The 144,179-nt window shown below is 46.4% G+C and overlaps 2 long non-coding RNA genes across 2 annotated transcripts; one reads left to right on the top strand and one right to left on the bottom strand.

Moving 5' to 3' along the window:
* Positions 1 to 31,672: 31,672 nt before the first annotated feature.
* Positions 31,673 to 107,710, bottom strand: LOC121668396. The gene is made up of 4 exons (XR_006017359.1): positions 106,019 to 107,710; positions 85,143 to 85,221; positions 49,421 to 49,793; positions 31,673 to 33,091 (listed from the first exon to the last, which is right to left on the bottom strand). It is a non-coding gene; the product is annotated as an uncharacterized LOC121668396 (long non-coding RNA).
* On the top strand, positions 60,916 to 75,492 carry LOC121668397. Its single transcript, XR_006017360.1, has 3 exons — positions 60,916 to 61,382; positions 73,545 to 73,752; positions 74,067 to 75,492. It is a non-coding gene; the product is annotated as an uncharacterized LOC121668397 (long non-coding RNA).
* Positions 107,711 to 144,179: the final 36,469 nt, after the last annotated feature.

The following is a 144,179-nucleotide window of genomic DNA, read 5'->3' as shown; positions in this document are numbered from 1 at the left end:
GGCCTCTGGCCAGTGTGCATCCCCAGATGGTGCCCAGGCATTGTCTGAAGAAGCTCTAGCTGGGGCTGGAGCCGTGCTAACAGCTGACAGAATGGACAGGTATACAGCAGTGCTCAGAGTTATGCCTTGTCCCTATTTAACCTGCTGGGATAAACCTGGCCACAACCTCCTACAGCTCTTGCATTTGCAAACTTTTCCTCTCTCTTGGTCATCACAGAAGAATGGTGTCTGCTAAGACAAAGCTCAACTGCACTTCAAGAATTTTGTCAGCAAGGGCTGGAAAACAGCTGGTCAGCACATAAACTCTTAGACTTTATTGTTATTATTTATCACATCTGGCTGTCTAAGGTGTCTTTTAAGGGCTAAAGTGACTGTTGTTTCTTCAGGAAGCAGACTGGTAGGCACATGGGGAGGAATAGGGGGTAGAACCTGAAGTATCTGTCAAGTTCTGGAAATAAAATATTAGACAAGAGGTGACAGATCAAATACTGCATGTCTGTCACTTACAATCTGGTCTCTAAAGCTCCAAAAGACACAGCTCTTATTTTAAGGTCATGTTTCCACACCCTTCTATAGCATCTTTTCACAACTTGATTGAGACACATGCCTGAGGGGCCACCTTGTACTGCCTGCCATTTATCATCGTGCTGGAAGTGCTCATGAATTACCTTTCACATATACTGGTTTATTTAGAGATAATTTGAGTTGCCGCATGTGTGAACAGGGCCTTTCACTGAAAACCTGCAAGCAGCCAGACAGAGGGAGTGAGGGCTGGTGGGAAGGCATGACAAAGGGCTTCAAGCAAATGACACCCCAAACTGTTCCACCTCTGCAAAGCCAGGAGGTAGCCCACAGCACAGGGGAAACACCAGTGCAAACAGCTGCCACTTCTTGCTCGTCCAAAACCAGGCATTCTGCATGTTTATTTAAACTCAGCTGACTATTAAAGTATACACCCATAATACTGACCAAGGGTGTTGCAATGACATGTTTCAATGTTCCAATGGAATCTTGTTTTCTATTGACCCTTTCCAGACAGACCACAAATCGGTAATTCTAGTAAGGAGAAAAAAAAAAAAGAGAACAGAAAAATGAAGAATAAAAGAACACTTTCCTTAATATCTTGAAATAACTTGGGATTAGTATTAACAGAGCCTGGGTGGATGCCAGGTTTCCACTCCCCTAAAGGGAAGACATATAGCCACCTGCTCTGTGAATATTAATAACAGTGCTAAGCAATGTCATGTCAATTGCCTTACAATTACAATTGTAATTACAATTATACCTTAAAATTTGAATCCATAGGTGCAGAAAAAGGACACCCTTGTGCAGCTGAATGTCAACAAATCACTGCCTAGGAGGATAGCCCCATTCAGAAGCCTCACATGAACTTCCCTGGTCTTTCTACAGCTTCCTATTCAGCCCTTGCTATCCTCCTCTTGCTCTTCTCAAGAAGCCAAGCTGTGAGCACCAACAACTGATATGTGAAGGACTTAGTCATATGTTGAGCTGGAGCAGAAAAACCCATCCTTTGGAAGTGGAGAGAAGGTATTTCCTACTTAATGTGGTGATTATTAAAATGTAAAATTCAGGCTCCAATGCAACTACTATCACTGGATAACTCCTAATATTTCAAAACCGGATAGTCTAAGCTTAAGATGTATATCTTGTTTTGGAACATGAAAGAAGTGTACAAGCCTGAGAGTGTATGTTGCCGTATATCTGGGGTAATCATGCCAAGTAACTGCATCAACTAAACTATCTGTATATTAATATATATAATTATTGATATCAATGTGAGTCCAAAACTAGGACACTTACTGCTCTGGTCTGTGCAAACTTTACACATACCTTTCACCTCAAAGAACTCTAGCTGCATCTCAGGAAGTGACAACTCTAAGGACCCCATCATGGTACCAGACAGCTCCATGCGATATCACAACAGTCCATTGAAACCAAGCTCACTCCTTAGAGAGACCTGGCTTCCAGATACTGGCAGAGAGGCCAAAACCCTGACTGCTGAATGCATGCAAGACCAAAGACGGGTCCCTGCTAGATTAAACTTCCAAGAGTAATATTAATGATTGCTCAAGCTACACAGAACTGCACTTTAGTTCACCTAGATCTGCAGATAGGATTATTTTACCATCAACAAGAGCATCTTTAGAATTTAGGTGCTGACCAAATGCCACCATGAACCATTGTCCTTTCCAGCTCAGATTTTGTTCTGTTTAACTAATTTGTACTGGTATCAATACACACAAGGATTTTCTATTCCTTGCATGTTGACATCCATAGTGCTTTAAGCCATTTGTCTGGTGTCAAGCACATTACTTCCCCATGCAGGGGAAGTGAAAAACAAAGAGTGAACAGCTTTGTGTGGAGAGATGTCTTCCAGTCTAAAGACTGGTGAAGAACACTATGTCTGCCTACAAAAAGGGCCTACAAGAACACTATGTCTGTCTACAAGAAGGAAGGTCCAGGAAACTGCAGACCAGTCAGCCTTGTTTCAATCCCTGAGAGAACTATGGAACAGGTCCCTACAAAAGCTATTTCCATGCAAACACATTTCAAGAAGCTGACTGCTGAAAGCCAACATGGACAAACTGAAGGGTCAATCCTGCTTGACCAAACAACATGCTCAGTGGATGAAAGGAAAGTAGTGGATATCATCATCAACTTGATTTTCACGAAGTGTTTGACACAGCCTTCTTCAAAATCCTTTTTAACAAGTCAATAAAATATGGACTGGCCAGATGAAACACAAAACAGCTGACGAACCAACTAAACTGTTTGGCTGAGAGGCTCAAAATTAAAAGGCTCAAAGTCATGCTGGCATCTGGGCACAAATTAATTTCTTCTGGAGTCAATGCAATTCAGACTTATAAGTGGTCTGGAAGGTAGACTTGAAAGCACTGTCACCAAATTTGAGGATGAGCCTAAGTTGGGTGAAGAGGTAGCAGTGCTGGAAGAAAAAGTCACTATATAGAGACCGTAACAGGTTGTTGAGATTTGGCCAGCAAGAATGAAGTTTACCATGCGGTCCAGCAGAGATAAATGCCAAGTCCTGAACCTGGGGTGGAATAATCCCAAGCAGGAGACCAGCTGGGCGCTGGCTGGCTGGACAGTTGCTCTGCTGAAAAGGCACAGGGTGTCTTGGCAGACAGCAAGATGAACATGAGCCAGCCAAGTATCCTGGCAGCAATGAAGGGCAACAGCATCCTGGGCTGAATTAGTGACACTATTGCTGGTAGATGAAGAGATGTGATTTTTCTACTCTGCTCAGCACCTGGAACACACTGTCCAGTTTCTCTCTTCCCAGTTCAAGAGACATTGAAAGCCTGGAGATGGTCCAGAGGGGACCAGGAAGATGAGGGAACTGGACAACTTTACAACTGAATGAACTGTGCTTGCTCAGACTTGAGCAGGGAAGGCTTAGCATGGGGAAATAAAATCACTGCCTTCCAGTATCTAAAAAGTAGTTCTGGAGGAGACGCATCTCTTTGTGAGGATGCACTATGACAGGAGAAGAAGCAATGGGCACAAGTGGCTTCTAGGGAAGTCCCACCTGAATATTAAAAAAATTCTTTTCTGTGAGAGCAACTAAACATTAGGATCAGTTGCCTGAAGAGAGTGGAATCTTTCTCACTAGAAAGAATAAAGATGTGAGTTGATTGGGCCGCAAATAACCTAATCTAAGGCCCTGTTTTTAATGGAAAGTTGGATCAGATAGTCTTATGAGGTCCCTTCTAACCTAGTCTTGTCTCTATTTTCTGTGATTCCTTCCATTATCTTCTCAATAGACACTTTGCTATGCATGTATGTCAGGGAAAGAATTGTCCCAAGCTTTTCAATTTGGAGCAGAAAGCAGTAAGGATCCAACAGCAATTTTTTTCCATGAATGTCCAACATACAAAGATCTTTAAGATCTCTCACTAACTCAGACAGCAGCTCCAGCTCTCACATACCCAGACTTTTAATGCCCTGGGTTGCACCCTAACCTGGACACCTGGCAGACACTCTCTCTGCCAGGTGTCTGCCCAGTCTAACCCTGCCCAGAGGGGCTGCGAGTCTCATGCTTCTTGCTGGGCATGCCTCCCCAACTACAGTTTTGTTTCATGCTCCACATCGCGCCAGCCTGAAGCATGAGCCCTGCCCTTCACCTCATGGGCATGGTCAGGCATGCATGGCCCAGCCTCTGACTGGGAGCAGCAACCTCTCATGAAAGAGAGGAAAAAAAGGCAACTGCTACCAGTAAAGGCAAAACTGGCTGCAACCAAAGGTCTCAGCCTACCAGAAACGCCTATCATGGCTTGAGCCACGAGCCCAGGAGATCAACAGAGCCTCACAGATACCCTAGTCCAGGGCCAGCAGCCAAAGGGTTAACTATGGTAGCAATAACAAAGCAAATGATTGCGCTGTCTAATTTTTGGCTAGGCACCTTTAAACTCACCATCCCACCCACTGCCTCCCTGCTAGGATCCATACCGAGACGGACATGATAAGCAGGATGGGTTTATCAGTCACGCCAACATTTTCTTGTCCTGCATGTGGCAGGCAAGCAAGGAAGGAAGCAGCCTGGCAGTGAGCTGGAGCAGCGCCAGGGGCATGTGGCTGGGGAGGTGTTGGGGCCACCAAGTGCTGTCACACACCTCTGGGATGGCTTCCACCAGTGTGAAATTGCCTCCATCACGGAAGCCACACCTGAAATGCCTCTCCAAAATTGCTTCTGATAAGCAGCAATACCTACCCTGAGGAGCTGGAGGCATGTCTAACCCCAAACTCCTCCCTTTCCTGGCCCCAGCCAGTAGCTTGCAGTAAATGAGGGTGATGCAGACACCTCCGTCGCTACTAAGTACAATGAGATGTCTGAGACAATGGGAACTTACTCGGTGCAGGAGTCTTTGAGGTACTTGGGATGATGCCCAGCTGTGTTTTACTTGGCCCCATCCACAGGCTTCCAGGAGACCCTGCGTCACTGCTCCGTGTCCCAGCAACATGCCAGGGCAGCCACACAAGCTGGGGAGGAAAGCAGGAACATTAGCAGCAGGGCAGGCAGCAGCCAAGCAGCCACCATGGAGCCACCTGGAAATTAGAAAATAGGCTGAGGAGGCACCTATTTTTATAAAAATTATCTGCAATTAGGTATTAACTGATTCAGACCACGCACAGGAAGACAACATAGGCTTGAAAACAGGCATGAAGCACAGCTTCACAAAGGCAGGAAACTGATGTATGCTCGTATTTATACCAGTTTCCCACATAACAAGATCCAGGAGTTCACTGTCTGTCCATCCTCCCTCTGCTGAATACATTGGCTGGAAGGAACCAAACATGTCAGAGAACTGAAAGATAAGATTTCAATGCATTTTGTGAAAGCAGCTGAGCAGAGGAGAGAAATCCCAAAGTTGCCAGCCTACCTTGGGGTGAGTTCATACACTATCAGAGATCAGAGGCTTTGTATGGGGACCAGCTGTGGTCCCAGGCCTATGAGTACAGGGAAGGCACAGATAATCTCTGGATATATGAAAGGGTGGTGGGAAGGTGTCTGGCCAGGGGTCTCTGCAGGCGACTGACTCAAGTGGAAGATGGGACATGGGCCTCCCATGTCAAAGAGGAAGTTGTCAGTTCTTGTGCTTGGTAAAACATGGAAAAAGTAGATACACCCAAAGAAACTGAAGTTTTGCTTTAAAAGTGTTACAGTTTCCTCCTTACACTGACCTACACCCCCAGTTAGCACCAGTTTTTATCCAGTGGTTTCTCAGCTCCTGAACACTTCCAGTATTTCAAAAGTTTTCTGATGTTTCATAAAATCAGTCTTCAGCACAAGCACAAGCAAAGAGAAATGTGGGATGGCCAGAATGCTCAGTGCTCAGGCAGGGTTCAGGCAGGGCTCACAAAGGTGGCCAGCACGGAGCTGGCCATGAGCAGCAGGGATGTCCTTGGACAGCCTGAGGAGGGGGCAGCCCCAGCTCCTGCGTCCTCTCCTCCCTGAACAACAGCAGCTGTAGCTGCTGAACCACCTGGGCTTGTAGCAGAAGCATTTGGATCTGGGGTCTCTACCAAAACAGTGAGCAGATAGTGATTTGGGAATGGCTTAATGCCCCTGGGTGTGGAGACCTGCAATTCAGCTCCGCGGTACATCCAGGCACTTTAGAGTCTTCACTTCTAACTTTCTACAGCTCTTTTGAGTGACCGTACACCACCTGCTAGAAAGTTATGCTTGATTTTTATAAAAATCTCATCCTGATATACACAAATCACACAAAAGAGGATGTCACCCTAGAAGGACCAAGTGTGGATGGATAGGTGTGACACTGAGCATGACAAACAATGCAGTCCTGGCTGTAAAGAAAATGTAGTGGGCAATGCAACCATGTTCATGGGCAATGCAGCCCTGTTCCTGTCCCCCAGCTGGTTCAAGGTTCAACCACAGAACCCAAGGCATGAAGGAGACACAAAATAATGAAGACAAACGGTGTGCTGGTGTGGGAATGGTAAGAAATGGGGGGGAATCCACCTCTTATCCAAGCAAATCTTCCAGTGTCCTGTCACAGGAAACTATTTCAAATATTTCACCTATGATAAAAGGGGCATATCCTAACTGAGGATTAAAAATGGGAAATCCTATGGCTTAAAGAAGGAACATCCATCACAAGGGGATGCCACCTTCACACTGAGAGAAACAACAGTTTCACAAGAGTTGACACTACTCAGAAAGTACTGTATTTTAAAACTGTTCTTGGACCTGGGATGCTTCCTTCTTAACTTAGCAGACCCTGAGGTCCTTATCAGTGCTGGAGGTTTAGAAAACTTGGCCATCTTCCTGACCATTTTCTTTAAAATGAATAAACCTGACAAGCACAATACGAGTTACAAACCGCCTTGACTTCCAGGAATAAGAGGATGGTTCAAAGAATGCAAGCCTGGAGCCCGATGGAAAAAGAGCGTATCTTACAGCAGAGCCTTCCCATCCCCACCCGCATTTTTTCAGTCAATTTTCTACCCCCTGCACTTTCGCTACCAGGCAGTTGGGATGTCTCTGTGCAGCAAGACTCATTCCAACTGGCAGCTCTGGATCAAAGAGCACTGGAAGCATTAATCAGTGTGCCTAATCATTTCCAATCACAAGAAACTTTTCTCTGTGACCAGGCATATAAACACCAAGTCATTTCATTCACTGGTTGACGGACCAGAAACCAAACAATCCTTATCGTGCCCAATTCATCTTACTCCTGCGGGTTATAGATGGATCAGCCTGCAATCCTCCAGCAGCAGTGGCAAACTTTAGGTGCTTTACTTAATCAAACTGATTAGCAACCTGTCTGTAGTGCCTTTTATCTGTTGGTGGCAAAGTAGTTTACAAGCATTAAGTGCACCTAATTTTGCGATAGCAAAGCAAGACATGGTGACTACATTTAAAAGCACTTCCAGTGATGTGGGGGAGCTCTTGTTTTAAGGGGGTGGGGTGGTTCAAGGCAGCAAGTTTTGCTGATGCATGAAAACCACTTTGAAAATTAAATGAGCGAATGGCGGAGTCAGGGAGGGAGCCCAGGAATTCTGATTGCCAGATATCTGTGCTGCCCATAGTACCATATGGTTTGTTGCAAAAGGAAAGGAATAATCAAACTGGACATCTGTGCCCAGAGCCTTATCTGTTTGGGCACCATCCTCTGGACAGCCACACTCTGAGCACAAACAAAGAGTAATGAGATCTCCTCTACCCTTGGCGGATCTGCAGGGGGATGTGGTGCCTCCTGCACTACTTCAGGTTAATATGTGTGTGATCACCACCTGTTTGGGAGTTTGCTCCCATGGTAACACCGATTTCTTACTTAATGCCAAGAGCACAACAACAGCCCTGCCACTGTTGCAAGGAAATCTGACAAAAAGCTGAGGTTGCTTTAGCTTTCCTCAGCTTTCACTCAGGTGCCCCTGACTTGGGGGGGAAAAAGCAGAAATAATTATGCCGAAGGTCACCCTGTTCCAGGGCAGTTTGTTCTCGCTTTGAAGGAGAGAGATGTGAGGGGTGGCACAGAAACCTGCTGCTACACCTGACAGGCTCTCATGGATAAGAGCTGGTGATGAAGCCCTGCAGGAGCTGTTTGCAAACTTGCATGACCTGCCTTGAACCTTGCCCAAAACGATCCCATTCTTTTCTTCAGTGCATGGTGCCAGAGGCAATCCAGCTCCCTTTCTGCTCTCTCCTGGACACCAAGAGTATTTCTTTACCTTGAGAGAAGGTGCCTTCAGGGAGAAGTGTGGGGAGGTGAAGAAGGATGGGAAGAGATGCACGAGCGCATGGAGACTTCCCTCCTACGTTGATGCAACCCCATCTGCTGCGGTGGAAAATTAAACGAAGGATTTCCTGGTGGAAAGGCTGCCAACTTGAAGCTTGGGAGAGCTGGTTTTCAACACCTGCTCAGCCACAAGCTTGCTGCCTGGCCTTGCACAAGTCACTCAAAAGCCACATGTATAATGGTACTGACATATCTGGCTCGTGGAAGGAAGTCCTCGACAACGAGCTGGTTGGCTGCAGAGGATTAGGCATCTATGAATAAGTTTGGCATTAGGCAACACATCCAATAATTGCTGCCAACCAGGGCAAGAGGAGGTGCCAAAAGACAGGAGCATATCCCCCCCAGGTCTTTGCTGTTTGAATGCACATCCCTGTGAGACCCTGCTGGTGGGAGGGCAGCGAGGGGCTGTTTCATCCTCCGTTGATCCAGCACCTGCAGTGGCTTAGCACATTATCACTCCTTGCTCCCATCTCCCTGCCCCACGTTTCTGCAACCATTCACAGACCCCAAACTGTGCTTTATCCCTTTGATTCCCAATCCCAATCTGCTGCAGAGGTTAATAAACATGACCAGACAAGCAGGGGACAGGCAGGACATCTGGAAGCAGTAGTACTTCCACGAGTTTCAGGGAGCAATGCCAGGGCTGGTCCCTGGGTAACTTCTCTCTCTCTGCAGATGGCTGGGGACACGGATTTTGTACCTCTGCTTGTCACCTGGTGGTCAGGCACCAGGAAAAGGGAGGCTTTGGATATGGAGCTGTGCACAAACTCTAGGCAGCTCTCAAGAAGCCAAGCAAAGCCATATCTCCTTCCAATTAAGAGCAGAGAATGCTGTTTTCTTTGTTGACCTGGCTGAGACAGTGTTAAATTTTGGTAGTATCGCATATCCTCGGGCTGCAAGGTCCCAGGCAAGCAGGAAAGAGCCACTCCAAGGATGTCACTGCCATGCTCACCCCAGGCTGGGCACTCCCAGCAGCATCACTCCAAACACTGGCGAGCTCTGTCAGCATCCCACATCTCTTGGGTTTGCTACCTTTTCTATAGCTGCTCAGCCAGTCTGTTTCCTATCACCAAAATGGGGATAAGAACAGAAGACAGATGCAGTGCCTCAATCTCACAATGAGAACAGCAGACAGGCAGAGACTGGAATATTCCCACATATCATTCATTCAAAAATTGTTCTTTTTCACAGATAACCAGCTCATGTTTCCTAGGCACTGGCTGAGGGTAACAATGAAGGTCTCAGGAGATGCAATGCCAAGATCACCCTTCCCTACACCTGACAAGTGCCAGGAAAAAAAATCAGGGACTCATGGAAGAAAAAGCACTGCAGCTTCTGCTGTAAGGCCAAAGCTGGGAATGCCCAAGTCCTGCCACAAGCCAGGAGAGATGTGGGTGAGCTCGGTGGTTCCTGGCAGCATTGCAACCCAGCTCCCTGCTGCTAACTGCAGGTGATGTACCCTCCCTCTGGGCAAGGTTTTTGTGCTCAGCCTTGGCACTGATGGCAGGTTCCAGAGCTCTGGGACCAGAGCAGGCACCCTCTGTCTGCCTGCACTTACCTGCACTGATGGGCTCTACACAAGAACTAAGTGCTTGATGCAGCTGCAGCGACTGTGAGATGCACACTGCTGTCACCTGAAAGTGAGCCAAGGCAAATAGGGAGAGGAGTGCTGCGGGCTCCTTCTTCCTTATCCCCTTCCAATCACTGGAAATTTGTTACTGGTGACACAAAAAATATGGTAGGATACACTAAAACACCCAAGTCTCAGCAGTCAGAGCAGGACTGCTGCTGGTCTTTCCTGTCCCTGACCTGCTGCATTTTTGAAGTTCACACGATTACCCTTCCCATTCTATATTCCTTCACTAATGTGATTTGACAGTGGGTCAAAATGAAACAATTGCTATTTTGCTGAAGCTTAAATAAAAAGGAAAAAATTGGAGATAACTAAAACCCAATGTCTGGCCTCTCCTAATCCTCACTTTTCCTTTGACATCAACTTGTTGATGAGAAACCACTTAACTTGTGGAGTGAGTAAATGTGTTGGTTACAAAAAAAAAACCTAAACAACCAACCAACCAACCAACCCCCCCCCCCAAAAAAAAAAACCACCAAACCCAACACTGAAGGGAGGAGAAAAATCACAGCTTTTTCAGTCCCATGAAATACATCTGATTCATTCAAAACTTAGAATAAAATGCAGGGATTAAAAAAGTTTATTCCACAACCCCCAGCACTCCATGTTTCTGTAAAAACTCACATTTTTCAGATGGTTCCAAGATACATCACAGATGTGAGGTTTATAATTTCATCATCACCCTGTGAGTTAAAAAACAAACATGAAACCTTCTGCCATCCATTAGTGAATTAATGTCAAATAGGTGAAAGAAGTTTGTACTTCAGCTATTCAGCCAGCCAAAAGAAAAAACAAGAAAAAACACCAGCAAATCAGTGTGGTTTGTGTCCAGGGAGGAGGTGGTTTGCCCTCACTATGCTGGACAGCCCTTCGAAGGCCCTGGAGCATTGCTCTGCCTGGGGAGTCAGGCCAGTGAGTGCCAGAGCCTTGCATCCTCCCAGGGCCCAGCAAGGGCTGCAGCTGGCAGGGCGGGTCCACACAGGAAGAGGAAAGCTTGCTGCTTCTCTGGCAGCTCAGCAACCTTTTCGAGGAGCACACGGGAATCATCTCAGCAACATCTTCCTGGAAGAGGGATATGGGTTATGGTTTGCTGCAAATACTCCACTGCTATCATCCTCTCAAAGCCCAGAGGTTTTGGATTTGATTTTTACCCACTGATGCTTTATCCATGCAGATGCCCTAATCTGAAGCCATGGCAAAGTGGTCACATCTTTGCAGAGCTTAGGGATGGGAGGCTGGGCTCATGAGGAGCCTTCATGTCAGACGATCCTGCCAGCAAACTGAGACATCTGGCAAAAGAGTCATGCTGCTCCTTACCAGTGGCAAGAGCACTCCCTCCATCCCTGCAAAGCAGGCTACGGCCTGGGATGGAGTATCACAGGACAGTTACCATGTTGGAACTCAGCCCTGAGGATGAGCTCACAGCTGCTTCCCAACATGGTATGGCTGGAAAGACTGGGATGGGATGAGTTGGGGTGCAGGGAAAGAACTAGGAAAACATTTGATCAGGTTGAAAATAAACCTCTGCAAACATTTCCCTCCTTTCTGCCAATACCTCCCTCCTTTCTCAGCACTTCACAAAAAAGAATGCTGCAGAAGGTGTGTTTGCTTTTAATAATGAACAAAATACCTCAATTCTTTCTTATTGAAGACTTACCACTGATTGCTGTCCCCTGTGCTTGTCTCTTTTTAGACTGCTGTCCCTTCATTCTTCTGAAGGCAGGCAGAGGAGTGCCCAGTGCTGCACTGCTGGGGTTCAGCAAGTGGGTCAGATTTGGTACAGGACCCCCAGGGACTGCTCAGCTGCGGAGAGCTGATTAAAGTTTCCATATTATTTTCATCTCAGTGGTGTCAGACGATTCTTCATTAGGTGCTTTGTTCCAGTAACTCCTCATCACACACGCAGGCACTGAGAGGGGGGTTCACCTCACACAGCTTCAGACATCCAAAGCACAGGAGTCCACATCTCAGCCAGATTTCTGGTCTCCCACACAGTTGCTGGAGGACAACAGCCATTATCAGAGGGAAACTGAGTTATCTTAGACACCTGTCTTAAGATGAGATGGCTCCAGAGCATTTTGTCCTGATAGTTCACACTATGGCCAGCAGAACTATGCTGTGGCAGAACTGCCCTACCCCAGGGAGGGGTAGAAGGTGCTTCCCTTCTTTGAGGGAAGAAGGTGCTGGGGAGTACCAGAGCTCTGAGCATAAAGGCAGAAAAGACCCAAATAATGCATCCTGCCTTCACTACACTGCACATCAGTCCCTTTCACCCAGGACCTCTATTACAGCTGGTGATGGGGTCAGTGGCTCTGACTCGGGAAGAGGTGACCGGTCCGGGGAGATGGTCCCAAAAGGAATCGCCTTCCCGAGGCCCGGTGTCTTCCCTCAGCTGCTGGCAGGAGGGCCCTTGCAGAGACTGTCAGCTCTTTAGTGATTATCAGCTCGTGATTCCAGCTCAGCTCTGCAGGGCAGCCTCCAGGCCAAGCCAGACCAGAGAGAGAGAGGAGAGGCTCGTGTGGCTGGTTCCACACAGAGGTAGCTTTATTGTTGGTCCCCTCCGGCGAAGGGGAAAGCCAGGGACAAGAACTCTCTCTGAGCCCCACAGGGCCAGAGGGCTTGCTTTTATAGGGATATAGGGGATGGGTGATGGCCAATGGGTTACAAAGGATCTACATAGGGTCTCCTAAAGGATTGTGGGTCTGTCTTTTCTCACCGTGACCAAAGAAGTGGTTGCCTTTCCAGGGAGTCCTGCTGGGTGATTGCGAAATCTCTTATCTCAGCAGAGATCCCTCCAGGGCAGGGGCTGGGCATATCCCACAGACCTCTACATAATAAGCCCAGTATTTTTGACTAAACCTGCAATGCTAGAGAGACATTGCCCCTTCCTCCAGAATCTGGAAAAGGACATAGAAATTCTAAAGGTTCCTCCTCACCTCAAACCTGCTGACCAAAACTTTCTTCCCCTAAATGTGGCAATCAAGTCACCCCCTTGCCAGCCTTCATCCCCATTAACCAAATACACTGTGCTCCTCAAGCCTGGAGTTCTCGTTTGGCAAACCCAAATTATCTGTGGCTTTCCATGAATTCTTCCTGGCACTTCCCCTCCCTTCTTCAAGTACAGACACCAGGCAGTGTGTCTCCCTTTAAAAGGACGGAATCATGAAAGTCCCTGCTTCTACCTGCTCTCCAGAGTTGCAGGGCTCCTTTCTGCCCCACAGCTCCATCATGAGCTTGCTTTCACATGATTACACACGAGGATCCCATGGACTCTCCCTGACACTGTCCTCCCCAGATGGGCTCCCACACACTATAGACAGAACCTGAATTCTTTGTTCCCAACTACACACATTCAACTGCCATAAATGAGTGTGGGGTTGTTGGTTTTCTCCCCACACTGTGCTATTTAATCAGATTCCAGCCTACAAGGACTGAATACATCCTTACTACTAAGGAGTGTGAGGTGATATTCCCAGACACTGCCCTGCTGCAGGATCCCATGGCACACAATTCCCATGGGCTATGCTGCAGTGATGAGTTGGTCCTCAGGTGTTTGTTAAATCAGAGCTGGCATTAGGCACCATCCATTCCTGTGGTCACTGGATGCCCATGATAACCAAGGTAGAGTAGCTTTGGCCACCCATGCTGAAATTTAAATAACAAGCCCAATTTCATCCTCCTTCTGGAACAATTCAAAAGCAACACAGCGTGATGAAAGGACAAGAGAACAGACAGGTTTTGTTGTCTGCATGCTACCAAGGCAAACTTTTCATGGAAACTCAAAAAACCTCCCAGAACACCCTGACTATGTGATTCATAAATTCTAAGAGCTGACAGAAACCAGCAAAATTATTTTGTCTGTCCACCTGCCTAATAAAGACCACAGAATTTCATACAGTGATTTCTGCCCGAAGCCCAGCAATTTGTGGTTCAAACTGAGTATCTCAATCAGCCCACTGTCCACCTTTGATGTGAAGATGTCCAGTGAGGCACTAACCACTTCCCATGCTGTCAAAAACTGGCTCTTCTACAGGTTGCCTGCATCTCTTTACCACTGCATAACTTTCTGTAGCCTTCCCAAGGACATTAAAATTTTTAAGCATTTTTAACTTCTCTGTCAAAACTCTCAAACCATCAAAAAGAGGGAAAACACAGATTCTGAGGCACAAAAGACTAAGCAAGTACACAGAAAAAGAAGAATAACGGAGCATCTCTATGCACCCTTCTGCTGTGATTAAATGGATGAAATCAACATTAAAATGCAATTCAAGGTGCACTCATTTTCCCACTCCAGGTAACAGTGGAAAAGTTATTTTGGTACAAAACAGAACAAAAAAATGCCTAGTGTACACCTGTGTGACTTGTAAGGAAAGCACATTAGTTCAGTTACAAAAGTAGTTTTTCCTGACACTTATAAGGCTTGCTACAGTTTCACAGCAATAAATATTTCCACAGCATAGACCTGGAGTGGACAGAACAACATCCACTTCAAAACCAACCCCTGAAAGATCAGCCTAGTAAAAAGACACCTCACTGCTGAACACCCCTTCTGACTTTTTGTTTCCAAATGTCTGTGGTTGGTAGCACTGATGGGGAAAAGAAAAAAATTTTTTCCTTTTTTAATGAAACAAGCCCAAAATGGCAGCAGTCCAGAAAGCTACTAGCCCAGACTCCTCTAAGATGAAAAAATATTTATGTTGAGCACAGAATTAACACAAGCCCTTCTTCCTTCTATATTGTAAGTGCAGCATTTGATGACAACCCTGGTGATGAAGGTCCTCCACCCACAGACCCACAAGATCCCAGGCAACAGCCTTGAGACTCCCCTGTAACATCAGCCTGTGTTGGAGGATGGCAGGGGGCTTCAGGCACCATCTCCTAAATCCACTCCAGTTCCTGTTCCACTAAGTAACCATATTCACATTTAATAAAACCAGGCCAGAAGGTTCATTCCAACAGTGTCTCTTTTACTGCCACTTTCAAAGAGATGCTTTCTCACCCTCTGTCTGCATTTGCGCTTTGGCCAAATCTGGGCTGAAAACGCATTGTCAGGATGGATATCTATGGTTCCATGGTTCAGACTCTGCTGGGATGAGCCTGGCTCCATTTTCTGCTCCCCACCCAGAGGGATTAATCTCACCTGCTGAGCAGGTAAAGGTGCAGCTCCCACTTGTGAAGGTGCTGAGCTGGTTCTGGTCAGCGTGTGCTGCCAGTGAAGGTACTGAATGCTTGTGTAGGGTGTCTGGGGGGGGCTGAGGCCCACGCTTAATTGCACGTTGTTACAGCCATACTTTTTGTGAGGTGATAGCAGTAACACCTCTGGCCATGGCTTTCCCAGCTGTCCATGAGGTCCTGCTACCTAAACCAGACACAGAACTATGGCAACAGGAGCAGTACCCATGTGGAGAAGAACAGGACACGTAGGCTGATGAATTAGGCACTCATCTAACAGGGCAGGTCTACACAAACCATCTAGTGTTTTATTGTATGTGAAACTTCAGACTGTTTTAAGGCAGAGCTAAGGTGCTCTTCTTTACTTCAGGCACCACAATTTTGTGCCTTGAAACTCTTACATCAATTAAAATTCTGTGTTAAAGTGTATGAGTGCAATCCAAACTGGCACAACCTGTGTGAAACAAAAGTGCACGTGAAGCAGAACAGTTGGGCCCCATTTCTGTACAGACAGACCTGCAGAAATCATAATGTAAAGATGCTGTATGGCCATATAACTGCACTGACACTGAAGGAATTCATACTTAACAGTGGTTCAGTTGAAAAGGTGTTGCTTCTGAAAAAAACAAAAGCACTGTTTTTTGAGGTCCTGGGTAACCAACAGTTAAAGCTCTGCTTTCAAATCATCCATCCATCCTGAACTGGTCAGAGCAGGTAAAAGAAGCAATCCTCACAGTGCAACAGCGCAGAAGACGGAGTGAAACCCCACAGCCAGTTTAAGTATAAGCCTCACAGTTTCCATTACTGCTACTGTAGTTGATTTTGCAACTCTCTTTTATTTTTCACCATTTCAGCTGCTAGTTTGTGGGAAATATTTGGGGAAAAGAAAAAAAGAAAAAGAACCCAAAACCCCAGAGACTGCCCATCCTTGACAGGGACAGTCCTGGCATGCTTGGAATGTGTAAAACCACAAAAGAGCCATTTCTGTTCGTATGTTACTCCATATGAAATCCTCTTTTAAAGAAGACTCAGTACTGGAGGCTTTAGGCACTCAGCAGAGCCCCTTTAGGATTGCCTTTTACTTTGAAATGTGACTTATCAGCTGAAGCCCAGGCGGGTTTGGGTATCTGACTGTTGTGCCCTTTGCTTTGAACTCCAGGATCGTTACATGCACGGCCGCCAAACTGGTCAAGACATTTTCCTCCCCTCCTTTGTCCCGAGGTTCAGGATAGATAAAAGCTGCACCAGGCTTGCTGCCTCACCAACACCAATTTGACTGTTAATTTTACATTTAAGGAAAAAAGCAAATAATAAAACCCAACACCACACACAATGATTATCATCACTATTACCCACACAAAGGCCAGAGCAACCACAGCATGATTCAACAAGACCTGGACTGCAGTGGGTATCTCTGGACACACATGACAATGTTCTTTGGCAATGCAGTTCTGCAGCTCTCTGACATGTCCTTTTCTGCTTCTGAGTCTTTTTTCACCCTCACGACCTGTTGTAACATCACTGTGATGCTGCAGCTGGCAGCAGGGTGGTAGCCTGGTGAGAGCAAGGCTTTGATCAGCTCCATCCACGTATAGGGACACCTACAGGGCACAGGCTGAGCAGATGCCCAGGGAGGTTGTGGATGCCCTGCCCCTGGAAGTGTTCCATGCAGAGTTGGAAGGGGCCCTGAGCAACCTGATCTAATAGAAGGTGTCCCTGCCCATGGCAAGGGGGTTCAACTAGACTATCTTTAAGGTGCCTTCCCACCCAAACCAGTCTGTGATTCTATGTGAGTTTGCTTTGCTGGAGCAATGAGGCAATCAACTCATGCCACTGCATTACTGCAGTGCTGCCCGCACCATCTCTTGAGGTGCCTTAGGTCAAATCCTGCTCCTTTTTAAGTTACTAGGTAAACTTTTTGCTGGCTTCTTCTTCCTTTTTATATCTCCTTTTCTTCTTTCCTGAGGTTTCTGGGATCACCTTTCCAGGTAGATCATCACTACAAGCATGTGGCAATCTGTAGTGTGAGGCTCATGTCTAGCTTGAACTTCAGAAAGCACCAGATCAATGCAAGATCAAGCTGAAACACAGGGACTGTTAACCCCAATTTCCAGCACTCACTGCCTTTTGTTTGTGCAGACTGACATGGAGCCCTGCGAAATGCAAGCACTGTAGTTCATAAGCAAGAGGTCTGGCAGGACAAACATTAAAGACAGTAAGAAAACACAGGCAAAGAAGTATCTTGTACAGAACTGAAAAAAGAAAAGATAAATGATAAGCAGGAATTCCCCAGTGGGCTGAGTTTATCAGTGTGATTGCTTTCAGGACTTTTTTTCTTGTTGTACCACCTTGATTTGCATACAAAGCATCTCTAACAGGAAATATCATCTGTCCTGGAAAAAAAAAAACCAAGAAGGATAAGGATTTTTGCTGCCAAGAGTAAAATGTCTTTTGGCACCATATGACATGCCAGAAAGCCCCTCTCCTCACAAAAGCAACTTGCAGTGGCACATTGCAGCTCTTCTTCGCTCCTTGCTCTGCTTCCCATCCCAGGGGCAGCAGTGCTTGCAGCTCCTCAGGAGAGCTTCCACAGTTAGAAAATCTGAAAATGAAAGAAAAAACAAGCAGGTGAGTTGATTTGCATTCCAGATTCACAATTAACACAGCACCAAATTAGCTTGTAGGAAGTGGAAGAGTAAAAAGGAAAACCGCCAACTTGAAAATGCAAATCTTCACCCTACTACAGTCACAAGCCACAGCCAGGATTCCTACGGGCTAGGAAGGCACGAGTAAGAACCCATTTTTCACTACTTTTTCAATGTGGTCACTTCATGAACTTGACAGTGGCTTGTGATATTCATTCCTATACCATATATAGCCAGTTTCATTTCCTGAAAAGAACATGAACGGAAAAGCAGAAAACCTTTAAAATGATCGTAGTCTTTCTTCAGAAATCATGTCTTTCTGCAGAAGGACAGGTCCTTCTGTCTTTTCTTTTGCCTTTTTGTCTTTTATTGCTACCTTCCTACACTAAAAAAAAGGCATTTATTAAATTAGTACAGCATAAGAAATGGATCTTTTCCCAAGGCTCTTGGATCTTAAAGAATATAGGTTGCTGCTTTGAAACTCACACACCAACTTGGCAGCACAGCATGGAATCAGAGAGTTTTGTTTGAGTATGGTATACATACATGGATCCATACTATTCCTCTGCACAGGGCTCCCAGGGGTCATGGTTCAAGGCCACCAGTGAGCACAGTGAGCTATGTTCCACAGCCCTGTGCGCTGCTATTGTGGGACCTCAGCTCTCCGTGGCCATCAACAGTCACAGCCCCACGGGAAGCACAGCAGCGAGTAAAATCTTGCTTTCCAGATGAGTAAGTGAGACAGTGGTAGTTATAACACTACACCTCTTTCTGCAGAACTCAGGTCATCTGTCTGGGCTCTGTCCCTCTCCCTGTGGGAGCCCACACCATCAGCAGGGAGAAGAAGTCTTTGCCACCCCAGGGCTCCTCGATACTCCTCTCCTGGCTGCTGTGAAACACTCAAGCTTTCCAAGCACAGTACAGGGGTCTTATTTAAGCAACCATGTAGGCACAGCTCAATGTCCCAGCAGCTCTGCCACTCCTCAAGGGCTGGGACAGTTGTTAGGACCACAGGCCAACTGGACCTTAGGAAAGAAACTGCAGCAAAGACCAGCAGCATACTGGGCTGCAGGAGCAGAAACAGCCAGGAGACCCCAGCATTCATTAGACCCCATATAGACACTGCATCTAGTTTTGGTACAAGAAACATGTACAAGAAACACACTGACAAACTAGAGCAAGTGCAGTGGAGGAGCACTGGTGGACTTGCCTGAAGAGAAGAGGCTGTGGGAGCTGGGCTGGTTCAGCCAGGGCAAGAGGTGGCTTTGAGGGATCCAGAAGCAGGCCCAGCACCTGCAGGGAGGTGATTGGGAACACAGACATGGGTTCACATAAAGAAGGACTTGACCAAAGTCATGAACAACCTGGTCTGATCTCACAGCTGACCCACCCAAGATCCCTTTCAGCCTATATTATCCTATAGACCATCTTCTAGCCTCTGCCACCAGTGCAAAGGCTTTGGAGGAAAGGGTGGGAATCACTCAGTGCTCAGGGACCGCAATATCGCCCAAGTGAAAGAGTTGGAGAAACAACCACATCCCAAGACCATGAAGGCCCAGAAGGCACCCCTGGGCACTGTGTCTTATGCTCCCCTCTGAACACGACAAACCCCAGTGCTGCATGCAGTCCCACAGTGACCCACACATGCAACTGTTCATCTCAGTTTGGGCATCAGTGGCCAAGGAACCTTTGTCCATGTCCCATCTGCAGCGCACACACAGCCATCTTTTTCCCATGCGTATGTGTGTAAGTACACACACAGAGTTCCAGAACAAGCAGGATTCCCTAAGCCCCAAGTACAGGCCAATGCATGTACTCCACACTGCCCAAGGCAGCAGCCTCTGCTCCACAGAATGGAGATGCCTCTGCCCCACCAACTGCAAAGCTCTAGTGTGGGATGATCCAGCTACACTGTCAACATGGCCATATCATCTTCTCTTTCCCTTGTGTCACAAAGAGTGTTGGAGCAATGTCTTGCTTTCAGTCAAAATAGCTTATTTTGCTAGGACACAGGAAATGTTCACAACTGAGAAGATGAAAAGGGACCTTACAGACAACGCTACCGAGCTCCAGCTTCTCAAAAGGATCCATACAAACTACAAGGTGACTGTAGCAAGTATTGGGTTGGCAGAAAGGAGGAGGTGGAAAAGGAGAGGTTCATCTTCTCACCCCAGGTCACCAAGAAAGTCAGTGGCAGAGCCATAAATAAACCTCCTCCCCGCTATCCCAGAGTCTGGATGCTCCCTGTCCTCCTCATGCCTCTGCTTGATAGCCAAGCTGTGCTGGGAGGTAAAGCTGCCCTCCTCACGTGGCACATAACCATGCTTCTTTTTGGAGACCAAAAGACCCCTTGCCTAAGGGATGCTAGCTCCCCACCAAAAGTCAGTCCTGACCAAATATCATCTTTCAAAAATGCAAACTTGCATCCGCATTAAGAAACCTGTCCAGCTTTGATAATATGCTTGCCAACATGTTCTGAGATGTGGTCTTGTCTCACAGGGCCTTAGAGGCTCTAGGGGTTTATCCACATATGATTTTTTTGGTACTTGGAAGTGAGACCAGCAAGCATTTTTACACCTACCTATTCAAAGAGTTTTATTTTCAGTACAAAAGCGGGTATCAGACCACTCAGTTTCAACTTCTGCTGAAATTCCTGTGTGACCCAGGACAGCTCATTTCAAGCAGTTCTGAGTCCTCATAGTGACTTGTGCTAAACTAAATTTCTGTAACTGCACCCATACCAACGTCTGCATAAATCAGCAAGAGAAACCACAGCTTCAGTCAAAATTAGTACCTTCATACAGAAATAAAGATTAAAAAAACCCATGTCCACCTCCTTGTTGATAGGTAAGCTCTTGAAGCCAGATATACCTTCAGAAACAGCCTCCCTCTCCTCTTTCTACTCTCCCATTCCTTCAATCTCTGAGCTAGGCCTCAGGGCAATACTTTGCAACCTTGTTTGCCAGAGGAGAAGGATGCTTTCTGTCTGGGAAGCCGGGAAGACTGTGCTGGAGCAGAGCAGACCCCGGGCATGCAATTACCCAGGCAGCAGCAACAATATGTTAATTCACTGGATCACTCTGAAATGAAGCACAGTGCAAGTCCCTGGAAAAAGTGAAAAGGAGCCTGTTAAGGAAACTGTGTGAAGGCCTTGTGCACAGCAGCCCCTTGGAGTCCAGACAAGGACAGACTTTGCACAGACATCATTTTTAGACCTGAACTGGCAGCCAGCATGCTTGCTCTTCCCACCGCAGAGCATCCAACGGGAGTGAGGGGAACCACGCTCAAGCCTGACAGGGGACATCGGGCAACATCCTTATTTTTAAGAGCTGCAGACACATGGATTAGCCCCTGCAAGGGGCATCTGTGCAGCACTCACCCTGGGCAGATCACAGTCATAATGCTACACACCCTCTGTCAGTGTCCAGAGATTCCTCATACTTTCAGGAGAGCAGTCTTCTCCTTGGTGTCCGCAGCTGCCAAGTTCACATCCCATGTTCAACTCCTCTATTCAGTTGTCCAGAGCTCCTTATGTAACTTGTCCTCCAACAACAAACAACAAAGCCAACATAGCAAGGAGAGAAGAAGACTGAAATGGACCTTTGGTGAATTTGCTGTGAGAAGTCAATGCACTCAGAAGGTCAGCACTGACTGACTACCTCCTGGTGCATCATCCTTCTCCTGCTGACTAACTCCTCTAACACCCAGACAGAAACTATGGCCTTGTGATGGCATCATGACAGAAGTAGTCTTGCACTCCTAAATCAGAAGGGATGCCTTGCTGCAGGCAGGAAAACTGGCCTCCCTCCTAGGGAAAACGGACAGAGGAAGAGTCACAAAGATCTCTACCACCTCCCTATGTTGGACTGACTGCCCACCTGCACACTATGAATGCAGCTTCCAAATATCACAAACCTTCTTGACAAGCAAGCAATGATTTCATCAAAGGCAAGAGCAGCTTTAAACCTGCATAGCCTCTTGTAGAGAACTTTCTGTTGTAATCCATACATAGATTAAACTCACCAAGTGGAAGACTTGCACACCAAAGCTCTTTCTACATAAGGCTGTTGACCACTGAGCTGATATATTGAGGTCAAAGGCTCATCTGTGCCAACACACTTCTTCAGGAATGCAAGTGTGGCTTTCATGCAAAAATACAGCTGTTACCCTGAGGAGCAGGGGCAACCAGTTTAATGCCAAGAAGTTTAAATTCAGTTCTTACATTGCACCAAAACTCCTGGGTTCCTGCACAAACGGGATTAGCAGCAGCAAATATCCAGAGAAAGTCTTCTGCTAGCTTCTGCTATGCACTGGCTTTTTTGGAGACAGTTTCTTAAGTGTAAGACTAAGAGAAATCTTGTTTAAAAATGCACCTGTTTTGCATGGATTGAGTTTTGCTCTCCAAGGAGATGGGGAAAGTAAAACACAAAACCAAGCTGCAAAGACAACAGTGCCTAGCCATGAGGCCTGGCCTTTGCAGAACTCCTGATGGCTGTCGCTAAATGGGAGCACTTTGCTGCCAGATGACGTGTCCCAGACAAGGTGAGTTTCCTGAAAAGCACTGACAACACGCGGTTAAAAGCTTGGTTCAGACAAGCAGCGAAACACGTCTGTTTTCTGAGCTGAAGGTTTTTGAGCTGAATATTCAACACTTTCCATGTTTGCTCTCTCACAGGTTATCTGGGCTGCACAATCAGCAAAACTGCAAAAACACTTGCTGGGGCTCAGCTACCAGGCAGTCTGTAATGGACCTGTTCTGGAAGAAAACAGAAGTGTTATTGTGCTCGCGGCTGTCCCAATACAATTAGTCATATGTGATGGTGAGATACGCGTCCTCACAGAGCTCTTACTGCCTTGTCAACAGATGAAGTCAAAATGAAAACATCCTAACCATCAACAACTAACCTGAAAGCTGAACCATGAACCCTGAAAGCAGCCTCAATGTTACAAAGAGATTTCTTCCCTGCAGAAGAAGACAGCTGGAATCCTTCCACCTGTCCTCCTTTTCTTCTTCTCATATAATTTCTTGACACTGCTCAATGGAATAACGTTTTTTTCTTTCATCTCTCCACTCAAGCAAACCTTCTCTCCTCCAGCTGAGTGATGCTGTAGGGCCAGAAGAAACCACACTTGAGGGAAGAAGAATAAAAGGCCAGAGCTTGGGTGGTGGGAAACAACATCCCAGTTATCTTCTCTGCGTTACCTCAGACAACTTCCCCAATGCTGCTTTGTCTCATTTCCCCACTGAAATAGCAAGTTCTCCACCATACTGGGTGACTACCTGGCCTGGTGTTACCAATCTGGGGTTAATACTGACAAAATCAGAGGAGGCTGATGGTGTGCCTAAGCTTCCCTTACACGTCAGCATCTCATTCGGTCACACAGCGATATTCAGCACAACCCAGACCATGGCTTCATGCAGCATTTCTCTACTTGTACACTTCACAAACATCTCTGTTGGTGTCTTTTAGCTCCAAAGGTCTTGGCAAACATTCCCTATCACAAGAGCACCACTTCCATGGTGGAAGCTTAGGAAATCCACTTTCTCTCTTCACCACTTGACAGACATGATTTGACAGGACATATTTTTGCATCTAAACTAACGAGAGATGGAGAGGACTGTCAAACAAATGGGTGGAGTTCGGCTCATGGCTGGTACCAGGAGTAGAACATCAGAATGCCACTCAGTTGTTGGGACTTCTCTAGCTGGAACGTTACCTGTCCAGGAGGCACCACACTGATCTCAAAAGGATCCTGTGGTCACTGAAAGAAGGACCCTGGATCTGTGCATGCATTGCACGATGGCAGACCTGGGAGCAGACACCCAGCAGTTCCTCTTGATAACCATTATGGAATTCATTTGGAAAGAAAATTCTTTTTCAGAAGCCTCTTCCCCAGCACTTACAAATCTTTCAAGATGCAATTTGCACTGCCAGGGCTCACAGCGAAGTACAAGCGGAAGCATGCTCTGCTCCATGCTGAGGGTGGCCAGCAAGACAATGAGCTGCTCAGTGGCTCCACATCCATGTCAGAGCTCATAACGGAAAACAAATCTTCCAGATTTGGGTGACTCCCAGGCCAAGTCTCAACCAAACCCACACATCTGCGCTCAAGCCAAAGAGCAGACACACAGCAAGACTGAAGAGCAATTGCTGTAGGTTGCCATGGCAGTGTGCATGGGTGATTTTATCACCCTTATCAGCTGCCACAGCACTTACGTTCCATTATCAGAGAACACTGGTATTTTTTTAAGGGTGAAATAGGTGGGAGAAGCAGAAAATCAGTGTCAGCCAGAAGACAGAAGTCAGCATACAAAGCAGGAGCCCTTGCTTTGAACGAGCTGCCTCCTAAGGGCACACGGACATTTACCCAGCCCCGGGCTTGTGCTGGAGATGACGGGTGATGCTGGGCTGCCCAGCAGCCCCCAGCCCAATGAGCTCTGCCCTGCACAGAGGGATGCACAGCCCTCCAGGGAGCACAGCAACAGCAAGCGGAGGGTACTCGCCTGTGCTCTCCACGGAGCCGAGGGAAGTAGGTCAATCCTTCTGCTTTGCTGAGCCTTTTGGCAGGTCGGCGCTGTGCTGCCATCGCCACTCGCAGCTCGTCACTTGCGCCGCGTGACAGCCACGTCGTTCAGAAGTTAACGAATTCAATACATCTAATTAAATCAACCTTGGCATCCATTCAAAACCCATCTCGTGGCTTTTTTTCTTCCTGCCTTTTTATTCCCTGCGTTTGTGATAAAGAGACCCAGCGAGGAGAGATGCAAGAGAAGGTTGCCAGGGGGTGAGCCAGTTTTTATCTCTTTATCTCAGTTTTTTATCTCTTCTTTATCTCAGTTTTTATTTCCCTGCTGCTCTCCTATCATAGAATCATTAAGGTTGAAAAATATCTCCAAGATCATCAAGTTGTTGCAGAGATGCTTTGTTTTCCTCAAGGGAATTAAACAAATCCACATGGCATTACTCCTTATGCCTCTTTCTTCCTCCTGTGCCCTAGACAAAATGACCTTTTCCATCTCCTTGCAGACTTTGCAAACAGAGTCCAACACACCCTGGCAATCCCTTGGCTGCTGACACTCACCACACTGAACATGGACTTGGCAAGCAAGCCAAGCTGGCATGGCTGGCAAAGGGAGGGCACATCAAAGTGTGACCTGCAGCCTCTGGGCTGGGCTGGACACTCTGCAAGGAGGGAGCACATCTTCCACCACCAGATTGAGCAAAGCCAGAAAGCAGAAGGGAGACCCCTGGAAGAGGCTCATGCCAGACAGGGTCTCCTCTGGCTGCTCTCCCATGCAGCTCCCAACTTACACCATATGCCAGCACTGCTTGATGGATGTGGTCGTGAACATGGGATCACACTGGAGAAGCCATCCAAGACAGGCTAGTGGATGGCCACAGAGCTCTAGAAAAAGACCACAGGATGAGGGGCTGCCATTTCCACCACATCCTCGGTGACACTGGGACACACTGGAGCGCTGCCCACATCTGCCCTCTTTCACAGACTGACATGGACACTGGGATCACCCTGTCCAATCTCCCATGTCTCTTCACTATAGCAGATCCTTCCTCTTCCACCAGATCTTCCGCCATGTCCTCCCTGCCCTGTGACTGCCACCCGAAGTCAGGATGATGACACAACCCGCTGCCTTTCTGTGCCATGACTCACAGATGCCAACAAAACTGCCATTCCCAGTTGCAGGAGTTTAATTAAAGGCATTTGGATCATCCCAGAAGAACACTCTTCTGGCCTGGATCCTAGGAGAAAGTTTATTGTTTTTCCATTTCTTCATGTTTTCTATAGCCTTGCTCAACTGGGGAATCAGGACTAGGGAATATGCCAGGTGCTACCAGACCAAGGCTATGCTGTTTCTTTCAACCAAGCATTGTTTCCTACTTAGATTGATATGAAAGATCTCTCTGCCAAAGAGGGAAGTGTTTTGTATCTGTATGATGGCATTACACACAGAAATTCACCTGCAGTCTGTTCCCTGCTATCACCTCAAAGCCGTTCTTGGCCCACCTGCTCAAAATGCAGCTGTTTACCTTCCATGTCTGCACTATTTCCTCTCCTTTAATCCACTCTTCATCAAAATAGCTCCTAAAATACAACAATTCTGGGTAGCTCTTCCTCCAGTCTTCTGAAATGACACCATGCTGTGGTGTTGCTTTGCTGCCCAGGAGAAGTCAGTGCACTGGAAAAGCTCTGGCTCCCAGCACTGCAGCTGCTGCAGATGGGTGTCGTTCTCCTGGCAAGAAAGGACATTTCATGCAAAACCTACTGCTCATCCCTTCCTCAGGACTATGAAAATAGTCTTAAAAGCGCTTTGTACTCCTCTGGTATGTACCAGAAGAGTACAAAATATTCCTTTGCCCCCTGGTAGAGGATGTTACACGAGTCTCTTCGTGAGTGCAGGAAGTTGTTTCTCTGCAAGAAAGCTGCCCCTCCTCACACAGGAAAGATGATGTGCAATGCTCTGCCAGGCTCAGGATCAACAGTGCCCTCTGACCCCTTCCTTGCCTTTTGCATGTCAGCCATGCACATGCCAGGCTGTGCACAAGCAGAGGAGTACTCCTGGGTTGGAGGAAAGTAATGGGAGTAGGGGATACAAATTCAGGGCAATTATCCTGGCTGCTGTGAAACAGCACATCTTCCCCAACAGCACTGCTGTCTGTGAGAGTCTCTCCCATGTGCTGACTACTTGCTCTGTGGAAAACATATTTACATTTCTGTTTACATTTCCTTCAAACTTGTGGAGGGCTGTGAGCCCTTGGCACAAGAACCCTCTGCACTCCCTTGGAGGAGAGAGGCCTGAGGGCAAAAAGAACCTCCCAGAGATAAGCAACCTTCCTCGGGTCATGGTGACAAAGTGAACCACCCCCAGCATGCCTTGTTTCTATATGGTAATAGCCTGTACCCAGCTGGGTAATTGGTTTCTACCCCACCCCCTGCCTTTCCCATAAAAAGCCCCTGTTTCTGCCCCTAACCCAGGGAGCCTTTGTCCCTGGCCTTCCATTCACAGGGGCTTCTGGACAATTAAAGCTACCTCTGTTAATGCCAAATGAGGCTCCTGTCTCTCTGTCCCCGAGTTCTCCTTGGATGATTTCACAAAGAGCTGATTCACAAGGGCTGGAATCACTTGTAGCTGAGAAATTGCTACACTTGTTGAAATCACCTGCTGCCCAGGGAGGCCTGCCACTGCCCCTGGAAGAGCTGTTCTTTGCAGGATGCTCTCTGTATGAAGGTCCTGGCACACCAGTGCTGACCAGCATCGGACCCCCTGCGATACAAACTGATCAGATTTGAGCAGGGCAGTTACATGACCCCATACAACAGAAGCCTTCCTAGCCATGCCGGTGGCACTGGGTGCTGCATGAATGCAGAGGAAGAGGCAGGCTTGGAGGAGATGCAGGTGACCCCAAGAGAAGCCAGGAAGAGCAAAAGCCAACAGAGTTTCAAGCAGTGGTCCCTCATGGTGCCCAATTAACCAGCAACTCTCCTTTGCAGAGCAAAAGTTAGTGAGAGATTCTGGTGGGTTTAAGAAGGGTGGGTGACGGGAGCTGCTCTGACTTTCAAACACAGAAAGAAATGGGGTAACCACTAAGTGCAGAGCAAACACCACTGTCTGTGGGGTTCTGGGCTCTTCACAGTGGATTTTGCAACTGGCTTTCTTCAAAGGATGAAGAAGTGTAAGCAAGACCCATCTCTGTGTTTCACATTACTGTTCCAATCAGGAATGATACAGTTTACAATGATGTGGTTTGGACTGCTGAAACACATCAGGTTCTAACCTCTACAACACAGACCTAGGAGCTGCTGGAGCAGAGACAGGAGAGCAGTGATTTGCACTTCCCCAGTGAGAAAGAAACCAGAAGCTGCCTTTGACACTCATACACATACAGCATGTTAGTGAGTGCAAGTGGAACGGTGTCCTTAGAGGAAGAGCCATCAGCTCAGCATCATCTTTGCACTCTATTTTTTATGTTTTCTCTTGAATAACCTTCTGATGCAAGAAGTCCAAAAAGATAAACTAATTCTAATGCATTTGGCTTTTTACAACATTTAGGTACATGAGGGACCAAATGGTAGGACAGGTGAACAACCCACATGCCCTTGGAACAAACAGCATCAGCTAGGGAGCTTTGCCATCCCTTCAGCAGCAATTTCTCTTTCTTGCATCTTCCTCTCTCCCAGTCCTAAATGGTGGGTCCCAGGAAAATTACTGGCAGGGATAGGAGAAAAAATTCCAGAGGACCAGTGTTACCAGTGTTTTCAAATCCTTGTGCACTCTTCTATGTCTTCCAGGTAACACAAAGCAACTAATATCAGCCTGCTTCAGGGCTGGCCTGAGTCACACCACAGCTGCTTCCAACCCCAACTCAGCCAGGACCAGCCTGCATAGACTCCCCAAAGAGGATCCTCATCACCCCCCTGAGCCCAGCCTAGCCAAGGTCTACAAAGCACTGGGACAAGCGAGCAGCACAGGGCAGTGCGAGTGATTCAGCCAGCCCAAGGCAGAAGGCTGAGACATTTCACACCACTGCTGCCAATGTCTCCACTGCTGGCAGGAACACTGTGGGGCCACGACAGGAAATTGGGTCTTAATCACCATCTCACTTTTCATTCCCCACTTCAGTTCTGCTATTTTAGCAGCTGCTGCGAGCTGGCTCCACACTTTCAGATGAGCAGCCGTTGGGGCACAGAGTTTAGCTTGAGTGTTTTCAGGCTGCAACTCCAAATGCAAAGAGAAAAATGAAGCTGGGGGAGGCTCAGGGTAGTGATCTGGCAGCAATCAAAGCTTTAAGACACAACCAAACAAGCACCAGTCTCTTGCACAGGCTGACACTACCTGGGACAGGCAGCCAGGCTGGTGAAGCCATATGGACAGGACACTGGTATTGTGCAGACCTACTGACTGGGCTTGCTGCCCACTTAGGACAGCTGCGAGACATGGTCCAATGCAGATGTATCTCCAGGTGCTTCCCCTCCTCCTTGTTCATGGTACATCTAAAGACCTGCTGCAGTAGCAGAGCCCGCTGTAGCAGCTCCCTGCTCAAGCTCTGCAGCAGCCAGGGAGAACCCCCCTTGCAGGGAGGGAAACCTGCTGCCACTGTAACCAGAGCAGATGGCAGAGCCAGCCACGTACACCTGCACCAGGGATCATCTAAAAGGGAGAGGGTGTACTGGGACCTGGAAAGAGACATGGCTAGAGCTCACTGGCACAACCATCCACGTGCACCAGCACAAGAATGCGCACCAAATGCCCATCAGCCCAGGCTCCCCATGCTCACATGGCCTTTGGACCTCCAGAAGGCAAGTGTTAAAATTGTGAAATCCTTGAGCCAAGACAGAAAGCAACCTTTGCCACAAAACTAATTAAATCTTCGGGAAAAAGGGAAAAGTGACAGTATTTACTGTCCACATACTGCCTCAAACAATAGTATTCCTGAAAAGGTCTCACACTCCTCTTGTGCCATGCCCTGAAGTCCTACCTTTGCCTCCCCATCACATCCATGGGTCACAGCTGCGGTGGGTGCACAGACTGCGGGTGACTCAGCCACTGGCAAATTGCAAATGACCTACACAGAGTTTTCCCTTCTCCAAGCTGGCCTTGATCTGACCACCATCTTCTTCAGAAGTGGATGGAAAGTCAGTCTTGTTGCAAGAAGGGGTCACTAAACTTGCTTTAACACCCCCCCACACAGCCCAGCATTGCTAGAGCAGGTGTAGGATTCATCTCACCCGCCCTAGAGCCATCTGAAGTATCGTATCGAGTCGAAGTGAGCTGGCTGGGGCACGCCACATCTCATCAGAGAAAGGTGTTTGCAGTGTTGGCATCTGCATCCAAACAAGTTGGCACGGGGTGTTTCTGCAGGCGATGAAGAATCTGCCACACAGCCAAGGAAGATGAAGGTGCAATTCATCCCATTCATCAGATCCATCACACCTTAAACCCCATGGACAATGTTGACTAGATCTCCCCTGGCTGCAGCATAAACCAGAAGCTGCACTGCTGACCTACATGGGGAAGGTGCCATGAGATGGCTCCCACCTTGCCAACCAGTCCAGCGTAAAAAAGCAGACACTTCCAGAGGGCAAAACTGCTCTCAAAGCCTAACTTCAGCACCTGACATGTCACTGCCTCCACCTCAGTGCACTCCCAGCCTTCGATCCTCCACCCCTCCAGTTAAGGGGAGGCCGAATAGATATGCCACATTTCAGCTTCCCATCTGGTGCTCCAGTTCTCCCAGTAAGCAAAGATGGGTTTGTGCTCATACAGAGCAAGGGATAAGGTACAGGTACGGCACGCAAAGCCCATCCTTAGCCCTGCCTCTGTGGGTAGCAGCTTTTGGCAAGCGGGCAAGTTGGGAACTAGGAGCAGCAACATCTCAAACAGCTCCACAGGGATCCATTTCACATGAGGATGGTTATCAGAGCATGCAGATGAGTAGTACCTTCAGCACAGCTGTATTAACACAACTCAGTAAAACTCCCTGAGACTCCAAGACAGAAAATGCCACATGGGCAGCTAATTTCCATCTAATAGCACATTTTCCTCTAGCAGAAGTTATAGACTGCAAGTGCTTCATGAGCCATTTGCATGAACATTTGTAGGCACTAGTGAGGAACTCAGAAACTTAATTATCGCTTTTAAAATGACCTGTGTGACTTAAAAACCTATTTGGACTTCAGGTGCCCTGGGATCTGTAATCCCTGATCTAGTTGCTCAACTGGCACAATCTTGAAGTTACCATACACGCCACTCACATTGTTCTAAATTGTTCTACCTACTCACCAAACCCGCAAACATGCCCCCAAATCCACCATCCCAAACTGACAGAGAAGCAAAACCCCAACGACGACTTCCTTATCCTTGTCCACTACCTGCCTGAGCTTCCCAAATGATGGCAATAGTACAAATCCCCTCTACTGGGGTCAGCAAACTTTCAGCATGAACACATGCCCAAGCATCTTTAGACACAAATATAGATATATATATATATATATATTACATATATATATATATATATATTTAGGGAAGTTATTATGCTTCTCGGAAACTTTTTGCAATACTCTTACCAAGGCTCAGCAGCAGTTTTTAGAGCCCGGTGGCAGTTCACAGCTTGAACCAAAAGACACATCAGGCGCAAACCCTCTTACTAATAATGGCCTGCAGGGCTGGAAAGCCCCTGTGCCTCTCTCAGCCCCGGGCTGCAGTGAGGTGACATGCCTGGGTGCTCAATTTGAATATGTATAGCTGAGACCACCACGGGGAAGCACAGATCCTGCCTCTGAGCTGCCATCCTGACCCCAGTGATGCAAGGTGAGTGAGGCAGGGCCTTGTGTTCTCATTTCTCTACCCCAAAAATATTTCCACCAAGTGATGGTTAAGAGCATTTGTCAGAGTTTTGGGGTTTTTTTAGGCATGTCAATGCAGAAGGATATGCCCCAAGTGGTAAAATTCCTGATACCCCGACCCTGGCAGTCACTGGCTGATGCTACATAATCCCCCAAAGCCAAACGCCCACCCTTTCTACCAAGAGCAACACCAGATTATCACTCAGAAAAATTTAGTCCTGAGATTGTTTCACAGCATGTGAATATCTGATGCAGAGCCTAAAGGGAGGAGGCCTTAAAGGCATTTTCTACTCTATAAGGCAGGGACCTAATTGAGACTACGTTACAAGCCCTCATGCAGGGGTTTCTGCTGGAGCCAGATGCAGTATGTGTTTTTTTACACATGAGCAGGACACAGTTCTTTATTCCAAAGTGCCACAACAGCCTGAAGAACAGAAGCTCCGATGAATGTAGCAAAGTATCAAAATCATAGAACCACAGAATGGTTTGGGTTGTAAGGGACCTTCAAGGATCATCTAGTCCAACCCCCCTCTGCCATGGGCAGGGACAGCTCTCACTAGATCAGGTTGCTGAGAGCTCTGTCCAGCCTAACCTTGAACACTTCCAGGGATGGGGCATCCACAATTTCTCTGGGTAACCAGCTCTAGTGTCACACCATCCTCACAGTAAATGCACAGACCCAAATCATGCCCCTGGGACACAGCACAGGTCCTCAAGCCAGATTTTTTTGTCCTGGGCTCTGGCTCATGTTTGCTGAGAACTCAGGTGCAGCACCTGACACGCCTCCACTGCCCCACTGGAAAGTCCTGCCCCAAGCTGCTGCTGGTGAAAGGGACACACTGCTCAAGCCACAGCTGCTCAGCCATGGCCCAGCACCTTCATGGAAACCAAACATCCTCAGCAGTTTAAGCCATGGCATGAACCACAGGTGATGCCCAAGAGCGTGGTACAGGCCCCAGCCACCCCCAGTGACATCCCCAGTGACACCACCCACAGACACTGACATCACTGGCATGGCCCTCGCTGCAACACTCCCTTGCAAAATTTCTCCTTTTAACACCAAATTTCCCTCACTGCTGTATGGCCCTTTGCACCCGTCCAAGGTAAAGCCACCTCAGTCGCCTGCCACCCCATGTGGGTTAACACCTCCCCAGCAGCTCCTGCCATCCTGTACATACCCTCTACCTTCACAGCTCAGCTCCTTTTGCATCTCCCCCAAGGGCAGGTTCCTTTCTCTTGATCATCACTTCTTAAATCTCATCATCTATTGCTCACACAGCCTTGAGCCCAGTGGTTTTGGAAGCAGAGGAAGGTTCAGACACATGCTCTCAGGTACCCTGCAAATTTGTCCCTGAATGTAGTGATTCCAGGGCCTCACATAGAACTGGGCACACTGGGTACAACTCTCACTTGCCATGCAGTCAACATTTTTTTTTTTTTTTTGCACTTTATTGAGGCCAGTATTTTGCCCTTAATGACTTGAAAGTAACATGCCTTACCTGTTTCTGCACCTTCCGGTTTGTTCTCCTGAAGAAGGGGTATAATGGCTCTGAAAAAAAACAAACAAAACAAAAAACCCCAAAGAATCGAGGAAAGCCACTAATGGCATCTATTAAAAAGACAAATATTGCATGTCCTGGAGAACAGCTATAAAGCTGCAGCTTTTCAACAGTAGCTTTCACTTCAAGGTGACATGAGCTGCCCCATACCCTGTACCCCACTGAGGGAAGCAAAACATCCCCTGTGAACCCTTCAGATGGACAAACCAAGGAGAAAAGGTGTCAGAGACCGAAAGCACGTTCATGAAAAAGCATGGGTGGTGAAATTAAGGTTCCTGGCTCTTGGTATCACACTACAGCTGTTATAAAACAGGATATCCATCTCAGCAGCACAGCTATCAATACTCCAGCATGAGTCATCTGCAATACTTATCTAATGGTGAGTAAGCTGCTCCTGTTGGTCATACTTTCCAGATAAATCTGTGAAGAAAACAAGAAGAAAAAACCTATCAGAAGATTTTATCAAAGAAATAAAATGTAGGGGATGGTATCTGGTCAGCAAGACAGCACCCAAAGTGGCAGAGGGACAGGTGGTTTGGGGGTCATTGGATGAGACATGCACACCAGGAGCTGCAAGACAAATATTAGGGCCCACATGGAGTGTGAGTGAAGTACCACCAAATCAACCATAGTATGACCCTTCCTGCTTGTGGATGTTTCAACCAACACCTATGGCACAGCACGACGCAGCTTTTGGGACTGGGACTCAAATGTACAGATGTGTCAGTCCGGGGGGTTTGTGCTAATCCCTTCCTTGCTTGGCAGTGAGTGTTTGTCCAAGTAAGGACACAGTGCTCAGGAAGAGTTGCTTGGGGTCAGTGTCTTTAACATCCCAAAGAGCTGTGAAACCGCAACCCAGCCACGCACTGGGTGCAAAACAATCCTGGACACGGGGGATGCTTCCTCACCTCCTCCAGTTTTGACCAAAGCACAACAACTAAGTTGCAAATAATTTAGTGGTGAAAATAATGACAGAAAAAGATAAAGACACCTTCTTTCAAATCTGTTTGATGAAAGCAACCCTGAATGACTGCACAGGCTCATTTGCACCCAGCCATATGCGACCTTTGTGTTTGCTGCCTGCCAGTCCCTTGGAGGATTCTGGTGAGCCACAGGAGCTGAGGCCAAGCCTTAGCGAACTTTCTCACAGAGAAATCGCTGCTGGGGAGGTGGAGGAAATACCCCAAGGGTCTCCCAAGAAGGTTGAGTCACTGCATGGGTGTCTCACAGAGATTTCAGAGGGGAGCTGGGGAGCGGGGGCTGTGAGGGGAGAAAACTCCAAATACCTCCCCAGCTTCACATGTCAGAAAATGAGAGAAAACCCCATGCATGAATCACCCTGTCATGGTATCTCAGAGCCACCAATGTGTTTCACACAGGCTGCCATGCAGGCTCCTGCCAGCATAGAGGAGTCCATTTTCTGTTCTCGCAGCCCAGCTGGGAGGCTTTGTGGGCAAGGGGATTCCAGGGTGGGCACAATGCTTCTGTCAGCTTGCCTGCAAGTGGGAAGAAGCACAAGGTCATGGCTGTGGGGACCAACACAGATCCACCAAACCCCAAGACCTCCACACCCAAGAGTGAAGCCTGAGATGGCTACCTCCGTCTCCTCCTACCTAGAAGGGACTGGAAAAAAGAGCTCTTGTCATGGCTAGCATTTCATAGAATCACAGAATGGTTTGGGTTGGAAGTTGACCTTTAAAGATCATCTTGTCCAAATCAACTGATGTGGGCAGGGACAGTTTCCAGGCATAGTAGACCAGGTTGCTCAAAGCCCCATCCAACCTGGTCTTGAACACTTCCAGGCATGGGGCATCTACAACTTCTGTGGGCAAACTGTTCCAGCATTTCACCACCCTCATCATAAAAAATTTCTTCCTCATGTCCAAACTAAACCTAGCCTCTTTCAGTTTAAAATCATTCCCTCTTGTCCTATCACTCCATGTCCTTGTCAAAAGTCTCTCTTCAGACCTCTTGTAGCCCCTTCAGGTGTTCTAAGGTCTCCCCAAAGCCTTCTCTTCTCCAGGCTGAACAACCTCAGCTCTCTCAGCCTTTCCTCACAGGTGAGATGCTCCAGCCCTCTGACCAGCCCCATGGCCTCCTCTGGACCTGCTAAAACAGGTCCATGTTCCTCTCATACTGGGGACCCGCTGCTGGGCCAATTTCACACTGCATCCCCAGCACTGCTCAAGGTGACCTCTGTTTTCCTTACCTGCCCTGGGAACAAAGGCTTTTGTCAGACAAGTGCAGGAACTGACACAATCAAGAACAAGCTTGACTGTGTTTTTCCTCTGGGTTAAATTTTGTTCAAGTCAGTGGTGCATTGCTGCAGGACCAGGCACACCCAGGCACCACCAGCAGGGATGGGATGGAAACCAGTTTGAGAGAGCAAAGGCAGAGTGACCAGCCCCTCTGGAATGGACACACTCATACTGGATGAAAAGGGCCACATAACCACACCCTCACACAGTCATCCTCAGCACTTAACTGTATCAACCTTGGAATAAAAATGATTCCTTCATTGGAGCACAGACTCTATATGAGGACAGCCATTTAGAAATAAAACCAGGCCAACTTCTTCTGTCCTGAAACCTCAAGCTTATTTTCATTATATACATTTTACTTCTTTTTTTTTTCTTTTTTTAAAGGATTGAGAAGGGTCTCTCTGGGGCATGAACTCCATATGCATTAACCTCAGGCAAACACATGATCCTGCCCAGAAACAAACCAAACACCTTAATCCCAACACTCTTATTTAAAAGCTTCCCTGAAAACAAGAAACTTTCTTTTTATGTTCAGCCTAATTACCATCATGACAAGCGAGATCCATTTGCTCCTGAAGCACCAGAATCCTTCTGCCTCAGACGGTCATCTCCTCCCTGATACACCTGTACTGGGCTTGAACAAGCAACCTGCTGCTCCAGGCTTTTCCATCCCAGGTCTTCCTGTCCACCTCTTCCCATTTGAATTTATCTGAAGAACATGAGAACTGGACCCAGTCAGCACTCCTGGAAGGACAACTTGTCCTCTATGAAAGCCCCGTTTTTCTAGATTCTCCTTTGAAACCTTCCTACTAGAGTCTTTAATTTTGGGTTTGGGGCTTGGTTTGGTATTTTTTGTTTCAGTTATGCTCTGTGATCAAAATTGCCTTTAAAATGTCTAAACATGCATTTCATACAAAATTAGCATAGAGGGAAGAGGGGGAAAAAACTGTCATATGTTATTGCCAGGATGCAAATAAAGCACTGAGGAACTGAACTGGCCACAGATGTAATCTAGCCCTGTCAGTACTTTGCAGCACGTGTGATACAATATTAGACACAAATTAGGAGACTCCAGCAAATGAAAAGACCATTTTTCCAGCTTCATTTCTGGTGAAGAAAAAAAAAATAGAGAGTTCTATTTGGTCTAATATAGCATTTAGCCTAGCCAGTTTTGCAGGAATAAAAAGAATAAAATCAATAATAACCTATGTAGCAACCTATCACAGTTCTGCACATTTCTATTGGGAAATAGACGTAGCTGTATTACAAGGATTACCCATTTGTATTACGATACAAAGGCAAACAAACGTACACTGCCAGCTTCGGACCAAGGCTTTGGAATTTACAGAAGCAAGGAAAAATCAACAGGGGCTTTGCCTGAATAAAGACCGCTGGTTTAAGCATACATGGCTTGTGCCAGTGTTCAGTGAACCAGCTTGGCTGGCATGTGTGTGTGCACAGTTAAAGATAACTATCTCGATATATTTATATCAAAGAGGGGGAGCGAAAAAAAACCTCGCATGCAAAACATGGTGACGTTCACACAGATCTTACAGATCTGGAGGCAATGAGCAGTGCTCTCACAAAGAGGTCATAGCACTCGAGTTAATAACTCTCTGATGTGGGCATTTTCTGAAAGGGGAGCTCATTTGGCTGCCTCTACAACTGCTGTTGTACACAAAGTTGTTGCAAAAGTCACATAGCAAGCATGCAGTGAGGTGATGCAGCACTGCAGTCATCCAGTTACTCATTTTCTGCATGCTGGAGAACATTTTTGGGTTCCTAATTTTGGGCTTGGAAGTATGGAGATTGGATTCTTAAAAGAAAATGTGTGAAAAAGTCTGTTCCTCCTAACTGCTAATGTGTCTGTTCGCTTAGGTAGGACCCTTGTGCTGGTACTGGTGAAGCAGTTGTGTTTTTAATGGAGCAAAATTGCAGTCACTGGTAGAATTCAAGAGAACTGCAGCTTTCCATCATCTCCTCTGCAGTCATCTGCTGGATCTGCATCTGGTTCGGTAACTCAGCTCCATGCAGCTGCTCCAAGTGCACCTCCCAATCCCTACAGTAACTACTAATTCTCTTGGGTGTAAATACAGCCGTCATCTAAGATGTTTGCAGCCATTAATTAAATTTCCAGCTCTAGGTACTGCAAGATGCTATCTCTCTTCGAAAGCAGCAGCCTTGACTCAGCACACGCTGGAGAGAGGGAGAAACCGTGCTTCTTCACTTTCTTGAAAGGTCAGCGAGGGAACGCCCCGGAAACCCTGAGTAGTAACACCTCATCCTTAACCCAAGTACAGGAGCTGTATTTAGGCAGCTGACTGATCACAAGAGCTACAAGGACACGTGTCTGCTCAGCAGCAACCAACTGGAAATGCGGATGCCTTTTATTAGCCGCCCTTGTATTTAGCTTGGCTCGGAAAAGCGTGGTGCTCCGCTGGTGGATCCTGCAGCGTATGGAAGAGCAGTTATTAGTGAAGCTAATTACAAACAACGTGGCTACTTAGAGGGCTAAAAATAGTGTGGTGTATTAATAGATGGAGTGAAAACTGGGACAGGGAAGATGACGATTCTGATCTGGAGCACGGCAGCATCCCACACGATCTCGGGTAATTCTCTTCATTTGTATGTTTTGTTCTCACAGTTTACAAAGCAGGCAGGAAAACCTCTTCTCAGAAAGGCTGAGAGGATGAATTCCTCAGCATCCAGGAGCACTGAGAGGTCCTCTCTTGTATCTCCACACATGTGGAAAACATTCCTGTGTCAGCTGAACTGGCTGCGTGACAATAATTTCATGCCATTTATGCGGCAACTCAGGTGACGTTCCCAGAAAACTGTAACATTTACCTTAAATACCTGAGTTCACTAGTCACTGATCAAAGGAATGCAGCCTTTGAAAAGGGTTTCCAGTTGACCTCGAGCTGCTGGAGCAGAGTGACAAGTGAAACCCTCAGTGCCCGCCACCAATCTGCAGACAGGAAGACCACTGCAAAGGGGGAAGCGTCTGACTCACTTACTCTGTGCAAATTTTAACCAATTTAAAAATCTCATGATTTGCATCTAGCTAATGACCAGAGATACAAAGACTTGTAATGACATCATAAATCCCTCTGCCTCCCCACCAGCCAGAGGGGAGCAGAGCCCAGCACCTGAGAGCACACACAGGAGAAATCAAGCTCTTCCTTCCCCTAGTCTGCAATCTCTCAGTCAATCTAATAACAAAAACAAACAAGCCCCTGGCTACCATTCCAGGCTGGACAAACACCAGTACTGTGCTGGAGGACATCTCCTGAACAGCAGGAGACCACACCAGCCACCAGAAGGAAAGGACATGAGGAGCCACAGCTTGTGTCCCAAATCCCATATGTCCCAGAGAAGCTGCAGCGCCAAACCTGGCCAGCCTTGCAGGCACCATGTGGGCTGCCATCTCCCAGACTTCCAGGCTTCCTCTGAAACTTCGCAGTGCTGCTGGCTACATGCAGGGTAGCTAGATGTGTGCAACCCCCTGGTCCATCCATGCAAAGCTGCATTTGCGTGGATCAATGCACTGTCCCAGGACGCCAAATAACCCCTCTACATCTGTCCCTCTGATACAGCTGTTTCTATGAACAATAAAAACAAGAGGTCTTTAATAATGATGCATCTGCTGTGTTATAGGAGATCTGCGAGGCTCCTAATAACTACAGTGCAACATACCTTAGTGAGTAAGAAAAGGGAGTGGAAAATTAATGTGCCTAGCATTTGCAGAGGGATTCATCTATTTATTTAAGACAGAGGGCATGCCTCTGAAATGAGACGATGCAATCCCACGGTCAGCGACAGTCCTACCTTTGCATTGATGTAGAAGAGATAAGACTCTGCCCTTGTGTTTTGTTAGCTCCTGCTCAAGAGTTCAAGATGATAAAAAAAAGAAAACGCAAACCCTGCAAAAAAACATAAAAGCCACAAACCATACCAGTTTCAATACAAACAAACAGGAATGTTTTCTTAAGCCTTTTCTACCGTGGCAGGAGCGAGATAAGTGGACCTTTTATATGAGTGTTGTGAAAACAGCTGCAGGAAGATAACAAAAATTGAAATATATGTCAGATGCAACTGTCAGCTACTGTCAGCGCAGGCTGCAACTGCTCCCACGCTTAATCTCCAAGACAAGCAAACAAAAACATTTAACAGGGCTTCCAAAAATCAGCATCTCTCAGCTGCACAACTGGATTCCTAACCAGGAGGGGTGATGGCACCCCTTAAGAGGAGGTTGTGTCCCAGAGGCAGAGAGCCAAGCAGGAAGAGGAAGGATGGAGAGTGGAAGGAAGAGACACAGGAAGGAAGAGCAGTCTCCTTCCTCCTCTATGTTTCCCTTCCTCCTTGCTCTCATGGTACCAAATTTCTCACGCCTTCTGCCACCTGTCATGTTTTCTAGTGGACATAAATTCCTTTACCACCCTCAGGAGCAGCTCAGTGAAACCTAAAGATGCTTCAAGAGCCAAGCGTGGTCCAAGGCAGCCCAGTTTCCCCACTGAGCTCCAGCAGACCCAGGAGAAGACCTAGCCCAAGGCTGAGGTGCTGGAACTTCAGCAGGACTTCAAGGTCCAGCTTTACCCTGCTGCAACCCTCCTTGGGCTTGGGTGAGCTGTTTTATCTCCCACAGAACTCCACAGCAGAAGGGGGGATGACCCTCTCTTCTGCACTTCGCTCCTCACAGGAACTCAGCTGTAGGGCTGCTGCAGCCCAGGACCTGGGCAGACACACAAGGACTGCCCAGCAGTGCAGGTCTGTGCTGCTGATGGGTACTCAGGGGTGGAACTCCACAAGCCACCAACGGGAACACAAAAAGAAAGCAGCACCCAGTTATGACCATGGGGAAAAAAGAACAGACACGCCTGGTGTATCCTTCTTCTTTTTCAAGCTTGCTTCTTTTTTTTCTAATTTATCACTTAATTTTTTCTAAAATATCTCTTTATGCCGGGATAAAGCAATTTGTGGAGATGCTCTCTAAAGCCAATATCCACTTCACCTGTTACAGACCAAAGGACTTTTATCTACTTAAAGGTAGAATAAGATGTTTCAAACAGAAAAAAATATATAAAGTGTCAAAAAAAGTGATTTTCTTTTTTCTTCTTTTTTAAATAACCACCTAAATCATAAGCAAAGTGAAATTAAATTAGGAAAAGGGGAACTTCAGCCAGACATTGGGAAGTATTTAACAACTTCAGGCATCTTCCTCTTGGGAAAAGCTTCCCATGAGGAGGTCAGCGGCAGGGGAGTGAAGTCACCACCGGCTTCTGAGCCCAGGGCTGCGCGGCCTAATCTGGCACTGGCAGCATCCTGAGCGACGGATGAGGGGTCCTTCCCGGCTCCCCCCTGCAGGACGGAGCCCGGCTGACTTCATCGGAAGCGAATCCCCCCTTTTCCTGCTCCCCCTCTGGCCGTCATTCATGTTGGGAAGGAGCCTGGCAAACCCTGGGGGGATTACAAGGCAGGGGAAGCAGGAGGTTAAAACGCTCTGAGGCCCCTTTCAGACTAAAAGACAAAGTAATTGCGAAGCTAAAACAGATGCTTTGCTGAATATAAAGAGTGGTTTACACAATTCTCAAAGAGAAGCCAAAAAATGAAAATACTGTACAGTCCCAGGAAACTGAGAGCATCCTGTTCTTATAAATAGCTACAATACTTGCGTCTACAATAACATTATTGCAGTATTTTGAAATGATGAAAGAAAATTGTGTTGTTTGAAGGATAAATTTGAGATGGTACAAAAAGGAGACCTTGTTGCTGAATACAATGTAATGAAAGCCCTAAGTTTAAAAATATATATATTTACAATTTACTTCCATGAGTTACACGAGGAGGACTGACAAGACCAGCAACCCAGGCACAGGGACAAGCAATTACCCATTTAAAGCACTCTCCACAAACAGAGCAAGAGATGCCAAGACAAAGCCATGGAGAGATTAAGTCAGCAAATGCTACTTTTAAATGTAATTATTGTTGACACCTGTCCCATTTGGTCGACTGACCTGTTTCCCTGGAGAATCAGAGAGGAGTGATATTCTGAGAGAATATTTCTGTAGGTTCGCTGATGCTTGTCCAGGGCCTTTAATCCAGCTCACCTGTGCAGGTGAAGAGATGCTATACTCAGGCTCTGGGCTCAGCCATTCCTCCACCTGTCTGCTGAACCTGTCAACTCTGAGTTGCAGCGCTTGCCAGCAGTTTCTTGCCACAAGCATGTTTCTATCCTCTCAATTAATGCAAATGGATCAACTGAAATAGGAGATCACAACTTGCAGGATTTCAAGAATCACAAAATGGTTTGAGTAGGAAGGGACCTTCAAAGATCATCTAGTTCCAACGCCCCCTGCTATGGGCCAGGGACACCTTCCACTAGACCAGGTTGCTCAAAGCCCCATTCAGCCTGGCCTTGAACACTTTCAGGCATGGGGCATCAACAAATTCTCTGGGCAACCTGTGCCAGTGTCTTACCACCCTCACAGTAAAAAGTTTCTTCCTTAAGTCCAACCTAAACCTGCCATATTTCAGTCTGAAGCCATTCCCCCTTGTCCTATCACTCCATGCCCTTGTAAAAAGTCCCTCTCCAGCTTTCTTGTAGCCCCCTTTAGGTACTGGAAGGTGCTCTAAGGTCTCCCTAGAACCTTCTCTTCTCCATGCTCTCCATGCTGAACAACCCAAACCATCTCTGTTTTACCTCACAGAAGAGGTGCACCACCAGGACACCAGAGTAGATAAAGGCAGCTCTCCTGGAAGTGAGCCCATCCCTGGAGTTTGGCCTCTATTTACCTCTTTGATCAACCCCTCTGGCTGCTGCTTCAGAATGGCTAAAGGACTCTGATTTGTCTTCCCTCAATCTCTGGAGCTCCAGGTGAGCAGCAAGTCTGCCAAGTGAGGGAGCAGCACAACCAGCAAGATTTGTCCCTGCATTATGTTGCTTTCCAGAGAGTTTGAAACACCTGTGCAACTGTCCTGGGACCTGCCAGTGAAACTGAGCTGCTGTTGCTCTGCAGCTATTCACACCAGACCCTGCCTCGTGGGTTTGGTATTCACTGTCTACTTAGATAGGCTGAATTCAAGGGTCTTGAACTTGGGCACTTCAAGTTATCTCTCAGCCCAGTGCCAGCACAGCTTTTCACAGACTTCTATTCTGCATCAACAGGTGATTTTTCATCTCCAGGTTCAAGCCAGACTAGTAGAGAAGTGACAACTCCTTTGTTTAGTTCTTAAGTCACCAGAATACCCACAGCTCAATTATAGCCAAAAACTACTACCTAACAAAAAGAGATGCTGACTTTTCATATATAGAATAGTGGCAAAGAGCGGAGAAGAGGGGAAAAAACAGAAGAGAAAAAAAGAAAGGGGAGAAGGAATGAAAAAAAAAGACCAGAAAAGGGAAAAGGGGGGGGGGGGGGCGCCGCAGGGAAAGCGGGAAGGGAAGGAGACATGGAAAAAGGGATGGAAAGAACAAAATGACTGCATGGGGTGACTCTGGTAAGGTTCAAGCATTAATCCAGCACTTTTTCACCTGGCATACTGCCCATGGAGAACAGGCATTACATTAGGTACCAGGTCTCCTGCACACTGCTGGCCCCAGGCTTTAATCTTCCTCCTGCACAGACGGCCCCATGATCACGTTTCGAGCCTTATAAATTATTTACATCAGATATGAGGAAACAGAGACATTAGAGATGGAAAAGATGCACCAGCCCATCCCCTGGGGAAGAGAGCTGGATCCTTCCCTGTATCACATGAGCAAAGCAGTGATGCTCTGTCTCTCCTTGGGAAGGTGTTTTGCTGCTCCATGCCCTCATCAGGCTGAATTTCTTCATGAAGTCGTTGCATAAATTGCATTTATTTTGACCTCTAATCCCTTCCTTCTGGCATTACCACCTGCCTGCATCCTCTGCAGCCCTCTGAGTTGCACAGCATCGCTAAGACACTTCCTTCTTGAAAGTTTTCCAAAGACATGAAACATTCTGCAAAGCCCAGTTAAAGATACCTCAAAGAATAACCTAGTAATCGAGTACTTAAAGAAAATAAAAATGAGACTAACTTTGAAAGTGAAGGACTTTCAGCTAGAACTTTGCTCTTCCTGCCTTTGTGGGAGGGCAGTTGCTAGCTAGGGATGTGGTCAGCAGGAAAATATTTCCTGAACTATGGACCAACTGCTTTGTAAAGTTACTCCTGCAGCACCAAAGTAAATAAAGGACTCCAGAGCAGCTTCATCCTTCCTCCCACGATGCTCAGCCAGTTGGAGTTTGTGGGCTGGGGCAGCACCCATCCTCCTGAATGCTTGGCAAAGTCCAAAACACAAAGCACAAAAGAAAACACAAAATAATTCAGTCTCCATCCCCAGCACCACATTTTAAGAGCTAACTCCCTCCTGACAACTGAGATAGAGTACATAAAGGAGCATGTCATGCTTTGAACTCAACAGTAATTCACCTCCTTGCCAGGATTTACACATTCTTTCTGTTGGCTCCAAGAGTTGCCAACACTTCCTTCACTTACAGAGCTTCATGCAGATGAAAGACTCCTGCTGGGAGTCGTCAAGATTTACTGCAGTTTTGGTTCAGATCAGGAAAGCACTTACACGTGCTCTTAAATACTGCCGAAGTCAAGGGCACCCGGCTGCACGTTCCCATACTCCAAAGCAATCAAGAGGAACCCCCTTTTCTCACTGGAATAAAAAGGCATGGAGAATCTTAATTAAAGCTAGATGGAAATTACCTAAATGAGCTGCTTGTTACAGTAACAAATCAGATGGGAAGATAATCAAGTACAAGACATGAAGACAGAAACTGAATGGGGAAAAGCTGGCACTGAGGTTTTGCTTGAGCAAGCAAAGGGTGCAGGATACAGGGCTTGCCCACAGCACCTCTGAAAACAGGCTCTGTCTTTTCAAGACACCAAAGCCAGAAAGGAGAGGTTTCCAGGTACTTTTATTGAAGATTCCCCTTCTAAAAGACGTTTTCTGGCTTGCTCAAAGTGGTAGGGACCAAGCCAGTCTGCTTTTCCCCCATGCATAACTGCTGTCTTGTCCTGCTCTGCTTGCACAAGCCTGTGCTGGTACTGGGAAGCCCTGAGTACAGAGCAGAAGTTTTGGAGGCTCTTCTACACTCCACAACTCATACCTGACCGGCAGCATCTATGGTGAACAGATTTACAGATATGAGTATTTGGGAATATTTGGTAGTTCAACCCCCATTCCTGTACTCCCAGAGCTACCCATGGGATATCTGCCAGTCACCATCAACTGCAGCTCCAACAAGGGGGCTGTGGCTGCTCCAGAGGCCTCTGCCACTACATCACCCATGGCTGCACCTGAGCAGGACCAAAACTGAGCACTGACAACGTTCCAGCCATGTGTGAGAGCCACTTCAACCTTCCTATTATGAGTGTGTCAGCCTAACCCAGATAATGGTTTCTAGCAAGAGCACTGCGGGTTCCAGATTGACTGTGCCTTAGTAGCTTCTAGAAAAAGAATTGCCTCAGCTGACAAATAAAATGAGAGGGTTTGCTTTTTTTTTTCCAACTGCAAACTCAGTCTGGGAACTGAAAGCAAAGATGTGAGCTCTCCTCGTCACCTCAAGCATTGCCACCCAGGACATAATCTTGACAAGCTTGCAGTCTGCATGGAACTGGGTATGCTGGGTGTGTGGGGTACATGCCACGATGCCACAGGTGCATGGGCTGCATGTCGAGGGTGTGCAGGACACTTAGTGAGAGTGTGTAGGGTGCATGCTGTACACATACAGGGTGCACACCACGGGCATCTGGGGTGCACTCTGTGGGTATGCGAGGTGCACGCTGTGGGTACGCTGCCCCAGCCCAGCTCACCGAGGTTATCTCCAGCAATTCAGAAGTCACAGCCAGACACAACGCCTGAGAAAATGGACAGAGCATGCAGTTGGCAGTTGGAGGGAAACCCCTCTCCTCTTTCTTTTAGCAAATCAAACATGATCCTGCAATTGCATTAAAAGCAGGCACCCACAGGGACAGGCCAGGCTGACAACTGGGAGCTACCAGCTGGTCACCTCAGATGGTCACTAACCCTCAACACAGCACTTCCCCATAATCTCCCCAATCCCCTGGTGAGGCAACCACCCATTCCCACAGGACAGGAGAGCACTGCATCCAAGGCAAACAGGTGATAAACAGCCACCTCAGCAGGAGCCCGGTAATGGGGCAAAGCATGACTGTGGTGCGATGGCATGTGGACACTGCTGGGGAGCGAAGCTGGTCATCCAATGCCCGGAAGACCTCCATCCCAGCATGACCTCAGGGCACTGGTTGCTCAAGTGCTGGTGCAAGGCCAGAGGCTGACGGGCAGGCCTGAGGTTGCTCCATTGAGGTCACCGATGAGGTCAGGGTGACTCAGCATGATTCAGGGGGAAAATGGTGAACAGAAAATGTCTGAAGGAAGGAGGACCCAGCCCACATGTGACAGCACCTGCAGGTGCCTGGGACCCCTGTGCTGCAAGCTGTGATGGGTGCTGGGCTGCACCATCAGAATGGAAGGAAGGACATAGAAAAACCTGAAAATCAGGTTGTGGATGGTGTTTCAAGAGAAGGAAGTCGGCTGCACATCCCCAGAGGTGCCATTGACAAGAAGTGTGGCACTGTCCTACTCTCTGACCCCTGCCAGCCTAACTTGGAGATGGGGCACCCTGGGGATGATGCACCCATCAGCCCCAGCGTTTCTTGCAGGCTGATGAAGATGACGGCTGCTGCAGATGGCAGAGGAGCCTCCCCAAGGAGTCACTCAGAGCACAGCCCTGGCCCACTGCCACGCCACAGAGGGCTGTTATCTCTGGGCATCTCATGGGGCACTGCAGAAAGCAGAGCTGGTGGTTTGGCTCTGAAATAAAGTGGTCTTCTCTGGGCAGCATCGCTCAAAGATGTGTCCCATGCTTTCAAGAGCAAGCCAGGGTTGAGCCAGGAAGGGTGCACATAGTGGGACCTTCAGCCACAATGTCCTCACCATACTGGGCACAGTTACCACTCTTATACCAACCTACAGAATGGCTTCTGCTGGACACCTGGGATTTGAGCTCTTGCTGTGCATTAAATGGCTGCCACAGGCCAACTTGAAGATACTTGTAATTAAAGGGGAAGTGAAGCACCTTGCCACGGTCACAGATAAACTGAAAAACTCATTTGAGACCGCTTAGCAGAAGAAATCGATGGTGCACATTACGTCTCTCTCCATCAGTGTTTTACCAGATTTCTTTTGATCTGAGAAGATGACCCTGCCCTTAGTACAACAGTACAAGAGTACTGTCCTGCAGAACACACCCTCCTGTGAGGAAAAAACATTTTAATTCAGAGATGCCTTTTCCATTTGACCGTGCTTGGGTGGCTAGTCTTGCTTCCTGCCCAGGAGGGCTCCTAGGAACAAACTTGCCTTTGTGGACAGGGCTCAATTAGGGGAAAGGACAGTTCACCAAGTCACTGGAGAGTCCCTCCACTCTCCATCAAGAGCTTTGCTCAGATTCATTGCAGAAGCTGAACATCCCAGTCAGTTCTGCACTAAGAGGCAAAGAGAAAGCAAAAAGAAGGTGCTGGGTGGGAAGAAGATGCAAGGAGAAGCTTCTCTGTCTCTCTCCTACCTGATAAATACCCCAGAAAACCCCTTGACTCATTAGCAGCTACCAGGTAACCTTCAAAGACAGAAATGGAAGGAGAGGAAGGAAAACAACCTGTCCTTAAAAGAGGTGGGAGGATGGACAGATGCAAGCTCTAAGTCTGGAGAAAAGCTACTGCTGTCAGTAGGAGGGGATGGCTTTTCACACCACGGAAATGGAAGCAAAGCCTTTGGGCACTGGGAGAAGAGGGTCCCTGGATGTGAAGCCCAAAGTTAGCAGCTGTGCCTACAAGGACTTCCAAGTGAAGATACATTTGCACAGCTCTAAGACGCCCTGCTTTAGTCACAGTCTCACTTCCCCTCCTCAATCCCACGTCCTAGCAGGCACACAGACAATCCTCAGAGCTTCGATCTGCAACAAAACCTCGACACAAGCGCCTCTGACCTACAGACACAAATCCATTTATTGCTGGGCTGGGAGGCTGGACAAAGAGGAGCAGTGTCTCAGAGCTGGGTGCCAGGGCTGCTCTCTGATTCAGCAAAGCCCTTGATAAGAAATGTCATCCTCCATTCAGTAATTTTAGCCCATGAGATAAGAATCTCTATCAGCCTCAAACATATGGCTGGCTGCAGAGCATGCAGCAAAATGAAACAGGTAATTTATTTGCTTGTGCTAAGAGCACTCCCAGACCCAGAAAAGCTGATGCAATGAAATAGTAAGTGCCAAATTACACTCTATTCTTCTTTGGAGACCTGGAAGAGGCTCCTGTGAGATACAAGGGGTTGCATCTCTCTCCTTTAAGCATCAAGGCACCAAGGAGACAGCAGTCCTACATGACTAATTGAAGACTGAGCTGCACAGGATTTTTTAAGGTCTGTTCTTCTCATTAAAACCTACTTGTTACACAGGAATTCACACCCACAGGTATGACTGGGGCTCTGTATGAAGTGCCAGTAGATGCTTTCCAGTGGAAAAAGTGGAGGGGTTAAATGACAGAACTACACAGGACTGAGGGTGAACTCCAATCTTCTGGTCACTAGAGGAGGACCATCAGCCCACCAGGTGCTGTGATGTTCCCTGGCTGAGTCCAACCTAGCACCTCTGATTTAGGTGACCTTGGCTAATTCATAAAAACATGATACTGGGCCAGACACTGCATGGTTTGGGTTGCTCAGAGTAATGAACTCTGTAACCTGAGCATGACAGGAGCATCTGATCCATGGGGACAAATGGACATAAAGGACACTCCCAAGAAACACTCAGCAGATTTAACCACAAGGATCTGCTGAGGAAGCCTGATCCCTAGAGCATGTTTCTTATACTCTTTCCTCTCTTAGCTATAATCAAGGAAGGTATCAAGCTAGATGGTCTCGCTCTTCACAGCCAATTCTACACCTTTTCATCTTCAACAGTGCGGCTGCTGTTCAACGTGTACCACACATTTTCTCACCACTACCTTTAAATGGGGGAATTTCACTCTCAAACGAAAGATTAACACCTAAACATCCACCCTGAAACAGAAACTTAGGCTCAACGTACAAATACTTGAATTTGGTTCTTCCAAGGAACTGAGCTAGACGCAGACTTTGATTCTCTGATTCAAATCTGCTTTAGAAATGTAGCAGCTACTCACTTAGCCACAGATAGTGTCTTCACTACTGTGAAATCATTGTTGCTTCCTAGACAGTGGTATCTTCCCATCCCCGTATCTACCCACGTCACTGGCATTCTCACTGGAGAAATCAGCAGTTAATCCAAAAACTGAATAGTCACAGAGGTTAAAAACTTCTAATACAAAGTGATGGTCCTTCCAGCTCAGTGCTGAGACACAAGGCTGAGGGACAGCCAGGAAATCTCTGATCTAAAGAAAAGGAGGGGATTTTCATCTCAGTGGAGTTCAATTCAGCATTTTTCATCATTTCCAAATTTATTAGGGAATACTGTAATGACAATATAGGTCACCATGCACACACTGGCATGGCCTTCATGGCAACATCACACATACCAGCCTCAGAGGAAGAGTCTGATGAACTCTTTCCACCCTCACCACCACACAGCCATCAGATGAACCACAGCGTGCACAAAGTGCAGCAGAGGAAAGCCACATGTCCCTCGTGCCCCTGGAGTTGTATTGCTGGAACAGACCAAGCCTGACACCCCTCTGTCATCATGGCCAGCCTTCTCTTCTAAGGAATGCTTCCAGCACTCCAGAGCCCAGGGTCCAACATGGGAGGAGCCATCAACGTTTATGAGGAAAAACATCCACAGCAGGAACAAAGCTAAAAGCTAAATGAAGCTTCAACTTTCTTTTCCACAACAAATGTTTTTCAGTTCCCCGAAGGCAGTAAATTGAAAACAGGTAATTTTGCTCTATTTCCTGTCTTTCTCCTCTTGTGGTTTTGTCCAAAGCAATGTGATAAGCCCATACATTTCAGCTCTCTCTGTATCTCATCCATTTGGAAAATACATCACTGTCATGCTCTGGAGCTGCAAAGAGTGCAGTGCAAACAGTGTGAGGGACTTAATATCCTCACTGCCAACAACAGAGCAGCAAGTTCCTCAGGCATAAAGTAAAGGCACAAGGGTCCTCCAGAAACAGCACATTTCGTGTGTGTGTGTGTGTGTGTGTCTGCAGAGATGCTTGAAAAATTAAGTCTTAGATATGTGGACAACTAAGGCAGTTGAGATTTGCTGATGATTTTTACATGAAGCCTACTCAAGGCATGGGTGATGCAGGACACAGGAAGTGTCCAGGAGAACAGGAGAGAGACTGGGGGTCAGCAGGAGAAAGTACTCAATGCATGGACTCATTACTCATCCCACTTCTTGTCCGATGGATACTTGAGTGAGGTACAAAGGAAAGAAAATGTTTTGGGTTTATTTTTTTTTCTTACCTTGTTACAAAGCTTCAGTCCCACCCTGGAGGTCAGCAAGCTGGCTTGTAGCATCACCTCTTCTCCTTCCTGTATCTTCCCCTGGGCACACTCTTCCCAGGCAAAATCTGTCTCTAAACAAAGATCTATATGCCAGGCTTTTCTCCTTTTGAGCATTCCTCCCAAGAGCAACACAGCATTGATTTTCATTACTTGTGCAAAGCAGCCAACTCTGCTCTTTCTCCTTTTGTGACACTGGAGATATAAATTTAAGCTCCTCTGTCCCCAAAGTCTAGGGGGAGGGTTGCCTGGCAAGTTCAGAAAGTCTTCTGAAATACTGTAATCCAAGCCAAATCGCAGCTCATCAAGCTTCATCATCCAAACAGTGGATAACCTATGATGAAAACACAGTTTTATTATCTGGATCAGTACAGATTGACAAACCTTCAGGTTTTATACATCATTGCTATTAGTATCAAGAGAGTGATGTCTGGTTCACCCTTCAAAGGACACCCCGACCTTGCAGTACTGACAAAAGAACATCTTGTTGTTGCCTCAAGACTCAGACAACAGAAGGTACTACTCGAACAGAGATGAACAAGAGATGTCAAAGAAAGCTAAAAAATCCAGTTCTATAATCCTTGTGGGATTTAAAGACCTTGCTTTTCTTTTCTATCATCCTGAGTAAGTGGGAAGGAATATAAAAATCTTGAAATTTTGAAGGTTGCTAAATTGCAACTCATTTTGAGTTGAAGCACTTTGTTTCAACAGTTGGAAAATTTCCCTTTGGAGTCATAAACTTTTACATTTTGTATTATAACTTCCATTAGAAACAAAGACTCCTTTCAAATACAAACCAAAATGCAGACGGAGTCAGAAAGTTTAGATGTACTGTCAGTAGCCAACCCTCTCCTCTCCAAATTTTTACTATACTTTTCCCAAAAAGGAGGACTTACTGAAGCTGACTGTCTCCTGAGGGTGCATTCAACTGCAACACGGCACCGGATTAGTGACAAAGTCACAGCTCAAATGCTGACAAAGGAAACATTGAGCTACTTTAATCAAATTAAGTGGATTTTAATACACAATACAATATAGTTAGCTTAAATGTAAATTCTACCCTAAGACAATTTCAGTTTTCAACTACAGACTCTCACAGACTAGCAAAATGACTACACTGTGTGCTGATTAACACTAATGTAGACATTGCTCTGCTGCATGTAACATACTACTCCAGAAAGCATATCTAGATTAAATTCTAAGTTTTATTAAAAATAGCAATTTTTTTGTGTGTGTGTACAGAGAGAAACAGAAACACAGCATTTAGGTACTTTATCTAAAGACTTTCATGATGTCCAGGAGCTCCTCCAGTGGACACCGGCCAGACACAAGGAGCCCAACGTAATGGTCCTGAGAAAGAAAGAAGCTGCCTTTATCTGTGTTCAGCGGACATTTGAAAGAGATGGAGAAGCAACACAATGGAGATGTCTACAAGGTTTCTTTGGGTGGGAAGAGCTGCAGAAGAAGAGGCCAGCAGCCCTATCCCATTAGGAACAACCTGCAAACTAACTCCAACGCAGCAACTGAAAAGGATTGCCAGGGCAGATGACATAGAAACTAACTCAGGTTTAGGAGGCAGCTGGAAATAACTTGTAATTTAGCCTCATAAAAGAAGAGCTCTCTTATATCAATGGATGTTTGGTCCTACCCAAATTTAATGCTCCTCGTTACAGAAACCCACAGTGAAGTGGGGCCCCTGCCCATGGCAGGGGAGTTGAAATAGATGATCTCTACAGTCCCTTCCAACCCAGGCCTTTCTATGATATGATTCTATGAGAAGCAGGAGGGCTGGTCTATGCTGCTGAAGAAACCCCTTCCTTGGGTGCAGGATGTGGCACAGGAGATAAAAAGCCACTGATGCTCAAACACACCTTCACTAAGGAAGCCAAGCAGCATGGTTCACTGCCAGAAGAAACAAGATAATAGCTGGTGTGGTGGAGGCAAATGGCTTTGGCACTCCCTGGGAGCATGAGAAGTACAGCTAAGAAGATGGGAACTGGAAACAGGCCCCAAGCCATGAGGGTGGCAGTGATATTCACAGGTCCAGAAAAGGGTCTCTCTGACCATCTCTTGCTGCTTTCTGTGTTCATGAGGCAAACATTTAAAACAGTGTCTCTCCTGCTTCAACACCTGCAGTGCTGTTTCAGGGCCTTTACTCTCTGAAGGACCACACACACAAACCAAGGCGCTGCAGGCTCCTCTAGGGCTGTACAATGTCCACCTCCATCCTGTGAATCACCCGGCTGGGCTGCTTTGTGCCACGTAACCAAGAGCACCTGATGGCCCATCCTTGGCCAGTTCATGGTGCTGAGTCAAGCATTAGAGAGGAAGGGACGAGAGTAGGATGAGATCTATGCCTTTGGGCCATTCATCTCACAGGCACCTACCACACCAACATCTCCTCACAGAAGGGCTTTGCCACACCCCAACCACACGCTTCCACCTTCTTCCCGCATTTTAACCTGCACAACCTCCAACATCACCTCACCGCCCCTGGATGGAGGTGACACACTAGCCCTCATACGGGGTTATGAGATTCTGTTCTTCTTCAAAGACCTTGTGGCTGCCATCACCTTTCAAGACCAGGCGTCCACATCAGTACTTTGCAGTGAGCACCACAAACTGGTCTGCTCTGAAGACACGCTCTCTGTGACACTGAAAATCAGCCACCAGCAGAAGTCATTGAGGAAGAGGGAGGAAGAGCAGTGTGGTGTAAGGAGCTGCAGTGCACACCAGATCTGAGTCCATATCGGACGGACTGTGACCCAGGGCTTGCAGTGAGCAGCCTAAAAAGATACTGCTAACCCACGACAGCCCTACCCAAGGGAATATTGCCAGCAGCCTGAGGATAACGCTCCATAATTCCCAGTGCCCAGAGCCATTGTAGTGGGAATTACGGAGCGTTATCCTCAGGCTGCTGGCAATATTCCCTTGGGTAGGCACAACGCTGACACAGTGACACAGCTCCCAGTAGCATCCTGGCTGCCCAAAGCCCTGGCATGAGGCAGCTGAGCTGTCCCAAAGCTGACCCTCCCTGGAGGAACACCACATGCTGACAATCCTGGCACAGGGATTAGCAAGGCAGTGTTGAAGTGCTAAACAGATACAACCCGGGCGAGAAACAGCTTCCCACTAATGAGGGGACAGGCAGGAGTATCTTTTCACACATCAGTCGCTGCACAAGGAGAGCTTGCCCTGCTCTCAGCTGAAGTCAGTGCTCAGACAGACAAATGTCTTGCCTTCATGGCTGAATTGCAACAGCACAGGTACACAGTGACCTGTAACCAGGCAAACCTGGGGCATAGTACTTACAATTACATGCAAGACTACTTCCAAACAGCCTACCCAAACGGTAAAAGCAAGAATAATTTGGGTTACAGTCTGGACTGCCTTCCTTTCCCACGCTTCCTTGGCAGCTGGTTGTCCCTGCTTCTGCTGCTAAGCTTCCCCCTCCTCCATTTCTGCATTACTCATAAATTAGCATCACACACAGCAGCAGGCAGTAAAACACACCAGCAGCACTGCTGAAGGCATTGACTTCAACAGTGGCTTAAGCAGATGTGCTAAGAAAACATCTGGATGTTATTATCAAAAAGCTTTCTAGGTTCCCCATCAGATCAACACCTCTGTTTCCTCTGAATCATTATACATGAGAAACAACATAGAACCAATAATAAAAACACCTCGATTGGAAATACAGCCAGCTCTCTGCATCTAATATCGAGAAATTCACCAACACTGACCCAAACCCCCAATGGGGGCAGCCAGTCCATGACCCCCAGGCAAGAAGCTTGGTGCTACACTCCATAGCCAGCAATGACAGGTTTGGCTGGCACAGGGCTTGCAGGTTAACCATCTCCATAGTTAATCGCCATGGGAGAAAACAATCCACCAAGAGCTGAAGAGGTCAAAAAAGCCTGCAGGACTCTGGAGCCAGAGCCATGCATCTGTCCTGTCCCACCATGCACTGGAGATACATCTCAGTGTTACTTCCCTCTTGTGAACTACTTTCTTTCCCCCAGCTCTGTAAAACACGTTCCTAGCAGCTCTCAGCTTTATAAAGATTTTTGACGTGTGGCTGGTACAGTGAGAAAGGCTGGACTAAAATTCCTTTCAGAATGTAAATCAAGAAAAAAAAAAAACATCAAAAAGATTAAAGAGATGCTTGGCATATTAAAGAAATGGGTGCACGGAAACTTTTTAAACATACAAGACCTAAAGGACTGGCTGAGGTAAGAGGCATAATAAGCCCAACGTGAGCTCGCAAGGCAGGTCCATGGTGCTTGGCTCCACAGACGAGGGATGTCACGTACCAGCAGAAAGGCTGTGTTATCTTCGGGCCTTGGGCTGGCACAGCTGATGGGAGTGTGAGGTTTAATACTTGTACCCACACTTCAAGAACACTGCTGGAAAAACTGGAGAGAGTTCAGAGGACAACCACAAGAACAAACCCAGGCTTGTAGCAAGGAGCTCAAGGAAGTCAATCAAAGAGAAAGTTAAAAGGCACCTCACAGCCTGTAGGTACCTGTCAGAAGAGTGCTCTCAGCCTGCCAGACAAAGGCATAATGAGACCAAAGGTTGAAAGTTGAAGCTCAACAGAAAACAAACCAGAAACTATACCATTTTTCAACACTGCAAGTAATTTACAGAGAGAAAAGTAATGGCATGGCCAAGGATCCAGCACTGGCAATTTTTTCAGTAAGACAGGATGCTTCCACCTTGCTTGTCTTGCTCCCCCAAAAATGTATGCTTGGTTCCATTCACAACTGCTGACTGTGGAGTGGAAATTAATTCAAGGAACCTCTGTTATACAGCAGGTCAGATTAAACAAGCACCATGACCTTAAAGCCTAGAAATCAATGAGGTACAAAGAACAAGAGGCACAATTATTGTTGGTACGAAGAACAAGATGCCCCATTATCAGTGGTCAGGCTTGTCCAGCCCCAGACATCCCTGCCCCATCCAAAGGTCCTCTGCATCCCATCACTATCCAGATGTGGATTTTGAAGAGCAGCAGAAGTGCCAGATCCATACCACAAGCAGTAAAACTAAATGCTGTTAAACCAAGAAACCCATTCTGCTGGTTTTTTAAAAAACCAGGAAAATTCATATCCAGACAAAAGAGAGTAAAAAAATTATACTCACAGAGCAGAAACAAAACATAAGATAAGACACAAGCAGTTTACAGTGAGAACAATCACTCACTGGAATAACCTCCCCAGGTGGAGTTTCCATCACTGGAGGTTTTCAAGACACAACTGGACAAGGTTGCTACAATCACCTCGGCTCCCTTCCCACAAAAGATTGGACTGGACGATCCCTTCCAGTCTGGGCCAGTCTGTGGCTCTATGAAAGGCACACAAAACTTTCCTGACTACAAGCACTTGAGCCAAAGGAATGAAGCTCCCGGTTCTGACACTCTGAAACCGCCCATTGATGTTTAACATAATTATGCTTTCAGGTTCTCTTTGTGCTTCTTGATTCCAGGATCTTCACATCTGCTGGGTTCCTCTAAGCCTCAAAAGCATATCCCAGGATATAGTCCCTGACTGCATTCTCTCTCTAAGAGCTGGAAAGCCCTCCCTGCAAACAGAAAGCAAATTTCATCTCCTGGATGGTTTGTTTGAAGTTTTCAGCATCATGGTACTGGTTCATGGTACTGCATTTGCAATCCCTTCCCTCACTCCTGCCTCTTCTTCCTTTAGGGCTTAAAATGTGGGGGGGCTCACTGTGACAGCCATAGGATTAAAAGGATAACCAGCCTGTGGCACAAAAATCAAGGAGCTGCTCCCTAGAAAACCTGGAGGCTCCAGTCAAAATCCAGCCTCCACCAGCCCTAAACCTGCACTTGGTAGCTGGAAAACACAGGGGGAACCAGGGATGGGGATGAACTTCTGGGGCTTCAAAGCATGGCAATCACTGCCTAAGACTTTAAGGACCATTGGGTCACCCAGTCTGAATCTTGCATAAGGGAGGTCACAAGTTTCACTCTTACCTTTGATTTGAGCAGTACTGCTAGTGTTTGCCCAAGCCCCACCTTCCAGGTAGGCATGCAGGCTCCATGCAAAGAGCTCAAGATATGGAGATGGTAAGTCACCTTTTTGATGGCTGGCTCAAATACTTTAAAAGCCTTTGGTATTTAAAAAAGGCACTTTAACTCTGATTTATCTGCGCTGCATTTTCGGCCAGGGGTGCCTGTGATACAGCTGCTGGCTGTGGGAGGTGCTCTGACTGATTTCCTCAGCTGCTCACAAAATCCATCTTCCAGGAGAAACCCTGGGGCCTCTCTGCTCTCTTCCCCTGCAGACAGCCTGTCTTCTGCCTCCACCCTTTTTTCTGTATTTATAATCGCCAAAGGAGAAGAGGAGCTTTCAAAGGATTTAGCACAAGTGCCTGGAAGGGAATTGCTTCTGCGGGTGGCTGGTAAGCAGGAGAGGGGAGGAAAGGAAAGGCATAGCAAACACTTTTATCCCTATTGTTTCCATTCCAAGGCGAATCCACACATTTCTCCACACCCATCCCCCATCCCCATCTCCTGCTCTCCACCAGCTTTTCCATATACTCACACATTTAAGGCTGCCCTGCCCCAAATATCCTCCTCAGATGCCTCACAACCACAAACTCCTGTGACCCTGTGCCACTCTCCCACAGTCTCATTAACAAAAATTATTACCCAAGTCACTAAACCTCCTCCTCAGTGCTCACCTCTCAAAGGACAATTCTAACCTGGCTGGCTAAGCAGCACTCACCACCAAGCAGGGAAACCTGGGCTAAAGAAGATGATCACACCAAATAGTTCCGATAGAAAGAGGGATCACATTCCACTGTCCAGAGCTGCAGCACAGAGAGCTCCTCCTGCCTACCCTAGCTGCCATCTGCAGCACCTTCATCCCACTTGCAAGGGCACAAGTTTCAAGAGCCTTATACTGAAGCTTCAGCACTTCCACAGACTCTTTAATATTCAAAATGTTTATTTTTAAATTGGGTTTGTTTATCTCTAAGCACAGATTCATTTCCAATTTATGTCAGCAAAATAAAATCCAAAATGCAAAACAAAAATGAAAGAAGAGTTCACCTGACTTGGAAGCCTAAAAATAGACCTGTGTATTGCAAATAGTGAACTGTCAGGTAAAGGCTGTGGATTGAAGGTTCAAATGAATAATGTGTTTGTTTTTCCTGCTTCAATACTTTCCTGCTGTTATCACTGTACAAATAAGTCAGCACACGCTAATTACTCTGATGGCAATTTCCTGGGAACTGGTACTTAAGTATCAGGCCAAATTTATTGCCAAGCATCACAGACTAGTCCTCCCCCTGCACTCCCAAACAAACAAACAAGCCCAGCTGCCAAATCCCCCTGTCCTTTCCTTCATCACTGCAGACCCACCACTGCCAGCATGGCTCCACTCCTGACTCCAACATCAGGTGTAGGATCTGGCCTGAGGAACATGTTTTCCCCGACAAGCCTGGTTAAAGCTAAGATGCTAGCGGAGAACATGGATCTGGCAGTGCCAGAACCTGGACTTATATCTTTCAAGGTGTTAAATATATGAATAAATTGTGGATCCCAAGCAGTATTTGCACAGTAAAAGGGGTTTAACCTTTGGAGCCAAGAGTACAAGCACCTTTCCTGCAAGGCACACGCATCAAGAGAGAAAGGATGGGAAGTGAAATGCCTGTGAAGCGTTTTTATAAGGCACCCAACAAACCAGTCTCAAGCCCCTTTTAGCCCAAAACTATCCCACAAGGCTCACAGTTTATATTCACGGGTGAAATACATCAAAGAACCGCCTGGACAATGACTGTGGTTTCTGCTGCATTTCCCCCCCCTCCCCACTTGGTATTTATACAGCCACGGATTTGCACTGTAATTCAGTGAAATGCATTAGAGCAAAGATGAAGGGAGGAGAGAGAATAGGGGAAAAAAAACGCTATTACCTGTGTTACATCCCAAATGGCATTGAATTTCTGTATAAACCTTTGCTGCAACCTCAACTTAGATGCAGGCTATTTGCTGAACAGGCAATATAAACCCAGCATCCTCCTCTGGGGGTTTTTTCAGCTTTCAGGGTCTTTTTATTGGAGGATGGTTGGCTTCCTTTGGATTTATTGTATTACGGTTTCTTTCTGCTTTCACAGAAGGCAAAGGGTTAAGCGACCTTTCAGATCCTCCCTGGATGCAACTCCATGCGTAACAAGAAAGCTTCCAGCCCAGTGAAAACAACTTGAAAGAAGGGCAGTGACCCAGCCACAGGCCTAAGTTTCAGGTCACAACACCCCTGCTCAAAACAATCCGTCTTCCTCTGGCCACAAGTTTGCAGCCAGTCACCTCCCATTAGTGTGATTCGTCTCCAGGATTTACAGGAAAATACCTTTTGGAGACCTGGCTGCTGTTAGCATCGTCTCTTGCCCCTGAGATGAGAGCTGTGAGCTAACAAGGGACACTGTAGGTACACACTGATGCAGCATCCCCTTGCATCCAGTGCTAAAAGTTAAAAAAATTAAGTGCTAAAAACACATGGACCATTAGGAAAAATAAATAAATAAATACACCAAACTGCAATTATGAGCTTTGGTTTCATTTACTCTCAACTTCTGTAAGGAAATGGGTGTTTACAGCCCCTGTCAACCTGGACACATGCACACCACATTGCACGGCAGAATCAAAGCTGTTTGGCTAGCACATGAGTATCATGCTGCTCGGTTAAGAGCCCTGGATCAAAAGAAAGAGAAGGTTTGGTGCTACTGCACACTGAGCCAGGGGAAATAGTGCATCTCAGGGATGCTACATGCTGGAAGAAAGCTGGGGAGAGGAAGGATGTGCCTGTTCTCCCCTTCTGCAAAAGGAGTTCCCTCAGGCCAGTTAGAAATAATCACCTGTTGGACCACAGAACTGGGGATCATAGAATCATAGAATAGTTTGGGTTGAAAGAGACCTTTAAAGGCCATCTAGTTCAAGGCCCCTGCAATGAGCAGGGATATCAATGGTTCCATCTCCACACTGCAGCAAGGATGTTGGCAAGCAACCCACTGCTGAGAATAGTCTGCAAACGATTCAAAACCCAGCTCCACACAAGCCAAACAGAAACACAGCTCCTGGGAGGGGATCTTGGCTCATCTGGGGCAAGAAGGACAAAAAACCTAAGTGTGGCATCCAGCACCAAGCCTGGAACTCAGCCTAGCTCCTCCCAAACTTCACATCTGTCAGGGGTGGTCTTGCTCTGAACCAATACTGACAGAGAGTATCAGGATGAGATTCAAATATAGAAAAATATGAGAATGTGAAAAGAATTATCAAACACTCTTCCAATCTCTAACATTTTGTGCTGTTAACTTTAAAAGCAAGAGCACAAAGGAACAAGCTGTGTGTGCAGGGACCTGGGTGCTGAGACTTTCCCATTTATCATCATCAACCAATCTGCCCTGGGAAGTAGGGCAGGCACAAAGCCCGAGGAGGTTCCCAGTTCAGCTGCAGCTCCCAAGGTTTCGATGTGATTAGGCCTGTGACTCTCCCCCACAAGCTTTCTGGCACTGGGACCAACCCATGATATTGTTTCCATTACTTCCTCCCTCTCAGCCATGCCAGTGCATGCCAGTTTGCCATGCGAGACTGCGAACTGGATTGGGGAACCAAATCTACAGAACAACAACCCAGGGGAGAGAAAAAATGTCAGCTGGATGGGTTCCCTATTGCAAGTGTGTTCAGCAACATCCTTTGCTGTTGGCAGCCTGAGATGGTTTTGGGTGTAGCAGTGCAGAAGGACTGCTGAGCTGCCAAAGGAATGAACCACCAAATGTGGCCTTGGGCTTTTAGTTTTTTAGTGACTAGCTGTATATATGTGTGCTATCAAAAAAACTGGACTGAGTTTGGTGAAGTGATCCCACTTCTCAGCTGACTGGCTTACTGTGCGATCCTGCAGCACGGGAGGAACCAGCTAGAAACATCAAGTGCAAACCCAAGGCAAGCTGTTTCTGACTAGGTGCTGAAGAGAGAAGCCCACGGCTGAAGCTGGGTACACACCAGGGACAATACAGGTATGAGCTGAAACAGTCAAAGGACATGACAACTTCACGAGGCTCCCTGACCAACAAGCTATGCAGGAGTAACAAGATGCTGATGCCTTCAAATGCAGTTATCTCCTACTGCCGTGAATATACTCATGTGGGATGGACACGTGTATTTATTTCAGTATTTGCTAGAAGTATTCACACTATGTCCCAAAAAATGCAAATATGTCTTTTGGTGTTCAGAAAGGCATGTCTTGTGGGAAGATGAAAAAAACCCAAAACTTGTTTTGCCTCTCCAGCCTGCTTTCAGACTGATGCACCCCGCTATTGAAGAGCAAGCACAGGTAGGGTCTGCATTAATTAGCAACAGCCTTTAAAAAGGTCCTGAGACACTCATTTTGGGAGGAATTTTTAACTGAGCAATGTGAGTACTCAGATCTCCCCTCAGTGCATGCAACTATGCCTTTGTTGCTCATGGCACCATGTGCTGGGCCAGCTTCTGTCTTCCATTCCTACAACTCTGCAACAAGGTCGGGGGATGCCCTGCACCCCACTCGCCCCTCTGGGTTAGCCAGGCTGGGGGCTGCCCTCATAGAATCATTTGGGTTTCAGGAGACCTTTAAAGACCATCTACTCTAAACCCCTCCAGTGAGCAGGGACATCAACTCGATCAGGTTGCTTAGAGCACAGTCCCACCTGACCTTTAATGTTTCCAGGGATGGTGCATCTACCTACTCTCTGGGCAACCTCTCCTCTTCCTCCTCCTGCTCTAAGGAGATGAGTGAGCACCCAAGCTGCATCAGCGGCTGCACCCTGATAAAGCCTAAGGATAAATGATGATGATGTAGTCAGTGGGAAGATGTGGGGACAAGACCATGGTGTTTTACCCAGTAACCCCAGTAGCGCTGGGTAGTGTCAAGATGGAAACCACTTCTGGGGAGATTCTGAAGCCCAGATCTCTTCACTTGGTTTGGAGAGGGCACAACTCACTCCTTGTCTCTGGCACAAATCATTACCCCTCTTTCACTAGCAAAGTACCCAGTTTGGGTTTTTGAGCTACATCAGGGCCACCAGCTCTGGAAGGACCCTGGGGAACAGCAGCACCAGAACTGGGGACGGTGACTTTTTCCCTGAAGATGTCCTTCACCACCACAGAGTACATGGGGAACTCAGGACAAGCGGTAAGACCCCCACCCAAAACCAGGGCACAGCTCTGATGGGGCACCTGCCCAGGGTCCAGCAGAACAGCCCAGTACACACAGGAAGGGCTCAGCCATCCAGGCAGTGCCACTGTGCCAGCGTTAATCACCACACCACGACCAACAGGGCTGCCAGCCACAGCCAGCCCCAGCGAGAACAAGCCCTGGGGAAGAAACACAGCTCTGCGTCCTGGCTTTGCAGCCCGGCTCCTACGTGGAGAAACAAAATGAGAGGCACAGCTCACCCTCTCCAAGGAATACGCCCTTCCTAATGAGAGTCGACCCAGGAGCTATGTGGGAGTGGCGCCCATTCCCAGGCAGGCTCCAACGCCACTGAAAGCCAGCGACGGAGACAGGCAGCCTCCGAGGAAAGAGACAGCAGTGGGAAATTTTGCTTTGATGCCGGCTCGCCAGCTAGCTCCAGCACCAGGGAGGAGGAGGAGGAAGGACTGCCGGCTCTCGCGATGCTCCCCTGCATGTGTATACACGCAGAGCTGAGCTCAGCCAGAGGTCCTGGGAGAGGGTTGCAACAACCGCAGAGCAAGTCACCAGCTGTGCCCTGCCTGACTGGGCAGCACATGGCTGGCACAGCCTGAGCCCCACAGTGGCACCTGACCACCCGCCGTCGGACAAGAAAGCCCACGGAGAAGAGCAGGCACTGCAAGGACGCTACGAAAGGACTGTGTTGTACAACCATCCATCGCCCCAAGATGTCGGTAGGAAAAACTCCCATTATCTGTGGCTAAATCTGGGCAGAGTGCAGTGCCAGGACCTCTTCTCATCCCAAAGAGGTTACGTTCCAGGAGACACAAATATTTTTTATCAGTCTTGCTGCTGCTGTTAACACAGTAATGATGTCAAGCATAACCTAGCAGCAACAGCAAGATTCAGGGTCTTGGGTTCACCACAATCTTTATCTAGGTCTAGAAAGCCAACAGTAGCAGTGGGATCAGAATAAATACTAAGGTGATACAATGAAAAAGATTTCGCAATTAAATTCGTGACACTTGTATCCCTTCCCCCACCTCCTCTCCTTATCTTTTAATTCGATTCCATAGATCTCAAAGAACTTAATGACTACTTAAGTGTAGTTAGCACCCGTCATCCTGATGGAGAAACTTCCACTGGGTTGAGCAATCCTTAAGTTGCCCAACAACCCACTGGGCGAGGAGAAAGCAGGACTGGTTGAGCACAAGTCTATCCACTCTGCGCTGCCTCGCTGCAGGGTATGAGTTACCGGCAGGAGAGCAGGGCGGTTACATGGCACAGCCATTTCCCAGGATAGGGCGTGCCCCACCTTTACAGGTGCTGGGAAGCACTGGGCACTGTCCCTGCTCCGAGGGTAGTCGGAAATACATCGCTTCTTTCTTTTGTTTCGTGTTTGTTTGTTGTTTTCCTCATTAGAATTTTTCTGTGTTTTAAGGTCAGGAATGCAGACTTTCTGCAGAGAGCAAGGGCTGTCAGGGCAGGTAGCACATGTGGATCCGTTTCTCCATTAAAAAAATAAGATTGATATCTGCAGGCGTTTTCAAGAAAAAAACCACCAAAAAATCACTAAGGATTTCTGTTCTGTTCTTACTGTCCCAAACCCTCTGTGTCCAAGGTCTGAGTTAAACAACTACACACTAAGGTGACTGAGAGAGGGCATTTCAGAGAACCAGGAGCTACCAGTGTGTGGACCTTGCCATACAGAGTCCCTATCAAAGCAAACAACTCTGACCTCAGAGTTGCCCAAAGGTTGCAAAGCTGGACCCTTCCAGCAGCACGACGCCTGGGGCTATGGCTGTGATGGTGCTTGACTGTTTGAATCACTTGTACAGGTGACCATGGAGGGCATCACATGGTCAGCTGGTCCACCCTGACTGGAGGACCACCAGGACAGAAGATGATGCAAAGTATTTCTGTTTGCTATATATATTCTCCAATGTGCTGTCAAGCAGCTGCTTCTTCTCAGTTCCGGACAGTGAATGTGTTAGGTGGAGAGAGCAGACAGTAGAGTCCCTCATCTTGCCACAGACTTATTTGCTCTTTTTTAATTCCTTTACTTGCTCTAGTGGCCCTATTTTGTCCATCCCATCCTCTCACCCTCCTCAGATTAATTCATTTGGCCTTCTTGTAAACTCTTAAATTACTGTACAAATGAACAATTAAGGGATTATCATCATAGCCACTGATGATAATGCGTCTAAAAGTCACACCTTCAGAGAGGTTCAACCTGACCAAGAGCAAATTGGACAGGGACTAGGGACTATCTACTGGTGATACCCATGACCAAAACTGCGGCTGATAGAGAGCATAGACCACCTCTGCCCTAGCTCTTGCTGTACAACTGTGGACCACAGGCATGAAGCAGTTTAGTGACTTAGCCCAAAATCCAGAAGTTGGGTACCAAAGCACTGCACCTGAGGATCCCAAATATGGGAATGGGGGGGCTAAGAAAACCTCTTTACCACTTAACTCTCCATCACCCAGTCCTGCCAGGAAAGAGGGTTTAATTAATATTTTAAGTACATGTGCAGTTAATAGACTCTGTCCAAATGCATCCCAGCTGCTGAAACACAATTAGTTTCATCTCAGCTTCTAGGAACAGGCTGTCTCCTCTTTGGTGCTGTGCAGCAGGTGAAACCTTGGGGCCCCCAGCTGCTGGCTGGTCCCCAGCTAATGAACTGAATTAGGCTGCTCCCATTCTCACTACAGACCCTTTGGAACAGTGTCCTTTAAACAGACCTTGAAGCTACCTTCAATAAAATGTTCTCATGTCTCTGTGGCTCAAATTCAACTGCATCAGCTTCTCTTAGGTCGACAGTGCTATTGTACCCACGGAGCTCACTTCTGCTGACAAATGCTCCAGCTGCCCAGCCTGTGCATCCCCATCTCACACACAGTACTTGTCTTCTCATTAGTGATCCAGCGCTACCGGTTCCTTCAGCTTCCCAGGCCCTTTATGTGAAACTCCAGCAGCAGAGCCGAGAGCAGTGACAGCAGCAGCTGCTGCAAGCAGCCAGGTTATGCAGAGCACCACATTCCTCCTCTGGGAACGGGCAGCATGAATAAAGCCAAAATCTGATTTTATTGCATCTTTCAAATTCTTAACAAGCCAACAAAAATTACTGCTGCCTTGGTTTTTGTGGTTTTTTTTGTATTATTATTTCCCATTCTTAAAGTGACAAGGCTTTTAAAATCAGTAGTTAAATTTTCGATGCTAGGATACTGTTAGATGCATTTGTGGATGGTTAATCAGAGGCACCGAAGAAATAATAATAATCATAACAACAACAACAACAACATGAATTCCCCACCAGGATATGTAAGAGTTAGGGAGTGACTGTCACCCTCTTCCCTGCCCAGAGTCAAGAGCAAAAGAACATCCATGAGTCTCTGCCCATGCTGGCACTGGGGCAGTGCTACACAGGCAGGGTGGCCTAGGACATGCAGAACAGGCTCTTTGGAAAGGAGATAGGAGCCATTCAAACCTCAGCCTAGGCCATTTGCAGGGCTGAGGGCTTGGCAGGGAGAAGGCAAAGCCTTTTCTGAAGCAGGCAGCTGCCCACAGCAGGGGAGTCTGGGAAGAGGTGTAAGTAGGATGGGATGCAAGACAGGATTCAGGGCAGGATGCAGGATGAGATGTAGGGCAGGATGCAAAGCAGCGTGTGGAGCGCATCCCAGAGGGAATGACAGCCCTGCTCCAAAGCATTAGCCAAAGCTCTTTCCCGGCTCCAGCCTTCTTTCCCAGCACTGTGCCACACACATCTGTGTGGGGAGGGCCAGTGTGGCAGAGAGCCAGCTCAGCAACTCAAGAGGTGCAATTATCATTAAAGCCAAGCAGGCTGGAGCAGGGGAGAGGAGATGCCTCCTGCCAAATGAATAGGTTTAATGCTGCTCACATTCCTGCATTCCTCTGCTGAAGCGTAATGAATAAACCCTCACAAACTGCTAAAAATGAGGTGGTTTTGGTTAAGCCTTGCGAGTGTGTGTTTTGTAATCTTACACCTTTGCAGACAGAGAGCCCTGCTATGCTGGTAATCTAGGAGCTGAGGTTTTCCAGAGCTGGGTTGTGTAGCCAGGCAGAGACATCAGCACATGCCTCTTTTATGGGAACAGCATCCCCATCACAAGTGGGGAGATGGGATAGAAAGTGCCTGGAGCCAGGCAGATCCCTTCCTAGGCAGGAGTGCAGCAGGGGTCCCTGACCAAAGCACACAGACAGAGCCACTTCTGATGACAGAATAGGATAGCATAGCACAGGGACAGGACAGGACAGGACAGGATAGGATAGGATAGGATAGGATAGGATAGGAATGGAACGGACCATTTTGGTTGGAAGAGACCTAAAACAAACATGTAGTCCAAATGTCTGACTGCTTCAGGAGTGACCAACAGTTAAAGAATATAATCAAAGGCACTGTCCAAATGCCTCTTAAATGCTGTCAGGCTCAGGGCATTCACCACCTCTTTAGGAAGCCTGTTTCTGTGTTTGACAACTGTTAGCAAAGAAATTATTCATCATGTCCAGTCCAAGCCTTCCTTGATGCAGCTTAGGACCATTCCCACACATCCTACTACAGGATCCCAGGGAGAGGAGCTCAGCACTGCCCTCTCCTCTCCCCTTTCCCTCCTCAGGAAGCTGTTAGGGAGCAATGAAGTCGCCCCTCAGCCTCCTTGTCTCCAAACTAGACAAGTCCAGAGCCCTCACATGCTCCTCACAGGACATGACTTCCAGCTCTTCTACCAACTTTGTTGCCCTCCCTGGGATGCATTCAAGGACCTTCACATTCATCTTAACTGGTGGGGCCTAGAACTGCACACAGAGCTCCAGGTGAGGCCAAACCAATGCTGACCAGAGTGGGATAATCACCTCTCTTGCCCATCTGGTTCTGCTCTGTTTCATGCACTCCAAGATGACATTACACACAAAGCTTTTCCCTGTCTGCACTGGTTTATCTGCAGAGGATCCTGAATGGGTCTGGAAGCAATAATATTATTTATTCATGGTTCTACTGAAAAAAGAGTGGCTCCATAGCCAAAGGTCAAAATCCCTATGTCCCTCTACTCAGCTTTGGCTTCTCCAACCTGCCTCTGTCAGTCTCTCATCTCTCCCTTCCTAACTCTTTTATCATCCTCCAGTTCAACCTCAGATTTCCCTCCCCATGGGCCCTGTGTTCCACCCATGCTCCCATCCTTCTCTACCTCCCCTTCACCTCCACCAGAAATTTGTATCATTATGATGGTCTGTGCTCTCCTCCATGCAGACTCTCCTCTCTGCTCCAGACTGGTCTCATGTTCAAAAATAAGTCTCAGGACATCTTTTGAATGCTCTTCCATCCAGCATCCAAATCTGCCATTGTCATTGAAGCTCTTGCTTTCCCACATCCCAGCCAATACACCCACCCTTCCCTGAGACCCTCCTGACCAGCAAGAGTACTACCACGTGGGTCATGCCTTCTATCCCACTTCATCTTCTCAAGGATAGCCCCTCTCCCTGTTTCATCACACGAGCTCTGTAACTCTCAATGCTTACCCCATGCCCTGAAGTACCCACTAGCTGCTGTTGACTCTTATGATGTTGACTGTTACTGAGGAACTTGGTCTCCTGGGCCAGTCAATGGAAAATGCCTTAGATACTAAATTATTTTTCTCCCTTCCTGCCCCTTGTCTGGTAGAAATTCATCTCAAATATCTACCAGACCACCTCAGCGACTTCATAAAAACTCTCCTTTGCTGTGACATTTACCAAAAAACTCAATAATTGTGAGGCTGCTGGTGTTCTCAGGCATGTCTGTCAAGATAATCAATAGTGCCCTGGCATTTTTATTTTACTCTCCCACATGCATGTACCAGTCACAACCTCCTGTCATTGATCCACACCATGAGCTCCTTGGGGGATGGACAGCCTTTGATTCAACATTTGTACAAAGGACAACAGGCTCTGGGGCATGGTTAGTGCTCCTACTGTCACAGTGGGGAAAATAACACTTTTAAACACCCATCAAGGTCAAGAGATATCTGCTTGCACTGGGTATGATCCCCAGGCTTACAGCAGACAACATGACCAAGAAGGCCACCTGCATAATGTAGTCAGGAAGCCACAAGTTACTTGAGCACACTTCACAGTGCACCCAGACCCAGCTAACCTGTTGCTGCATCTACTTACAGCAACACCCTATTTGTTCCCAAACAAATCACAGCACAAGGTGCTTCCACCAGTTACTACCAGCACCTCTTGACACACCACTCTTGGTAACATGGAAGGCATCCCACAATGATTTCTTGTACATCAAAGACCACAGCATTACCCTTGTCTGCAAGCACAAGCTGCTTGCTGGCAACCATGACGGCACTGCAGTGATGCTCTCTCTGTCAGACTGGAAATCGCAGAATAGGCTGGATTGGAAGGGACCTTTAAAGGTCACCCAGTCCAACCCTCCTGCAAAGAGCAGGGACATCAACTCGATCATGTGGTTCAGAGCCCCACCCAACTTGACCTTGAATGTTTCCAGGGATTGGACATCTGCTCTACTCTGGGCAATGTGTTCCACCATTTCACCACACGCATTGTAAAAAATTGTTTTCCTTATATCTAGTCTGAATTTACCCTCTTTAGTTTAAAGCCATTACCCTTCATCATCACAGGCCCTGACAAAAAGTCTGTCCTCATCTCTTATAAGCCCCCTTTAAGTACTGAATGGCCACAATAAGGTCTCCCAGGAGCCTTCTCTTCTCTGCACGGAACAACCCCAGCTCTCTCAGCCCATCCTCGTCAGGGTCACGGTGAGACCAGATGAGCTGCTCTGGATCCCTGAAACTTTTCCATCCCTCCACTTTTGTCATCTAAAGGTGACCAACACCAAGCACCCCTTGCTGCTGTTTGGCTCCAAACAGCCTTGAGCAAACCTTAGAGTGTTCTGGTCCCAACTCTGCCAGTAGCTCCAACCCCCACATGTGTGCTGGCATCTCTGCTATCCAGTCAAGGAGATGCCAAAGTGGCCAGGAAGACAACCCATGAGTATCACATCTCACACCCTGGGCAGCTCTGACACAGAGCTTCTCCCAAATTGAAAGACATAGGGGGAAAAAAAGCAAGCCCACATGGCAGTGACTTTCCCTCTGCTGCCCAGGAGAGACTTGCAAGACAAGTTCTTCCACCAGGCTCCAGGGCTGGCCATGCCACGGGCAGGGCTGAGCCTGCCCTGCCCAGCCACAAGTGCCAGCAGCCCCAAGCAGGACCCGCTGACTGATGAGAATCCAACAGCCACATGGGACCTGTGCACTGCAGCACAGAACAGACATGCACACGCAGCAGGGATGGGTTTGTTCTCCCTTTACACTCATCCATTAGAAGAACACGACCTGAACTAACACTGCCACTGACAGAAGCCAGGCATAAACCACAGACCTTACAGACACACAGGGAGAGCTCCCCTACCTCCTTCGGTGCTTCTCGCTGGGGCTGAGCTGCATCTCTGCAGATTCGGGATTGATTTGCCCCATACAGAGGGACACCACAGCATCTGCACTGCACAACACAGGCCCTGCCTTCCCCACTGGGAAGCACTTCCCACACTCACATCAGACATTTTGCACATGTGCACATGAGAAAGTTTCTTAGGCAAGAGCTTGCGCCTGCCACCTCGCAATCACCTACGCTGCAGGTCAGCAACAGCACTGTTGATCAGGGCTTCTCCAAGGAGTGTAAAGCTGAAAACATTGTTCTTTGAGAAACAGGCACGACTCTGCTTGGTTGAACACAAACAATTCCTTTGTTTTTATTAGTGTTACAATTTCACATCACAGGCATTTTCAGGCTCCCTGTGATTATTTTGTATATCCAGTGCTACACAGTTCACAGGCATAGCCAAAGGCAAGAAGGTCCCTCTAAGGCTCTGATGAGTAGGGATTTCACATGATCTGAATGGGATGTGTCCACCCAGACATGTGCAGACAGACCTGGGCTTGCTCTGCTTGTGCCCAAAGTTGACTAGGACTCAATCCAGCTTAAGACAAAAGCCACAGAGCCACGTTAGTACAGCACTCTGCCCAAGCTCATATGACCAAAGTGGGTGCCCTGGGCAAACACCAACCAGACCTCTGATTTTGCCATCCACACAGTTATATGAGAATGGAAGGGTTACAAATCACCTACAGCACAGAAAATTCCTAATAACCATAACTGGTAACTATTAAAAGGAACAGATTTAAGTGAACAAGTGTGCTACTCTACCCTGGTTGAATGGTGGATTTCAAGCCATCTGGTCCTTGGGGAACAATGTTTTATATTGTATAGGTCTGTGGAAAACAACACAAAAAGTGCAACTCTATTGTCAGAAGGCTTAAATTTCTTTGAAAGAATCCCACAGCTACATTTAAAAACCCATATTTAGGAACTCACAAGGTGAGGAAGGCTTGGAAAACCAGTTAGAAGGTGAAAAATGAAGGGAAACCCACCCTTGGGTGGAAAAGAGCTGTTAAAAACCCAATCACCCAAACCCCTCACAACATCAGTGACCTCATTGGTATGGTTTGTGAGGAACAGTTTATTCAACAAAAAGAAAACTGTTCAGAAGGAAGAAAGAGAATTGAAATTTAGCAAATACAAAGATAAATGTGAGTGTACAAAGAAAGGCGCTAACATCCCGAATGATCATCAGAAGGCACCTCCAAAAACAAGTGTCTCATACAGGTGGGAAAAAAACATTCCCTGCACCACCAGTGTATTCATGTACAGATGGCACCTGGAATGCCCTATCCAAGCAGCCACCAGGCTCAATCTTGTTTAGCTTGAATGCATCAGTGAACACATGAGAACGAAGCATATTTCTACATGTGCGTGGGTGACAAGACAACCCTACACTGAAATAAAAGGAGCTGATAATCTACCAGGCCATTCCCTTCTATTGAAATAAAATTTTACCCTGTGCCATGGTTACCCGCAGAGGACTGGGGTTACTTTCCCAATAGTTTAGAGGTGAAAAAATCAATGACTATCTATACCTCGGTGGTTTTGGGACTCTCAAAGCAGTTGACCTTTTTGGAGGGAGAAAAAAATCCACTAAACTTTCTTGTCTTTTAAGTGATGAGGATGCAGCCTTGCTGGGTGACCTGGATTGGGCTGAAAGCTCCATAATATATGCAAGTGTAACACTTGCTACTGAAAAAGACCAGGTAACCTTTCCTCACTTCCTAAAGCCACTGCTGGCCCTGGCGCACCCCAAAGCCCTCCAGCTGCTGATGCAGCTCACTGACCAGCAGAAAGCTCACCCAGTACAGACACAAGCTTACTTTCCATCTGCACAGTGAGCTGTGGGTGGATCAGTGCCAGAGCAAGAGCAAGGGCTGAGGAGGGCTGGAGACAAGAGCGGTGCCATCCCCGTGGTGGCAGGAATGGTGCAGCCCAGCAAAGCCCAGCACGCAGCCAACAGGCAGCAGAAGGGAGAAGTGCACAAGGAGGAGGAGAAAGAGGGGAAGACGATAACAAATAAAACACTCATTTGGTTTTGAGGGAACTGCCTATAATTAAAACCCCAAAGCAAACACAAACTTGGCATCTGGAGAGAACAGTGCTGGGTTCTGTTTTGGATTTGCCTGGTGTTTATCAGTCTGGATGGCAGGACACTTGTTAAGTAGCTCATCCTGAGGGAAGATTCGTCTGATTTTCCTAAAAATTCCAAGCTGCTTCAAACAAACAAAAACTATACTCAGGTATTGCCCATACCCAGGTTTCCTGACTAGATAAAACACATTTATTTTATCTCTGAACAAATATTTTGCCATTCCCTACCTCTGTGTGAAGAAACCAACGAAGGGAAAGAAGGATACCTGCTTAGTCCAGGGGAAGAGAATCAGAATATGCACACAATGCTTTGAAAATTGCACAAAACACTCAGGTGGGAAAGTAAAGTAAGTGAACAGACAGGAAAGTTGCTCTTGGCCCTGGTATTGGCTATGGTACTGTGAAGCTCTGGTTGCTCCTGGAGGTACCTGCAGCTGTTAACTCCTGCCTTGCAACCTGTCTGTGCCCCATGCTCAGCTTTCTCTTCTGTTCATTAAACAACACTGAAACACCCTTTTTGAAGTGATTTGCCAGAAAAGGCTCTGGCAGATTTGAGCTGTGGCTCCAACACTGCTCTGTCAATCCAAATTAGGGATGCTGCCTCCTGATTCATGTCCAAAAGAGGTTCCACCTGTACAAGGTGATGCTCAGGCTTCAAAGGACTCTTCTGGCTGTCTCCATGCAGGGTGGGAAACACAATCCATGAAGAAGGATTGCACTGAGAAGGGTATTGCTGGGTGAGAGCAGCTATCTATCATCACTGCTATCCCTATCCCTCGGGATATCACTGAGGGAAGTCAGCATGGTAGTATAAGGCTGATGTGTTGCACAGAAGCCCATGATGCTCCTACCCAGATGTGTCAGCTGCACACTGGAAAATGGAAAGCAATCTAGAAGGAGAGGGGAGAGCTTGCACACAGGGGAAAGCTCCAGCAAGTGGGAAATTTGGACCTATTCCCACTTTCCAAAGGAGAGGGTTCAGCCAGATGAAGTACATGTTTCCGCTGTAGAGCTTCCCCAAACTCCCAGCCTCTGCTGCTGATCGGCCCAAGGGCTGCCACGTCGATGCTCAGCACTGCAGTGCCCTGACAGGCAGCAGTGCCTGGGGCCCACGGGCATGCCCCAAAGTCCCTGCACCCGTCACCAAGTAGTCTTCTGGACATCCCACTGCAAAAGTATCAAAGTGATGCGTGCCCTAAAAATAGCCGAAATTGGTATTCCTACCCCTTTAATCAGCTTTTAATTGACAAGGGAAAGCAGAACAGATGCGCAACAGGAGTCGTGCTTGAAAGTATCAGAGGTGTGATAAGCTTTTTTGTGGAAATCTTCCTTTTTTCAACAAGTGCCTTTGACATCAAAAGCAGCCTGTGGGGAGACGGGAAAATCTGAAATAACAGCAATGATCCAACCGGCACGCACTGCTCAACACAGCAAAGGCAAAAGCACTGAAACTCTATGAAGTTAACAGCACTCCTTGGAGGTTTGTAAGCAAACAAAAAGTTAAAGAAGCACAACACAGAAAGACTCAAAATTATCAAAAGAGATGGGCAGGAAACAGGAGAAATGGAGAGAAGGTAAATCTTCCCTGATTGTACCAGCCATGGGTACCATTTCAGCAACTTCCTTCAAACAACAACATTATTTCATGAATGCATCCAAGCACACTGGCACACCCCTGCCACCACTAAAACTTTCTATAAACCCCTGTTTTACCACACTAAATACCAGAAGTTTATGGGCAAACCTCCTGGCAGGCTCCTGCCCAGAGGGCAGCAGGCTCAGCACTTCATCCAGAGAGCTCTAGCAGATGCTCTGGCTGTGGGTCACTATCCTGACTTCAGGGTCACTATCCTGACTTCAGACTCTTGGAAAGACATCAACCGGTGGAAGCGGAGTGTTGTAAAAAAAGCTGAGCTCATCCAGGGAAGATGAAGCCCTTTTCAGTCTGCTAAGTCTCCCACCACATATTGTTAAATCACAGTGATGCATGGGGAGGAACCCAGGCACAGGGCTGGAGTACCAGCTCCTGTGTGTATCCTCTGTGGCTGAGCATTGTGGGGGATGAGCAACAAGCCCTGGCAGCCTGTTACACAACACCAGGTTGTTTATGTTTCTAACTAAAATGGTAAAAAACATTTTACCATTTTAGAGGTGGGGAGGGAGGGTGGATTCACTGCAAGCTAGGGTATTAACCAGCCAGAAAGAGGGTACACTGTATCTGCCTCCTCCACACCATAGTATCCCAATATGATGCCAAACTCACATAGTTGGACTAGTGATAAACTCTCTACGGAGAACAGTGAAGAAGGAGCTGGAGGAGGTGCTTCAGGCACTTCAGCCCATGGTGCAGCCCATAGTGAGGCAGCTGTGCCCCTGCAGCCCATGGAGGACCACAGGGGAGCAGAGATCCATCTGCAGCCTGTGGAGAAGACCACACCCGTGTTGGTGGACGACTGAAACAGGGCTGTGAACCTGTGCTGGAGCTGGCTCCTGACAAGGACCTGAGGACTCATGGAGGGAGGAGTCCATGCTAGAGCAGGTTTCCTGGTAGGATTTGTGACCCTGTGGGGGACTCACACTGGAGCAGCCTGTCCCTGAAGGACTGCACCCCTCGGAAGAGTGACCCACATTGCAGCAGTTCGTGAAGAGCTGCAGCCCATGGGAAGGCCTCACGCTGGAGAAGTTCGTGGAGCGAACATGGGAGAGGAGGGAAAGGACTCCCCTCTCTGAGCAGCAGCAGACACAACCTGTGATGAACTGATGGTAAACTCCCTGTGCTGTCCAAGGAGAAGGAGGTAGAGCCTGGGAAGGAGGAATAGGTGGGTGGAAGGTCTTTGTAAAATTCATTTTATCTCTCATTATCCTGCTCTGATTTTGATTGGTGTATTTTCACTGGTAATAAATTCAATTAATTTCCTCAAATCAAGTCTGTTTTGCCCATGACAGTAATTAGTTGATGATCTCCCCCGCCTTTATCTCAATTCATGAGCCTTTTGTTACTATTTTCTCTCCCCTCTCCCTTTGCAGAGGGAAGTGACAGAGTGGCTTTTGGCATCTAGCCAGTGTCAACTCACCACAATAATGAGGGCTGGATGGGAGATCCTGAGAAGCTCTTCACCAAGGCACCCAAGTACCTCTGTGACAGCCATGTCACTTCATCTACTCACCACGCAGCACTGGCTGTGGGCATTTGAACTGCAGCTCTGCAGCACCCAAGCTGGGATGGATGAGCCCTCTCTTGGCTCTATCATGCTCAGAAAACAGCTCTGATCTAGCAAAACTTACCAGCCAAAAGTTTGTCCCAGGATTCTTTCTTTCTCTCCCAAAACAGAAGCACAAAGGCAGGGGTTAAGTCCAGCCTGGGATGCTGAGCCCCTGCAGATGGGCAGAGTGAGAGATGAGGAAGAGCCCTGACCCACCTGAACCCAGAGGGAATCTCCTGCACTGCTCCACTCCTGCTACCCCTCTCAACATCTTTATTCACCAACTGCAAGTAAAGCTCCAGAGGGACTGTCAGCACTGATTCAGAAGCCTGTGAGGTATTTCCACATTATTTTATTTTTTACTGGCTGTGTATTTCTGGCTAAGTCAACAAATCCAGTCATTGCTGTTACACATTGTCCTCAGTCTGACATTTATTTTTGCTCATGGTAAAAGAAACTGCAGTTCTTTCTGATTAACTCCACAGAAATGCCTATTACTCAGACAGGAGTCTGAAAGTTGGCTTGAACTAATCAGCAAATTGGTTTAAAACAATTAGGTTTTGAGGATGAGCATCCTCTGGCATCCAAAATGCAATTCTGAGGGGTTTATTCGCTTCTAATGTTATTTTTTGTCTTACCGTCCCCATCAGGTTAATCCCAGACAGGACAGAAATGTCATCAAACCCAGCCAGCCCATCGTGGTATAACCCAAAATAGCACAGTTAGTTTCCGCAACGGGCTTCTCTACAGAAGCAACATATCCTGTTCCAGTCTTGGCTCTCTGTGTGCCTTGTGATTCAGTTTTGAGGGGAAGAAGTTCACAAAGAAGCTGCATGAGTGAGTGCAAACCCCAGAAGTGCATCCTGCAAAAAGGCAGTAAAGATGGCTCTAAAGGCGACTGCACAATCAACGCTTTGCCATAGAAATACAGAACCATAAACTGTCCTGAGCTCAAAGGGACCCACAAGGATCATCGAGTCCAACTCCTGACCCTGCACAGGACAACTCCAAGAGTCACCCTGTGCCTGAGAGCATTGTACAAACACTTCCTGAACTCCAGTAGGTTTGGTACCGTGACCACTCCCCTGGGGAGCCTGTTCCAGTGCCTGAACACCCTCCAGGTGAAGAACTGTTTCCTAATAACCAACCTACCTCCCCTACCACCACGACTCAGCTTCGTGCCATTCTCTCTAGTCCTGTCACTGCTCACCAGAGAAAAGAGATCAGTGCCTGCCCCTCTGCTTCCTCAAACTTGCAGCAGGCTTGGCCAGCTGGCCAGGCATGACTGTTTGCCAGTGGTCCAGTACAGGACAACTCACCCTTAAAACAAGATGAATGAGTTTCAGCAAGTAAACAAACACAGACTACCTGACAGAGGGACACAAAAATGCCATAAGAAAGACGTATAGCACATAAAAAAAGCCAAGGCTGCCAAGCCAAAGAGTTGCACAGAGCCCTTTCGTACACCATTCCCCCAAGTCTGACAACAGAAGAACATGAGGCTTTCATGGGAGCCCAGTGCCTGTGCTGATGGTTTCAAGTTGGCTCAGGCTCAGTGCAGCTTCTCAGTGGGAAAACAGCCCTGAAGGACTCAACAGAAAGCACAGCGACTCTCTTCTCCTCTCCCTGTTGTCAAAGCATCACTTGAAGCAAGAGCCTGAAAATGTGTTACCTGGGAAAGCAAAGCAACCACATTAGGGAGCGAGAGCAAAAAGCACACCATGACATTTACAAGTGAGCTTGAGCTCACTCATTTGTATTTCAAAGGCCAGGTTGACACAAGATATTTTTCTTGCTCTAGCTTTGGCTGTGAAGGGAATAATACACGATTTTGAGAGCTGCTGCCACTGCCATCGGCTTTCCTGCAGAGTCAGATACAACAATATTCAGCCTACTTTGCTTGGAGAACATAAGGACCAATCTTGGAAAATCCCCCTTTGGCTGATACAAACAAAACCAATTTCAGGAGTCTTGCTCATGTCCACACACTCTCTTCCTATGGCTCAAGTGAATGAATATTAAGCTAATCGTGTTGAGTGTCTCCCCATCTTCAGTAAATTCACACTATGAAAGTTTTCCATTTTCAAAGCTCTCACTGACTGATGGTGACGTTTAGTGACAAAACAGGCTCAACAATTTAACACTTTTGTGGCCTCCATCACACTGTAAGGTGTCCTCCTTTGCAGGAAAGGATCAGTATTTCTGATCCCACCACCAGTAGCAACCCCACCAGCGCTGATCAGGCACACCCCTCTTGGTGACAAGCCACAGTGCTCCTTAGACCGAGAGCTGCCTCTTCAGCCCAGAAAAGCAGTGCAATACTGAGTAGAAATCCAGTTTACAGTCTTCCCTGTCATGCCAGACCCACCAAGACCTTTGTTGGAGGTGGCAATATCCTGCTCTGGCATAACACCTGCCTCAGCTGACAACCTTGAAAATGGCAGCCAAGTTACACAGTGCCTTTACCTGCAATAATTTCAGCCTCACATCCTCCTCCTAATAAACACCCAACTGTCTCAAAGAAACAACCCATCCTTCTCACTTTTCACCTCACCTATTTTATGCCTCCTGCTTTCAGGTCACAAGTCCAGGAACTCCAGAGCTTCTTGGAAACCTTTACCTGCCCACAGCAAAGCCCATCACAATTCAGCTGGGCAAATATGTAAAACTGACAAACTTTACTGCTGCATGGGCCAGGTCTCCATCCCCTTGGTAGAGAACATCGTGACAATGTGGAGACCTTAAAGAGATGCCATAATAACAAAGACCATAAATATCCAAGCAATAGAGATCACCCTCTTCTAAGCAGGACCAGAAGATGGGAACATTAAGTGGGCATTTTGTTCCACTGGTTCCTTCAAGTCAGAGTTGACCACAAAGCTTCACTCTTCCTCCATGACTGGATCCCACAGTTAACTCTGGCTCCTTTCCTGTCCCCGAACAAGCTGGCACTGTCACAGTCCTTCTACCCAGTTTTTGGGTCCACACATGTGACTCAAGCAGGCACACTAGGAAAGCAAAATAGCAAAGTTAAGGTGTTCCAGAAACCACAGGGGAATCAACTTGCCCACTTAATGACCTTCATATCCAATCAGAATTTTCCTTTCAAGTTTGCCATCCAGTGCAGTTTCTCACATCTTCTCTACCCATCCACGTACTCCACATCTGCCCTGGCTGCTGTCTCCAGCCTTCATCCATGCCCAGGACACTGTAGTCATGGTCCAACATGTCTCCCCCTCTACTTCAGGGCAGGTTTATCCCCATTTCTAAAGCCATCTTCTCCACTGCCCACATTTGTGGACCCATGCTCACTTGCACACACACAGCTCATAAGCGTGCGTAACTCAGGGATCTGGAGGCTTCCACCCAGCAGCTCCAAAGCCCCCACATCCCTCACCTGCAGTCACCTGAAATGGTGCTCAGTAATTTGTATCTTCTCTTGCCTGGTGGAGCAATGGCCTTGTTTGGGAATGAAGGGAAGCAAGACAGGTCACAGAGAGACCTGGCAATGGACTGGTTGGACCCCGCATATCCAAGCCAAGATCCCACCACAAAAGTGAGAATTATTTCCTTGTGACAGCACAGACAAGACAAGCTTTATATGAATCACATACAGCAGCACATACTCACACAGAGCTATACATAAGATATATGTACAGTACACACCAAAATAACACCAAGGAGTATGGACGCCAAAGAAGGGATAAAATTAGTATATTAGAGAAGTGGCAAAATCTCATAAGATAATGGAAAAAAGGCCTATTTTGAACAGCAATGAACACATTTCAAAAATATTGGATATTCTTGGCTTAGAGCCCTACATACCACAACATACGACAATCACGTCAGATTGAAGAACGAGAAGAATCAGCCAGAAGGTCCATGGGAGATATCCCAAGAAAAACAAGGATTGCATGTGGTAGGGCGCTGCAGCAAATTATTTCCTTGGAATCTCAGAGTGCACCAGTGTGCTGTCTAGTCCAGCCTGCTGCTGAAATGCAACTTTCTTAAAGTCACACAGCCCTTACATGGCAAAAATTAGCATAACCTCAGAAATAATTTTTCAAAATCTATTCCTTGAAGGTTAGTCCAATATTAACAAGACAAAAAGCAATGTTGGCAGGGAATACCAGGATGCCATCCTTGAGACTTAACCCAGAGAAAGCTGAAATGTCAATAATGTCAAATGCATACAAATTGGAACCAAATAATACTGTCGTTAGCTAAATGACTTCGTAACAATCAAGTTACAGGGCAAAAGGAGACAGAAAATAAATGAAAACGGGCCAGACGGTTTTTACCACAATTGGATAATGTGTTCAAGGGCACCGAAAGGGGCACACGAGCATCCTAAGGTTAAGAATCAACCCTGGGAAGACTTAACAGATCTTCTAGAATGGAAAAAAATAATAAATGCAAGGTAGTACTAATCTGTAATAAAGCCTACTATAATATTAAACAAGAACTAATTAAATTCAAATAAAGGCACTATATATATTGATCAATAATAAGTGCAAAATGTAATCACAATCACAGCACCCAAAATTAAGACCTACTACCGAGATGGGGGCAAACATGGTGGCATTTGAAGACGCATGTTCTGCTCCACACTTTATGGACATCAGGACTTTAATGCACTTTACTTGGGTAAAATCCCACCCCCCAGCACTTTCTGAAGAGAAATCTGTGCCCGAGACACCAACACAGCTCTGAGCATCATTTGCCCAGCTCAACAGCAAAAAGTTTTCCTAACTTTCCCATCCTTTCCGACGCCGTTTTACTGGATTATTTGGTTATGAGCATGAGGGATGAATTGCAGGCACAGGGTAACTCAATCCCTCTCTCCCTGGAGGAACTCTACTGGCAGCTTGAAGTGAGGTGCTGACCTTGGTTACTCTACCCTGTTTTTCTTTCTCCTGCAAGCAACCACAACAGAAACCTCAAGCAAAATTGTCCTAAACTCTCCTGGAGGTTTGGAATTCAGTCCAGCATGGGTGCTATTGTAACTTCATGAAAGGAACATCTTAAATAAAAAGGTTTGCGGTGGTGTGAAGCAGTAAAATTGATTTTAAAGCCTTAACACACCAGCTCATCAAGAGAAATACAAGCACATTCATTAACTCCCAGCATGCTGGCTGCTTCAAAGATGCTACCCATGGCCAAGATCAGCCTGTTATCCCAAACACAAATATTCATTTGCTGCTGTAGCCAGGACACAGCTCCAAATTTTGTATTTATTCTCTATTTCAGGGAAACAAGGACTTAATACTAAACTCAATTTACATACAAGCAACAGAGACATCAAGAAACTAGAAGGTGGGACTACTGTCTCCCCTAGCCTCACCTGTTTGGAAGTTGGGCATCTAACATAAACCAAATGTTTGGAAACTTTCCATGATCCATAGAGGAACAGCCTGGTCCAAAGCATTATTTGTTCCCACTCTTCCCACAGAATCTAAGTGGTGTTTACATTGGAAAACCATTTTTTTGGATTTCACACCCAAACTCAGCTGACTCCGAACCACAGCCATTCAGGAGCCATGAAATCCACCAAACAGCAGCTCAAACTGGCATAGTCATACTGGTACAACATGTCCAAGTGGATCAGCATTTTGGATGCCAAGTCACATTTTTGGAAATTTCTAGTCCAGCTGTCTGACCTGCCCAAGGTCACTTGGGAAGTATGTTGCAACACCAGGACCAGGGTGTTTCACACTCAGGCTTGAGCTCTTCCCCCTTTTGGAAAATGAAACTGCTTTCAAAGCCTTCATTTGTGCTCTCAGAAAACACACAAAAATTAATCCCAAGAAGTATCAAGATTTTTAGAGGTGGTTTTTTTTGGTTGGTTTTTTTTTTTTTTTTCACTACTGTTAAAGAAATACAAAAATTCAATTCAGCAGACCAATGCATTTTCCTCCATCATCGAGACATCTCTTCATGGATAACCTACGTGGTATGGGACTTCCCCGCAATCAAACACAAGGAATGACCTTTCTGCCACTTCCCACCTGGTTCTGGTCAACTGCCCAGCAGCCCTGCCTGCACCAGTGGCACCATCACAGCAGAGCATGTGGAAAGGGCTGCAGCCTCAGATGTTCATCCAAAGCACCAAGGCATTGGGAATAACATAAAATAGTCAGAACCATCCAATTCATGCTCTTTGGGACTATGCCCAGTTAAGAAATCTTCCCAGGAAAAGATAATTTGTAAAGCACTATCTATACAGTAAGGTCTAATGAGTTAATCCCCGTCACAATGTATAGCTGATGCCTTCCCACAGAAGAACGCAATCCAGCAAGGACATATGTATTCCTGGCATGTCACTACACATACTCAATTAGAAGGAATATCAGCTCTCCCTGTCATGACCACAAGGAAAGACAAGATGGAAAACCACCACCCACCTCATTCCAAGTCAGCAGCTCCCGGTCTGCCTGCTTGGAGCAATAAGGGCAACCCTTTCCTCCACAGATGAGCTCCCTTTATTGCTGTTAAAGACCTCCCAGGTCCTCTTTTTGGGGGGAATCCAGTTGACAAATTCAGGCAAACAGACCTGAAGAAAAAAGAAAGAAAAAAAAAGCATACCCAACACATGCAGCCATTTGGCAGTCTGGACCCTCTGTTTTCCTGCCCGATTTCTAATCCCCCTTTCCATGAGGGTATATTAGCATCATGCACCCACCAGCCCCATCAATGTGGACCCCTCAAGCCTCTAGCCTCCAGCGTCTATGCCGACTTCTCCAAGGTGATACTGCTTTGGTTGCAACTTGCACTGGGGCAGGCAGCTATGACTCAGGGTTACACCTAGGAAGCATTAACCCTGGGGCACTGGGATGTTAACAGAATACACCCCAGTTTTAATAACTAACCCTGCTTGACCTCAGTCCCCTTTACTCCATATTGGTTTTCTATACACAGCTTCACAATTCAGAAAATGAACAGAGTTTTCTTCAAAAAGGCCAAATTTTTTAAGGAAAAACATCCACACAAGGACAAGATATTCCCAATGGAGCCATCTCTGCAGGACATGCTGCAGATCAGACACTCAAGATAAAAATACACACAACACAAACCACCTCTGAGAGCAGCTTTTTCATGTGTGAGTAAATCATCCATAGACACCGTTACTTTAGGAGGAAACAGCAGAACCAAACAAACCACTGATGCAAAACCTAAAAAAAAAAGACCAGAACACACCTGGTTCAACTAAATATATGCAGTCAGCAACTGGATGCCCTTCATGAACACAGAGAATGTAACAGAATGACAGAATGGGTAAGGCTGGAAGAAGGGACTACATGGCCAGACACACAACACAGTTTGCAAAGGAGACTGTACAGATCTGTACTGATGCAGTGCTCTCCCTAGACACAGCTGTGTCACCACTGAACGTGGCAAGTTGCCAACTGGCCCAGACAACCCTGGGAGCTGCTGATGAGAAGCAGCTGGATCTTGAAGAGAAGTCTGCAAGGAGCTCAGGGGAGACCAGACTGAACAATGTCACAGGGTTTTTTTCCCCCCAGATTTATACCAATGGCTCTGTGAGGATGTAACGCCTCAAAACCTTTGTTCAAATGCCTGGGTGCCCACATGGGCAAGGACGGAGCCTGCAGAGAGCACGGGGCTGCCCAGACTGCTGCTCCCTCCCCACCTTCCTATCCAGGCACCCGTGTACACTGTCTGTCTGGAAAATTCACCAACACCAGAGGTTTATGTCCAAAAAGGAGACAGAGGAGTCCTTCAATTTTATTTGAATAAAGGGAAAGAGTCCACTGGGGCACACGCCCGTGGGATTTTCTCTCTCGAGGTTTCAGAGGGCAGACCCTCCCTTTTGTCCTAACTCCCGGCCGCATGTTGCCCTCTTCCTTTCCCCACTGGCTGAGGTACTAGGAAGGTACAGCCTTCCCGAACCACCTACCCATATGCCCCCTTGAACCTACTGTTTTACCCCAAAGTTCCGAAGTTCAGGCTTGTGCAGACCTTTGTCTGTTTCAGGAGCCAAACTGTCTGGGGCCGGCAAGGAACCTGCTGCCCAAAGTCAGCAGAGGCGTTAAGACCCATTTCAAAGACGTTAACACCCATGAAATTGTTTGAAAAGACATTAGCACACATCTTTCCTCTCACCCATTGCCTCTGGAAGTTACTTTAAAGAAGCAAAAAATGTCTGAAAAAGGAGGCAGCTCGAACAGATTTTTATCACCACATCCTGCACATATCAAGTGAAATCAGAAAGAGGGAGGTGCAGTCCACAAACCAATAAGCAAATTAACCCTCACAGTGAAAGAGTCAACGTCTTGGCTTTGGGGAAGAGGGGGAATGGCAGCTGGGGAAGAGCTCATTAACACCGGCAAAATTAGTGAACCTATCAATGAAATGAGGAAGATCACCTGCACGACAGGAGGGCACAGGTTAGAGGTGGGGGGACACCGGCCCTCTGCGGCTACAGCTGAGCTGACAACACCCAACAGACACATGAGCAGGCACAAATCACAGCAAAAGAAACTTAACTTCGTTAAAAGCTCTGGTTGGGTGTAAATCCAGCCTGGGTGCAGAACTCGACTGCAGCAGAATTGGGGCAGGAGGGGCAGATCAACAGCTCAGCTCTGCTCCACCCTGCGTTCAGCATCGGCAGGCTGGCCATGGAGGGTCCTGAATCCACACCAGTTTCAAGCTAAGGCATTGTCACCACTTGAGCAGCCACCCCTTGAGCTGCAGCAACCAGCTGGATTTATGTATTGCTACTACATCAAACGTGAGGCAAAGCACGGCCTAAAAGCCCTTCCAGCTGAGTTTAAACTAACCAATCTCATGTGGTACCTGTTGGGGCAGCAGCTCAGCAGGCTCTGCTCACCCAGTGTTCCTCACCCTGCCTGCATCAAGGAGGGTTTAAGGTTCACACACCTGTACTGGAATCGGCGCTGACTTAAGTGGGCTACTGTGAAACCTGGAGGAATCCGGGACCTCACAAGGGCCAACCAGGGGAACCCAGCTCCCCACCAAGACAGCAGAGCCACAGTCCACCCTTTCCTCTCTGTATCTCCTGGCCTCTGGGCTTTGCCTCTTTTCGCCTCTTTGCAAGGTCGTTAGGTTTGACAAAGTTATCTTGTCTGTTGGACCGAACTGCTTTTTCTCAGGGTTGATCGACTTGTGTCATGCAAATTACCCAGGGTGGAGGTAAACCAAGAAAAGGGGCACTCAGATGGTTCCTTTTATGTTTCACAGATCATTTGCATCCTTATTCTCTGCCTTTAGGGCAACTCTCAGTTGACTGAACACCTGCTTTTAGCTGCCGGGAAGCACATAACAAACCTCCTTCTCCACCCACCCCCAATTCACACCCCTTCCAAGTACTTAACTGGTGTCACTGAGGCTTGTAAAACCCTCCTCACTTCAGGCAGGCTGCTCATTTTATCTTGGTTAAGATTGAGATGACGACATTCTTCTGCTTACCATGTCCCAGAATCCCAAAGCATCCCAGCTCAAGGAAATCTCAAACTCAAAGAAAGCAGAGAGCCTCACCCCAGGCCACCAGCTCGGTGGCTTCGCATCTACGAACCCTGAATGCTCTTGCTGATGTCCACGGTGTCAGCCCAGCACAAAAATGCTTCAATAAAAAGGAGTGATAGAGAAAGAAAGCCAGATGGAGAGAACCTAATTGTGAAAAATCCAGAGAGACATTCAGCAGTCAAGTAAAAATGAAGCTGTTCCCTGGGAATCACTGATACTGCAAAAAGCATCCCCCCTTCTTAGACACAGCCCTTGGATCTCCTGTTAAATTGCTCATCCTCAACATTAATTCTCATGGCAAGTCCAAAGAATCAGTTTATTCCTGCCCTTCAACTCCAAATAATCAGTTTATTCCTGCGCTCTGGATGGAGAATCGAGGGACAGATTCAGAGCAGAAAGACCAGTGACAGAAGCAAGCATCAGATACAAGGGCACCGTGAGTCCCTGCAACATCTTCTGGTCCCCAGGGCAGACAGATGGAAGGCAGGAGATGCATGTGTCAGGCACAGGCAAGGGGCAGTGACCACATCATTTCACTGTGACAGTTTCCCTTGCTATAAAAAGAAGAGATTCCTCTCTCCAGGGTGGCAATGAAAACACTCCAATTGTTAGTAATACAGAAAAGCTAAAGTAAATTGCAGAGAAAACACTAAATAAATGAAGAATAACACACATACATTCCCTTTGCCCACTTAAAACTAAACAAAAGTGATGTACTACAGCAAATTATATTTGTTCCTTGACTTAAAAGTGACAATCTTAGCGATGAACCATCAACATCAATTCCTCTTTCTGAACAGACTGCCCTCAGAGCACATATTGAGGACAGAAGTACAAGCATACAAAAAAACTTCCAGAGTTACCTCTGCTGAGGTACAACACCTTGTACATCTAAATTTCAACCAGTGTGGGTATTTATCCTCACTGCAGCAGGGATCAGCCAGCACAGGCTGAGCACTCCGCAAACACAAGCAGAAAACAATGTTTCCGTCCCTCAAAGAACTAGGAGGGGAAGCGGAGGAGGTGGCCTAGCAGAGTCAGGCAGATATCTGTGGGGGGATTTCCCCTGGCTGGGAGATGCAGTGATGTACTCTGGACGGAGATTATAATCTACACAGACCTGGCATGCAGGTCCCAGCTCTCCACAGAACCACACCTGGGGGATGCTGCACCTTAGCCAAGGTACCAGGATGGGGATGATGCTCCCATGTCAGGCTCCCATGGGGAGATGGGTTACATTGTTCCAAACCTTCCTGTGGCTGAAAAGCCACAAGCCACATCACTCAAAATGCCAAAGAGCAGAGCAGCTCCAGGGCTGGTTCCCAGGAGGTTACAGTGCAGCCCAAGCTGCGCCAGTGGGTCTTAGTGCAGCGGCTCCTGGGGCTGGAACAAACTCCTGAGGCTGGAATCATCTTGCTGATTCTCACTGGGGCTGCAACAGCCAGTGTGAGATGACCCAGTTGGACTGAAACATCCTGAGCAATCATACCCTATCCTTCAGGAATGTACGTATGCTGCCCGTCAGGGTGTATAAATGCTGAGAGCAGGCTCAGACAAGTGGCTCACAGATTTAAGCTGTGTCCAAACCTTGAAGAAAATTTAAGGGCAGCTTAGGAGAGGCCAAGCTTTCATGCAGTGGCTTTGGACACCCCAAGCCACAAGCAAGCTCCCTGAACTCCAGTCTGCCTACACAGGGAACAGACATTACACATGCCTTGCAGACCCTACATCCAAACCACCTGCCCCAGCTGTGCTGACAGTGCAGAGAAACAGGTATTGTAGGGAATGATTCAATCCATTCAGATACCTACAGCAGGTCAGGGTCAGGCGCTTCCTAAAAGTACCCATTTCCCTCCAGTGACTGTAAAGGGAGAACTGGGGGGGGCAAAAGTGGATCAGTAGCAGGTAATTGCAGCAGAGTTCTCTAAACCCACAGGAGTAAAATCCCCTGCTGTGAAGCCCAAATACAGCCAGAAACAAGGTCTGTGTGATGCACAAACCTCAACATATTCCAGATAGTCTCCAGCCCTTCTGAGACTCCCATGCACAACAGCAGTCTACAATCCTCCCATCAGCCCTGAAGAGGCAAAATACAGGGAAATCTGTACCAAAAGGAAATCTGGAGGATCAACAGAAGAGGTCTCACCCAGAAGGTGCAGGGAAGACCAGGAGGGCTTCTATCTCCAGGCTTATGAGAGCTGAAAGACATCACCACTCACCTCATTTCCCAGGAAACCCTGGCAGGATCTGACCTCCCTTTGACATGCTCCTCCCCTTCTTTTTGCAGTCAACCAAGACCTAAATGACATTACAACAAAAGAAATGTCAGCAAGCTCAATCTTGTCCCCTCTCTCCAACCAAAAAACTTCAATTTCCTTATTTTTTCAACATAAGGCTGCACTGGAAACCAGTTATATATAAACTGCAGCTTGTATATATTTAAATATTTATAAATCTACTTAATATATATTACCTATTTAAATATATGCATAGATACATACATATATATATAAATATATAAATTGGTGAAGGGGCATGGCCCCCCCATGGGAGTGCTTGAAGCAGCAGCACATTCCTCTGCAGCCACCAGAGTTCAGGTATCAGTGATGGAGCCCTACAGCTTGTCCCATGCTGGACATCCACGATGACCCAGCAATGTGGTGTAAAAATGAGCATGACGAGGTCCTCCTGAGATGTTCACTGCCAGCTCCAGAGCAATCCCTCAAACACTCCTAAGTAGTGGGAGGAAACACAGACAGAAGTGCCAGGGAGCCTGGGTGGCCCAGAGCTGTGAGGAAAAGGGATGGAGGCAGCAGACTCCAGCTCCATGACCCAGACTATCCCACTGTCATCATGGAGAGGACACGGCCTTTTCCTCGTGGTGACCTCCAGACATTTCTGACCCCCCTCATTATAGCCCAAGGGTCACACAGGACAGCCAGGTGGACATCAGGCTGTTCAGGTTCTCAGTGCTCTGCTGGGTGGTGGTCCTTGCAGACTGTTTTCTGCCACTATCCAAGTCTCCATCCTCTCCTTCTCAGGCCACAGAGCCCTTGTTGGCACAGCCATAAATCACAGACCCATATATCAAACAGCTTTCTATAGCACAGGCTGCTGGCAGCTTGAGTTTGAGGCAGAGCAGGGAAGGGGACCTTTATTACCATCAAAATCGCCTCATCACTCAGCCTACTCAACCCAGCCACATTTGCACTGCTAAATTTGGGAGAGTATGAGAAGCATTCCCTCATAATGGGAGGTGGGGGAGGGACAAGCCGGCTTCTGGCCTTCTTTAACTGCCTGCCAAGTGCTCTGTAATTCAAAGTCCATGTCAGGGAAGCCACCCCTAGAGCTGCACAGCAATGGCCCAGGCCCAGCAAACCTGGAGATCTGTGCCTTAACCCCTTCCAGTCAGCGTCTGAGCTTGCCTATTTTAAGTAAATGACTGAGTCAGGCTTTGGGAAACAGCTCCCACTTAAATAACAGGTATCCAGGAGGTCTGTGAGGGGAATTCTGAACACCTCCACACATCAGCTTCAGACAGTGAGTTTGAAGACCCTGCCCTGAAGGGATGCAGTGCTCAGCCTCCTACCAGCTAGCAGCAATCCTCAGCTTCAAACTGTCTTAAGGAGCTGTGAATGACTATTTTTGGGTGCAAAATAGATGAACTACTCAGTAAAGACAGCATCAATAGCTGCAGCAGGAAGGGGTCACCATCCCTGTCAGCATCTAGAAGCATTACCCTGACCTGCAGCACAGGTACCTATAAACAGTTATCACCAGGCTTTGCTTTTGAGATCATAGAAGCAAATTAAACCTCTCTGTCCTTGTTGCTGGCAGGTACAGGAAGGAAACGCAGGTTACAGTAACCTTTCCGGGCCTGTTCTCCATAAACACCATCAGCACCTGCACCCTTCTGCAGATGCCCAGAGAAATCTGCCCCTGGAAACACAAGCCATGGAACATCTGGGGGGGTGTTGCAGCCCACACCCAACAAATGAACATGTTAATTAATCCCAGAGGGTGCCAAGTCCGGTGGTGTACATGGTGACCCAGAAATTTTCCCCAGCATCCACACTGAGACATTCGAGGGAGCTTTTGAGGAATCCAGGCATGAGCCTGGGCAAGCGGCCGGAGACATTTCCCAAGCAATTCACATGCACACCAAAAAAAAAACAGGCTTGTTTTCTGTAGAAGTGGGCATCAAACGTTCTGACGTTTGATGATTAAAGAAGGATGATTAAAGACAGCTGAGTTGCAGGAAAGATTAAAAGAACTAAATATGCCCAACCTGGCTAAGCAATGAGTAAGAGGAGACGTGATAAAAGACTCCAGGCATCTGAATGAAGGGAGTGGTGTGGCATTAAAGGACTGAATAAAATATCTTTCTGAGAAATGGATCCATCAACGATCTCTCAAGAGATAAGGTACAAGCCTCATTTTTTAGTCATTTATAAAACCGGTCGCCAGAACTGAGGTTTTTGAGGAGAAATCCACATTGCCCCGAAGGGAACATACGCCAAAGCTTTTTATCTCTGCCATGGGGTGCTGCAAACAAGGAGCTCGATGCCACCAGGGAGCACAGGAAACTTGGGAAGGGGTAAGCGTTTCATAACACCTCACCCAAGAAGCAGAGATATGCCTTTTCACTGTAAAATTAAAATTTTTATATATATTTGATTTTTCACTCCTTATTTTTAATTCAGCAGCCTTAGTCCATAATGTTTCAGGTTTAGAAAAAAAAAAAAAAGAAGTGGAAAGGGAAAAAAAAAAAAAAAAGAAGGACATAACCACCAACTTTTTAAAAATTAACAGGTCTGGGGATCTTACAAGTACTAGTTTTTTTTCCCCACAATAATTAAAGCTACATGGCATGGTACCCAGAAGGCAAGAGCCTGGACTGAGCTGGGCAGTGGTGATCCTGGCGACTGCCAGCCCAGAAGCTCTCTAGGCACAGCGAGACACAGCACACACATGGGCAAGGTGACAAAATCCTGCGAAGTTTTTCAATGCCTGGCTCTGATGAGATCATACCCTTCAGTGAAAGTATCTTCTGACCCTCTGAAACCCAGGGACCTGATACACCTTATAAAGATCAGAAGTGAGCCCTAAGGCCTGAGTAAACCACCCAGGAAGAGAGATAAACCTGTTATGCTGGCTTTGCCCCAAAAAGCCATGTAATGCACACCTATCAACTCCGTGAAGCCCAAGCAGTGGATTCTGTGTAATTTCACACGATGTCCAGCCACATGAGGGTCTTCTGAACATGCGCCCCTGGCACAGAGGGGTGCACCCAAGAGAAGGAGCTTGACCTGGCCAAAACTATTTACTGAATGCAGACATATGCACGGTGAGGTTTCTACCAACACCAGCTTATCAGTTCATCTGATGTGCTGGGGGACTGCAATTAACCCCAAAATGTTCTTTCAGGTGCTTCTGCCTCGATATTGCTGATGCAACTCAGCCACAAGGTATGATTTACAAAGCTCAGCGGTATCCCACATTTGGGTACCTAGAGACTTCTTCCCCAGTTGTGAAAAGAGCCAGAAGACACTTGCCAGTGGTGTAATTTTAAATCACAGTTAAATTCACACAATGGTCACATATCCTGTCTCAGCTGCCCCTGGCTCCCCTAACCTGGTGAGCCAAGTCAGGGCAGTCAAATCGAAGAAGAAACTAGATAGGAAAAAAAACCACAAAGGTAAGTAATTTTCTTCTAATTAATTCCCTAAACCAGTTCAGTGGGGCTCAGGCAAGTCCCAGAAATCTTTCCCCTTTTGGCGTCAGCGAGATCAGCTGAACTGCAACATGTGACTGCAATCCAAGGCAACCTTTGTTTGCAAGACCAAGACAGGATCTTTTTAATTTTATTTTTTCCCCCTTTCCCACAGCAACCTCTTAAGTTGCCTTTCTCCATGGGAACAGGAGATCCACGATTAACTGACCAGTGAGTTTTATTGCAGAGTTGAAACAGGATGTTCACAGAGGATTTTATTGTGAGTTTTTTAGTAAGTGGGACATTTTAGTAGGCAGTGTATCTTCTTGCTTTATGCATGCTTGTTTCTTTGGGAGGCTGAAGTACAAAACCAGGCTGCCAGATTCATTTTATATACTGAAGAAACATTATTTTGTTCTACCCAATTATAAAAAGAAAACATAAAAAGACCTGTTCAAAGTGGAGGAAACTCTGCTCCTTACGTTTGGGATGAAAAGGGAAAATTAAAACATCTAAGATAGATTATTATACCTTCCATCAAACCTCCATCTTCCCATAGAACCAGCAGCTTCCATCACTGTAGCAACACTGATGCTGGAGATTACCTGGCTCAGGGTATCACTGTCACACAGAATTAAAGGTTTGCAGGCTGTATTTGGACAACTCCCTCCTTTCCTTTTGATGTTAATTTTGGGTATGCCTGCTCAGGCCATGACTGCAGTTTTACTCTGCTCTCATGCATTCAGACTGACAGCCAGACCTGGCAGCCCTCACAGCAGGTGTGGCAGGAGGGCACAGCCCCTCTCTGACCCACAACTCATCCTTCCAGGAACAACTCTGGAGTCTGAAGAAGGGAATGTAAAATTTTGACTTGTGCAATTCCCACTGGAGGGAGCAAAGGTTATTTTTTCCTCACTCAGAAAAGTTAATAGGAAACAACTCTCTCCCAAAACACAGATTAGTTTCTACTCAGAAGAGTGGACTGGGGATAGTCCACACGTAAAAAAAATAAAAATGCAGAGAGCTCCCACAGGATGAGCCCCAGGAGGAAGCTGTGTGCTGGGAAGCAGCCAGTTCTCCATGTCCTTCCCAAGAAATGCATTTCTCATCCTGACACACACATTTTGGTACACCCACTCCCACTCAGCAGAGCCTTTGCCGGTATCCATTTTCCCTGGATATTTTACAAATGCTTATCCAGAGCCTCCCATTCTCACTCTCTCACATGGCAGTAACTACTATTCTATTTTTGCTCCAGTTTTGAAAAGGTGCAAGAGAGAAATGAGTGTTTTTCAGGTTTCAGAAAGATGGGCACCTCTGTCTGTGCTGGCAGCCACTCCTTTGCTGAGGGAGAAGGGATGCACTTGCCCGTGCACAAAGCTCTTGGAGAGGGAATGGGGCGGGATGTAAGTGCCTGGCTGCTGCTGGTAGTCTGGAAAGAGTTACTGCTGGGCTGGGGTGAAGAATGCAAGTGACGCAGCAGCATCCTGCGGGGAGAGAAGGGAAAATGTAAAAAAAATAAAAAAAAAACCCTTACAAAACCTCCAGCTCTTTGGCTGAGGTTCAGGATGACTACACTTTTACTGTAAGTGTTTGGTAACTCAGAGTCACATAACCCTCTCTGCCCACTTGGGGCCACGAGATGCAGCTTACAAGCTACAAGAAATGCTTCACACACACACACACACACATGACCGGCCGAATCCCTGTCCAAGGGAGGACAAAAAGCCTTTAACAAATTAAGCTGCATTTCCCATTTAAGCAGAGCTCCATCACTATTTATTTAACAATTTTAAAGTGTTATTTTAGCCTTCCTGGTTTGTGTGTGTTGAGAGATTGTTCCTGGGACAGGAGCCAAAGTTGCTTAGAGCAACCCGGCAGCCAGAGAGAGAGGGAAAAGCAGGATAGAAGAGAGGAGGAGGAAGATGCCAGAGCAAGGCTTCACTGTGCTCACAGCAGCCCCCAGCCACAGAGCTGGAGGGAGGTGAATAGAAAACTGAGGACAATGATGGAGAAAAAGAGCTGGGGTGGAGAGCTGTGTGTGCTCTGTCACCATTCGGTGGCTGTTGAGGCTCCCTGCTTTCAGCACCCTGAGCAAGCATGTGGGGAGATGGGCAGGGGAAAGCAAAGCTATGGCAGTCCTGCACACACACCAGCATCCACCCCAGGTGGTGGAGCTTTCTGAAGATACCATCCAGGTGAGGTGCTGATCCTACCTGAGAGATGCTCTTACAGGAAAACTGACCAGAGGATGGATGACCCACTTGGGCACAAACACCTGCTCAGAATGCCCTGCAGTACCAACAGCCCTGGGACAATTGCATCAAGGAAAAAACAACAACATTAAACAGCTCCTGTGGGTATCAGACAAGTCCCACTCGGTTCTGCATCCTACTCCTCCCGCCATGACTGTACTTCCAGGTTGGCTTCCAATAACATATCTTTGCATGAAGTACTAGTCCTGTGAAGCCAAGATTTCATCCTTACATATAATTACATTCACCACTGTTATTAACATAACAGATCTGTTCCTTGAAAAGGGACTTCTAAAGAGGAAGTTAGTTGTTATTAGTTTGTCTTCCTTAAAAACACTTTAAAAATCCTTTTTGTCAATGTCTTTGCAGTCCTCCCTTTTACTAAACTGTCCTCTAAAGTCCAGCATTTGCCAGACTCTGCATTTCCTCATTTAGAGTCGATGCTGTTGAGTCACCTTTACGGCACCCTGGGGTTTCAGGAATGCAGCTTGGAGCCTTCAGCATCACCCAAACCACCCACTGTGTTTTGCAGAAGATGGGTTTTCTGTGTATCCAAAGACACATCCCTGAGATGCCACTACAACTTGGCTGACTGAAGAGCTCTGCCACTCCACTGTCAGCAGTCCTGCTGCCACACCAGCTCTGCCACCAGCAAGCTTCATGCGGTGGTCACTCCTTCATCTGGTGATATTATATGGAACTGTCTGGGAATTTGACTTTTTCCCAGAGTAAGCCAGCCTGTCAGCCTTGAAAAGGCAATGAATAGCAAACTACTTGTTCTCTTCTTCACTTTCTCTGTACCCTTTTTAAGACAAATTACCATGCCTCTTTTATTTTTTAAGCAACTTAGATCAACACAAGTCAGGTGCAGTGCCAGCATGTCAAACGTGTCACAAACAAGCACAGTAAGCTTTTTTTTTCAGGGGAATTTTAGCATCAAGAAGACTGGAACTGAAGCCTAGATCTTCCTAGCAAGGTTCACATCTATATCCTCCAAGACTGTGAACACAGACGCTATGCTCTGAGCTGTGCAAGGACACAGCAAGGCAAGGGAATCCTGCAAACCACAGGGGAAAGCTCTGCAGCCTACAAAAAGTCAACCAGGCGTATCCTGTAGGTCTGCCTATCTATGATCTTCCTCTTCAAGGCACTTCTATATCCTCCAGTGATTTCAAAACCCAGCACACACTGTTTCAGCTTTGATGCTCTGTGTTCTCATTATCAACCAACCAATACCAGAATATCCTTTCTTCTTGCAGTAAACCCCCTTTTTTCCCTAGGGGTAGAGCTGGTCAGACAGAACAGACCAGGCATTTAGCGTTTCATCATAAACCTACGTCTCAGCTTGAATCACCAAGGCTTGCACAGCTCCAGCACATTCCCATCGGCTGCCAACACCAGCCTGGTAACATCCCCGTCAGGCAGCAGTTGCAGGGGTATTTGGTTTAGCATCCACAGCAGAGGAAATCATCAGCTTACATCACAGCACAGAGTGACCAATTTGTGGTCAACCAAACTACTCCCAAGAGCCAAAAAGCCAAGTGCAATGCAGTAATGACAGAAATTTGGATTCAGAACATCAGGAGGCACTGAGACACTCAGCCTCAGCAGGACTGACAGGGGTAGAAGCCATGCCAAAATCTGGATGCAAGGACTGCAGAAATGCTGGGCCAGGAGGGAAGTCAAACAGCCTCCAAGCCCTGAACCCTCTCTTGGCTTGTCTTTGTGGTGCTCTCCAAGGCAACACCAGCACAGCCCTGCCAAGAGCAAGCAGGACTCAGCTGCAGTTCCCAGCGACGAGCAGCACTTGCCCCACCACCCGGGAAGGGCTGCTGTGCTGCTAACAAAGAGGTTTCTAATGCTTTTTGGGTCAGCTCCAGCATCACTCATTCTCCTTCACCACCACCACCAGGAGCTGGAACCTTCACTTTGTGAAATGCCAGCCTACCCCGCTGCTACCAGGCATGACGGAGGCGATGCACTGGAAGACTGTGCCTGGAGAAGCAATTCCCTGCACACAGTTTTTGTTTAGTCCTCTCTTCAGACATGGAGAGACATCGTGTGCTGCACTCTTCACACCACCTTCCTGGATGTCTCACATCTACTGTGTTCCCTTTAAGTCTCAACTCTACCAGGTGCTCACAATCCCAGTTCCTCTCCTTGCCCTCCTTCCTCCTGCATGCCATCTGTTGTCCAGGCAAACTTGTGTGGCCATACTTTGAAATAAATTTGGAAACACTTCAGCTTTTTCTATACTAAGAGAAGTTCCTTGTCCCAGCTCACAGTGTGGACACAAGCTGTGGCTACACAACTGACCACACAATGAGCTGCAGCACAGGCAACACCAGGAGAGCAGAGAAACTTAGCCCCAAAACTACTGCTGAAGCGTCCCATCAAACCATGGCTTGACACCTGTGGGCTGCTGGGGTTTTTTTTCCTAGGTGTAACCCATGCAAATCTTCCAGCTATTCCTCCTAAGTAAATTTTCCCAAACAGAAGCTTCATCTTCCCAAGCTGCCTGCTTTCATATTTAAAATAGAGGGGCTGAGACTGGATGCTGTGTTTCAAACAGGGTTTTTTATAGGACAACAAAGATTGAAGAGCTGGAATTATTACCTTTGCCATTTTTCTCTGGGCTATTAAAGATCTGCCTGTCTTGTAACAGCATCTGACTGCAACTAACAACCAGCTTGTGAAATTCACTGCATCTCATAGATCCCTTTCTGTAGTTAACCTGCTCATTTTGAGAGTTACTGCACATTTTGGGTATGTGCATCTGTTTTCCAAGAGTGCTGCTTTGCACATGTCTTTATTGAATTTGTTTTTCTTATCTTTAAACTTGCAGCTCATTAAGGCAACTGTAAGAGAAGATGTTACCACCTGAAGTACCTGCAACGTCCCTGGTTGCATTTCATCTTCTGTATTATCTGCAGTCTACCATCTAATCTGCTACTGACCCCGAAAATGCCCTCCTGATCCAACAGAGAACTATTTCTTTTAGCTTCTTAAGTACCTACTTATAACGATTTCATCTTCAGCACATTTCCTGAGTTTGTTTACTGAGCTGTCGGGACTTCCTCAAAGGAACTACTCTACAACTTTCTGCACTTCTTTGGTAAAGTCACTAAAATACCAGACTTGGTATGAGATTGCCTAGTAGTTCTGCAGGCTCTCCATCCTTCAGGAGAACTTGGCACACCAGGAGGTATCAGAGCTAAGGGCTGGCAACTCAAGACAATACGAGTTCTAAAGTTACTTGAAATTTTCTTTAAAGTCAGGTGAAGCAAATCATCCATTCCCCATTTAGCATCAGCATCACAGTTTTTCAAGTCTTACCTAACCAGCTCCCCATTGCTATTTCCCTTGACTGAGCTAAGATTTCAGGGCTGCAGGCACTTACAAAGAAAAGCTCATGCCCAACGGGTTAAGACTTGTTATTTTCATTAACTTTAAATCATAAATATGATTTCCACTTGAAAAGGGAACACTTCATTTAACAGACACAGAGGCTCTGATGGGTAATGCAGGGTTTTGAAGGAAATTTAAAATAAAAGGAAGCAAGGGGAAAAGGAAAAATAACACTTCCAGAAAGTTTTCCGAAGGAAATGAGTAACCACTTATTATTAAATGATAAATCACAGTCCTTGGGGAGTGGCACTGTCTGTGGTCTATTTTTAATGAGAAAATACCCCTGTCACTGGCACAAGGGCTATATGGGATATGTCTGTGGACAGTGGGAGTGTTCATTGGGAGCCATCATCTCAATGCTGCTATTCCCATCACTTATCCGCAACAAAAACAGGATGAAAAGAACAAGGCTTAGAGAAAAGCAAAAATGCATCCAGGGCAACAAACAAGGGCTACTGTTCTCCATGGATGGAAGGCGGGAGGAAACACCAGAGACCAAGTGGAGGCTGAGTGTAGTCTTAAGGTTTGCTTGTTTTCCATGTGTGAGGGATGCACATGAAGCCACCAGGAAGCAAATCTGTGCTGACCCCAATGTCTCTATAGGGAATCAGGTGACCTAGCATCCTCTTTGTCCCCAAGATGGGAATACATTACGCACACAGCCACAAGAAACCTCTGGGCCTCTTTTCCCCAGGGTTTGCCACCAACACAGAGTTTTCTGGGGAAGCACCTGATGCTGCAGCACCACTGATGCTGACACTTCAGAGGTGTAATTAGCCTCATTTTATGCTGATAAATGAGTCACAAATTCCTGTGGCAAAGTGACTTTCCCAGGCCAGCTGAGAAGAGGCACGCAGGGTCAAGGGAAGGGAAGCAAGGGACAGCAGAGCTGGCTGGAGGCTCAGCTGTAAGCGCAGCCTCAAAACCAAATCAGAGGGACCACGAGCTCCCAGACCCAGCCATCAGGCAGCGAGACTCCCTACACACCGCTGGAGGGAGCGTTCCTGGCATCCTATGCCAAGCCCAACTCTCCCAAGTCCCAGCCAAGCACTGCCGAGCCCAAGCCACAGGGTTCAGCTGCAGACCCGCGTTTCCAACCCACTCGTGCGCTCAACCCACCCTGTCCCAACACCACACACCCCCACAAACTTTCCAGACTGCAACAGTAACAAGCAGAAACCTATGGCCAATGTGCTGAAATACCATGCACTATGCCTAATTTTACCGTGAGGGTGACCAAGCTTGCTCAGGAAGATTGTGGAGTCCCCATCTGTGGAGATATGCAAAAGCCATCTGGACATGGTCCTGGGCAACTGGCTGTAGCTACCTACCACCTGCACAGGTCCCTTCCAGCTTCAACCATCCTGTGACTTTTTATTGCAAAGCCAACTGCATCGCAATCCTTCGCCTTCACTACCCGCAAAAAAGACTGTAATTTTTCATCTTCTCAACTATTTCTGACATTCTTTCCATAGATGAGGTTTAAGCCTTTCCCCCCCTTCCTTTTAATAGGAACACAACCCCATAGTTCACAGCAGATTATAAAACATGCACACACACATCACTCTTCCAAAGCAGCATTTGAAGGTGTTTGATTTTTTTTTTTTCTACTACCCATAAACCACCACCCTGCTGGTCTCATTCATTGTGTGGCATTTTGCAATGAAGCATAAAAACGGTATTAATCATAGCTCTGAAAAAACACAAACTTCTTCTCTGAGGTTTGAAATACCCATTTGGAAGAAAAACTTCCAGGAGCCAGAAGGACTGACAGAGTTGGAGACTCAAGTCCTTGTTTGCACAGGCCAAGTGTATCCCAATATATCCTCTGGACAGTTGCCCCAGGCCAGAGTTATAATACTTTATTCTTCAGTTCAAGTAGCAAGAAGGAGATTTGGTACAAAATCAGGACAAATACCTAAAGAGAATAGGGAGGAAAATGTGTGGTAAATCTAATGGGAGGCCTGAGCTCTAGCTACAGCTTTGGTGAGAGTGTCTGAAGCCTCAGCTGCCTCTCATCTCCAGGATGTCGCAGCCAGAAAGACCAGATAAGGGTACCCATATCTCACAGGCAGCACCTGAGCATCATGTACTGTGTGCTGGCACTCACCCATGGCATGGTGTTGCTTCAGCCACAGGCAGAAGCACAGAGATCTGCAAAGGCTATGCCAAAAAATAAAAACCACTATCATCTCTATGTTTTATGGCCAAACACCACTGGAGAAAATTACCTTTGACATAAATCAAGCTCTTTGTCCACCTCTGTAGATTCAGTGCTTCTCATAGAAGGGGAGCTTCTGTCAAAGATGGAGTCAGGAAAAAACATGAAGCTCTTTTTTAAGATAGATGCTTTAGCAGAGATTTGCCAAAGGCTTTGGAATTCCTCAGCTTCAGTGGTAAAACATTAATAATTTAAACACCTTCTTTTAAATTAGGAAGGGCACTATAAGAAACTATTGAAAGAGAAAAACCATCAAGCTTGTCACTACCTCCAACTCAAATACTGACATTTTCTCTCAAACCTCAAAAGTAGTTTCACCAACCTGGCAAATGAGAAATTTACATTTTTCTTACCTATCCTTCCCTCACATTTTCTCCTCTGCCATTAATCATCCAGGGAAAGCAGCTGACCACAAGGACAGGGCACACTGATCATACTGGTACAGAAAGCCCCAGGATGCTGTAATCGGGGGCAGGGGTAGTGCAAACAGTTGTAAAATGTTTCACAGGGCATGGCAAACATTTAGTGTTTACTGTTATATTAGTGGGATGGAATGAGATGGGATGGGATGGGATGGGATGGGATAGGATAGGATAGGATAGGATAGGATAGGAGGAAAGGATCTACAACCATCATCCTAGTTCAACTGCAACTACTTTGTGTTACAAGAGCAAGACAGCAGGAGAGAGAAAATAACCAATTATTTTCTCTTCTTTTTAATCAATAATCCCAGACTCTTGTGCACGGTGAAGTTCCCTGCTTATTCAAAGCCTGTATGCCTCTGCCTGTCTCGGTTACCAATACCTTCCTTATCAGCACATTTCACTCTTTCCCATTCTTTCAAGAGCTCTACAAAGTGAAAAAAAGTGTATTATCTCCATACTTATGAGACAAAAAAGGCTGGCAGAGATAGGACTAGCTCACTATCAAGGCTTTTGCAAGAGCAGGAACAATGTGGCAGCCCAAGATCTTGTGCTGTCTGCACAAGCCCCATCAGCAGCAGCTGGCCTAGGCACAAGCGTCTGTCCTGGTATCAAGGTGGCCAGAAAAAAGCACACACTTGGAGACACATCCCCCTCTCCCATGCAGATGTATGAACTTCAGATGACCAGTCCAAATTTGCAAAGATGTGTACGGCCACGGTGCTCCATCCATTCGCTCCATACCAGGTCTTCTCTTGAAGAAAACCTCTTCGATTTGAGTCCCCAGTGCAGCTGTGTAAGCACCAGAAAAATGCAACTTTATGTCTCTCCAAAGGATGCCTAAACACATCCTGTCCCTCAGGGGGAAAAAAAAGAGGATTAGCGATTCAAAACCTACATGCCAGGCGATTTGGTGACCAAGTACCTTCCTCTGATAGCTTTTCTAGACAGTCATGAACTTTAAACTATTTTTTGCCTCCGACTCCCAGCAGCTCCTAAACAGTGTGAGCTAAATATTTATAGAAGAGTCACTGTTTGTTTAAGTTTCAATCCATACTCCCTGAGGTCCAATATGTCCAGATCCTCAAATGACAGCTGATTACAGAAGAGCCTGAAAACACCACAGAGGGGACACTGACACCAGATCTTTCATCTGGACACTTTCTCTGGTGGTTGTTTTGGGAAGCCTTTCCCAGCTTCTTTCAAAAGACTAGGAAACATAGCTCTTGCCAACCAAGGTCCATGTTTCATCAGACACTTTGGCACAGCTCTGCTCAATGACACAGAGCCCTGGGTTTTGGGGGGCCCTCATCTGTGCTCCAGAGCTAGGCACAGGGACTGCTGCTGGAAATGCAATTGAAGCACCCAACCTGCTGAACAGCAGGCACCAAGGCACAGTGAGAACACCCCAAACACCTGTGCCACAGGTGGGGCACAGACAATGTCTGTCACTTCAGCTTAACAAGTTCTACCCTGACCTGCCTCTTCTGGACTCAGCAACATCTTTTCCATTTTACCATACGTCCCACTCCAGTGGAACAAAAAAGTCCTCCCATACCTTGCAAAAGAACTAAGGATACTCAAACTTTTTGCCTAACTGAACAACCTGTAAGAAATTGAAAAGACACTTATATGAGCTGACACACTACTGCTATAAGCTAGCCAAGTCCAACAAGTCACTTGCTTACATGTGGTGTTACACAGTTTCATGGGTGAGGCAAGAAAAAAATAAGACTGTGCTTCATCCCCTTTAATTGTGTGTGACTGGGGTTGTCGTTTTGGAATGTAACGGGGGACTCATCACCACAAAGGAGAACACAAAATGCAAGGCTATCAAGCAGGCACAGTCCTATGACAACACATCCCAAATGAACATCTCACCCTGTAGACCTCAGTGTCCAGCTTGGCAAGCTTCTAGAGGAACAGCAGAGACAATACCAAGCAAACACACTTCCAGTGACCACCCAAGGCTGATAATTCCCTTTGTTTTTATGGTTTCACATAAAAACTCCAGCAGGAAGAACAGAACCGAAGGTGTTTACTCCCCTCAGATGGGTGAGAGGTTGGGATACCTTTGCACAAGTCCAGCTACCTCAAACCAGCACCTGCTTTGAACAGCCCCTTGGATGACTACATGTTGCTGAAGAACTCGAAATCCCCACTGACAGCTGTTGCTGTGCCCATCCCATCAATATGTATTCTTCATCAGCACTGCAGCAAGACGGGACTCAGCAATGTTGATCTGTCCTGGGGTTCTCCAAGGGGACAGCAGGACTCATCCCCCCCTGTACAGGGTATTTAAAGGCGTTTAGCCCCAGTAAAATAGAAAATGTGGTGTTTCAAGCAAGAGGATGACTTTTGTCATTAGGTGGATCTCAAGGACAGGTTTGCACACTGCCGTTCATTAGGAGTCTGGATATCCAGCCTGAAGGCCTGTGCATGGATGAAGAAGCAATCATGGAAATGTCTGTGCCGACGCCACACGTGCACTCACAGCCCACACTCACCCTCACACGTGTTTTCTATCCAGATGTGCCTATGCACACCCATGGGAAAGTGCCATGAAGCCTTATGGACGTGCTCATGTGTACATGCATGGGAATAAGCAGGAGTACAGAGGCCCACCACAAGCCAGCCATGCTGGCACACAAGACTAAAGAGGAGACTGCAACAAGAAAGCTGGAAATCATGACAAGCACTTTCATCAGTAAAACTGCAATTATGCAGCCAGCACACAGCCTTGCATCTCTGTGGAGCAAGCAAAACTACTTATTATAGAGATGCCTCTACTGTGATCTGAATTTTAGAGAAAGGAGAGGAGCTGCCCTGGCTTTCCCATGTTTTATTTCTCTGACTCTCATTCCCTGTTATTGGAAGCACAGGCATCACCACACACATCACCATGGCTGCTGGGCCCACTGGAGCCAGCCATGGCTGGGAGGTTTGAAGGCACAAACCTACAAACAAGGAGCCTTCAAAACTGCAGCTGGTCTCCTCCAGCATCACCCACACATTCAACACCATGGAGCTGGCTTTACTTATGCTTCATGGAAGAAAATTTTACTAGGGCATAGAAGAGAGACACTTTTCTATTTTAATTCATCTGGCCCTAAAAAAGAAAAATAAAGGGGAAAAAATAGAAGAAATACAGCCCCCCTCTTTCCCTTTTTACGTAAATATTGGATCTGAGCGCTTTATGCTCCTAAGAAGTTAAAAATAGGAAATAATATCAAGTCTGTCCGCTGCATCTTTTATCAAAGCCTTTTATAAACATCAAAACCAGCTCCTCTGCACTCTTCTATACTTTCCTGCTGTCACTCACAATTCATAAAAGAGGTCTACAGAGATACAAAGGGTAAGGCACTTTCCAGTACTGTCAGAGAGTCTGGGATAAAAACACAGCTTTTCCTCAAAGCTCTGAAATCTAAGAGCAATTTTATGACATAATGTCACTTTTAGCACAAGAGATGAATAATAGATATTCAAAATATAGTAACACTTTCATAAGTAAACAATGCTTTGCAGTGTCACAGCTTTTCAGCAGCAGTGTCAAGCCTTTGCAGAAGGATCAACAGAGCAATCATCGAGCACCACCGGGAAGCAAACACTGCAAGAACACACACATGTTTAACCAAAAGGCTGAGTCTCTTTGGCCAAACTCCATCTCTTTGGCCAAACTCCATCTCTAGAGACACACATCCAGATCCCCTCTCTAAAAAAGGGGAGGTAGGGAGATTAACAAGGTGACCCAGAAACTCTTTACACATAAACTCAACTTCAACCCTGCCATCTCTGAGAGATGGGTGATAAATCCAAACCTCCTCCCCACCTGAAAGATGAGCAGGCTTACACTCACCTATATTCAAGAGATAGGAGCATTAATTAACTCCAACATTGAAAAAAACACATTTGAAAGATGATAGCTGCTAGAATATTCATGACTCTTACCCAGCCTGTTTATATAATTGGATATGAAGCAAATCCTCCATGCAAACCATGGCAAACCTGACAGCATCATTTAGCTGTTCAGCATCTTTTCCACAGAAGGCAAATTCCATAACTTGTGGTCACCACTATTTTTTTCCTCCCCTGCACACAGGAGTTAGGAATTCATAGGGAGGAAGTGATAAACCCATGATAAAAAAAATTCCATTGAACTGTCAGCATTATCCTAACCAAAAAAGAATTTCCTCCTTAGTCATACACAGGCAGGGTAAGTCAGCTCCCCCATGAATTACAGAAGAGCAGGGAAAAAGTGCTTATCTAGGAGATTACTTCTCTTCCTAGTACATCGGTACTTAATTTTTAAGCAGGGTGGAGGTCAAATGAAAACCACCTGATGGTGATGCAAATGGAACCCCGGACAAAGCTGCACAGGGGCCACCAGAAAGAGTTGCTCTTTGCAAAAAGCTTAATGAAAGCCAAGAGATGGTGCCAGTGGGGAGGATGATGGCAATTCCGCATCCATGTGCCGCGAGGATGCTGCCAGCGGCAGAAGGGCACATCCAAGCTGTGGAGAGGGCCAAGCCAGGGCAGTGCGGGGTTCCCAGCATCGCTCACCACCCCAGGGAATGCCCCCTGCCAGGCAAACTGGCTGAAGATACACTTCTCATCTGGATAGTAAGAGATCCACCTTCCAAAGGCACCAGGGCTGGAATGCAGCTGTGCCTCATCCCCCAACTTGTCTACAATAACCATTATAAATATATGTACTTTTTTTTGTTGCACACACTCAGGTCCCATTTTTGCTGCTGAAGCCTCAGGTCTCTAATCCGACCTCCTGGCTTTGACACTGCAAAGGTAAAGAGGAGGCAGCACAGTGATGGTACCCTGCAAAAGCAGAGCCAGCAAAACCACAGGATACCCAAAACAGTGCCAGGGAAAAACTAGGAGGCCAGGTGAGAGGTTTGATTCCAGCTCAAGAAACACCCTGTGAATAAAATATTGCCCAAAATAGCATTTTGTGTTTCTGAACTGGGTTCCACACTGCAGGACAAGAAGATTAGGCAGATGCCCTCCCATGGGGGCAGATTGGCCCCATGGCAGCCATTCCTGCTCAGCAGTTTTAGTCTGCTGCCCCATGTAAGCAAGCAAACCAGCTTGGAGATGATTAAATATTAATCAGAAACCCTTCAGATCATGTCCCATTCACGGCTTTGGGACAGTGCAAATCCCACCACCTTTACCAAGAACCCCTCCAAGGGCCTCTCACAGCCCTGGGATGCCAGCCAGCTTTGGAGGCTTTACATTTTCGTGGCATGAGACAAATTTCGCTAAGAGTTCCTCAATACTAATCCACATAATGCTGCTCAGCAGATGGGAGCACAAGAAAACAGCCTGTCAACACCTTCAGCTCTGCACAGAACCCCTCAAAGCAATGCAGAGGATTCAGAAGCCAAGCAGATACCTCTTGCTTTCTTGCTGGCATTAACAGTACGTCTCATGATAGGTCACTGCTTCTTTGCAACCTGAAGAGCACAGTAAGTCAGCAGATAGTTCAGTATTTACTGTGCACAGTAAGTCTGCACCTGCAGATGCAGGCGCTCATGGAAAAGCAAAGATCACACATAAAGAAAGGTTTTTATTCTGAAAGTAATGACTGTGATGCTTTGGTTAATACAAAATTCCAAGCAAGGTCTTAAAGCAATCAGTAGAGGATCATTCGAGACATACTAGCAGGATTATTTCAGATATTTTAAAATACATAAATATTTATTTACTTATATAAATAAACAGAAATATGGCCTAATGTATCCCAAATTACACGTCCTGCAGTAAGGGCACAAAGTCTGGGCACAAATGGCATTCATTAATAAGTGCCCCAAGAGAGGGACAGCCCTTAAAGAGAGAAAATGCACGCTGCGAAAGGGGTTGATATTTTTAGCATAAACTAAGGACTGAGATCCACCATTAATTTGCTTTGCTCATGTTGGCTTTCGCTGCTGCACGATGAGCGAAAGTCAACCTGTGCAGGATGAGCACAGGTGGATCAACATCCTTCACCCTGGGCACTTCCTCCTCCAAATTCCCCATGCAGAACAGGGGAAGAAAGATCAAAGCAAAATTTCAGCATCGGCAGCTTCAGCATTTTCCCTGAGCAGAGGCAGACGTGAATCCAAAGATTCAGCTGTAAATATTTTAAAAGTGGCAAATGGACTTTTGGCAGCCAAAATAAGAATCTTTAAAAGCACTAGCATTTGCTGCCCTCAACCCTTGCAAACCCAGCCTGCTAAAGTGGTAAGCAAGGTTGCCCACAAACTGAAAACTGAAACTAGTTTCAGCCCCAATTCCAAAAAACCTGGAAGTAATTTTAGAAGCAGGAAACCCTCAAGCAAGAGACAGCACCTGTAGATTAAAACCTCTTCCTCTGTCAGGCTTCAACACATTCGACTAACAAAACCATAAAGAAAGTAAGACTCCCTTAAAAAAGCCTCATTGTCAAAATTTTTTATAGCTTTGAGGTTATATTTTATCCTTAAACCAATAAATACTTCCAATTCCTTAATTTGCTGCCAGCTGGGGAGAGGTTTAAAAACTTCTGCAAACCTGCAATTTCAGTGCTGGTCTGTGCTGGGCACTGAAAAATTCCACTGGGGTGAGAGTGAGAGGGGTTAGTCATGACAAGAACATCCCTGCAATGTGCCAGGGCTGCTTTTCACTGTCATCCAACCATCCTTAATACCGACTTAGTCCATCAATGATTTTCATAATCAGTTATGTGCTTTTGAAACACACCCACACACATAATCTTCACAAGCAGCCAAATAGAAGCTTTCTGTATTTCTATATTATTATTAATAACATGCATCTGTGTACAGACCAACCTCCTAAAGGATATTTTGATCCAAGGATCTGCAACCTGACTGAAAGCAAACTTTTGCCACTTTACCAGCAAATATCTTGAATGCTGATGGGGTTCATCTTTTAACTAGCACCTACGGATGTAGCTGGCAGCCCCCCTACCCGGATCCTCACGCTGACCAACACGAAAGCCCTTAAACTACTTACCCTCTGAAGCTGCCCCACATCTATGCAGGGTGAGACCTGCTCTTAACAAAACCTGAGATGATTTTTCCTCCCTGTAAAGGACAGCTGTACATTTGCAACTGAAACATCGTTCCCGGCCAAGCTCTAATTCTTGGGCCACCCCCAGGTACCCCAGGTGTGCCACGTGCCTGCCAGACCCTGTGTGACTAGGGAGTCACACTGCAAGAGGCAATGCAGAATGCAAAATTCAGGGTACATCTACCACGGCTTTTCTCCTTGCTCGGTCTGAGTGCAGACCCTACAATGCAGAGGTCAAGCACCCTGGGGCTGCACTGGGTTACCCAGATCACAGGCAGGTTTTGCTCGGTCTCCAGAAGGCACCTCCAGAAGCACCAAAGGGCCTGGCAGCACTAGAGCAGAGCAACTGAAGCCCCATTCGATCCCAGTTACTTATAAAAGATAAAGCTCATTCCACCGCAATGTGCTGCTGACAAGGGACCTTTTCACATCTTACAGGAGCAAGTGGAGATCTGGTTTGCGATGTCTTTAACAGCTGACTACAAGGAAAAAAAATAAGGATTTTAAGTATCAATGGTGTTTGCTTTAATTGCAGATAAAAAGAACAACTGCAAGTGATCCAGTCTTTCTTAGGTGCTTTAGAAGTTGTTAGGAGCTAGTTAATAAAACACCAGGGATTTCAGTGATGCAAAAGCTGCTAATTCAGGTTAAGCAAGGAAAACTCCTATGTGCAAATGAAGAGCTGGTTCCAGGGGATGTCTCTGCAGCAGAGCACAAAGTCCATGCGAGCAAGCAAAGGGGTCTGGCACTGCAGGGCTGAGCCTCCAGGCAATCCTACGGGAGAAGGCTCTGCCTTGGCACATGACCACGCTGCACGGGGCTTGACCATGACCATGCCCACTAGCCTGGCAGGATGCTGCTGTTCACCTCTGAGTCCAAATCCCCACTGTTAGCTCCGGCCTCTCCTACAAGCACAGCAAGCGCCTGACTTTGCTCATTGATCAAGCAAAGAACTTTATCCCCAGTCTTTGTCTACCATCTCCATCTGGCCTAGGAGTCACAGTCAAATTGAAGAGAGAGACAACTGATTATGTTTCCCACTGAACATGCTCTATCCACCCTGCCCCCTGCATTTCCTTCCTTTGATGCAAAATTGTGCTTACAAAGCAAGAAGACAAAACTTTTAATGCCTCACAAATGCTGAGGGGAACGCAAAATAAATGTACAGCAAAGCATTTTCAGCCCTTTTCCTTCAGCACCTCCTCTTTGTATAGTAAAAATAAAAGTTAGATACAAAGAGCTACTTTTTTGTCTACCCCGTAGAAGGAGCAATCTGTTCACCAGCACACCTGAGCATTTGACCAAACCAGCACAAGTGCCAAAAAGAATGATTTTCACAGCAAATTGATAGCCACAGACACCAAAACAATTATTCAATTCTCTGCTAGAAAGAATGGAAAAAGAATTTGTCACCTTCACAAAAACACCTAACTCATTGTAAATGATTCTAAAAATACAAATTTGGTTGTTATCACTAGTCCTATTGAGTTATAGAGATCTATATGGAATAGGAAAAGTTTTAATTTTAGAGCTAAAGGCATCTCCTTTTATATGGGATAAGTGATCCTCAAAATTATGTTCTTCAGCAGAAATTCTATTAAACTAAGAAGAGAAAAAATGTGTTTAACACTTGTGTCATCTTTTTTGAAATGAGATGATGAAGCCCGATAAGCTGATCCACACATGGCTGGTGGCAGCTGTGGGTTACGAACACAGCCGCCCAGGAGTCCAGAAGGATCCAGGTGGAGGAATACAGAGCATCAGATCCATCCTTTCCCTCATGTATGAGGCTATGGTTGGGCATCAAAACCTTCAGAAGCTGATACCACCGATCCACGAGAACCTTCATCTCAAATTGGGTCTCTCCCAACAAAGAAAAGCCATCTTCAGGGTATGGCACCAGGGACTTTGGAAGGTCTTACCTTCAGCAGAAGCTAATAAGGAAAAAAAGTGACTGAACTGAAGATCAAGAAAGCAAACTGGGCAGTCAACAACAAAACCATTTACATACCTGCTGGACAGGAATGCTGCTGCACTGGAAAAGCTCTGGGAGAAGAGAAAATATCTTCCAGCTGGGTAAAGCAATGGCTCCGTCTTAAGAAGATGCATGGGGAGATATTCCAGTAAGTGACTGTATGCTATAATCCTCAGGACAGGGCCACAAATGACACAGGGTGACCCAGGAAAAAAGAAGGTAAAAAGATGGTAGGAACTTCCAGATGCTTATATCCATAGCCGACATTCTCCAGAGGGTGTTGTGGGTCCATATGTCCATGCATCCCATGATCCTAAAAATCCTTGGGAGCTACAAAAAGGACCAGACTGCCAGGCTCCTCCAAACGTCATCCCAGACCAGTGGGACGCATGGGGTTGGGACCTTCAGAGAGAAGAAAGGGACAGGCCATTACACAACAGCTCTTACCACGTTGGACAAGGTCTATTCCCATGGAAACTCCTATCTTTTGATTTATTTTTGCATGGAAGGAAGGTTTTAGTGTTTGTTTTTTGTTTTGTTTTGTTTTTTAATTTGCATGATTTACTTAAATGAATGTAACAGTGAGCAGAGGCACAACATGGAGTCACCACCTCCAGATGCCTCATAGCTGCTAGCTGATGTGAGACGAGGAGGATGACAAGCCAGCAACTGAAAAAAGTTTTCACCTAACCAACAGATCTTTCCAAAACTCTCTTCTTTTTCTTTTTGTCAGGTGAAAGGACAGAGTCTTCCTCTCCTCTCCTTTTTTCCACACCTTCTACACCTAATGAAGTATTTTCTCTACCAGGGAAGAGGAGGATGGAAAGGGTTGTAAAGAAGCAGGTCAGCAGCATCATCTGCCTTCCTGACTTCCACCACCAGGAGAATCACACCTTCAGCAACCCGCATCAACGTCTGGCCCAACCCATCAGTGACATAGCAGAAACACTCAGCTCTTGAGTACAACAACCCACTGTGACCTCCAACCAGGCAGAGCCACACTTCCCACCTCTACCATCAGAGAAAATAAACACATCCCAGCAAAGTAGCTCAAAATACCGGAGGAATTAGTCATAAAGATTCTAGTACTTGACGTATATAAACCCATCATAATCTGGGGGGTTGGGGTTGTTTGTTTTTTCAGTTCTTTTAATTTGATTTTACCAATTGTGCTGGGAATAGAGCTGATGGGATTTTTGTTTGTTATTTTAAAATATGAAAGCTGTCACATAAACACAGGCAAGTGCCAGGCCCAGATATAATGCCCAGCAAGTGCTGAAAGGAAACTCAGCTCTTTGCCCGACATTGCTTTCTAGTCCAACTGTAAAAAGAAAACAACAGAGAGCAGCTGAGAGCCAAAAGAGGTTTTTTCACTTTGTTTTAGCTGCAGCAGCACAGGAAGGTGATAACATTGTGTGTAATGCAACCAAGCAAAGGAGTAATGAAAGTGCAAGCAATTAGATCAAATAGCACAGGGTTAAGGAAAAGGTGTGATAATCATTTGTTTTGCTAATTGTGTCAATAAAGACCTATCTACCCTCAAACAGCGGAAACGTCATCAGATATTTAAAAGGGAAAAATCAAGTGAATAATTAAATGTACAAAAACCCGACATTTTTTCCCCAGATGGTCTCTTTAAAGGGTTGATTAGGAGAATCACATGTTTATTTTGAATAAAATTCCAGTGACTTTGATCATGTTTAAGTCACCTCACGTACAAAATCTACTTCGAACCAAAACTACTTCTTCCCTTGGGAAAACAATCAAAATTACCTTCTCTGCAGGAAAGATGCAGCATTACCACAACCCAGGCTAAACTGGCTTATGGGGACAACACCATAACTCACAAAAATCTGGTGCCTTTGCAACATGTTTTTGTTGTTACAAAACCCAGCAAATCAGTACAAGCCAACTGGAAGTCTGCAGACAGGCTTGCAGATGAAGTTGCACTTGAAGTCTGCTAATTCGTGGAAAAAAAATCTGAATGACCTTGTCCTTGCTTCTAGTGTTTTCTCAGTGATGGGGAGAGTTAGCAAATGAAATATTCCCTAACTTCCCCCCAGCTAAATGAAGTGAAGCTGAAGAAGGTCTGACCCAAGTCTCTGAGCTGATGAAAACATTTCAGAAAAGGATTTGAATCTCCCAAAATAACTTCCATCCCACTAATTACACAGCCAATCTCAGCCACTCTGATAACTGTATGACATTGAAAATGCCTGTAAAACCTATTTCTCTACAGCAAAAACACCTGCCCAAAATCCTCGAGCTAACTGTTTTCTCCATAAACCAATTACCTGTAAAATATTGAGCATGCAAACAGAGATGAAGCTCTGTCTCCAGAGAAATGAGGCTCAGCCCACCAGCCTAGCCCCTCACTGTGCTGTGCCTGATGCACCAGCAGGGCTTTTTCTCCAGGCTCCAACACGGATGTGTCAATATGTACTTTGCTCAGTTCTCCTGGGAGACGAGCCCAGCAGTTGTCACTATCCAACAAGTGAAAACGTAATTTTTTCATTTTCTATCTTCTATACCTTCCCCCTTCCTGCATATACCACACCACTCACAGCACTCTCATCTTCTGCCTTCAAGGCCAGCTGGATGGCAGCAGGACTCACAGGCTGTGCAAGAGCTCAGCGATCAGCATCTTGCACAGTTTATGTTTTTACATAAACATATGGGCTTTTCTAGTCAGATTGTAACAGATAAACTAATGGCTGATGATTAATGTTCATTTTAATCATCTTCCTTTATGGTATGGAGGAACCTCAGTACTTTCCACTCCTGGATGTGAGAAGACACTGTCTCATTGCTTCCCAGTTTGAGAGGCAGATGAAATTCAAACCCTTGTGCCCAGCACATGCCTGAAAAGACAACCTTCCAGTTGTCTAGACGCTACCATTAAAATGTGCCAGATTTTTAAGACTGAGCACACTGCTTGCTGGGAAGAACATCACTCCACTCCAGCTCACTCCATTGCTGCTTCCCCCTCAAAATGCAGGGACTTCCTTGCAGACTGTCCATGAGCGTTGCCCAACAGTTTAGGTCTTGCCCTTATCAACTCACTGAAGGTCATGCAGTAGGTTGGCAGCAAAGCCATGAAGCACAACCAGATTTTACAAGTCATGGGCCAGCACTTGAAAAACACATTCATCTTCCCCATCCCTTGACAAGAAATAACTCCATTACTTGTGCACAACAAGGGTTGAATCACTCGCACACAGAAACACCACGCACCGAGCACATGTCAGCTCTGAGCAAACAAGGCATCACCATCAACACGAGAGCAGCACCCTGAGCCCACAGCTCCTCTCCAAGGGCAGCAAGAACCTGAACACACCAGCTGGAGGAAACCAGCAACGAGCAAAGTGTGCCCTGCAACACAGAGACCCCAAATGATTAATAAACACACAAAAAGAGTTAAAAGACTTGTTCCTCATTAGCTGAAAAATACATGAGGAAGAGAGTAGGAGTCCCACCTGTTAAACTTTGAATGTTGAAGAGTCCCAAGTGCAATGGCTCGTTTCACAAAACAAGGGGTGTTTTCTGTGCCTGTGTTTTATTTTAAGGCAAGAGCTGGGTTTTTTACACTCTAGCATGTTTATTACAATCCAGCCATGTGAGTTAAATGCAGCAAGGGACCTGTTAAACCTCATGATCAGTGCAGTAAGCTTCAGCAGTAACTTTATTATGGGCAAGAATGCAACTGGGGCATTCATGTCTGCTGCTCCTGCCACCAGGCACTGTGAGCAGTATGTGCTCAGTTTGTCAACACCAAAATCCCCTCCTTAAACACAAGGTGAGCATCCCAAAATGGCTTCGTTACATCCCAAAATGGCTTTGTTACATCCCCATGCAGAAGAACATCTCCAGATACAGGGACTGCTTATCAAGGTCAGTGTTACCCAGCAGAGAATAAAAAAGGAAAAAAAAAGAAAACAATTCAACTTTTCTTGTTTTTTTATAAATCCTCCAGTGAATGGTTGCAGATATATTTGCTGAAAGGCAGCAGTTTGCTACAGTGGGTATCTCAGCTACCACGAGGGAATGCATTTCTCCTGGTTTAGCAAGCCAAAGCAGGCTCAGCACCAGTCCTGGCAGAAAGAGCGAGCACAGGACCAAGCCCAGACTGTCCCCTGCAATAACATCCAGCTGATTAATCAGCTCAAGTCACCTCCAAAACCTCTCCTTGGCTTCCTGTTCTTAGGCATGAAATTTTAGAAGAGCTATAGACTGAATCTGACATTACAGTGAGGGTGGCAAAATCAGGGAGTTCCAGGTCAACAGGACTTGTGTTCTGTATCAGTGAGGAAACATGAACTTGCTTGCTTTATGGAATTACAGAAGGACACCAGTTGACAGTCTCTTATATCATGTGCCTATAATATTTATGTCCTTATAGAAGACAAATAAACAATACCAATTATTTCCCAAAGAAACACATAGGAAAATAGTGTAAAGGCCTCTGCTCCTTTTTCTCCTCACTCAGCAGCACCAAATTTTTGGAGTAACCTGGCTGCTTTTGAGGGCTTCACAAGCTTAGCCAACATCCCAGGCAGTCCCTAGAGCTGGGGCTTTTGCTCCCAGATCAGAAACAGCAGCTACAGCTGGGACATGATTAATGAGGGGAGGGCACTTCGCAGATGCTCCACCAGTCTGTGACCAGGCAATGACACTGCACATCCAATACCCGAGTATTTTAGGAAAACAAGATGAAGGCAAGAACCATTGATCTTGCCTCACCCTACCATTTTTCATCCTAAAAATCAATTCCTTTCTGGGAATGAAAAGGGGAAAGTTGAAAAAAGACAAGCACATAAGGACTGCCTGGTAGATTGTGGATTCCAACCTACACTCCACCCAGAAAAGCATTGTTTGGTAACAGTAAAAATGCAACATAAAAATGCTTCCAAGAACTCTTGTAACAGTTTCACAATAAAGTGTATATTTTAAAATTTAAGTCTAGCTATTCCATTGAAGGTATCATCACATAAATTTGTGTCCCTTGCATCCACCCAGGACTCCTCCCCCACACTCGGGGTGGGTCTGCCCACCAACGTGAACCAACACCCAAGTGACCAACGGGCTGTGTGTTTACTGCTCAAGTTCTCACACAAAATGCAGGTCATGACTATGCTGTTTTGACTTCACAAAATGACTCCACATGAGGATCACAAGCTGGGATGCTACAATTTGAATCGCTGCTGAGATGCCCTACAATTAACCCCATTCTTTTAACCATTTTTGAAGACAAAAAGCAAGCAAATGTCACACAATCTGATATTTTAAGCACCTAATGTCACCTTGGACCATTTTCAAAGCAAAATTTAATAACCTTATTCTCTGTCTGCACCAGCTGACACAGATACATCAAGAGAAAAAAATCCTTAAAACATTCCCTAAGGAGAAGTGGGGGGAGATACTCTCCTGATAAATGGCAGAGTGTTACATAAAAAGACCAAAGGAACAAACTGTAAGATAAATATTAGCTAGCCTTTTTATAGTATTCAAGACATGAATGTTTCCCAACTTGGATGACAGTACCAAGAAAAAATAATTTTATTTCATGCTATCAAAATCAACTCTAATACGGAACACAGCATTCCACACATCCTCCTCTTGGCAAAAGATGTCTTACAAGTGAAGAGTGTGATTCTTAAGAGATACTGGATTGGCTCACCTAGAAAAATTGAAAGGCCACAGAGAAACGAAGTCCACAAAGAATGACCATTTCAGCCTTGAACCACTTGCAGCTCAGACAATGATCTCTTTCTGAGATGCAATCAGGCTCCTTGGGGATGCAGTGTAATGCAAGGGACATGTCACACTTCAGGACAGTACTTCATGCCTCCTGCTCTCCTAGGGCTGTGCATTCTGGCTTCAAAGGTGTTTTACAGAAACGCTGATCCCCAGGCTAATCTTGCAGAGATAAGTTGTAACCCTTCAAGTGCATGAGGGAATGGATTTTTGCGCCTTTCTTTTTTGTTTATTGGCTTGCTCTCAATTATATCCACAATCTCTGTCATCAACTTCAACTACCACAATAAAGTCAAGATCTCTGCATCAAAATGAAAGTCAGGTTCCCACACCTGGGTGAAGGAAGGGCCCTTCCATCCCACTGCTCACACCCAGGTGGGTACCATGTCACCTCCCATGCTGCCAGCAGGCTCAAGCAAGAGCCTCTTTCCTTTCCCTGGTCCCTTATGTGGGCACACAGCACCTCTCCCACCAATGGCTCTCCCACCATCCCATGTCTAGCACCAAAGACCTACAGGTGCTCTCACAGTTGTGACACAGAGTTGCTGCTCCATCTCCAGAGCTGCTCTACTGCTTACCAACACACAGCCCAGTGCCAGGTTCCCTTGCTGGGCACTGCTGCAATTCACAGAAAACTGGGGAAATTCACTGCAAACTCGCTTTGTGCCTTGGCCAAAATGACCCACAGCTCCCCACACCTGGCTTGGTCACCACAAACCATCCTAGTTACCCAGAGCAGGGCTCAGTCTGAAGCCTGCAGACACTTTTTGCTACCTTTTATTTATGATTTTCAGTCTACTGCATTAGTTACTAGCTTACAATGAAAGGAAAGAAAAATCACTATGCCAGCTGCAAAAATAATCCTCCTGGCTCATTACATTTTCAGTTCTTTATCTTAGACCTATTCTTTAAACCTTCAGGATATAGGCTGTCACCATGCAGGCTAACAACATGCTTTGTAGTCAAATAAATGCTGAAATTCTCACAAGACTACATCACTCCAGGAGCAAAGGAGTTGTGCTAAAATTATAAAAGTGGCTAACAGAGAGATTAATTGGATGCTATTAAAAAAAAGAAAAAAACAAACCGCAAAACAGAAGACACCAGACCCTTACTTTTGAAAGATAAAATCAACCAACTCCAGGCATCTTGGTCGCAGTCGACATTTGCTTTTATCAACCCCCCACCACTGCAGCCTCCTGAAATCCCTCTATTAAAATGGATTTGCAATTGTCCCCATGTATGCCATCACTGTCCCCATTTATGCCACCTATGCTGTCCCTGCTTCAGCTCCAAAAAGGCAGAGTTGGGATGATGGGCTTGGTCCTCTGAAGGAACTGGTGGGACAGAAACTGAGTGAATGGTTCCAGTTCTGGGGAAGTTTGATCCCTGTGGCACTGGACCAACACAGCTCCAGCCCCACAAACACCAAGTTGATTTGCTGGCCCAGTGTGACCAAAAGGGGACATTCCTGAGCCCCTCTCTGGGCCCCTCTGGACCTCAACTCCTCAACCCAAAGGAAACCACACTCTGCTCTTGCTGGGAGCATTTATCGTGGGCAAAGCAAATCAGCCCAAAGTTGCCGACAAGCAGTGAGGGGGTAAAGGCCAAGAAGGAAGAAGACATTTTTTAATGAGCTTAAGTCACCCCTTGCAGGACCGGCACATTTCCAGCTTAATATCTGGCTCCTTTAAAAGCTGAATCCTTGGTGGCTGCCTCCTCATGCAAGAATAGGACAGAAGCCCAGTGGTAATGACTTTCCCTGTGCACTGTCACACTTGGCTTGAGGTCCAAGCATCCCTGTGGAGCCCAGGAGAAGCCCCACATGCTCCAGGGCTGGCACAAGGCTCCACAAAGGCAACTGAGGTGAAGATTTCAAAACAGCTCTGGGAATACCAGCACAGAAACATTTTGGCAGATTAGGCTCTGTCTGCCTGTTACTTTTTTGAAAGGTCCTACTTATTAAAGGCACATGTTCAATATTCAGTAAATAATAACAGAAAGTGTTTGCCATTAAACCAAAGCCCATGGAACAATCTTGACTAATCCAGCTGTCAGATCCAAATAAATGCCTGCCCTGCTTTTACAGGCAGCTCTAACATGCAGCTCAGTGATCAGGACCTTCATGAGGTGAAAAAAAAAATACTATTATTAGAAAAGATTTTTTAACACTGGAGGACTTGGCTTCATCTAAACATAGATGTTGCACTGGTTTAATTAAATCAGCACAGAAAGGTTTTATTTATTGCATCATACAGTTAGACTATTAAGTTACAGCCTAGGACTCATTTTTCTGCTGATATCCAAGAGTAAATCCTTTTTCTGCTGATGCAAGGATTCCTACCAGGGACTGCACTCCAGCTCTACCTGTCCCATCCCTCGTGTTTGTGAAGGGGTGTTTTGCTCACTGTCTTGTACTCGCAGAGCTCTCCTGACCATACACCAGTTTTAATTCTACTGAAAAAACACCTCAGTCCTACCAGCTCTCTGCTCCTACCACTCTGCTTTCACCTCCATCCTTGATGATTATTATTGCAGCCACCTCAAGAGGAAAAAAACAAGACCTCTGAAAACACGTCTGGCTCCTGTATAACCCTCTTCACGTTTGCAAAACAAGCACAGAGCCCAGCAGCGACAGGGAGCTGCAGGGAATCAGCTGTTTACTCCTCAGCCCTGGAGCTGCCTCCCACCAACCCTGCACCTCACACAAGCAGGGCAGCAGCCAGGGTCCAGCTCAGCTGCACGGATGGATAACCTCCCCAGGTTGGCATCCCCATTATTTTGATGCCTGAATATGCTCAGATCAACTAACCTTCCTGTAACCCAGAGATGTCTAAATTTTTATTCCAAGACTGACAAAAAGTATTGCACCTCTTCCCACTCATTTATTGCTAACAATATTTTTATTTTAATCAGGTCTAGACTCTTAAATACTTAATGACCTGGTTTTCTGAAGAGCTTACATGCTGTGAGAAAAATAAGGGAAAAAGAAGGGATTGTTTTATCACTACATCAGCATCTAAAGGCATCAAAGGAATTCCTAGCTACATACCACTTGCTATATGGGAATGCAGTTAAATAGTGTATTTACATACAAAGCCTGTGAGACTCAGGAGAACTTACAGACACAGAATCAAGAGATTCACAGAATGGTTTGGGTTGGAAGGGACCTTTAAAGGTCATCTACTGCAAACCCCCAATGAGCGGGGACATCTTCAACTCCATCAGGTTGCTCAGAGTCACATCAATCAATGTTTCCAGTCCGAAAGGTCTCTTCTCTTTTGCAGGGATGATGCTGCCTTGGAGGGTGCAGGGTTCTCCACCCACACATCCCACAGTTTGGCATTTCTGTCCTCTCTGCTCTTTGCCACAGCCCCATTGATGGAAGCACTGCCACTCCTCTGAGGGCAGCAATGCAGGCGAGTGCCCTTCGACTTGCTCCAGAAAAAAAATTTTAAAAAAATAAAAAAAGCTGGGGTCGGATGAAGCTGTTTAAACATCAACTTGAGCTCACTGGATAGGGAGGGAAAACCTGGAGCCTGTACAACTGGTCCTGCAGGACTGACTGTCCACCAATTCCATGGCTCCACTGCCAAGACAGCCAAAGCCTCCACACAGCCTCCCTGCAGAAGGCAGGCCCACCAGAAAATCCACCAAACCCAGAGGTGAAGTCAGGGAGGTCTCTTCCCAGCTGTGCAAATCCTTAACACCAACAGCAGATCCACCTGTGCCCAGCCACCTGTCACTGCACCAGAATGTGAAGCTGCTGCTGAGCTTACAACTCTCCTCCCTAAGAGCTGCTGGAGGAGACCAGCCTTTCTTGAGCATCTGACTTACCCATGCCAGGAGCAAACAGTCCCAACCTCTGTCTCTCTGTTAACTTCAGTGGAGTCAGGATTTCTCTCTCATGGTTATAATCTACTCCAGGGACAGAAGATCTGTTTTCATGCAGATGCCCCTCTTTTATCACAAAGAATGGAGACAGATCATTGCAGGTCACACTATCTTTCCTTAGCTGAAGATACTGTTAGCCCCATTTCATAAGTCCTCACAGCTATTTGGCTGAAATATCTGAAATAACTTCCTTCTGAAGACTGCTCATCAAGACACCCTTTTTGCCAATCTGCTTCCTAGGCTGAATTAAATTCTCCTGGAGATGATGCTGCAGCAGAAACCAGTGCCCTTTCCAGACCTTTTCCCCCATTTACTTAAGATGGCAAGTGTAGAGCTGGTACTCACAGTAGATAATCAGAATGTGGGATAGAGTTGGTAAAGAAGCTCCAAGGTTAAAGAAGAAGAAAAGGAGGAAGGAAAGGACATTGAAACACATCACAGGTAACACATCATAAGAACATCGTAGGTAGTGGCATACTGACAACTGAACTTCATGATTCAGGGCTAAAAACCAGCAACAATAATTAAAATACTATAGAAGATTAAATTTAATCAATTTTTTTTCTCAAGACAATGACACCTCCTGCCCTCCTCTGACCTGATGCTGGTTATGTGGGAGTCGGGCTATCAGGTCAGACACGTTTGTGGCTGATGCAACCCTGCTGTAACAGTGCAGTGCCCAGCGCTGCTCCTGCAGCTGACTCGATGCTCATGATCCCCTGCCCGGTGATCCGCAGCGCAGGGAGGAGGGTGGCAGCTGCGGCGTGATGCAGCAGGGATATAAAAAGCTGAGGACTCAGCCTGGAGAGTGGAAACCAACCTGCGCCAGCAGCGTGCCGGCATCACCTTTCACCTACATCTGCTGAGCCGCCTTCCCAATAAGAGATTATCTTGGGAAAACAAGCTCTGTCATGGCTGCTCGCTCCAACTGCTCCCGGGATCAGAGTTATGTCCTTCTAGGACAGTAAGCTAAGGGCAGGAGAGGGGGACCCCATGCCCAAAGCCATCCCCACTGATAGGGGGATCAGAACTGGTTCTCCCAGGAAAAGAGAACCTCTTCCCATTCCCAGTGGTTCCTGAAGTGCTCAGGCCCATTCACCCCTCCAGAGGCTGGCTCCATGCTGGGGGCAAGGAAAAGCCCAGCTGTCTCAGTCAGGGGACCAATGCTCCTTTACCAAAAAAGGGGCACCAGGGAACAGCGTGACCATGTCAAAAAGCTCCAATGGCTTTTTCAGCTCCAATTCCCTGGCTCTCCATCCTGGGAGCAAAGCATGACAGACTCGGGACCTGAGAGGCAGCAACAAAAATCTGGAAAATTCAGAGAGAAAACATCAGAAATCATCAGCCCCAGAGACAGGTGCCAGAAGCCACCATCAAGAGAATGTTTAGAGCCAAATCTGATCTTGGCTCCACCAAAATGCTCTCACTGCCTCTTGTGCTGGATCAGGCTGTGCACGCCTGGTCATAACCGGGTTTTGGTCTCTTCCACATCCTCCCCAGGGCTCAGCTGGCTCCGGCTGATGTGCTCACTGCAGCTCTGCCATCCAGCAGGATGGAATTCCAAGCTATCAGAAGTGCTGGAGCTAGCTTTTGAGATGTCAGAAAACTGAAGAAGAAACTATTCCAGCTGTTTATTTGCGTTTTTGGTCTGCCTATCTGGGTTCACATAAATGGCAATTTTAAATTTATTTATTTATTTTGGTATCTATCTTTTTGAAGTCCTATAACCCTTTGAAGTTATCCACATACTGTCACTATATATACGTCAACACACCAAAACACTGTCACAAGACTCTTGGTTATACAAAAAGCATCAAAAACTAGGTTTTTTCCAATGGATAAACTGTATGTCAAAGCAGACTGGTATATCTGGCAGAAAAGTCAGAACTCCTTAGAAACATGTTTTCAGGAAGAAAGTGGGAAGATCATTGTAGATATTACCATTTATTCCTACCTCATAAGCAGCATGGATTAACAAAGCCAATAAAAATGACCTGGAATGCTAAACTTAAGTGCCTTGGCCTTGATTTTGATCTTGAAACAACCTGGCCCAAACTCAAGAATAATTTTTAGTATTTATTTTTAGAACACATTACCTTCAAACCTCCAGACCTGTGTAAGATACCTTTCCTATTTTTTCCATGAGGCCGAAAATACGATCTGTGAAGTCACATTTATTATGAGAGACTTGTCCATCATCGCTATCTCAGTAAATAGTTTTCCAAGGAAAGAGTGTTCTTTTCACAACAGACGTGGGCTTTCCCACCACCTACCACCAGGAAATGCATCATGTTGATATCCAAACATGCCAAAGCCAGCCTGCTCTTTTCAGAGCGACACCAAAGTTATGGCCTTGAGTTGACAAAGCCCATTTAACTGGCAGCTGTTATTCTCACCGACACAGGGCAAAACTGTGTAAGAACTCACCCTCTCAAGGCTACATGTCCTCACATGCCAACCTCAATCCACCTGGGTACTCAAGTTGGATGCAAACAGCTTATGGCAAGCAAATGCTAAGTGTCTGCATCAACTCTGAGCACACTTTAACTTCATTTGAGGAGCTCTAACCACTCTCAGCTACAGTTGGAAACACGCACAGCTGCCACATGCTTCCCCATGCAGTTCATGTACCAGAAACACCACCAGTAAGGACCTGAAACCAACGGAAATTGCTGGTTTTCCTTGAACTGAAACAGCTCCATCAGTAGAGAGGTGCAGTCAATGCACCCAAGCTGATATGAGGGCATCCAATCTTCCTGTCTTCTCATGAACATTCACAACAGCATAAAATCATTGAAGACCACACGGGGCACTGGGAAGGATGAAAGGAGTCTGTTCCCTTCCAACCCTAACACAGTGTAATGAAGTGGAACAAACAGCCCCCACTTGTGGGATACTGGGGGATGAGAGAATCTATGATCCTCAACTGCGTTAACGTCACCACTTCCTGCCACTCTCCTTCTCCTCATGCCCTAAGAAAGAGACCTCTGTGAATTGCCTTCTAAATCCAAGCCTTCAAGCACAAAGCCCAGAGGCCTGTGATAGTTTATTGTATATTATTTTAAGTGGTTCCTTTGCACTAATGTAGTCCTTTTCATTAGGATGGCCTGGGGCACATCAGGCGTAATACCTAAAGATCACAGCTCTGTGTATCTAAAGGCACCAAGAATAACTCTGAAGAATGTGAACCCTCCAAAGACCATGTGATGAGCCTCTCAGTGAAAGGGATGTTTTTTTAAACATGGTGACACAAAAATCACCAGACGGGATCCAACCCAACCATCACTCTTAGTCAGCATCCAGTTCTCAGATGCCCTGGAGAGCAGACCCGTGCAGTTGGCAGGAGTGAGAGGACACTCCTGCTGGCACCCATTACTGGCATGCACAAACTATTTGCTGCATTCTCCAGCTTAATTAAATCGACAGTTTAAACTAATTCCTCAGCTTTGACTGGTAGCAGCCAAGAAGCTGACATGGCTCTCCTTCTGTCACCCAAGGCAAGCATGGCAGCTTCCAGGATGCAGAGCAAGCAGCTGACAGGGATGACAACATCTACTGTGGGGGTTGCATCACTGGGAGATCACCTGCTACAACCTCCAGAGGTACACTGTACCACAAGGTCATTGCTTAAACCAACCACTTACTTCCAGGCAGATATACAGACATATTTTTTTATCTCAGATATCTCTGTTCTTGTGGTTTTGCCCCACCACTCTAGCTAATGGGGGATGTCTGGATTCAGGGCAAGGCACCAGGTCTTGAGAACGATCCTTCCCACCTCCAAGACTGAGAAATAACAAAACCTGGATAAGGAAATGAGGGGAAAAATAAAACAAACACCCACAACATCACATCATGGTTCATTCGCTGTTTCAAACAGCTGCAGCAGAAATCCTCCTTTTTTTTTTTTGCTGGCTTTTCCCTCTTTTTTTCCCTTTCCTTCCACACACATGAAACAAAGCATGAAAAAAGCAATGGCCCCTGTCAGCATCTGTTCTGCACTGACAGTTCAATCCTAAGGCCCAGCCAGTGTGATGGGCCTCAAACTACAGTCACCACAAGGACAACTGGACAGATAAATCCCTTATCTATGGCAGAGTAATGCCTACTGCAAACTGCACCACTGCAAACAGCTTCTCTGACCCTCCACAGCAGGATCTTGCACTGACTTCAGTGCATGAATAGCTGGAGCTGAAATGAACCCACAGTGCTAAGGAGCACCCCTTGAAAGCCAAGTGAAACATGACGCTGCCTAAAAGCTTTGGTGTTTCACTCCAGCCCCAGTGACCCCCATTTAAGAAGATGTAAATAGTTTAAACAAAGAACTGAAGCACTCAAAATCTGCAGAAAATTTGAAGTAAAAATTTCACCTTAGCAGCAGAAGGTCTATTATGAACAAAACCATCACAGAATTACAACTGTATCTTCTAAGTCATCACTGAAAAAATAACCCAAAATAAATATGCCATAATATTACATGTACTTTTTATAACATATATTGGGTTTTTATACCCTATTTAGTTCCTTTTGGGGACAAACTTTTAAGCAGGGCCTGTCGTGATAGGACAAAGGGCAATGGTTTTAACCTAAAAGAGGGTTGATAAAGATTAGATATAAGGAAGGGCATATTTTAGAATGAAGGTGCTTAACACTGGAACAGGTTCCCCAAAAAGTGTTGAAGCACTGGAAAAGGTTGCCCAGAAAAGTTGTGGATACCCCATCCCTGGAAACATTCCAGGCCAGGCTGGATGGGGCTTTCAGCAACTTAACTGAGTTGAAGACATCCCTGCCCACGGCAGGGCGGTTGGACTAGATGACCTTTAAAGGTCTGTTCCAACCCAAACCATTCTAGGATTGTATGACATTGCCAAACAATCCTGCTAAAGCAGACACAATCATGAAAAATAAACCATTTTCATTGTTGGTCCTTCTAAGTACTGCCTTTTCCCACAGCCACCAAGCTTGGGGCTTAGTACCAGAGCTGGGTGAAGGTTGATTTTAGCTAAGGCTCGTCTCACTAAAAATTTCACCTCTCTCTGCAGGTGAGTGCAGGTGAACTGGGGATGTAGCACAGCAGGGTTTCAGGGGCAATGAGGCTCTGCTGGCAGCTGGAGGACAAAGTATTTCTGGCAGACCTAAAGATGTCAGGATGCACCAGCAGTAGCAGGAGACCTTGGCTCCGAGGTGCTCTGTCCCACCTGGGAGCTCATGTCCAAAAAGGGCATGTTTGAATAGAGCCTGGTAGAGGATCCAGCTGTCAGAAGCAGGAGGGGAATGACAAACACCTCTCATCTGAGAGAACAGAGTGAGCTGCCGGTGTCAGACCTGCACAGCTCAGTGGGTATGCAAAGGTATGACGTATGCCGTCTGCATCATGGAAACAGGGATTTAAGCTAAAGGACAACACTGACACAAGAACAAATGAGCATCAGCTGGCTATGAATGACTTCAGGCTGCAGCACAAAGGTCCCTTACCATGCCAAGCTCTGGATGCCTTTCAGCAGTCACAGGGCAGGCAGTCCAATCAGTCTTAAATGCAGCTTGATAAATTTGTTAATGAGATTATATGCCTTGGCTGCTCATGAGGCTAAGGAAGAGACCTCCTTGATCCATGCAGCATTACAACCCCACTCCTCCAAGGACAAGAACTCCCAGAGCTTTCCAATGATTTTTGTTATTTTGGTCAGCACAAGCAAGGCTCCATCACCCTTGTCCACTACTGAAAACCCTTCAGATGCATGCTGCGATAAATCCACTATCTTCTCAATGTATATAGAGAGATGTTATCCCTACCACCTCCCAGTGCATCTCCATCCCACTGCCCTGAAGTCCCTTTGCTACATCAGACACTCTAGTTTCTTTTTCCCTAAATAATTCCAGCATTTGTTTGGGCTGTCTTTGGAGACTACTGCTCAGACTTCTTCTAAGCCATTTGTTTTCAAAGGTACTCAAGATACTTTGCCTGCATCTTTGATAGGTTTCCAGCTTTCAGATCCCTGTGTTTAGATAAAAATTACTTTCAAGTCCAAGATTCATAGTCCAGCCTTTCAGCTGCAGATTTTCAATGACCAGATCTCAGCTAAGCCAGTAAATGCGGCTGCTGCCTTGCCAACATGTGACTCCATTTCCTCCTGGACATCCCCAGTGGCTCTGATACAACTACCAGGATACACAAATGGATTCATTTCTTGTATTCCACTGCCTTCTAATGTAAGGCTGGATTCAGGAGCTGCAAGGGTGTTCATGAGACCAGAGGGTTTATATCAATCAGGGCACACCCCAGACCCCAGCAGAGGTCTCTCCATGCACATCTGCTGAGGGGTCCCATACGCTCCACAGAAAATCTGGGACCCCGGTTTTGCCTTCATATTCTCAGCCAAGTGAACAGGAAAGCCTGTCTGTACACAGGCACGGCTGCTGCACTGCCTCTCCCTAAGCTGAAATACATCTCATTGGCACTGAGGACTTAGGGGAAAACCTGAGCACAGGTGCTCCAGCCTGCAGGAAGATCAGGGACAACCAGATGGAGACAAACCTCAAGCCACCCCAGCATAATAAACCACAGGATATATCCCCTAAAATGTTCCGGCTGCAGCTGGTCAGGAATAACCAGGAGTTCTGCTTTTAATCCAGATTCCGGTAGCACTTAAGTGTACTCTAGAACATAATGAGCCTGAGTTTAGACAGGTCTTGCTGTGCATTGCTGGGCTGTCCCAGGTGGAGGTGGTCCAATCTCTTGGAGAAGCTCCACCTTCAACATCTAACACAAGGCCCTCCCACCCTTCAAGAAAAAAAACTACAACCAATAACAGCTCCAAAGTGATGAGGATTACTTAATGTTTGGATAACCATTTGCAAGCAAGCAGGCCTGTGAAAGCACAGGGAAATATGCAAATATAAGGCAAAGCAGAAACATCAGCATCTTATAGAGGTTTGCCCTCATTCTATCAAAGCCTGGCAGCAGTGACATGTCCCCCCCTCCAGTAAAGCTGGTGGGATTGTGTCACCTGCTTTAACACACTCTTCTACATGCCAAGAGTGCATGAATTTAATTAGTAACCCCATTTCATTTAGATTTTGTATAAAGGATGGGGATGTGTGCAAAGGAAATCCACTTCTCATTTCAGACCCCTGACCAGGCTCAGCTGGATGGATATTTATTTAAAACATATCACCTTCCCTGCCTGCTCATAAGGCAGGGGTTGCTACCATCACAGCATCGCAGGTCACAGCAGGCAAGGCTGGCTGAGGCTGTAACCCAAGGCAGCAACCAGGCAGGCTGGGGGCGTGATCCTATGTTAAAGTGCTGGATTTGATTTGGAAAATGTCTGTCTGCTTTCCAGGTCAGCACAGCAGTGTAAGAGCACTTACTCCAGCATCTGCATCGCTACAGGTAATGTGGCTAAAAAAGATAAAGAATTAAATATCAAGTCAGCGAAGACTTTGCACATACAGAAATGCTGTCGTACTTAAAAAATTAAAATTTCACTTTAATATACAAAGACTTCCTATCCCCCTTAAATCTCATAAGCACAACAGAAGAAAAAAAATAATCCATATCCAGAGACTTGCAAATTCCCTATCCTCACACCCAAAGGCATACCAGGCCCTTTCTACAAGCAACCAAGATAAGCAATCAACGCATCTCACATTTGCCTTGGCTTGATCCATACTTAAGATGTCCCACGAGCCTGTGAAATGCTGAAAAATAAATTAAAATAAAGTTCAGAATACACCCACAGCCACAACCTCTGTAGTTCTGCTGAGGAAATGCAATTGATTTGGAAAGAGTACTAAGAAGGCAGTGGGAAAGAAAAAACAGAAAAAAGGGGTTTTTTCTGCTGAAGAAATTTTATTTTTTCCTGCTTTTGGCTGCACAGCAGAAGGGCTGTACTCAGCAACAGGAGAGTGGATAACATAACCTCTCATAAGTGATACCTGCATTGCCCAACTGCGCACTGCCCTCCTAAATGCTGCCTCCTCTTTTCCTGCAGAGAGGCTGCAAATACCATCAGGGAAGCAAAAAGTAACCTTACAGAGGAGGAATAAAACCCAAACAAAACAATGTAGGAACTTCACAGTGCAGATTGTCACTTCGTCTGAGCAGTTTAAGGTGTACAAAACCCAAGGGAAGTGGAACTCAGATCCAGCACTAGGAACTCTGAGCTGCCACTCCTGGATGAGGATGCCACCAGCTCTTCTCTGGGGAGGAGCATTTACATTATCACCAATACCTGTCATAATGAAAAATTAATTAAGGACATTGTAAGGAAAAAGAACAGCCTCATATTCTAACAAATAACTTTGCTCACTGAAATTACAATCTCTGTAACATTTTTCTGTGCACCACTTTTCTGTGTGTGAGCAAGTACAGGTGTTCATTCAGTTTTCAATTCTACACTCTTTAATCAAAAAAAATACTAAAAAGTATTTTTTTAATCTTACAGAGTCTAAACCAGCAGTTCATATTGGTAAAGTAACATAAAAAATGTCAGTCAGTTATCACATCCAAGAAATGAATCTAATCAGTTAGAGTAACAAGACAGACAAAACTTGGCTCCCAAGGACGAAGCTGCCCTTTCTGGGGGACCCACTCTGTCACCCACAACCTGACCTCCTGCAGCCTCTCAACCACATTTTTGGGGATATCTGATGCCTCTTAATGCTGCTGCCACTGCTGACAAGACCAGTCCCAGGGACTCAGTTTAATACTCTATCCCTGGCCCCAATATAGTGCATGAAAAGGGCTAGGGGCAGGTATATTTTATTAAATGAATATTGATTTTATACATGCCTTCTGAGGAGATCTAATCAAAATGAATCTAAGATAGGAGGAATCATGGTGCCATCTGAATCTGAAATTACAATGAGAGCAGGTTGACAGAATAAAATGGCAAAACTGACATGTCCTCTAAAAATACATAGATTTCAAACTTCTTGGGGTCTTAGGCTCAGGTAAACTGTAGGAATATCTCCAGGGAAATGGCAGCTAGCTCACTTCGGCGTATTTTTATCACCGAGCTGTAGGTGCTGGGTGGCTGCCACCCTGCTGAACCCCCTTCATAAATCCCTTTGAGATTCTCAAAGAGCAGGTGCCCACTGCAAGATGGGGCATTTCAAGGTTGTCCCCCCGCTGCCAGTGGTGCAGAGCCACAGGGGTACAAACAGCTCCTGGCACACGGTCCTGCCCTGGCACGTCCCCTCAGCTGGGAAAGTTCCAGAGCCCACCCTGCTGCTACTGGAATTTGGGGGGTTTTGAGGAGGGTGAGTGGTGCTCAGCTGTCTGGGAAGCAGCGAGATTCCAGGCTTGGGTAAGTCATGGAAGTGAGGAGGGGGACACAGGACTGCATTCTTCATGGGTGAAAGAGCAGAGAAAGCACTCTCACTGTTTCTCTGCACATTAGTCAGCACACAGGAACACAAAAACACCCCAGAGCAAATCTGCTCTGTAGTATTAGGGATTATAACTCAGAGATTTTTATTCCTCTCCCCATGACTCATCCGGTGCAGCCTCATGGCTCAGATTCCAAACAGCCTAACCTTTTTGGGCTCCCTCTGCGCAAAATCCTATTAAATAATTGCCCTTCGCAGTCAGCAGTGAAGAATTCAGGGGATTTTTCCCTGCCTTTCCCACCAAAGCAGGGGCTGGAGGGAGCCTATGCTGCACCCCGGGAGCATGTGCCTGTGACGAGGCTCAGCACTGGCAAAGCCAGCACAGCCCCGTGACCAGCTGTGAGCACAGGCACAGCCCAGGACAGGATAAATGTGATATTATCCATGGCACAGGGGACAGCTGGCTGCCAAGTGCTTCCCGGGAGGGGTGGGGCTGCAATTTTGGAGAGGTGGCAGTCATTTGCCAGTCACAAGAAGGCGACAAGAAGATTACAAGAAGCATCTGGAAAGGACCCAGTTTAACTCCTGGGACGGGTTAGAGTTTGCTGGGAAGGAATCCAGAAGCAAGACAGTGGGGCTACATGAGAGGTTTCAAGCTAGGAAAACCATCCTATGTCTCCTCTGCACTTTCTGCATCACTCACTGGTGATGAAAGATTCCTCAGAGAACAAGGCCCCCAAAAGCATCCTGTGCACCCTCCCACCCTACTCACAATTTTTAGAGGAAAAGGATCTGTAGCTGCAGAACAAGGGGAAAAACATTATTTTGCAGAGGATGTAGCCAGGGCAGCCCCATCCCACAGCCAGGATCCCCAGCACAACGTGATCTGGGCTGGGCTGAACCGAAAGAGTTTCGTGGCCCCTTTGTGTTGGGATAATAATAGCAGCAGATGAATTCCACATTTCAAACAAGGGTAAGATATTAAACAGAGCCTCTGTAGAGAGATTAGGTGGAATAAGAAAATAATAAATCCTTATGTTCTTGGACTTGAACTGATTGGCAGGGAAAGCCAGGGAGTGGGGCCTCCTTTCCCCCAGCACCACCACAGTGCCCTGCATAACCAAGTGCTTTGGGGTTCAGCAGCCTGCCCAAAGGATGAGGACTACAAAATATAAAGTACAGAAAAATCTGAGAAGCCTTCATCCAGGTCCACTCCAAAATCACTACATTCCCAGGCTGCCACACACCTGTGAGGTCCCCGCTTGTGCTACCCCACTCAGACCAGAAAGACACTGTAAGGGCACTCAAGCTTGAGATGTCAGGTGAGAAGCACCTCTTACCTCTTCTTGCCTCTCACATCAATGAAACAGGGTGAAAAAGTAGCAAAGAAATTGTTTTCCCTTACAGAGCTGTATGGGGAAAAGTTACAAAAGCATGAACCCTTTCCCAGGCTCCTACAGGAATGATTTTAAGTCTGAAAACCAGAAATAAAGATTAGTAAAGGCAGGAAGAAGAATGAAGAGGTGGAACCTCTTACCTAGATTTTTTTTTTGCTTAAGGCTATTTCTGTTCTGCATGCTCTAGAGGAAGGCACTGACTCCTAGTGTAGTTTTCAACCTTTCCACAAACCCCTTCAAAGGTGAGGTTCTCACCTCCCAACCTAGCCTGGAGGCAACCTCACATTCTTCTTATCCGCTTCACCTCTCAGTACCACTCTGCATGAGGCAGACATACAGTTTCAGCCAAAAGACTGAATATCAACAATTGAGATTCCATCTAAATACCCTCTTCTTTTAAAAATAGCTTTTAGATTAATGACTGAAGACAACTGAGTTTACTATATGGAGGTCGACCCAAGCTTCACCGATGGATGTTGATGTCCTGTGGGACAGCAAGTAAGCTAAAAACTAAACTTTCACGTTTAAAATCACACCCTGTAAAAAGTATTTCTGCTGTGTGCAAAGGATTCAGTAAAACTAATTGGTGCAAAGGGACTCCCATATTCTGCAGAGGGAAATCTACCCTGACACAGTCACATTATCTGTTAACAATGCCTCATTTTGCAATAAACCCCAGCTATAATACTGCACCATATCATGGGGAGATAAGCATAACTAATGCCAGGGTTGTTCATGCTTCCCATTATCCTTGACAGTAATATAAAGAACACAACTATGAATAACATTTGCTAGAAAGAGCTCTTAAATGTACTTAAGAGTTTCTAAACCTTATTTCCTTATCCAGATTATTACATCCCTTATGTAAGCCCTGGTGACACTGAAAATTAAATCACCTGTCTAGAACAAAAGTCACCTCACCCTTATGCAACCACGAGTCACCTACATCTAGGGGGAAGGCAGCAGGAGGTACTGACAGGATGAACACTGACTCCAAAATGACAAACAAGAGCTGGGAGAAGACAGGCAGCAAGTGACAAAATGAGGAGAGAAGGTATTTACAGCTGTGAATCACACATTTCCCCAGACATCTTTCCATTAATGATGAATATCATAATTTCCCTAAATAATGCAAGGAAAATTAGTTTAATCATTTAAAGACATCATCAATAATAAATGCGTCAGCTCCAGATGCTAACCCTGCCGCTCCTCCATCCTCAGGGACTGCTTTAGGGAAAAGAGTAAGATTGCTGTCACTTTTTAATTTTGGAAAGATCCTTCCGTATCAGAGTCAGGAGAACGAAGGAAGTACCTGGGACCAAGGACTGGCAATTTGAGCCCCTGCTCAGTGTAAAAGCTCTTTGCACCATGGCTGCCATTCCTGGGCAATAAAGCAGCAATCAAAGTGCTGCTCTTGTTTGCTCAGGTGAAGTGCTTACAGCAGAGGTATGCACCGAGATAGCTGAGGGCAGATAAGAGGAGAGCCCACCTCACCTGCCAGGAGAAGGTCTCACCAAGGACCTGCAAGGATAAGGAAGAAGCTGCTCTGGAGGCAGCACATCCATCACCTGCAGCACAGCAGGTGCGAGGGTGATGCCACATCTGAGTGTACCCAGCTGCTACACCAGCACCAGCATCAGCATCTGGATCAGAAGGGGAAGCAGAAAATGATGCATGGCCACCTTTCAGTACCAGACTGCTCAGAAATGAAGAGCAAAAGAAGATTTAAGAGCTTTGAGCTCCATCGTTGCAATGCTGCTGGCAAAACCCACCATGCACCCAGGAGCATCCTCTACAGCACAGGAAAATCTGGATAGATTTCCCAGTTCACCTTGACCTGGCCACTGTCTCCTCTGAGCCATCTGCCACCTCATCAATACACAAGTCACACCTTCCCTGAGGTGTGGACTCCGCTGCTCTGCCATGACAAAATCATTATCCCAAGGGCTGCTGCTGCCGTGGCAACCCCAGCCACTGAAAACAAAGGTAATGAATAAGTTGTGCAGGACTGGTGGGAGGAACTGGGCCCATTTGGGGATGTCCTACTCACAGTATGAAAGAAGGGAATGGAAAAAGGATCAAAACCCAAAATCATGGGGACAACATGTATCCAAAATGCACATTTCCCAGAAAAGCCTTTTGCCTGCAAATACAAGAAGGAAGCAGGAGAATAAATCTGCATATAACGGGCATAATTTTGACTTCAAAAGCTGTATTATGACATCCTCAAAACAAAAGCAGGGTGACCACCAGCAGAGACAGAAACCCAACTGCCCAGAGCAATCACCAGCATGTGATTCAGTGTCACAGCAAGGAAACCCAGCCTGCTGCCTCTGCCAAATTTCTAACAGGGGCTGGGGTGGGGCAAAAGGTTTGTGCCACCAGACCATGATTTCTATTGTTTCAACTTTACTCTTCCCTTGGATTCGGAACCTGTGCTATTTTAAGCAACTATGCTTAAAAAAATACCCAGACTGTAATGCCTGTTTGTGCTGCCCATAAAAATCTTTTCCACTGGAACAAAGATTTAAACCTCTGACTCAAAATGACTTTACAATGGGGGGCTGATTATCAAGAGGACCAGAATATCCTCTTATTAGAAAAACATTCACCAGGTTTCCTGAACTTTACATGGTTGTATTAACTCAGTGGCTTGTTTAGCTGGATGCAGGCAATACCAGCTGTCTCTGACAGGGGAAAAAAGCAGCTACGTACTTTATAATACAGAAAAAGCTTAAGGTAAGTGTGTGAATGTGTGCCATGTGTATTCATACATGCACATACATGCATGGACACACACACCCTTCTGATTATTGTCAACAAAAGAGATACAGGAAAGAAAAACACACAATCACAACAAACAAAGGATGGGAAGGATCAAAGGATGCACTCCACCTGCTTGCCTCAAGTAAAACCAATCTAACTAAGGCACTTTTTAAAAATTATTTGTCTATTACAGTAGCAACCATCAAGGGGGAAGATTCAAGCCCTATTTGTACAAGTCCACTGCAAACACTTAAGGCAGTCTGGAAGAGATTGATCTGGCTTCTGTTAGACTGATATAGGAATACCCCCTATTCATTTTAGCCTGAACCTGTTTTTTTAGAGACTTGTTTCTATTAGATACAATATTTATTTGAAGATAAATTATGTTACAAAAAGGAAGGGTACATAGGCTGGGCAGCACCCAGGCAGAGGTGCATCCACAGATTGGTTGTCTGGGGATGCCTGTCTTGCCACCATCCTTAGGAAGCATCTCCCAGGTTCTGTTGGCTTTTTGGGCTAGATCAGTTCCAACAGCCCCTGATCCTGGGCCTGCCTTTGGGGTGAGCTCTACCCCAAAGCCTTGCACCAGTGATGGCCAATGGAAACTGTGTGTACCCTGTGCCACCTCCCAACCTGCTCTGTGCCGGCAGCTCCGGCACAGCGGCTGCCCAGGGGAAACTCTGCCCTTGCTGACCAAGCACGGAGGGGAAAGCATGTGTAAAATGCTCTGCTCGTTGTTAGGCAGCAGGACAGATTAGATTTTAAGGCAACGAGTCACCAGCTATGAGCCTAAAACTTGCCTTTATACATGTCAGAGCAGAGTCCTGTAATAGAGACATCCTTCTCCATCCCACTGAGCTGGATCTGAACCAGAACCCATGAAGGAGAAGTTCTGGAAGGGCTCCTAGGCTATTTTTTAGGTTCCAGAGCCAACAGATAGTCAAAGTTTGACCTCCTGGCAAGCTAAGAAATCATATCCAACAATAGCATCCAAACTTTAAAAAAAAAAATTACCCCAGGGAGCTGAGCACAGTGTAAAACTCTTATTTACAAGTTTTCTGGCTGCTCTTTCACCACCAGAATTTACTGGAAAAACTCAAAAGCAATCATCATTTTACAAACATGTTTTGCTCTGCACAGTTCCTGCCCCCAACTTTACAGGGAGAATGTCAACAGGAAGACAGGAGTCCACTGCCGCCCCAGGAAGCTGCAGTGTGCACTCCTCTCACCTTGTCAAAACCCCACCTCTCAATTTATATACTCTGCAAAAATTATTTTGCTAATCACAGGCTGCTCTGTGCTTCTCAACATGAATTATTATTATTAGAGCTGGCTCAGCTGCAAACGCGCCCGCTTTCCAAACACACAGCGCTGGGCTGGAGAAGAGGGTTGGGGGGTTAATCCTTTACTGGATGCAGCTTAAGGCAGTGAATGGTATTTTGGCCTGTAATTTCTTTAAACAGGAAAAATAACATCTTTCAGGAGATTTTCCATTTTGAGTTAGCACAGGATCACCACAAAAAGAAAAAAATACTGGGTAAGGCAACATAACACATACTATGGCCTTCTTTCAACTCATCAGCTATATTTATCTCTCAACTGCAGCACAGAAGCATATTTCACTTAGAAAAACTTTTAAGCTGCTTAAAAGAGACACTAAAGTAGCAAAGGCCACACACTTAGATACTGGAGGGGAAGAAAGGAAAGATTTATTTGTTCAGATGCTGTAAACTAGCTGGAATCTGACACCTTCAACTCATCACCAAGCCCTCCAGTGAGCAGGCATGACTCGGGCACAAGCCAACATGAGCTTGAAATGTTTTTGGTAGAAAACTGCTCATATGACCTGGCTACTTTTTAGCCATCTATTTCACTTTCACCCACAGTTTTTGTTTCGGTTTTGGTTTGGTTTGTTCTGTTTTGTTTTGAAGCACCTGCCTTTGACCATCGCCGCAGACAGGATGCTGGCTAAGAACGATGTGAGCATGTCTCCCAGTATTGCAAGTCTACCCCACTTGAGCCCAAAAAGGTAGGACCAGCAGCACTGCAAGCCTCACCACTGAATCTGGGAGGACCTGCACAGTGACCGCTCGGCATTAGGTAGACCTGGATTTAAAAACAAATTTTCTGAGCTGTCTGACAGGTTACCTCAGCCATGATCTGCTCCTTATGCTTTCCAAGGCAAGGTCCTTGGCACCCCCCAAGTCAACCAGTGTCACTCAGTGTCCCACCCTGAGGCTGCAGCTATTAGAGAAGTTCAGGTGCCACGGCTGTGTTCAGTGGACTGACAGCACCAAACTCATGTGGAGATAAACAGCCCATTCCTGAGCCAAACTAAGCCAGGGCAAAAAAAAATCTCATTTGGGCAAGCAAGGGAAACAGGATCAGGCCTGAGTGTCTTGAAAATAGCACATCGCCCTAACAATTCTCACTATATGATCCTTGGGTGCAAGAGGCCATCAGCAGGATCAGGTTATAAGCATGGCCTGAAATAGTCCCTCATCCAAGGGGGCTGAGGGGTGGGGGTGAGAGGCACAGGACACTTGCACCACCTGTGAAAGTCTGAATTGCAGAGGGGAAAAAAAAGGAAAAGAAAATGAAGCGTCATCCTGGATGAAACACGACACTGAGTGTTCACATTTCACATAAGAAGCCTCACGTATTATCATCAGCCACATGAAGGGAACTTCACGTCTGGAGTATGATTTCTGTTTATTCACCTTGATGACATCCCGTGAAATTTTATGCTTGGGTTACATCTTTCCAAGAAACAAAAAAACCCTCTTTCCATCTGTTGGAAGGAAAGCCCCTCCACAGGTCTGTGTGCCTGAACCACGCTCAGCAGAGCTCACCCGACCTGACCCCGGGGAGTGCTGGCTGGGCATGTTCAGGAATTGCCATGCACAGAAAATAACCAATGCCACAAACTGGGGCTTAGAAGCATCAGATTTCCAGGATGGGAAATGTAGTGCTGAGTCCTGGGATTTTTTTGGGGGAAAAAAACCAAAACAGCTGCGCAAGCAAAGTCACCCAACCAATGCGCTTGCTGCAAGAACTGAGAATAAATGCAGCTGAGAATAAAATGTCTGCTGTCAAGCGATATTGAGCATGTTCTGCGATCACCAACATCAAAGCCTTTCCCATTTCAGATCTCTCTGTTTCTATAATTGAAAGCAGTCAAAATGCTGTTTTACTGTCTACAAGTCAACCCCTAAAAGAGGCAGTTTGGCAGCACTCACTGCTTGCACAGACTGGCAAGTGCTGCACAGGACGTGTCCCCAGCTCCTGCTCCGGATGCTGCCTCCTTGCTCTTCATGGGTGGCATCTTCTTAGGGGGATGGCTCAAATCGAGCCATCACCAATGCACACACAAACCCACCACCTCAACTGTTCCCACAGCCAAAAGTTCTGCCCTGAGGGCATGGCAGCCCTCTAAGAACCACCACAAACCAGGGCCTCAGCCCCCTGCAGGGCAGAAACTGGGCTGAAAACAGGTGGAAAAGCCCTGGGCTTGCAGTATGACAGAGGAGGCTACCAAAATTAGCAGCAGCAAGATAAGAGATAACAGAAGGAATGCAGTCTGGGCTTTGAGTACAGACTGCGACCACCAAGAAAGGAACACCACTCAGTCGAAGGTGCAGGGGATAACTGTGGCCATTAACCTCAATTTCATTGTTAACCATCAGATATGAGAAATATCCACTGACCCACAGCAGCTGCAATCCAGACAAGGGAAACCAAAACATCCAGGCTGAGAATCATTTAGAAAGAAGGGAAATGAGAGCAGCTCCAAGTCTCTTATTCCTTTTTTTCCAAGAATTAAGGGCACAGCTGACATCATTCTCTGGTCACCAACCCTTGGGGTGTGCTGAGAGGTTAACAGGGTGTTTGGCCAACCTGCCCTGGTGAGAGAAAGGAGAAGCCACACAAAACAGAAATTATAAACCAACCTGGAGTAGAAATATGTGGACAAGAAGGTAAAGAATGAAAAGCTAGAAATAGAAAAGAAAGGGGAAAGAAGGTAAGAAAAAAAAGGGAAATAGGCTTATGAAAAACACCATAGGCATAACACTCAAACACAAAGTGGAACAGAAACAAAGAAGTGGACAGAAACTAGGAGGAAGAAGCAAAGTTAGAGATACACAGGCAATTATGCTTTCATACAGGTATTTGTACATATATAAAATACAAGAAATGTTATTTCTTATAAGCACAAGTAGAAAAACTGTGCTATGCTTTATCTACACTGCCCCTGGACAAAAGCCAATTCTTTCCTGTGAGCGTGGTGAGACGCTGGCACTTGTTGCCCAGAGAAGCTGTGGACTCCCCATTCCTCGAAGTGTTCAAGGTCACACAGGATGGGGCTTTGAGCAACCTGCTCTAGTGGAAGGAGAGCTAGAACTACATGATCTTTAAGGTCCCTTCCAACACAAACCATTTTACGATTTCTGTGATTCTGTATCTTCACCACCAGCCAGGTCAGCACTGACAGTTTTCACTGGCATGGAAATGATTTCTGTACACTTCTTGTACCAAGCTGGCTGCCACTTTTACTGCTACTCAGAGCTGAGACAACACAGCTATGTAAGAAAATTCACTCTATGGCAGCGTATGGTCATTGTATGCACAAACAGCCACAGATGCCCAGGAGGAGTACCAGCACTGTTAGTTATTGGCATTACACACAGCACCACCAAGAGCTTGAGATACCAAACTTGTCTGTGCTGGATGTTATATAAAAATAGAACAGAAAGGTCAAACCCTGTCCCAGAGACCCAATGACCTAGGGTAAAACCAAGATATAGATAGAAAGCAGAAGCAAATAAGGCAGGCTGACCAGAATGGAGCCATGCCAAAGGAGACACTGTCAACTCACCATACATGGCAATCTTGGATGGGCACATCTAAGAATCCCACTTTAGACAGGAAGCTGGGAAGGGGTCAACCACAACAAAGCACAAGCAAAGACCCAGCCATTCCCTGTTCTCTGAACTGCTTAAGCCACTAATGGATATGGTGTAAAGATCCCCCATTACTGAAAAAGCCAGCAGTAAGCAGTAGCCCACATCAGACCCACCACATCCATCAAGCCACACAGAAACAACCCCTAACTAAAGTGGCCACAATGTCCATCATGATCTTGACTTCGAGATTCCTCTTCTAACTGCTGGTTTGTTTAAATATCACATTTTGAGACACACAAAACAGATGAGGGCCAAGAGTCCTATATTAATTAACTTGGAACCCGTGAGACCATCCCAGGCGATAAATGAGGCAACATAGTTTTAAAAAAATATTAATTTAACATTTAACACATCTGCTAGATAATAGAGCTTGCAACTCTTTATTGCATTAACCTGCTAATGCAACAAAGTGCTACAAAGCAGTCTTGTGACACAGAAAATTTCTGATAATTAACCCTAGTTTGAAATGGGTGAAGAAAGGGAGGGCAGAGCTAAGGATGTCTGGGCCTGTACCTTAATCTTGCAATTTCCTAACTTTTTTTTAAATTCCTAAAAGGCTCAAATCACTGCAGGTAACTGGTACTGCAGACAAATGTATTTTTTTCAATGCTTTTTAAACACTGCAGTCATGACTATATTCTCTTTTGGGTACTGTGTTAGCTGATGAACTAACATCTGATGTTCTTCTTTCCTCTAACCCAGCACTGGAGGGTCTTGTTCTGCTTGTGTGCTCCTTAACTGTCTTTAAACATCATACAAAACACTGCTATGTGTTTAGGAAAAGGACCTTCAGTTGAACATAACTTGGAGCAGAATACTATGAGGTAGGTTTATGGTGATCCTTATCAGTTGGGGTTGCACAATTTATGCAAAACTGGACCCTCAGAGAGCAGAGCTTCACTTCCTTGCAGAAAGTTCCTATGGCCTTTGGCACACAGTTTTAAGCAATCTTCCAGCTACCTGAGGCAATTCAGGAAGAACACTAACAACAGAACAAAATACCTCAAAACTTGATCTGTATTTCATACAGAAGCCAGCAAAGAAAGACACACAGCAGAGATGTGCTGCAGCTTTCTGGATGGGCTGGTGCTCCCTTCACTCAAAGGCTCCCTACACAAGTATGTCACTGCTGCTGTCAAGCCAAGATACAGCAAATGTCAAGTACAAGACCAGGACTCTTCCCATGAAGAGGTGCTGGACCTGATAAACAGCCAGACATGACAGAAGCACAAAATAAGAAAGTTTATCACTACAAAAAAGTCAAGAGCACTCCTAACTATCCCACTCAAGTGACCACCTGTGGACAGCATGGCAGCAGCAGGCTCTTCACTCCCTTCCTCATGCTCTTGGGCACTGCTGGAGCTCAGAGAGCTGTTCCTCGTCAATGAACCAACAGCGTTCAGGAACTTGGCTCCCTGGCAGCAGCTGGGTACTAAAAGTTTAAACAGATCATCTTCACACCCGAGCCTGGGCTGCCCAGCCAGGTCACCTCCTGCAAGGCAGTGTGGGGCTCCAAGTGCCAACACTGGTGGAAGAAGTCAATCTCATTGTTTTTCCTGTGGTACCAGCCATTTCAAAGAACTCATACATGACTTCAAGCTCCTTCTTCTGGCACCACTGTGCCCTGTCACTGAGGAAGGAGGTCAGGAGCCTCTGTGCAGACCTGCTCTGCTGGCCAAGCCTCCAGTGAAACTGCAGCCACAGGAGTTCAGCCTTAACGCTTGGCAGGTTCTAATGGGCATCAGAATCCCTGAATATCTTCAAATAAAATATTAATGTTAATCATGGGTCTCCAGGCCTTGTCACACCTCAGGAAAGCCTTAAAGAGATTTAGCCCTGATTTTCAAGAGAGCATGGATCCCACGTCAGCCTATCCTGGATGGTATCTCGTACCTTCACCAGCCTGAGCTGTCTTTCTGCTGCCCCAGTGGAGACAACATTTTTACCTGCTCAGCATCCAGATTTTCTAAGCAGAACAAGATACAGGTATTTATCACTATGAACATTAGCACTCCTAATATTATTACAAGAAGGTGAAATGCATTAGCTAGAACAACTGTAAGCTCTCCCAATCTCAGAGGATCAGGACAAGTGTCTGAAGGTTGTTGGATTCCTGCCATACATTCCCCTACCATACTGCTGTGATCCATGAAGTGGTGTTAATTAACAGAGAGATGTACAGAATTTAAATTCTATTTATTGTAATTTGTCTCACAAAAGTGTCCAAGAAAAATACTCACTAAAAGTTATTAAAAATATCCTGCAAAATAAGTGATTTGCTGAAAGTCTCTCAGTTCATCAAGATTTATAAGGAAGGCAGGGACAGTGGGTACCAACAGAGGTACAGGCTGAATCCCCAGGAAATATAATGCTGTGATTTATGCTAATGGCAACATCTTGAGCTCTGAACAGGCTACAACCTGTCTCAAAGATAGTTACACCCCAACTACCACCTAGTAACCTGTAGACAGTACTTGATACACTTATCCTTAGAATTAAAATTATAAAATCACTGCAAATTTCCCTTTCCTTTTCCTCCTCCATATGAAGAATGGCCATTGACCATGCTATGAAAGATGAAAAGCCAGTATTCACTCTTACCTGTCACAGTAAAACAGGAGCTACGGAAGGTCTTATTTCCAGACATTCAGCATTTGCACTTGAAACGTGGAGCTGCTTGGTGAGAAGTCTTCAAAAGCTTTTTTTCTGTCTGGTTGTGTTAGTTGCAGCCACCAGACCTACTCCTTAAGGAGCAATCTACATAAGTGTCTTGGGGTGACTTTATGATGTGTATCCCATATCGCTGTCCTATGCCCAGAAATTAATTCTTGTGCCTTTCTATGCCTCTAAACTGAGCCTGAGAGGGGAAGGGAAAAACTGAGCAAAACTTTTTCAAAGCAGTTTGCAGCTTGTTCAAGGTCACACAGAGATAGGGACTTTTTTCCCCAGCTGTTGCAGGGGAGCGAGGAAGCACCCAGCTTGCTGCTCCCAGGTCAGTTTCTGACCAGTTGTTCAGTTTCTTTTTCTCCGGAGAGAGACTGAGAGTTGAACGTTTTTCCCTTCCCTGGAATTTCGGATTTTCTTCCTTTTCCACTGGACTGCTTCAACATCAGAGCACATCAGGAGGACTTTCCACCGGGCACAGAGGGCCTGGCCCTGGGCCAAGCCCCAGCTCCGAGGAGACCACAGGGAGGACTCTAACGCTTTCCCAGGTTTTTTCTCCACAGCGAGAGATTTTATTATTCAGCATTATTTTCCTTTTCCCGTGTGTTTGTTAAATATATAATTTTTATCTCTTTCACTTTCCTTTGAGGAAAATTTATTTTTTCCTGATCGTGGTGGGGGAGGGGTAGTGACCTGCCTTCTCTCAGAGGATATATTTCTACATTTGGCCAAACCGGCACAACAAGTCATCACTACCATTTCTGACCACGTCAAACACCGGAGCACAAACATTTCAATGAGGCTCTGAGGGTCCACCTGACATTACACCTCTGCTATTCCATGCTGTGAACAACCCTGTGAAACAGAGTGGCTGCCCCGATACATTTGCAGATGAAAGAGTCAAGCAGAAGAGTAGAAGCTGGGGGGGACAAAAATGCCTTGTTGAGACACCAAACCCTCCCCACGGCCAATCACTGGGAACCCCATCATCTTTTCAAGATGCTTCTAACAAGCAGAACTGGTGGGTCTTCATGCTAACAACCCAAGATAAGGAAAACTTTTCAAGACAAATTTCCTCTCTGAACCTGTTAATCACATTTATTTACTCTTCTTGTGTATTCAGGAAAGCTGGGCCTCCTTCCATCTTCTTCCACAAATGGAGACCTGAAGCTCAGCTTTTCAGTTTTGCCTCAGATACCACAAAAACAGAGACATGCTGGTGGGAAGAACCCACTGGGGTCTCCAGTCCAACCTCCCAGTTCATATACAAGGCTGATTATTTTCCTCTGTAATACCTAACACAAGTGTGTTTTTGTTAGCAATTTTAAATAATCTAACAGCAGCCTTTTTAACAGTTAAGAAATGTGTAAAGCTTTACTCACCCCCAAAAGCTAACTAAGAAGAACCAGAACCAGATGTGACATACCTGTAAATCCAAGGATCCAGCAATTCAAACTGTAAACATCATCTTCTAAAACCCCTGAGCAGAATCCCAGTTGCCTGTGGCACAGCATGAAGCTCTTGGCCTTTGCTCCCCCCAGGAGAACTTCTGGGAAAATGTATTTCAGACTTTCCTACTCTTATGAAGGAGGACCAAAACTAAACAACCCATTATTATTATTATTATTATTATTATTATTATTATTATTATTATTTAAACAGGGCTGGAAACATTGCTAAAAATTTCCAAAAGGATGTATGGTAGCTTTTTGCTGTGTGTGTTAAATTACAGGCCACTGCACTGATAGTTGTGACTACCTATTTACAACCCCAGCTGAAGCATAAAGGGGTTCTGGTACATCACATCTAGAGACTGCATGACTACATGACTGTACAATAAACATTATGTTTACAACACAGCTTATAAAATAATAATGATGGTTACACTGATGAGGATAATAATAATACCAAACATCAATATTAGCAAAGAGGGACCCATGCTTTATCCAATCAGGGAGATGTCATGAGTTCAAGCACAGTCTGGGCTTTGGTGATTGATTGTTCCACATCCCACAGGCTCAGCCAGGAGCCCAGGACTGCTGTTTCCACCACATAAACCAGCACACACAACACCACATGAACACCAGTGCTGCACCACTGGCAGGGACGGTGATACCTGATCCAACACTAAGCTGCAAGGACACAGCATCTCGTTGAGAGACGTCTAGGAATTTGTTAAACCTACAGAGGCTGTAAAAGCCTCCAGCCTCCTGCACTACATGTTCCATGCACAGCCAGCATGCTCCTTCCACCTGTGTATTCAGGGCTCACCCCCTGCGTGGGCAGGGAACTGTGCAAGGCAATGCAATGCATTTTATTTTGGCTGGGATTTTGCTCAGACAACATTTTCAAGATGAGGTGGTTGCAGTATGATCAAATTTAGGCCTCAAAATACAAAGTGCTAATCAAGAGTTGGAGGTTGCTGCTTTTTTTAAAAGGTAACACTCCTAAATGAAATTGTTCTTTTCAAGTTGCTGGCAATAGCGCCCCAATACCAGCTGAGATCTATACAGGACCTCACAGGATGCCACTCCTGCAGTACTGGTGAAAAGATCTAAAGTTTTAGTTCTCCTGATAGGGAGGAAAAAAGTGAGGCAAGCAACCTCTTAAATCCAGCTGTTGTAAATTTGGGAAAGGTACAAAATTACCCGAGACAAAAGGCATGCAGCACATTAAGCAGGCAGCAGACAACCTGTACCATGCCTGCTTGGGAATGACTTTGAACCTGTAGGATTTGCTATCTTACAAAAATCCCATGAAGCAGGAGAACTTAACAGTGGTACTGGCTTCTTAACAGTGGTGATGGCTTCTACCAAATCCAAGCAAGGAATCAGGATGCTGCATCCAAACCGAAGGTGTTACTGGGCTGACATACCCCTTAACCAGCTCCATTCCAGCAGTAAAGCTAAGGCGCAGATGAGGCAGCCAACCAGCAGATGCTCATGGAAGCCAGGCAGCACAGAACAGCCATTCAGAGAAAGCCAGGGAGAAGGAGACCGGACCATCCAGCTGGAGGAAGGGAAGATGATGATGAGGGATTAGGAAACCTGAGTTTTCCACCTTAAAATCCATGCACAGGACCACTTCAAAGTCTGGGGACTACCAGCACAACCCACATTCTGCTGAGGGTCTCTTCAAGGTGCTTACATGGTGGGATGCGGTCTTGCCACTCAGCTCTGTTCTGCACTGGCCTCTAAGGAAACAGCCTATAGCTCTGGGTACTGCTCCTGCAGTAGGGACCTCCTCTCCCCAAAACAGGAGAGCCTTTTGGGGCTTTCTTTAGGCTTCTCTGCCATTCATCCTCTAGAAGAGGAGCTGGGTCCTGTGCCTGGAAAAGCCCCCAGCTTATAGATGACAACCCCAGTGATGTAAACCTCTCCCCTCAAAAGCTCTCAAAATCCTGCAGCTCTTGGCTGGTACATGTTGGTACAAGGCACATGCCTTGGCACTGGGTATTCCTGACTGAGACAAGCAAAAGAGGTGACAAAAGGCTGATTTCCAAAATCTCTCATGGCAAAAATACTCCACTGTGCAATGACACTCTTCCATGCAAATATACAGTCCTTCCACGGCTTCGGGCTTCTCTTCCTTGTCTGAGTGCTCCACACATTGCAGCTCAGCTCAGCCCACACCTCAGCAGCACAGGTGGGCTCTCAATGGCTGGACAACCCAACCTCACAGTGTGGGAGGCATGGTCAAGCCTCCCCTCTCTTGTCAAGGAACTTTCTAACGAGCTGATTTTCAGGAACCTGCCCAGTAATTTTTATACAAAGCTTCTTCTACTGCTTCTTCTGACTCAGGCTTTAAGGCGGAAATGGCTGAGAGAGAGAACCCGCCCCTTCTCTTGGCAATTTGTTTCAGGGGCTAATCACTCTTGCCTTTAATTTCTAATTTGCCATAATTTCTGATTTGAATTATTTACCAGGCACTGGTTCTAGCTCTGCCTGCCACTGCTGCATTTGAGAGCCCCTTCCTGCATGATGCACTATATCAGCAGTAATTCATGGATCATTTTTCCTTTGAGGTGATGGGAGATTTAATTGTAGCATCTGCTGACAAATATAAGATACCAATAGCAGTGAAGATGTGTCAGCACAGGCATCAGAAGGGGTGGGACAAACCTGTCAGGAAAACCTAGGAGATAGTCAAACAGTATACCCCCAGCACTTGGGGTACCCTACCCTGATTTGTAGGATAGAGCTCCACATTGATATTCCCATCCATACCTTGAATTCACATAATGAATTACACCATCCGAGCATGCATTATAAGGCATTCAGATCATACACATCTGGATGTTTTAGATCATACACATCCAGACCACTCCAAAAGCCCAGTGTTTGAGTCACTGCAGGCTGCTGTGTTCAGCTGAGGGGAGCTGATACTCCAGGTAACCATCTCAGTGCTTTTCACCTGCCACCCTTGGAGTGACAGGGAAAAAACCACCACCAGCAAGCCCCGTTCTAAACAATCTCTGGCACTTGCCAGAGAGAGAGAGAACTGAGAACACTCCTTTATTGCAACACTGGCAGCCCAAAAACATGCTGTCCTCCACTGAACTGTACCCACAAGGTGAGCAAATGGCAGGCACTGCACCCCCAGGTATAAGAATGCCATATGCAGGCTCACATCATCAGTATTGCCTGCCAGGACACAGAGCACTTTGCTACATAAGAAGATGGACAATCTCAGGAGCAGATGCAGCTGTGACATAGGAAAATGTGCCCCATACGCAGTAATAATGAGTCCAAGAGACAGATGATATTTTCATTCCCTCTTCACTCTTTATAAATCTCACCAGGAACTAAGCAGGTGTTCAGTACTAAAGCTACTAGCCAGCAAGGAGACAGAAAACAACACGCTGTACTTCAAAATAAGATCACTATCACCTTTTTGCAAAAAGGCAAAAACTTCCTGACCAGGTATGCATTTTCCTCTTCTAGCTCAGTCTGCAGCTCTGCACCCCTCCTGGCTCACAAAGCAGCACATCACACCACACTGCCAGCCCCCTGGCCAGCAGTGAGGGGTCAGGGTGACGTGTCCACCATCCCAGCAGTGATGCACCGAGAGCAGCACAGAGGCTCCACTGAGGCTCTGACAGACCCATTTGCACTGCTGAACTGCTTGGCACACAGCTGCGATGCACTGCACCACGAGTTCCTGACACCAGACTTTGCTAAATTCATCTACTGGGAGCAAAAGACAAACCCCCAGTAATCCTGCAAGAAACACCTCCCATGTCACAAAACTCGGCATATTCCCATGGCTTGCCAGCACTATTGTCTGCACAGACCAATGGGGAAAAATATTATTTTTAAAGCTGTCACACTTGTAAGTACGACCTTGCAACTCCAAGTAGAGCTGCACCAGCATAATTACTGAAAAAGCCTGTAGAAAGAGGCCTGTAGAAAAAGTGAGATTGTAATAATTTGCTAAACACATTCAGCTGAAAGGTGCTTAACAAACACAAGATGCACCAATACCCTGAAAGTACATAGATACACTTTTCTTACCCCTAGCCTTGCTCCACATCACCTTCCCCTGACAACAATTTCTCATTAAAAAAAGTGAATTAAATATATACAGCCAGGAAGCATAAGCTGCCTTTGTAAAGCATTTTGATTAAAAACAGGAAGACATGGTTCAAATCTCGCTAAGAATTAAGCATAAGCTCCAATTTTAGAAGATAAAAGACCTCAATGAAACAAAAAACCGGGCTTTGGTTGTGCGGGGGCACAGAGAGGAGAGCACACCATAACACAGAGCCACACAGCTGTGCTGCCGTCAGGGCACACAACTCACCATCACCTCTGAAATCCATCAGCTGTAGCCGAAGTTATATTCCAAGCGTGCACTTTCACCCAGGAAGCCAATGTTTCAATTTACAAACTAATGGGAACACATGATTCCTTTCTGCAACAGATGGGCCCTTCCACGGCGGCAGGCCTGAGCCCTTCCTTAGTTTCACGACTGCAGACGGCTCTCACTGGGCTGGACATCAGCGTGCAGATGCGAACGATGCCAAATCCTCCAGGGCGTGCAGAGGCAGCGAGCTGGCACTGCTCCTGCTGTCCCTGTGCAGGCTGACCGGCGTAGCCCCCTCCCAGGGATGCGAGACACACGCACATTTTACTCCAAATAGGTATAGAGGCGTTCCCACAGGCTGACAAACTGCACCTGTATCACTGATTATGTTAATATAACTTAAAACACACAAAGGCACGGTCAGACCAATCAGAATTATAACATTCCTAAGCTAGCTGTAACCCATACTCCTGACTTAATGCTACAAGAGACAGAAGAGAGAAGGAGAAAGAATAAAGTTAGAGGTGCATGCCTAAAATGATGCACAGTGAATATAAAATGACTTGAACCTCCCTAGGCTGCAAGCTGGCACTTATCAGAGACATGCAGCTCCCAGCACAAGAGCGTCTTACTGCCCCACATGCTTGGAAAACACATATATTTCTTAAATAATTTTAAAATCACAATCAAAAGGAAATTGGATGTTTATGATGCATGACTAAGTATCAGACTGTATGCTTATTTATTAGTGATGTCCACACTTCCGAGCTACATTTTTTTAATATCCTCCTAATTTGCAACAATATATAGGTACTCTTCAAATAACACGCACTAGTGGACTACAGTCGGTGCAAACTGGCATTAGTGAGATTGCATTTCTGCTCTTGTGAAAAAATAAACACTCCATCTCATACAGCTGTAACCATAGTGTATTCTTTGTATTTAGCAATGGCTAACGTGTTCTAATACACCCTCAGAAAAGCTCTTTTGTTCCAAATCAACGACTTAAATAACACAAATTTTTTAACATATTGGTAAAGAGGAACTAGTGTAGGGCTCATGGCTCGCTGTGTCTGACCAGATACGTGGCCAGGACAACAAGTCTAAACTTGTCAACAAGGATGGGATTAAAAAGATCTCACTGAAGGCCTGCAGCATCTCTCAGATTCAGTTCTCAGTTCTGCTGGGATTTCTCCACATGGTATTTTAAGATGCAGCAACCAACAGTTTAACAGACTGAGACCCAAGTCCTAAAGCACCCTCTCAATGGAAATAATTCAGTATTATTTAGATATAAAACTAAACTGAGGCCTATTAAAGTACTCAAAAACCCTACACAACTTTTTAAGGAAAAGACGGCCTAAAAAATCGCCTGTAAAAAAGGTCCGTGGAACATCCAAAGAATCTTCCCAGTCTTCTCCTCAGGCCCTCCTGATACCCAGCTTAGGACCAGGCTGACCACACTAACGGTGGCCGAGCGCTGCGGGTTAAAGCCGAATTCACCCCGCAGGCACAGGCAGCAGCAGCAGGCAGAGAAGGCAGCGCAAGCAGGGCAGGCAGCAGGCCGGCTCCGCGCCCCGGCCTGCGCGCTGCGCGCATTTTCCGCGCAGTTGCAGAGGG

Source organism: Corvus kubaryi, unplaced genomic scaffold, assembly GCF_017639235.1.
Source record: "Corvus kubaryi isolate FWS band 111438036 unplaced genomic scaffold, C.kubaryi_AGA036_p1.0 37385, whole genome shotgun sequence".
In the NCBI taxonomy this organism is placed as follows: Eukaryota; Metazoa; Chordata; class Aves; order Passeriformes; family Corvidae; genus Corvus; species Corvus kubaryi.
This window is presented reverse-complemented; position numbering and strand designations above follow the sequence as displayed.